Source organism: Elaeis guineensis, chromosome 8 (assembly GCF_000442705.2).
Source record: "Elaeis guineensis isolate ETL-2024a chromosome 8, EG11, whole genome shotgun sequence".
NCBI lineage: Eukaryota > Viridiplantae > Streptophyta > Magnoliopsida > Arecales > Arecaceae > Elaeis > Elaeis guineensis.
The window spans coordinates 19,233,467-19,377,645 of NC_026000.2; the positions used below are offsets into that span (position 1 = coordinate 19,233,467).

General features: G+C 38.1%; 2 protein-coding genes and 1 non-coding gene across 6 annotated transcripts; all 3 read left to right on the forward strand.

Moving 5' to 3' along the window:
* The first annotated feature begins 26,810 nt into the window (after positions 1 to 26,810).
* Positions 26,811 to 26,917, forward strand: LOC140851339 (small nucleolar RNA R71). The gene has a single exon (XR_012134091.1). It is a non-coding gene; the product is annotated as a small nucleolar RNA R71 (small nucleolar RNA).
* A 7,630-nt stretch (positions 26,918 to 34,547) lies between these two features.
* On the forward strand, positions 34,548 to 42,454 carry LOC105049957 (cellulose synthase-like protein E6). Of its 2 annotated transcripts, XM_073261594.1 has the most exons (9): positions 34,549 to 34,876; positions 39,140 to 39,458; positions 39,654 to 39,791; positions 40,182 to 40,313; positions 40,716 to 40,928; positions 41,139 to 41,363; positions 41,441 to 41,788; positions 41,870 to 42,117; positions 42,210 to 42,454. In XM_073261594.1, exons 1-9 carry the CDS (start codon positions 34,608 to 34,610, stop codon positions 42,220 to 42,222), a joined length of 1,905 nt encoding a protein of 634 aa, XP_073117695.1. In that variant the 5' UTR covers positions 34,549 to 34,607; the 3' UTR covers positions 42,223 to 42,454. The 2 variants fall into 2 exon arrangements, with proteins under 2 accessions (XP_010928072.1, XP_073117695.1); XM_010929770.3 differs by having other exon boundaries at positions 34,548 to 34,876; positions 41,870 to 42,454.
* Positions 42,455 to 63,540: 21,086 nt separating this feature from the next.
* LOC114912601 (cellulose synthase-like protein E6) lies at positions 63,541 to 86,129 on the forward strand. 3 transcript variants are annotated; one of them, XM_073261597.1, is made up of 8 exons: positions 63,541 to 63,845; positions 71,561 to 71,879; positions 72,041 to 72,178; positions 83,554 to 83,685; positions 84,195 to 84,407; positions 84,597 to 84,821; positions 84,903 to 85,250; positions 85,340 to 86,129. In XM_073261597.1, exons 1-8 carry the CDS (start codon positions 63,577 to 63,579, stop codon positions 85,883 to 85,885), a joined length of 2,190 nt encoding a protein of 729 aa, XP_073117698.1. In that variant the 5' UTR covers positions 63,541 to 63,576; the 3' UTR covers positions 85,886 to 86,129. The 3 variants fall into 3 exon arrangements, with proteins under 3 accessions (XP_073117698.1, XP_073117696.1, XP_073117697.1); XM_073261595.1 differs by lacking the exon at positions 63,541 to 63,845 and adding an exon at positions 65,262 to 65,565; XM_073261596.1 differs by lacking the exon at positions 63,541 to 63,845 and adding an exon at positions 67,000 to 67,304.
* Positions 86,130 to 144,179: the final 58,050 nt, after the last annotated feature.

Consider the following 144,179-nt stretch of genomic DNA (forward strand, 5'->3'; position numbering starts at 1 on the left):
AGCCCTAAAGAATATGCAAGGCCAAATTAAATCATTACAACCTTTTCAACCATAATATTTAATTTCAATAATAATTCATAAAACTTGCATAATTACAATTAATATTCCTTCAATCCTCTGATCAGGTATCAACGGTACTCTATCTATACATCCACTCACTCCCAAATCCATACCATAGCCAACCATGGACATATTGTAACTCTGAGAAGAAAAGAAAGATGAAGGGGTGTGAGTTTTACAGCCCAGTAAGAATTCTCATATCACATCAATATAATAATATAATATAAAAATAAAGATAAGCAATAACACATAAAAGCCGATGTTCACTGTCCAGAATACTGCAAATATTTATAAATTATCTGTTTTATCAAAAGAGATGCATTATCATATGTTAATAAGTGAAACAATTTTATTCAACGATTATTTTATATCTTATCTTTCTATTTTCTTCTATTATCACATCGTCTTTAATTCTTTTCTTTTTGGCTTTGGCTTTGGACTACCAGGATCATGCGACGATCTTTTATTCGGATCAATTTCTGTGATCTTCCTCGGATCTAAATATTCATAATCTTTCTCGGATAAAAGTGGCCATGATCTTTCTCGGATCAAATCATTCATGATCTTTCTCGGATCAGATTCTTCCACACATAAGCCTGTGGGGGCTGTCCCAAGCATAAGCTTCTGGCAAGCTATTCCACATGACAAGACCAGTCCAAACCATATATTTTTTTTTTATTCATAAAATTATAATATTTGACTTCATTAATCAATTCAAATTTTACAGTGTAATAAATATGTCATACCCATATAATCATGCCATCAATCGCTGATACATATGTATTGATATAACATACTCATGCTCAAAATCATATAAATAAATAACAGTATCTCAGATATAACAAATTCATCGATCTCAAATCTAATGATGCAAAATCAATGAGATAAAACCAACGGTAAAATAACATATATAATGATGATCATGTACAGGGATTCTTACTTTTATCGGTGACTGATCCAAGTACAGAAATCAATATTTTTTTTTGATGTATGAATTTCTTTAACAAAATATTTCACTCGATATCATATGCAGACAATCATCTCTTCATCACCCTAATTAAATATAAAAATCATATATGGAAAAAATTATCCGATAATCAATCCTAATAACACAAATCTAGGACCTCTCTCAAGATTAACCAAAATTAGGATTTGTCTAAGTATCTGGATCCTCCACTGATCCATAAAACTTTTAGAGAAAGAAAATCCATGAAGAGAGAGAAAATTTTAGAGAGAGAAAGTAGAGAGAGAAAGTGGAGAGAGAATCTTCATATCCTTTCGATGAGGCAATCATGGTCGAGATCATCAGAGGTCATATCAGGATGACTCAATATGGATTAACCATGATTGATGTTATCAATTTCGAATAAAGATCGGATTGAAATCTAATCTACTACATGAATTTCGGAGCAATCTCAGGTCATCATATTTTTATATCAATTTTATCCTAGGATTCGTGATGAAATCAGAGAGAGAAAGATACTAGAGATAAAATTCATAAAGAGAGAGAAAGGTCTAGAGAGAGAATCTAGGGAGAGAAATATAGAGAGAATGTAGAGAGAGGAGAGAGGAAAGAGAGAGAAAGGAGGGAGAGGAGAGAGAAAATTTTTCTCTCTTTTATTTTATTTTATTTTATTTTATTTTTTCTTTCTCTTTTTCTTTTTCTTTTTCTCTTTTTCTCTTTTTCTTTTCTTTTTCTTCTTTCTTCTTCTTTCTTTTTTTTTTCCTTTTCTTCCCACGGCCTCCCTTGGGCCGAAACAGGGGATGGACGAGGGGGCTCCAGCTTGGCTCTGATGAGGGCGACGGCTTCGTTGGAGGTCCGACAGCAGGTGGAGGCGGTGGTGGAGCAAAAGATGGCTGGCGATGAGGTTCGGTCGGTAGGAGATTTAAAGGATTTGAAAAATAGGGGATCCGCCCCTTTTTTTTTATTTTTCGATCATTGGCCGGTCACCGATGGCCAAGACCTTCAAGGAAGAGAGATAAAGGGATGAGGATCCTATCCTAGGGATGAGATGCTGCAACCGACAGCGACGGTGGTCGGAAAAGAGAGGAAAGGGTCCGGCCGAAACAGAGTAAAATAGGATTCACCTTTTTCATGGATTTTTCGGCGATCTCAAAGGCCGGCGAAGGTGCACGAAGCCATAAAAAGGAGGGGAAGGAAGAGAGGAAGGAGGAGAAGGGCTTACCTCAAGCTTTAACAGCGTCGTCGGCTCCAATTTCCGATGAGCACGAGTACGGGAGGCCTTGACTTCAATTGGAGAAAACAAGGAGAAAGGAGAGAGAGAGAGATCGGTGATCATCTTGGGTTATTTAGGAGGGAGAGATGGGGGTCTTATAGAGTGGAGGGGAGGTCAAATCCCCCTCGGATTCGACTTCTCCTCCAGTGATTTGGGTGGAAGAAGACTCCTAGTGGGAGTCTTCTTCGTTCCAATTTTTTTTTTTATATAGGCTTTGGGCTTTTGGGCTTGGTCCAGGGCCCAAATGGGCCGGGTGTTACACGCACCCCCTTCTCCCCTATGTGATGGCCTGCAGCTCCTCTGCACCACTGCCCTCCTCCTCCATCCTCTCCCCCCCCCAACCAGCGACGGTCCATGGCTTCTTGATGCCACCATCCATCGCAGTCCCCCCCCAACCAACTAAGGTGGCCCACAAGAAAGAATTTTGGGGGAAACAAATATTATGGCATAAAATAATCTCAATTTTTAAAATATTTACTGCACCAATCATGCACATGGCACTCCATCCAACTAAAATCCGAATGATCCATGTTTAATCTGACGGTCAAAAATAGATAAAAAAATAAAAATATTAAAATATTCTTTAGAGAATCGTAGCAAAATCCTTGAAATACATTTTTGCACCGACAGTGGTTTCATTGTAATTTTATATTCTATCTATTTCATCAACACGCTGCAAATGATTTGCAATCACCAAGGGAGCCGTGATAACAAGTTACTCAAAGATGAGTAATGATTTTGTGAGGGGCTTTCGAGCAAGTTTTCATGATCTTTCACTCCATGATCGATGCATCCGCATCCCCATGTCTCCTCCCTCCATGCTGCCTTCTACTAGTCATGGTTAGGGTTTCCAAAAGCTCCAGCATTCTCAAGCACTCCCTTTCCATTGATCGAAGGCTTAGGTGAGGAGTCGTAAGATATTTATACATAATCCCACCTCCACTATCTTCCATCATTTTCTTTCTTTCTCTTTTCACCAAATTTGGGGTTTTTGGTCTAATGCTAATCAGCCATCCCTTCACAGATTATTCTTTCGTAACCTTTTCTCCTTTAGGGCCTGTTTTGATCATTGGGCCCAAAATCCTATTGAAATCATGGGTTAGGCCAAAATCTTCTGATTTGTTGGGAATTATCAGAAGATGTGAGATTCGAAAGCATGGGCAAACTATTAAAGCACTGGTCATTGTCCACTAGAAGTAGCAGTTGTTGCAGGAGGAAGGTGCCTTTAATCCCACATCAATTGCGAGTCAAGAGAGACTCTGATTTATATGGAATCGAGACATTCTCTCCCTTTTATATAAGACAAAATCGTGAGGCCCAAGATAGTATCCTTATATGCTAGAGGCCATGAGCCTAAGACGACAATTGGACATGCTAAAGGCCAAAATGAATAATATCTCATCAAGACAGAAGTAGAAATCAACCTGTTCGAGCCATCCGAGCCTTTGACCGTAACATTGGTACTAGAAGAAGGGCCACCTCCTATCCACGCATATAGAGCCTCCCTTGATTGGGGGGCTATTATTGCAGGAAGAAGGTGCCTTTAATCCTATATCAGTTGCGAGTCAATAGAGATTCTGGCTTACATAGGATCAAGACTTTCTTTCTCCTAGCAAGGTACTTTTTACATAGGACAAAATTGTAAGGCCCAAAATGACATCCCAACATACTAGAGGCCATGGGTCTAAGACAGCATCTTGGTATGCTAGAGGTCAAAGTGGATAATACCTCACTAAGACGAGCACAGAGATCAAACCATTCGAGCTCCTGACTATAATAGTAGTCACATCATAACTAGTGCAAAGAAGAGAAATTAAGCTACACTGGTAATTTATAGGTAACAAAGAAGGGTAGGGGTTGTACCTTTGGCCCAAAAGAATGAATCACCTGCCTTCGTGTGAGTCTGCCAATGGATCTCAAATATTGCTTTGAGAACTATGCTGGGTGATGAATAAGAGGGTTTGGAGTGTTTCGAGGGCAGTGTGAGGCACAATACAATGGACAATGTCACGTCTTAAATCCAACAGGAGTGTTTCGAGGGCAGTGTGAGGCACAATACAATGGACAATGTCACATCTTAAATCCAACACCTAAGTTGACCATATGGCATGGCCATATTGATCCTAGAACAATGCCCTAGGGGTCATGCAAGATCTACAAAAATAAATAAATCTATAAAAATATCGAAAGAATTATAAAAATTCAACCATATTTATCAAAACAAACTAATCTATTTTTATTGAATAAGTTTCATAGGATTGAAACATTTATTTAATATTAGAAAATCAACTAACTAATGACTCTATCGCTCGAACTCCATGTCCAATTTGACCGATGCTATACATCCTATAACTCTAAAGAAAAAAGAGGATATGAACTTTACAGTCCGATAAGAAACCTCCACATCCATAATAGCATGAATATGAAATATCTTTTAACACATATACATAAATGATAGAAAAATAATAATATTCAGGCATCATCAATTTAACAATTGAATAATACATCACAATTCTATTAAATATGTCATATATCACATATCAACAATTATATTCAGTAATAATTTAATGAGATTATTTATCATTAACTGATTAATGCAGTTCTGATCTAGGCAATATTATTATTTTGGCACTGGACTAAATCTGTCTATGCTCCATCCCTGTCTGACAACCACAGCTCACATCACAAATACCACGTCTCATACATGCCGGCTGGTTTAGATATCTTTCAATTAGATACGGTTCATCATCTTGATTTGATGTTGATACTAGACTAGTCACAACTATACTCCAGCCTATGGCAGACAAACACATACTATGTTTCCACCCATGACCGGCAACCATAAATCATATCTCAGTTCATGGCTGATATGCTATATTTCACAAATGACCAACTAGTCCACATGCTCCTCTTTTTTTCACTCTTATAATTATATAAATTAATATTTATCTTTCTGATATTGAATTAATTATAATCATGCTCTAGCCTATGGTAGGCCAAACATAATGCTGCACCTAGCCCAAGATTGATCTAGCGCACACATCATCTTTCTTATATGGCCAATCAGTCCAAACACCGCCCATGTCCTCTTCATATTATTAAAGTCATGCTCTAATTTTCGGTATTAGATTAGTCATAGTCAAACTTAAACCTGTGGCAGGTCAAAAATAATGTTGTATCCCAATTTGAGACTGGCCTAGCATATGCACCACGTTTCTTGCATGATCAACTAATCTAGATGCCACCTACACCTTTTCAATTATGTTAATTTACGAGTTTCTTTATTTAACATGATATCTATAATTAAATATCAATTAATTATGAATCATTCAATATCAATTCATCAACATATGATGCACGAGCTGGTATATAAATAAAACACACAATTATGTTGGTATAGTCATAAATAAAATTTTTAATAATCATATAGATGATTGTATTAAAAAACTTTTATCTCTACTGATGATAGACCCAAGTACAGAAAATATTGACCTGCTTTTTGGCTTATGAACCCAAAGACAAAGTATTTAACTCAGTACTATCTTGCCCCAATAATTGCTTACTTATAGAGCTAGTCCGACTATCAAATCAATTGTAAACATTTAGGATCCTTAATAAAAGATTATCGAAGTATATATAAGTTGTTATACTATATTAGCTTAGGACCATGATCATATGGTGTAGTTTGAAACCCCTCCTAGGGCTAGTCCAAATCCATAAGATATCTTGGGCCCGTCATTGGTTCCTTAAACTGTAAAGAGAGAAAGAGCATAGATGAGAGAGAAAGGGAAGAGAGAGAAAAGAAAAGAGAAAAGGATTTGTTCTTTTTTTTCTCCTCTCTCTCTCTCTCTCTCTCTCTCTCTCTCTCCTTCCTTCTTCTTCAAGGGAAAAAAAATAGGGGAAGGGAGGAGAAGGTGTAGGCCGGCCATCTCCCTTTATGGTGAACCCCATCAGTAGTGGCCTCTAGCTAACTATAGTTGCAATAGTGACAATACTTGATGGTAGATGACTGTGGCACAATGCTCGTTTATGACAACCAATTTGACGGAAGAAGAAGAGAGAAGCAGGGGAATGGAAAAAGAGGTGTAGGCTGCACCTTGACTGCAGCAACCCCCTTGGTGTTGGTGATAGTGGCTCAGGCCCTCGATGGTCTGAGCACGATCGATGACGGCAGCCATTCCAATGAAAGAGAGGAAGAAACAAGAATAGGGGAGGCTCAATCCATCATGAAATTTGGTAATCGCCGGTCTTAATTATGAGCAATAGAGATAGCTTAGAAATTAGAAAAGAACGAAGAGGTAGTAGTCTTTACATCATCTTTAGCAAGAAATCGATGGTGATTTACAGAGGGATACTCAATGGAAATCTAAAGAAATCGAAGGGATCTTGCCGATGATTGATTGGAGACTAGGAGTGGGATGATTAGAGCTGGAGAAGAGGTTTTTATAGACCCATAGCTGGAGTCCGATCGATGGCCCTTCAAAGTCCTTCTTATGATGGGATCGAAGAAGAAGTAGACTTCCATCGGGATTCTTCTTCTTCATTTTTTTTTTAAGTCATGCCAAGATTCGTGCAGAATCTAAGCATATCCTATCCCCTAGGCCAAATTATTACAGACCAAGTCATGAAAAAAAATGATCATTCTTTCGTGCGAAAGATACAACTTGAAAATGTCAAAGAAACAAGATCCTATACATACACACACACATTCGTATATTTATATGCTAGAAGATATGAAATCAAAAAAAATAATTTATACTTCTTCGCAGAAGTTCGGAAGTTGCTTTCTTCGTGGCACCAAAAGTGGGGTCAAACAGAAATTGGTTTTATAAATTTTAGCCCGGTTATGGTGGATGCGGTAGTTAAGAACACAACAAATGAAAGAGTATGGATATGGTGGACTGAGAGGTCACACTACCATGAAAATAACCTGTTGAATTTATAAATAGCCATCTCTCTAATTCCAGCCACGTGATGTTGACCCTATCTTCCAAACCATCCAGCTTCTTGGCTAGTCCAATTGCTGGAAACAAAAGACCAAAGGTGGTGGTCCTTTTGGATATGCAACGGCAACCATTATTTATGCACCATACCCAAGAGATTCTCTAAAATTTTGGAAAATGGATGATTGTTGCATTACAAATGAGGGTTGGGAGAGATGGTAATGCCATGACATGATACTAGGTCCAATGAAGTGGGGACAAAAGATTATAATTGGTTTCGAGGCTTGAAAGGGGTGTTTAGTATAAGATGATAACTCTCTAGGCGGAGATAATGAGATCACCTCCCTGAGTTGCACCCTAATGATCCTATATGATGGTGATCTCGGATCATCCTGACTTATCAAATCATTGTCCAATCCAGTGATAAAAATTCTATCCTTAAGGATATGTACCCAACATCATCCTAGTGCGGTGATCATTGATCAAAATATATTGACCAAAATGCCTTTCATAACTCTAATGTCTTTTTGGCATTTAGCATAATTTTTTTGCATTTAGGACATGTGAATAAACAACAAAAGAAACTATTAAGTGTTCTGTAGATCAGATCCAAAGGATCCAGGTGGTGTGCCCAAGGCCCAGGGGACTAAGACCAAGGTCCATCATTCATGAGGGCTTCATGGAGACTCTAGGGCTAGTTGGGCCCTAGGTTGAAAGGCTGTGGACCTTTCGAGTTCTTGAGGTCTAGGTTATGTGGGCCTCAAGAGACCAACTCTTTATGGGCCAGGTCTGGGCCCAGGAGAGGTAAGATTAGGTCAAGTCATGGGTGTATATGGGCTTGGGTTAACCTAATCTCTCATAGAGTTGGTCAAGGAAGTTTTGGGTTTGGGTCACTTAACCCAGTGTTTATATATACATGTACTTGTATAGGTTTGATTAAGCCAAGAGAATAGACGACTCTTTCTCCCAAGTCTCTCTCTCTATTCTCCCTCTCTCTCCAGCAATCTTCTATGCACCAGGAGCAAGAAACCCTAGGGTTTCTTGCCGTCAGTCCATAAAAGGAAAGAAAGGAAGGGAGGCGCTAGCCCCTTCCCTCCTTGTAGCCGCCAGCCATTTCTTCTCTCTCCTCTCTTGTAGTTGCCCAAACACTAGGTTCAGGACTTGAAATCTCTTGAGAAGAGGTTGGTACAAGTCTCTCTCAGATCTGGAGTTGATCTGAGGTCGTTTGAGGCATGGGTGAGATCTCCATCAACAGATCTACAAAAAGGCTGCAGCAGGATAGATCTGCGAGGTCTGTCTCCATCTATCTTTTTCCCTATCTAGGACACCCCGATTTGAGATCTACAAATTGAAAGACCTCGGTCCAGGTCTGATCTGGTTGGGTACCAGATCTTGGAATTTTTAGAGTTGGTTTCAAAGGTGTTCTTTATCTGGAACGAAAGGCTGACGAAGAAGACAGCAACCAGGCTGATTTCGTCAAGGGCCTTGGATCGTGTCCAGAAGTCTCCAGATCTATTCGTTGCTGGTTCCGCTACACCAAAGATTTATGGGAGGAGCCAGGATCGTGCTCCAATAGTTGGTATCAGAGCCACGATGGTGAGGAAGCAGTTCCAAGCACGAGAAGTTAAAGATCCCAAGTGCTGAAAATTTTCAGCAAGGTACCATCAAGGTATATTCTACACTTCTTGATTTTATATTGCTTGTTTGGCTTGGATCCAGTCATGGGCAGCAATGTGAAGGTCGAGTTCGAGAAGTTTGATGGTAAGGAGAATTTTTTCATGTGAAAAATCCGGATGGAGGATCTTCTGGTGCAAGCAGATCTGGATCAGGCTTTGGATGAGAAGCCTGAGGGAATGACAGATAGACAGTGGGCATCGTTGGAGAAGAAAGCATGCTCGGTGATCAGAGAATGTTTGGCAGATGCGGCGTTGTATTCGGTGCTGGAAGAAAAGACCCCGAAGGGCCTTTGGTCGAAGTTGCACATCATGTACATGGGGAAGAATATGTGCAACAAGCTGATGCTGAAGAAGAGGTTGTACAGTCTTCGGATGCAGGAGGGATCTGATGTGATTGGCCACATTCAGAGGTTCGACCAGTTGTGCACGGAGTTGGTGAATATCGGGGTGAAGCTGGATGAGGAGGACAAGTCTCTATTGCTTGTATGTTCACTGCCCGGATCATATGATTCTTTGGTGACTACACTGCTCTACGGCAAGGAGACTCTGGAGTATGAGGACATGGTCTCGGTGCTGAGGTCGAATGAGCAGAGGAAAAAGTTGACCAGAGATCGGGCTCCCCAGGAGGGTTTGGCAGTAGGGGAGAGGACAGGTAGAGGCAGAGGCAGAAGTAGGTCCAGGGGGCGGTCCAAGTCCAGGAAGGGAAAGAAAGAGGTGAAATGCTTCAAGTGCAACGAGTTTGGGCACTTCAAGCGAGAATGTCCACTATGGAAGAGCAAGAAGGGAGAAAGAAGTGGCTCAGAATCAGTGAGTACAGTTGCTGGACAGCAGGTAGAGGATGATCTACTTGTGGTATCAGATGGTCACAGGCATTACACAGAGGAGTGGACACTAGACTCTGCGTGCTCACATCATTACACACCACACAGGTCTTGGTTTGCGACATACACCAAGACAGATGAGGGATCAGTGACTCTAGACGACAATCATCCTTGCAAGGTGGCTGGGATAGGGACAGTCAGGGTGAGGATGTTTGATGGGATTGTGAGGACATTGACAAATGTAAAGCACATCCCGGAGCTGGAAAAGAATCTAGTGTCACTAGGCTACTTGGAGCACAGTGGATATAGCTTCAGCAGTAGGACTAGAAGCGGAGTACTGAACATCTCCAATGGAGCTATGGTGGTGATGAGAGGTAGGAGGTTGGACAATAACCTCTATCGCATGGAGGGATCTGTGGTGACCGGAGAGTCTGATGCAGCAGCTGCAGCACAGGACCAGTAGGGGGCTTACAGGATGTGGCACTACCGCCTAGGCCATATGGGTGACAGAGGGCTGAGGGAGTTGAGCAGGAGAGGACTCATCTCTGATATGGAGGATGGTGCTATAGGGGAGATCTGTGAGCCTTGCCAGATGGGAAAGCAGAGAAGAGTTCAGTTCACCATCAGTACAACCCATAATGCAGCCCCTCTGGAGTTAGTACACACGGATGTGTGGGGACTAGCCCCAGTTTTAGCTAGGAATGGGGTCAGATACTTCATGACCCTGATTGATGATTTCTCAAGGAAGCACTGGATTTACTTCATGAGAGAGAAGTCAGAGGTCTTCACCAAGTTCAAGATCTAGAGAGCTGAGGTGGAGAAGGAGCAGGGGAGGAGCGTGAAGTGTCTGAGGTCAAACAATGGCAGAGAGTACACCAGCAGAGAGTTTCAGGACTACTGTGAGAAGTGTGGGATCAGGAGACACTTCTCAGTTAGGGAGACTCCACAGCAGAATGGGGTGGTCAAGAGGATGAACAGAACACTTTTGGAAAAGGCACGATGCATGAGGCTGCAGGCAGGGCTTCCAAAGGAGTTTAGGGTTGACACAGTTGACGCAGCAGGTTATTTGGTCAATCGGTCACCTCACACCAGGTTGGATAGCAGACTTCCAGAGGAGGTGTGGTCTGGGAGGACAGTTGGGCTGGGCCATCTACGGGTATTTGGGTGCACGGCCTATGTGCACATTGGAGCTGGTGAGCGGAGCAAGCTAGACGCCAGATCACGCAAGGCGGTGTTTCTAGGCTATCCGCGAGGAGTCAAGGGATACAGGCTGTGGGATCCCTTGGAAAAGAAGGTCATCATTAGTCGGAATGTGACTTTTGATGAGGAGTCAGTCCTATAGAGGCGAGCAGGCATGGAGGAGCAGCAGGAGCAGGAGGAGGTCCAGCAGGACGCTGCTGGACAGCTTATCTCTTTTATTTTGCCTTTTGCAGGTACTACGGGAGGACATGACATTCAGGTGGAGAACATACCTAAGGTGTCTCCACTGGTGGAGAGGACTCAGATGGATGATCGAGGCGGAGAGGTCCAGCAGGAGCGAGCTGGACCGAGGACTGATATCGGTGTTGCCCTACACAAGCCCAAGAGGACCATCAGGCAACCAGACCGATATGGCTTTGAGGAGACGCTGTCATATGCCCTGATGACAGCGAATGGAGACCCATATACGTATCAGGAGGCTATTGAGAGCCAGGACAGAGAGCGGTGGGTCCAGGCGATGTCCGAGGAGATGCAGTCTCTCCACAAGAACCAGACGTGGCGATTGGTGCAGTTGCCACAGGTGAAGAGGCCCATTGGCTGCAAATGGGTCTACAGTCGCAAGGAAGGGTGTAACACCCCGGCCCAAAATTGGGCCCAAAATCAGCCACGGCCCATAAAAAAAAAAAAAAAGAGGAGAAAACAGAGAATATCGGGAGGAAGAAGACTCCCGTTGAGAGTCTTCTTCCCACCGTGAAAAAGAGAGGGGAATCCGAGTAAAAAATGGATTCTTCCCCTATAAAACCCAAGCCCCTCGCCTCCTCCTTCGTGAACCACCCTAAAATTTCTCTTTCTCCCAATTTTTCTTGTTCTCGGATTGAAGGTTTTTGGCCGTCGATTTAGTGGCCCAAAAACACCACAAAGAGCAAGGTAATGAATCAAAGACTCCTCCCTTCAATTCCTTTTGATTATAAATCAGGATTTCTACCGATTTATTGCTATTTTTTTTGAGAAAAACTTCGAGATTTTGAAACCTCTGTTTTGGTCGTCCGTGTGTGTGTGTTTTCCGACGCCGTTCGCCACCGGCGAGCACCCAGATCGAGTGTCACGGTTGCACCGCCTTAGGCTAGACCTCCCCTCCCATCGTTTCGATGAGATCCTGTTGGGGATTTGGATGGGAAAGAAGGGGGGATCGCGTCCCCTGTTTCGGTCAAAAACAAGCCGCGGGAAGAAAAGAAAGAAGAAGGAAGAAGAAGAAGAAAAGAAAAGAAAAGAAAAAGGAAAAAGAAAAAGAAAAGAAAAAGGAAAAAAAAAAGAAAAGAAAAAAAAGAGAAAAAGAGAAAGAGAAAAATAAAAAAATAAAATAAAATAAAAAGAAGAAGAAGAGAGAAAAAATTTTCTCTCTCCTCTCTCTACCTTCTCTCTCCAGTTTCTCTCTCTAGATTCTCTCCTTATTTTCTCTCTCTAGACTTTTTTTCTTTTTATGGATTTTATCTCTCTAGAATCTTTTTTCATTCTTTGATTTCATCACAGACCGTAGAATAAACTTGAGATGAAAATAAGATGATCCGAGATTGCTCCGAAATTCGTGTGGTAGATCTGATCCCAGTCCGATCCTATTCAAAATTTGTAATACTTGATTCATATTGAGTCACCCTGATAGGACCTCTGATGATCTCGATCATGACTGCCTCATCAAAAGGATACGAAAATTTCTCTCTCCACTTTCTCTCTCTACTTTCTCTCTCTAGAATTTTCTCTCTCTTCATAAATTTTCTCTCTCTAGAAGTCTTATGGATCAGTGGAGGATCCTGATACTTAGATAAGTCCTAATTTTGGTTAATCCTATGAGAGGTCCTCGATTTGTGTATTAGGATCAATTATCAAAAATTTCTCTATATGTGGTTTTTATATTGATCAGGGTTATGAAGAGATGATTGTCTGCATATGATATCAAGTGAAATATTTTTGTTAAAGAAATTCATGAATCAAAGAAGAAGATTGATTTCTGTGCTTGGGTCAGTCACCGGTAAAGGTAAGAATCCCTGTACATGATCATCATTATATATGTTATTTTACCGTTGGTTTTATCTCATTGATTTTGCATCGTTGGATTTGAGATTGATGAATTTGTTATATCTGAGACACTGTTAGTTTTTTATGTGATTTTGAGCATGAGTATGCTATATCAATACATATGTATCAGCGATTGATGGCATGATTATATGTATGACATATTTATTACACTGCAAAAGATGAATTGATTAATGAAGTTAAATATCATAATTTCATAAAAATGAAAAGAAAGAAAAATATGGTTTGGACTGGCCTTATCATGTGGAATAGTTTGCCAGGAGCTTATGCCTGGGACAGCCCCCATAGGCTTATGTGTGGAAGAATATGATCCGAGAAAGATCATGAAGAATCTGATCCGAGAAAGATCATGAATGATTTGATCCGAGAAAGATCATGGCCACTTTGATCCGAGAAAGATAATGAATATTTTGATCCGAGGAAAATCATAGAAATCGATCCGAATAAAAGATCGTCGCATGATCCTGGTAGTCCAAAGCCAAAGCCAAAAAGAAAGGATTAAAGATGATGTGATAATAGAAAAAAAATAGAAAGATAAGACATGAAACAATCGATGAATAAAATTGTTTCACTTATTTAACATATGATGATGCATCTCTTTTGATAAAACAGATAATCTATAAATATTTGCAGTATTCTGGACAGTGAACATCGACTTTTATGTATTATTGCCTATCATTATTTTCAGATTATATTATTATATTGGTGTGATATGGAAATTCTTACTGGGCTGTAAAGCTCACACCCCTTCATTTTCTTTTTCTTCTCAGAGTTACAGGATGCTTATGATTAGCTATGACTTGAATTTATGGGTGAGCAGAAAGATAAATAAGAGTGTCATAGTATCTGATCAGAGAATTGAAGAAATTTAAATTGTAATTATGCAAGATTTTATGAATTATTGTTGAAATAAATTGTTATGGAAGTTAAGATTGTAATGATTTAATTTGGCCTTGCATATTCTTTAGGGCTTGCTCTAAGGAGTGTGCGGCCATCACGTATCCGACCCGGATGTTGGGTTCGGGGCATGACAGAATGGTATCAGAGCTTAAGTTATGATCATTGAAGATTACGATATAAATGATTAGGATGTGATCGAATAATATCATAGCTCAGGTTTAAGATCACCAGAGATTATGAAGAGATATTAAAACTTTATATAAGATCTGTAGGATGTGACAGAGTGGCATCTGAGCTTAGAGGTTAGGTTACGTTTAATTGGAGATAATGATACAAGTGATTAGGATATGACAGAACAGTACTAGAGCCCAAGTTTAAGGTCACTAGAGATTGTCATATAAGTGATACCAAAATTTTGGGATTATAATCAATAGAGTATGATAAATAATATCAGAGTTTAAGGTTATAATCATTAAGGATGTAATAGAATAATATTACAATTTAGGATATGATCATTAGAGAATATGATTTAAGTGGTATTTAAGCTTAAGATTATAATTATTTGAAATTATGACTTTAGTGATGTTTAAACTTAGGTTATGATCATGAGAAACATGATAGATATAAAAGAGAAGATTCAATATCTAGATTTTGAATCAATAGATATTAAGATAAAATTTATGCATAAGTGGCATGTGATATCTATAATAGAATTGACGAGTTATATCTTGGATTTCAATTAGTAGGGTGGCCTGAATATAAGAAGAGTTGACCTTAGAAGGAAGTGGGAGGCATTGATATGTTATGTTGAGTGTACTCGATGATTTGGGAATGCTAAACTTATATGGAAGAAAATCATGATAATTTTTTTGATTTTGATGTTAATTATTCGAGCATTACAAATTTTAAATTTATCTGAAGGAAGTTAGGATATGGTCTAAAAAGAAATTTCATCATATGAGAGAGAAATATTTTTGAACACTGAACCTATAAGAGGTCATATATGAAACTCAATCTTAAATAAAAAATATACTTGAATTTTATCATGAGAATATGAGATACACATTTTGGTGAAATCTTTGGTTACTCAAAATATCATATTCTGAATGGGATTCCTTGATCCTTCAAGTTACATTGAATTTCAAGTCAAAAGCTTACTTTTCTAAGTGGATCAAAAGTATTTTGATATAGTTAAATTAAAGAAGAAAATTTATTTTGTCAGAGTATGATATACAGGTTATGATGAAATCCTTAATAATTCGTATTACTATCTTTGGATTAGATTTTTTTTTAATTTTTTTTGTAATTGTTGAAGATGGTGAAGTGTATTAATTATTCAAGTCAAAGTTTGGATTTTTTTAAAATTAAACTAAGACATCTTGCTAGTGTTAAATTTTGAATGACTTATACAAGGGACAAGATTTTGTATGGATTTATTAATTAATATTAAGGGTTGTGATAAAGGGAGCTCTATAAGAAATAATCAAGTTGATTCTACTCATAAGGATGTTGGCTTGAGTTCTTTTAGTTCGTCAAGTTAGAATTAATTCTTTTAAAAAGAAAGATTGATTTAAAAATTATCTGAATGATTGTAAGGTAAATCTAAGGTTAACTCCAATTGATTCTAGACATGTTGGATTCTTGAAGAGTGATGAAACTTATGCAATGATTTCAAATATAGGAAGTGGATCAAGATTTAATTTTTATATGCTATACCCAAAGGTAGTAAAGATAAAGAAACTTAAATTTTGCCTAAGTCTTATATGAAATTTGAAGGTTGGATCTATCCTGGATTGATCTAACATATAAGGATATTTTTATCTTTAATAGACTTATATAATTTGATGAATTAAAATCAGAGTACGCAGCAAAAGCATGGTGGTTTAAATTGATTAGAAATATTAATTCTTTGATTTTGAAGATATTATGGAATACATTAGTTGTAAATAAAGAATGATTTTAATCTGATCATAGTCGGATAATTTTTGTTAGTAGTTTGCTTCATTGTAGATAATGCCAAGAAATTTTAGATATCTCAAGTTTATTAACAGCTTGATAGTTCTGATATTAGTTCAAACTTAGAATGTCCTGACATAGATCTCATATTTTTTTTTAAAATTTAATATTGTTACTTGGACTGATATAGAAGATTGAGGTTTTCTTAAGATGAGAGTCTACATATAAAAATTATTGGAAGGTCAAGAGAAGAAAGAAATCGATGATTGTGAAGAGTGCCCGATGTTTGACTTTTTTTTTATTTTTCTATCAAGGGTAGTCTGAGATAATTATGAATTTCGAGTGGAATGTATTAGACAAATAACGGTGGTATATGAATATAAGTCCAAAATATTATAGTTCTTCAAAAAGTTGAGAAATCAAAAAGAAGGGATGAGTTTGAGATTTTAAATAATTTTGTTATAACAAGATCATGAGAAATAAAAGACATTATTGTAAGTTTGAGAATGACATGAAGAATGTATACTTTGAAATATATCTCAAACAACATAACTTAATTTTCAGGACGAAATTATTTGAAGGGGGGAGAATGTAATACCCTGGCCCAAAATTGGGCCCAAAATCAGCCACGGCCCATAAAAAAAAAAGAGAGGAGAAAACAGAGGATATCGGGAGGAAGAAGACTCTCATTGAGAGTCTTCTTCCCACCATGAAAAAGAGAGGGGAATCCGAGTAAAAAATGGATTCTTCCCCTATAAAATCCAAGCCCTTCGCCTCCTCCTTCGTGAATCACCCTAAAATTTCTCTTTCTCCCGATTTTTCTTGTTCTCGGATTGAAGGTTTTTGGCTGGCGATTTAGTGGCCTAAAAACACCACAAAGAGCAAGGTAATGAATCAAAGACTCCTCCCTTTAATTCCTTTTGATTATAAATCAGGATTTCTACCGATTTATTGCTGTTTTTTTTGAGAAAAACTTCAAGATTTTGAAACCTCTGTTTTGGCCGTCCGTGTGTGTGTGTTTTCCGACGCCGTTCGCCGTCGGCGAGCACCCAGACCGAGTGTCATGGTTGCGCCGCCTTAGGCTAGACCTCCCTTCCCGTCGTTTCGATGAGATCCCGTGAGAGATTTGGACGGGAAAGAAGGGGGGATCACGTCCCCTGTTTCGGTCAAAAACAAGCCGCGGGAAGAAAAGAAAGAAGAAGGAAGAAGAAGAAGAAGAAAAGAAAAGAAAAGAAAAAAGAAAAAGAAAAAGAAAAGAAAAAGGAAAAAAAAGAAAAAGAAAAGAAAAAAAAAGAGAAAAAGAGAAAGAGAAAAATAAAAAAATAAAATAAAATAAGAAGAAGAAGAAGAGAGAAAAAATTTTCTCTCTCTCCTCTCTCTACCTTCTCTCTTCAGTTTCTCTCTCTAGATTTTCTTTTTATTTTCTCTCTCTAGATTTTTTCTCTTTTTATGAATTTTATCTCTCTAGAATCTTTTTTCATTCTTTGATTTCATCACAAACCATAGAATAAACTTGAGATGAAAATAAGATGATCCGAGATTGCTTCGAAATTCGTACAGTAGATCTGATCCCAGTCCGATCCTATTTGAAATTTGTAACACTTGATTCATATTGAGTCACCCTGATAGGACCTCTGATGATCTCGATCATGACTGCCTCATCGAAAGGATACGAAGGTTTCTCTCTCCACTTTCTCTCTCTACTTTCTCTCTCTAGAATTTTCTCTCTCTTCATGGATTTTCTCTCTCTAAAAGTCTTATGGATCAGTGGAGGATCCTGATACTTAGATAAGTCCTAATTTTGGTTAATCCTAAGAGAGGTCCTCGATTTGTGTATTAGGATCAATTATCGGAAATTTCTCTATATGTGGTTTTTATATTGATCAGGGTTATGAAGAGATGATTATCTGCATATGATATCAAGTGGAATATTTTTGTTAAAGAAATTCATGAATCAAAGAAGAAGATTGATTTCTGTGCTTGGGTCAGTCACCGATAAAGGTAAGAATTTCTGTACATGATCATCATTATATATGTTATTTTATCGTTGGTTTTATCTCATTGATTTTGCATCGTTGGATTTGAGATTGATAAATTTGTTATATCTGAGACACTGTTAGTTATTTATGTGATTTTGAGCATGAGTATGCTATATCAATACATATGTATCAGCGATTGATGGCATGATTATATGTATGATATATTTATTACACTGCAAAAGATGAATTGATTAATGAAGTTAAATATCATAATTTCATAAAAATGAAAAGAAAGAGAAATATGGTTTGGACTGGCCTTGTCATGTGGAATAGTTTGCCAGGAGCTTATGCCTGGGACAGCCCCCACAGACTTATGTGTGGAAGAATATGATTCGAGAAAGATCATGAATATTTCGATCCGAGAAAGATCACAGAAATCGATCCGAATAAAAGATCATCGCATGATCCTGGTAGTCCAAAGCCAAAGCCAAAGCTAAAGCCAAAGCCAAAAAGAAAAGATTAAAGATGATGTGATAATAGAAAAAAAATAGAAAGATAAGACATGAAATAATTGATGAATAAAATTGTTTCACTTATTTAACATATGATGATGCATCTCTTTTGATAAAACAGATAATCTATAAATATTTGTAGTATTCTGGATAGTGAACATTGACTTTTATGTGTTATTGCCTATCATTATTTTCAGATTATATTATTATATTGGTGTGATATGAAAATTTTTACTGGGCTGTAAAGCTCACACCCCTTCATTTTCTTTTTCTTCTCGGAGTTACAGGATGCTTATGATTAGCTATGGCTTGAATTTACGGGTGAGCAGAAGGATAAATAAGAGTGTCATAGTATCTGATCAGAGAATTGAAGAAATTTAAATTGTAATTATGCAAGATTTTATGAATTATTGTTGAAATAAATTGTTATGGAAATTAAGATTGTAATGATTTAATTTGGCCTTGCATATTCTTTAGGGTTTGCTCTAAGGAGTGTGCGGCCATCACGTATCCGATCCGGGTGTTAGGTTCGGGGCGTGACAAAGGGCCTTCAGAGCAGGGAGGTATCAGATTCAAGGCGAGGTTAGTAGCCAAGGGATACTCCCAGAAGGAAGGCATTGACTTCAGCGAGGTCTTCTCTCCCGTCGTCAGACACACTTCCATCAGAGTGTTGCTGAGCATCGTAGCAGCTCAGGATTTAGAGCTGGAGCAGATGGATGTCATGACGGCGTTCCTCCATGGGTATTTGGAGGAGAGGATTTACATGGAGTAGCCATCCGGTTTCAGGGATCCAGGATCAGAGGGAAAGGTTTGTCTGTTGCAGAAGTTGCTGTGCGTGCTGAAGCAGTCGCCGAGGTAATGGTACAAGCGGTTCGACTCCTATGTGCGCAGCATTGGACTTTTCAGGTGCGAGTTTGATCCCTGTATTTATGTTCAGTCTCTTGAGGATGGTTCTAGGTTGTTCCTACTCTTGTATGTGGATGACATGCTTATAGCATGCAAGAGTAGGAAGGTTGTGCAGGATCTGAAGGCATCCTTATCTCGGGAGTTTGAGATGAAGGATTTGGGCCCTGCAAGGAAGATCCTAGGCATGGAGATTTTCAGAGACCGAGCCTGGAGGGTGCTGCATCTATCTCAGGAGGGCTACATACAGAAGGTCTTAGAGAGGTTCGGGATGAAGGGAGCAAAGCCGACGGAGCTGCCACTTGCCGGTCACTTCAGACTCTCGAAGACCATGGCGCCACAGACTGAGGTGGAGGCTCAGGAGATAGAGAAGGTTCTTTATGCTTCAGGAGTTGGGAGCTTGATGTATGCGATGGTCTGTTGTAGGCCAGACATCGCTCATGCAGTGAGTCAGGTTAGCAGGTTCAAATCTTAAAATTTGTAAATAAAACCGCAAGCGCACGGTGTGCAGAGTAGCACGACCAGCGAGTACGGGTCGATCCCACAGAGACTTGGTTTTAAAAATGATTTTCAAATCTATGCTCAAGCGAGCTTTAACAAAAATCGAAAGTCGAAAGTTGTTTGCTAAAGACAATAAGACTAAGGATCTAGGGTTTTTGAATCCACTAGATCTAGATTAGGGAATTCTACCTAGAATTTTTCTTATTGATCCTAACGACTACTCCTCTTATCTTTCCCAAGCATAGATTATAAAGGGACTAAGGCCCAACGATAACCCATCAAGATTCTTTACAGGGGAGTAGTAACTAGGATCCCTTAGGGTTTTCTCCTCCTATGCACTGAATCAAGCATGAACTATGAAGGGACTCTAACCCAACTGTAGTTCATCAAAAATTCTTGGCAAAAGAGGAAGAAAAAGAAACCCTAAGAAAAAGAAAGAACCCTATGTAAAATCCCTACTCATGATCTAGCTTCATCGCAAACCCTAGAAGGGATGCTTAGCTAGACATGATCTAAATCTACTTGCAAAATTTAAATACAGAAAAATAAACTACCCTAATTTCATAAATTAAACTATCCTAATTGCATAAATTTAAACTGCATAATTTAAACTAACCTAATTGCATAAAATTAAATTGCATAAATTAAACTATCCTAATTGCAAGAAAAATAAATTGCATAATGTAAAGAGATGAAATTGCATAAAAATAAGATTTTATATATAAAAAAAATTTATTACAAAAATCTCAAAGCTCGAGGCTTGAAAAGAGAGCTAAAAACCCCAATATCTAGGGTTACAAGCTTGATCGAAAGGAAGAATACATAAAACAAGGGCCTTTGGGGGCTTTTTATAGGCATTTGGGGGTTATAAGGTTTTCAAAACTTCCGATGTGGGACTAAGAGGTTTTAGGGGGTTTATGGTGCGCCGATGGGTCTATGGTCCATGCGCCTGTTGCTGTGGACCAGGCGGCTAACCAGATCACCAAATCAGTTGATTTTTGACCAATTTTGATCTGATTTGACTCGGGTTTGACCCAATTGAGTCTTCTTTCTTCATTCTTCAATTCCTGGGTCAATTTAACTCCGTTTTGCATAAAATTTGCGCTGTTGGAATCCTCTTTCCTTGTTCTTTCTATTGATGATCTCTTCTTCTGCAAAATATAATAACAAGTATCAATTTCTTAATAAAGTTAGATAATTTAGATATTAATTGATACTTTTTATGTCAATTTGTGACATAAATCACACCCTCCAACTTAATCATTGCTAGTCCCTTAGCAATGTACCAAAATAAGATCATATTCCAAAAAGATCCTTCCTTTGCAAATTAATTTAAGATCGAAATTCAAGAAGTTTTCTAGTATTACTAAGTAATGAGCTTCGAATTAGAATCAGTAGTCAGTCTACTTAGAAGCTTTCTTAGAGTACACTTAAAGTTTTATAGCACTTGTGTGAGTGATAACTAACTTAGTATTTCAGTATTAACTTGTACAGGCCAATTGTATCATTTTTCATAACTTAGTTCGATTAATTTTTTATACACCCCAGATTAAACAAAGAACTAAGGTAGCTTTCACACTGTTTTTTTTTTTTTTTTTGCTGAGCATCCTGGCCTTCCCACCACCGTTTGACGCGAATCTCAACACTTGACTTAGGTGAAGAGACCCGGTTACTAGGCTTAGGGCAATCCACATTTACTCTGTGTTTTGCATTTTATTTCAGGCAGGTAGCTCTTTCCTTAAATTCAAATTTCTTCAATTGGGGTGTAGAGAAAATTATCTAATTTAAATAATACTCAAATTCTTAATTGGCCTTACAATTAACACCTACTTTACCTTGTTAGTGTGCATGTGCAATTGGAAGTGCTAATAGTCTTTAAATGACCTAAGCCACCAAGAGTCTAACCAGCTAATCTTCTCCGTGACTCACTACATTAGCAAATACTTTCTAACTTACTCTTATTTCTTTTATAGATTAATTTATTTCATATATATATATATATATATATTTATTATTATTATTATTATTTTTTTTTTACATAATATATTAAATGCAAGAAATAACTCATAGTGGAAGGAAAAGGAAATGATAACACCTGATTTTGTTCAAGCTCTCCCCTCAACTTGACCGACATTGTCCCCAATGGAGTTTATCTAATTTATTTGTCCTAAGCAAACTGAAAACAAAGAAAGCATTAGAAATTAAATAAGCTGGGTTGCCTCCCAGAAGCGCTAAGTTTTATGTCTTCAGCCAGACCAAACCTCGAAGCAACTTAATCAGAATAAGTTGGTTCATAAAGAACCATGGCATCTTCAACAGTCTTGACAGGTAATTCCAAGAATGGTTTTAATCGTTGACCATTAACTTTAAAGATAACACCATTACTTGGGTTTTCAATCTCAACAGCCCCGTGTGAAAAAACTTCCTTTACTAAAAATGGTCCTGTCCATCTAGACCTAAGCTTTCCTGGAAACAGATGTAATCTAGAGTTATATAAGAGCACCTTTTGTCCGATATTGAAAGTTTTTCTTATAATTGATTGATCATGAAATGCTTTGGTTCGTTCTTTGTATATCCTTGCATTTTCATAGGCTTCATTTCTAAGTTCTTCTAATTCATTCAATTGAAGCTTCCTATGGTTTCCAGCATCGTTCAAATTTGTATTTAGTTGTTTGATGGCCCACATGGCTTTGTGTTCTATCTCAATAGGCAAGTGACATGGTTTACCAAACACAATCCTATAAGGAGACATTCCTAGATTGGTCTTGAAAGCGGTTCGGTATGCCCAAAGTGCATCAATTAATTTTAAAGACCAATCCTTTCTATTGGCATTAACAGTTTTTTTCAGGATCTGTTTGATTTGTCGGTTTGACACTTCAACTTGCCCACTAGTTTGAGGATGATATGGTGTGGCCAATTTGTGGGTGACATTATACTTTTTCATCAATGTTGCAAAAGGTCAGTTACAAAAATGGGTTCCCCGATCACTAATGATTGCCCTAGGAATACCGAAACGGGAGAGAATATTTTCTTTAAGAAACTTAATGACCATTTTGCTATCGGGTGTTCTACATGCAATTGCTTCTATCCATTTTGAAACATAATCAACTGCTACTAGAATATATTCATTTCCAAAGGAATTTGGAAATGGTCCCATGAAATCGATCCCCCAAACATCAAAAACTTCAACTACCAAGATTGGGTTGAGTGGCATCATGTGTCGCTTGGTGATTCGGCCCATTTTCTGACATTGAGCATAATTTTTACAATATTCGTGAGCATCCTTAAACAAATTGGGCCAATAAAAACCACATTGGAGAACCTTAGCAGCAGTTTTCTTAGACGCGAAGTGACCCCCACATGCTTGATCATGACAAAAAGATAAAATATTCATGACTTCGTTATCTGGGATACACCTTCTAATAATTTGATCAGGATATTGTTTAAAAAGATAAGGATCATCCCAAATGAAATACTTCACTTGGGCAAAGAATTTATATTTATCCTGCTTAGTCTAATGAGAAGGTATCTTGCCTATGGCTAAATAATTTACAATATCAGCAAACCAAGGTTCAGTAGACAAAGACATGAGTTGCTCATCTGGGAAAGATTCATTGATGGGTGGTTCACTAGATGGTGCAACTGGAATTCAGGACAAATGATCTGCTACAACGTTCTCAGTGCCTTTCTTGTCCCTAATTTCTAGGTCAAATTCTTGAAGGAGCAAAATCCATCTGATTAAACGTGCCTTGGCATCCTTCTTTGCTAGGAGATGTCTAATGGCTGAGTGATCGGTGTAAACAATGGTGTGGGTCCCAACCAAATAAGATCTAAATTTCTCTAAAGCAAAGACAACGGCAAGGAACTCCTTCTCAGTTGTGGTGTAGTTAAGCTGCGCATCATTTAAGGTTTTACTTGCATAATATATCACTCTAGGCAGCTTATTTATTCGTTGACCTAAGATTGCGCCCACAACATGATCGGACGCATCACACATTAATTCAAATGGTTCAGACCAGACAGGAGGATGAATGATTGGAGCTGATACAAGTGCATTTTTTAGAAATTCAAAGGATTCCAAGTACTCATGAGTAAATTCAAATTTAGTATCCTTTGCCAAAATATTAGTCAGTGGACGTGCTACTTTGCTAAAGTTGGCAATAAACCTTCTATAGAATCCAGCATGACCTAAAAATGAACGTATTTCTTTCACAGATTTAGGTGGTGGAAGACTTGCAATTAGATCTATTTTGGCCTTGTCCACTTCAATCCCCTTTTTAGAAATGACATGGCCAAGAACTATTCCCTGTTTGACCATAAACTGACATTTTTCCCAGTTGAGAACTAGGTGCTTCTCCTTACATCATTCTAGAACTAATTGCAGGTGATTCAGACACTCGGAGAAGGTTAGACCAAAAACAGAAAAGTCATCCATAAAAATTTCTAGAAATCGTTCTATCATATCTGAAAATATGCTGATCATGCATCTCTGAAAGGTTGCCGGTGCATTACATAGTCCAAAGAGCATTCGTCTATAGGCAAAAGTACCAAATGGACAGGTGAATGTAGTCTTTTCTTGATCTTCAGCGGCTATGGGGATCTGGTTGTAACCGGAGTATCCATCAAGAAAACAGTAAAACTCTTGTCCGGCTAGTCTTTCCAACATTTGATCAATAAATGGCAAAGGAAAGTGATCTTTCCTTGTCGCAGCATTCAACTTTCTATAGTCTATACAGACCCTCCATCCCGTTTGGGTCCTAGTTGGGATAAGTTCGTTTGCATCATTTTGGACCACTGTTACCCCAGATTTCTTGGGTACTACTTGAACTGGGCTTACCCAAGAGCTATCAGAAATAGGATAAATTATTCCACTATCTAGGAGTTTCAGAATCTCCTTTTTAACTACATCCTTCATAATTGGATTAAGCCTTCTTTGGGCTTCTCTTGTTGGTTTAGCCTCTTCCTCTAAGTATATTCTATGTTGAACTATAGAAGGGCTTATTCCTTTGATATCTGCTATGGTCCAACCTATTGCCTCTTGATTTGCTTTTAGAACTGACAATAACTCCTCCTCTTGCTTGGGATCTAGGTCTGATGCAATAATTACAGGCAAAGTTTCTTTGGGTCCTAGATATGCATACTTGAGATGTTCTGGGAGGGGCTTCAGTTCTAAAATGGGTGCTTCCTCTATCGATGGTTTAGGTGATGAGTTCACCATCTCAATGATTGGTTCAGTAGGAAGTGTCGATTCCTGATTAATCTGATTTTTTTTAAGTATTTCATTGACATCCTCAGACTCATGGATTAACCAGGGGTTAGACTCTAGGTCGACTTCATCATCACTAATGTCAATGGATTCATAAATACCATCTTGGACTATATTGACATCAGCATGAGAAGAGGATTCCTGTTCTAAGTTAAAAACATTAAGCTCAATGGTCATATTCCCAAAGGATAACTTCATTAGACCATTTCGACAATTGATTTCAGCATTGGCCGTAGCTAAGAATGGTCTTCCTAAAATGACAGGTATATGTCCTTTAGGATTCGCAACTGGCTCAGTCTCTAAAACAATAAAATCTATAGGAAAAATAAAATTTTCAACCTTTATCAGAACATCCTCGACCATTCCCTTAGGGATCCTGAGAGATCTATCGGCTAACTGTAATGTGATCCCAGTAGGTTGAAGTTTTTCTAATCCTAGTTGTTCATACACCGAATATGGAAGGATATTCACACTAGCTCCTAGATCTAGCAAGGCCTTTTTTATATTGGTTTCTCCAATAACACAAGAAATTGTTGGAGCTCCAGGGTCCTTATATTTAATTGGCACATGGCTAGATAGGTATGAACTGACACTTGCAGCCAAAAATACTTTCTTTGGTACATTAGTGGTCCTTTTCCTAGTGCAAAGATCTTTTAAAAATTTGGCATAAGTTGGAACCTGATGGATTATATCTAAAAGAGGAATATTAACTTGGACTTGTTTAAATACCTCTAAAATTTTGTCTAAATGTTCAGATTTATTGGATTTCAGTCTGTTTGGAAAAGGAGCTCTAGGACTTTTAAGTACTGGACTAGGTGAATTTTCAGTTTCTGGTGCTTGAGGTTGAAAGGTAGTAGTTTTAGAAGGTGACTCGGCAGATGAGTCATCTATATCATCAAGTGCAACTACCTTATTGTCTATTTGTTTTCCTGATCTTAAGGTATGAATGGCATTTATACCATTAACTTGGTTTCCTTGTTGGGGTCGTGGACCATTTTGGTTCCTAGGATTTGGCTCATGTTGGCTAGGTAACCTACCATGTTCTCGTTCACTAATGGTCGAAGCCAGCTGACTTACTTGCATTTCCAGACGGGCTATAGCTTGGGTGTTATTATTTATGAGTTGACCCGTAGTTTGCATAAAGCTGGTATGTGTTTTCATCATGGCTTCTAGGCTTTTCTCTAAAGAGGTAATTTTCTTGTCATTATCATGGAAGCCTGGCGGGTTGTTCATTACTGGGTTGGACCTTAGATTTTGCTGATTGAAATTTGGATTGCCTACATTAGGATTCTGGGACCATGAGAAATTCGGGTGATTCCTCCAACCTGGGTTATATGTGGATGCATAAGGATTGTTCAATGGTCCTTGATAGGTGGCATTCACCTGTGCACACTCATTCGAGTAGGAACATTCTTCTAAGACATGGTCTGGTGCATTGCACCCTTTACACATGGGTGCAGATATTTGATTTACATTGGCTGGTCTCTGTAATTCTAAGGCTTCCAATCTACGTGTTAAGGTTGCAATCTTGGCCTCTGATGCTAGGGTTGGTTGAATTTGATGCATTCCTCCTCTTGAAGGTGTAGCTTTATCAGGTTCCCTAGTTGTTTCCCACTGTAAATTTTTCTCGGCTAGGTCTTCTAAGAATTGCCAAGCTTCAGTAGTTTCTTTGTCCATAAATTGGCCTTGGCACATGGACTCTAGCATGGTTCTTGAGTTTGAATCTAACCCCTCATAGATGATCTGGCATAGTCTCCAAGTTTCTATTCCATGGTGTGGGCATTGGGTCAAAAGATTCTTGAAACGATCAAAGTACTTCCAAAATGATTCACCAGCTAGTTGGTAAAATTGATTTATTTCATTCCTAATCCTAGCTGTTTTATGATGGGGGAAATATTTTTTTAAAAATGTTCTCACAAAGCCCTCCCAGGTAGTGACAGAATAGTTTGGCAGACTATAAAGCCACTTCTTAGCATTGTCCTTAAGGGCAAAGTTGATTAATCTAAGTTTGACCTCATCCTCTGTTAATTGCAGTTTCATGGTTGCACATACCTCCTCAAATTCTCTAATAAATATATAAGCATCCTCTAATCCTGTGAATTTTGGAAGCATATTTATGATTTGAGGTTTGATTTCAAAATTGTTAGCTGTGGGTTGTGGCAACCTGATACAAGATGGTTGGATGGAGCCAACTGGATAACATAAATCCTTAAGGGTCATGGGTTGGATTGGTTCAGCCATTGGAACAACAGGAATTGACTCAATTCTAACTAGACGACCCGACACTCTTCTCCACACACGAAGTGTACGGTTCTCGATGTTTATACAATTTTTTTTTTTTTAATAAAATTTTTATGTATAAGGAAAAGAAAGAAAAGAGAAAAAGTTCTAAAGAGAAGATCCTAAGGAGTCCTAAATCTAAAGAAAAGTAACCAAATTAATTTAAATTTTAAATTTTTTTTTTTTCAAACAAGTGAATCAATAAATTAAACTCAATCTATCCTAGGGTTAACCTAAATCTAGACAGCTCCTAACTGTTCCAAGATGACCCTTCAAACCTTCCAAGTGGAGATTGATCAACTAGTTAGCCAGGTAAGTATAAGAGGTGGGAGGTTCACTCATCGTTGCCTTTCTAGACACCAAACGAGTTGGCCAGGCCAGCAACTGAACCAATTTAACAAACCACCCTCAGGGACTTGCCTAGACACCAACTAATCAAACAACTCAAACTTGGTAGAACTCTTAGGGTTCCTTGTCCTATTGAGCTCGAATTCCTTAAGGTTGACGTCTAATTGATTTTAAGATTAAAAGTCTAGGTAATGCAATATGATGGAGATGGTTTTTGGGCTAAGGAAGGGTAATGAAATCCCCACCTTATCTTGTTAATGGGTTGATGCCCTTAGATTAATTATGAAAATGCAAATACAAATAAACAAGATGACCAAGAATGTAAAAGATTTTAATTTAGAATTTTTTTTTTTATTTTGATATTTTACTTCACGATTATGAAATGTCTTTTGTTTTGTTTTATATATATTTTTTTTTTGTGATTAAGTAAATTCAAATGATTAGGTCTAAAAGCAAAAGTAATTAACTAAAAATAATAAAAGAGAAATTAGAAGCGTACCTGAGTTTTCCAGCAATCACCAACTAAATATAGAAACCTAAAGAAAAAAAAAAGAGTTATAACGCACGAAGAACAAATATTTGAAAATACTTTAAAATGCCAAATCCCCGGCAACGGCGCCAAAAACTTGATGTGCAAATCTTAAAATTTGTAAATAAAACCGCAAGCGCACGGTGTGCAGAGTAGCACGACCAGCGAGTACGGGTCGATCCCACAGAGACTTGGTTTTAAAAATGATTTTCAAATCTATGCTCAAGCGAGCTTTAACAAAAATCGAAAGTCGAAAGTTGTTTGCTAAAGACAATAAGACTAAGGATCTAGGGTTTTTGAATCCACTAGATCTAGATTAGGGAATTCTACCTAGAATTTTTCTTATTGATCCTAACGACTACTCCTCTTATCTTTCCCAAGCATAGATTATGAAGGGACTAAGGCCCAACGATAACCCATCAAGATTCTTTACAGGGGAGTAGTAACTAGGATCCCTTAGGGTTTTCTCCTCCTATGCACTGAATCAAGCATGAACTATGAAGGGACTCTAACCCAACTGTAGTTCATCAAAAATTCTTGGCAAAAGAGGAAGAAAAAGAAACCCTAAGAAAAAGAAAGAACCCTATGTAAAATCCCTACTCATGATCTAGCTTCATCGCAAACCCTAGAAGGGATGCTTAGCTAGACATGATCTAAATCTACTTGCAAAATTTAAATACAGAAAAATAAACTACCCTAATTTCATAAATTAAACTATCCTAATTGCATAAATTTAAACTGCATAATTTAAACTAACCTAATTGCATAAAATTAAATTGCATAAATTAAACTATCCTAATTGCAAGAAAAATAAATTGCATAATGTAAAGAGATGAAATTGCATAAAAATAAGATTTTATATATAAAAAAAATTTATTACAAAAATCTCAAAGCTCGAGGCTTGAAAAGAGAGCTAAAAACCCCAATATCTAGGGTTACAAGCTTGATCGAAAGGAAGAATACATAAAACAAGGGCCTTTGGGGGCTTTTTATAGGCATTTGGGGGTTATAAAGTTTTCAAAACTTCCGATGTGGGACTAAGAGGTTTTAGGGGGTTTATGGTGCGCCGATGGGTCCATGGTCCATGCGCCTGTTGCTGTGGACCAGGCGGCTAACCAGATCACCAAATCAGTTGATTTTTGACCAATTTTGATCTAATTTGACTCGGGTTTGACCCAATTGAGTCTTCTTTCTTCATTCTTCAATTCCTGGGTCAATTTAACTCCGTTTTGCATAAAATTTGCGCTGTTGGAATCCTCTTTCCTTGTTCTTTCTATTGATGATCTCTTCTTCTGCAAAATATAATAACAAGTATCAATTTCTTAATAAAGTTAGATAATTTAGATATTAATTGATACTTTTTATGTCAATTTGTGACATAAATCACGGTTCGACTCCTATGTGCGCAGCATTGGACTTTTCAGGTGCGAGTTTGATCCCTGTATTTATGTTCAGTCTCTTGAGGATGGTTCTAGGTTGTTCCTACTCTTGTATGTGGATGACATGCTTATAGCATGCAAGAGTAGGAAGGTTGTGCAGGATCTGAAGGCATCCTTATCTCGGGAGTTTGAGATGAAGGATTTGGGCCCTGCAAGGAAGATCCTAGGCATGGAGATTTTCAGAGACCGAGCCTGGAGGGTGCTGCATCTATCTCAGGAGGGCTACATACAGAAGGTCTTAGAGAGGTTCGGGATGAAGGGAGCAAAGCCGACGGAGCTGCCACTTGCCGGTCACTTCAGACTCTCGAAGACCATGGCGCCACAGACTGAGGTGGAGGCTCAGGAGATAGAGAAGGTTCTTTATGCTTCAGGAGTTGGGAGCTTGATGTATGCGATGGTCTGTTGTAGGCCAGACATCGCTCATGCAGTGAGTCAGGTTAGCAGGTTCATGGCGCAGCCTGACAGGGAGCACTGGAGAGCTCTGAAGTGGATATTCAGATACCTGGCGGGTTCAGTTGGAGTTGGCATCTACTACGGACAGCGAGGAGGTGCAGTGGGATACTCTGACATGTCCAGGGAGGCTCAGGGGCTGATTGACGGTTATGTAGATGCAGACTTCGGTGGAGATGTGGATACCCGGAGGTCTACGACAGGCTTCATCTTTAGCCTGTATGGAGGTCCCATTTCTTGGAGATCGAGTCTGCAGCCTATCACGGCCCTATCCACTACAGAGGTGGAGTACATCGGGCTGACAGAAGCAGCTAAGGAGGCAATTTGGCTGAAGGGTTTGTTGACGGAGATGGGCCTTACTCAGGAGGCCATTAGAGTGCACTGTGACAGCTAGAGTGCACTTCTATTAGCACAGAACTCAGTCTATCATGCAAGGACAAAGTACATCGACATTCGGTATCATCGGATTAGGGAGCTTGTGGAGGATGGCGAGGTGGAGCTGGTAAAGGTACACACCAAGGAGAACCCAGCTGATGCACTTACGAAGGTACTTCCATGGGATAGCTTTCAGAGATGTGTTGAGCTGATTCGGCTGATGGACAGAGTGGAGCTGGTTGAGGCCTTGGGACACCAAGGTGGAGATTGTTATGATCCAGATGGTGTGCCCAAGGCCCAGGGGACCAAGGCTAAGGCCAAGGTCCATCATTCATGAGGGCTTCATGGAGACTCTAGGGCTAGTTGGGCCCTAGGTTGAAAGGCTGTGGGCCTTTCGGGTTCTTGAGGTCTAGATTATGTGGGCCTCAAGGGACCAACTTTTTATGGGCCAGATCTGGACCCAGGAGAGGTGAGATTAAGTTGAGTCATGGGTGTACATGGGCTTGGGTTAACCTAATCTCCCATAGAGTTGGTCAAGGGAGTTTTGGGTTTGGGTCACTTGACCCTGTGTTTATATATACATGTACTTGTATAGGTTTGATTAAGCCAAGAGAATAGATGACTCTTTCTCCCAAGTCTCTCTCTCTTCTTTTTCTCTCTCCAGCAATCTTTCATGCACCAGGAGCAAGAAACCCTAGGGTTTCTTGCCACCAGTCCATAAAAGGAAAGAAAGGAAGGGAGGCGCTAGCCCCTTCCCTCCTTGCAGCTGCCAGCCATTTCTTCTCTCCCCTCTCTTGCAGTTGCCCAAACACCAGGTCCAGGACCTGAAATTTCTTGAGAAGAGGTTGGTACAAGTCCCTCTCAGATCTGGAGTTGATCTGAGGTCGTTTGAGGCGCGGGTGAGATCTCCATCAACAGATCTATAAAAAGACTGCAGCAGGACAGATCTGCGAGGTCTGTCTCCATCTATCTTTTTTCCCATCTAGAATGCCCCGATTTGAGATCTATGAATTGGAGGACCTCGGTCCAGGTCTGATCTGGTTGGGTACCAGATCTTGAAATTTTTAGAGGTGGTTTCAAAGGCATTCTTCATCTGGAACGAAAGGCTGACGAAGAAGACAGCAATCAGGCTGATTTCGTCAAGGGCCTTAGATCATGTCCAGAAGTCTCCAGATCTATTCGTTGCTGGTTCCGCTGCACCAAAGGTCCGTGGGAGGAGTCGGGATCATGCTCCAACAATACTAGGTCCAATGAAGTGGGGACAAAAGATTATAATTGGTTTCGAGGCTTGAAAGGGGTGTTTAGTATAAGATGATAACTCTCTAGGCGGAGATAATGAGATCACCTCCCTGAGTTGCACCCTAATGATCCTATATGATGGTGATCTCGGATCATCCTGACTTATCAAATCATTGTCCAATCCAGTGATAAAAATTCTATCCTTAAGGATATGTACCCAACATCATCCTAGTGCGGTGATCATTGATCAAAATATATTGACCAAAATGCCTTTCATAACTCTAATGTCTTTTTGGCATTTAGCATAATTTTTTTGCATTTAGGACATGTGAATAAACAACAAAAGAAACTATTAAGTGTTCTGTAGATCAGATCCAAAGGTAAGGGCTACTAAAAGTAGGTCTATGACAAAATGATATAGCCACTATAAGCATCAGCATATTTGCTTATATTCGTAATTCTTGAGAATTGAGAATATACAAAATATTCTTTAAGATATATCAATGGTTTTTTGGTATTATAGATTAGCTAGTGATCTTAGACTTTCATAATATGCCAAATAACTTATTCGTTTCCTACCAAACACATTGATTTTAGATCATTGGGGATTAGATCATCCTAGGTGCATGGTGTTTGATAACCCAATTGAGATCTGCAAGGTGTTTTTAGATCATCGATGATCCTTTCCTAGGTAATCTAATCCCAATATTTTAACATCACCACATTTGGTATGTTATATTCTTGTGATTCAAAATTCTAGTGAGTAATAAAATCTAGATGGTTGAATACAACCTCCCGATCTTTTCATAAAAAATAAAAAAGATTTCAGATATCCATGAGATATCCATTTGGTATCCGATAGGAATCTAAAGTCATTGATTGTATAATACTAAAGCTATCCCTTATATATTCAATCAAAATATATTTATTAATCCTATAAAAATATATAAATTATTATTATAAATTTGATATTTTTATTTACACTTAGAATATATTATTTATTAATGCTAACTTATTTTGATTATGAAAATAAGGTACATAGATGTAATATATTAAATAATTTCATTATATAAATATAAAGTACCATAATATATTTATACTCTAATTTAAAATTACTATTGAATAATAATATGATAATAATATGATTAATAATATATTATAATATAATACATCATAATATAATACAGATTTTCAAGCAGAATCACCCCTCTAATATCTTTTGTATTACGTTAGGAATAGTCTTCCTTTGCTGAGTTCTGTAGCGTGAGGGAAGTCAGCAATTGCACACTTTACTTCAAACATAGACTACTAAACTATTGTAATTTTATTTCTACTCATGAAATGCCCATTGAGTTAGGTCTTCCCTAACTCATTTGCATCAAAAAAATGTAGTACATCATAAATATAATATATATAATATAAACATCATATCATATCATATATGCATATATATATATATATATATATATATATATATATATATATATATAATATTATTTTAATATATTAATGATATATATTTTTTGATGAAGTATATTGATGGTATATTGATATACCAACTTTTTTCATTGGAATGATGAATATTCTTACCTTCATATTTCAGCTCAAGATCACTAGTTTTGGATGATCCTATATTTCCAATCATCATGGGATTGGATGATAATTTAAGGAGTGGGGATGATTTAGGATCACTATCATGTAGAATTATTGTGATGCAATCCAACATGATGGTCTCATCATCTTTACCGATATCATCTTTGAACTTGAATTAATCACATAGCAAAAGCCCCATAGAATTAGGATATCGGTTATCTTAGATCATTATGGTGATCTCATCTAGATCATCAAATAGGATCTAAAAAAAATTAAATCAGAGAAGACTAGATTGTTTATTTTTTCCATGTTCCGGATGCCTTCAGCTAATTGTCCGGTGACCACATCATTCATCTCTCCACTAACTTTCGATGATAAACTTCATTGATCTTTAGACGTCCGACCATCTTTTCGTTAGATTGCAAAGGCATCTCTTGTGATCGATGTTATCCATTGAATAGTTTCTTGCTTGGACTTCCCAGGCCGGCAGCATCATATGCATAGGAAGTCCAAGCTTCCATCATGCAACCTTAATTGGACTCTCGCGAGACCAGTTTGTAACTTCACCATTTCTTTTTTTTTTTTTAAAAAAAAAATTGTAACATTACTTTGAGTAGTCGGACGTCTCAAGGAGACAAGTCACATCAAAGCGTCTGAGTGACAAAAGAAAGGACAAAATTCTCTCTCTGGCATATAAATGTATGATGTGTGCTATGCTCTCATGTGATCGTCGCCATTGTATCCTGGTGTTTAACTTACGCAGTGCCTACTCCTTTGTTTATATTAACTTTTGGTAAATGGACGATGGTTATATTACAAAAATGGGTTGAAGAGTCGGTAATGACATAATGTGATAAATAGGTCCCGTGAAGTGGAGACGAGGCAAAAGATTATAATTGGTTTCGAGGCATTAAGGAAAGTTAAAAGCAGAGGAGGCTGATTTGTTTATTTTTTCCATGGATGGCATGCCTTCACCTAATAAACTTCAATGAATTTTAAACATCCAAGACATCGGACATCTCTTATTCGAAGTATACAAGCATTTCTTATCGGTAAGTCCATTGAATGGTTCCATGCGTGGACTTCACAGGCCAACAGCATCAAAGATAGTCCAAGCTTTTTCACCAAAAAAAAGGATAGTCCAAGCTTCGAGAAGGGGTACGTGGCGAGCCAACAGGATCTCCCAAGACAATTTCCTCTCTGATGGCTTTATCAGAGAATTTTTATCCGCGCCCTCATGAAGGATATTATTTACTTAAACCAACTTATCTCACAAGCACAAACGGGAGGGGGGAAGAGAGAGAGAGAGATGGGAGAGAGTCATGAACCTCTCTTTGAAACAAAGCAAGCAAAAGGTAGATTTGCATACAAGTTGTTTGCATGCTCCATGTTGGTGGGCATATGTTTGATATGGTTCTATAGAGCAACTCATGTTCCGGGGTGGGGAGAGAGAGGGAGATGGGCATGGATAGGGATATTTGTAGCCGAGCTTTGGTTCAGCTTCTACTGGATCATCATTCAGTTGATACGCTGGAGTCCCATCTATCACTACACTCACACGGAGAAGCTCTCTCAGCGGTAAGATTCTTGTTCATAATTAGCATGCCCAGATTTTTCCCCTTCTTTTAAAAAAAAAAAAAAAGGAAAAGGAAAAAACATGCCCACATATCTTGCATGAACTATATTTAGTCTTTTACCCACATATAATTTGCGTTGCATTTGTTGCTCGTTGCTAGCAAGAGCCATGTGGATAAGGTCTGTGCCTATGATAGCTAGCTTGTTCACGGGGGTTTCTCTCACCATCCAAGGTGATTCTTTTGAGAGAAATCAAAAAATATAAAAGAAATCTGCTGAGATTTTTTCTATATGGGATTCATGCCGGCCAACTCCAAAGATATTTTAGGTATTTATAGAGACCCAGCTCAATTTGATTTTATTGATTATGTTGATTCAACCTATCAATTCTATAGGATTTTGAGTCCAATTATCCAAACAAATCTGTAAAGTCTTCTCAAATTGGATTATGGTCCAAATATGACAGATCTAATTGATACTATTAAACTAATCTAAATTTGTCTTTATTTTGTTTTATCTTGGTTTATAGCATATATTTTTTGACGAAAAAATTATCTCTCAACAAGCCCAATCAAAATCATGATGAAGGCAGACTTTTATACTTGTCCTTATACTTTTAACTTTATTTATCCTTTGTAGTCCAGGTTGCGTAACCAAAACCATTTCATTCTTTTAAAAGCAAGATGAGAGAAAGTGTCTCCATTATTATGATGAAAGCACAATTATATCTAGAGTATTGGTGACAAAAATCAATGATTTTGCCAACTCAATTATTTTTTAATTTTACCATTAGGGTACATATATATACTACTACCTGAGTTCCAAGACTGAACTCTATATATACCTCTTTATGTCAAATAAGGAGAGGATACCAACCAATTCAAATCCTGTCTTACCAAAACATTGAAACATAGGAATCTAATATTAGTTCTTTATTTCATAGCTACGTTCGAATCCATAGGCATATCACTCCTAACAAATATTGGAGCACTATATTTTGGAGAAATTTTAACGTATGCCTAATGTACCAGCTCAATGGTACATCGGGATAATTATTCTTTGCCACATGTTTCAGGTCACCAGCTAAGCATAAGAGAAAAACAAGAAAGCTTTTGGTTAAGCATCCACCCACTCTTCCAACAATAAAGGAATCCTAGCCAAGCACTTCACTAACAATGAGGATAGAACACTACCCGAGCACTCGACCTAAAGATTTCCCACTTTTTTCCCCTTAAACTGAGCATGGCAAGCTAGTACACATGGCAAAAAATAATTGGGCAAATGTACCATTGAGCTGATACATTGGGCGTAGGGTATAGTTTCTGTAACACCCGGCCCAATTGGGCCCAGAATCAGCCCACAGCCCATATATATATATATACATATATATATATATATATATATATATATATATATATATATATATATATATATATATATATATAAAACAACAACAGGGGAGAAGACTCCCGAAGGGAGTCTTCTTTCTCCGTTCACCGGCTCCCAATCGGAGTCGGAAAGAGCCCCCTTCGGCTCTATTTAAGGAGGAGAACCCTCCTCTCTCTCTCTCACCGGAGAATCTCGGGTCAATCGGCGGCGATCGTCGGAAAAAGTGCTGCGGATACCCTTACTGTGCCCGTCCCAGTTTCTCGCTGGAAAGCCTCGCCGGCGTCGAAGGTGAGCCTCCTCCTCCCTCTCTTCTCTCCTTTCCTTCCCGTGCCGGTGTGCACGCTCGCCGGCGACCGGAGTCTCCAGATTTTATTGCGGAAGAACCTCTATTTTTGCCCGTTTTTCTTCGATTTTCCGACGCCGGTGGTCACCGCCGACCACCGATTTGGCCTCTCTAAACCCATGAGGGTTACCCCCTTTGCCACCGGCCTTCGCCGTGTCGGCAGTGGCCAGAACGGTTGGTCAAAAAGAGGGGACTTGCCGGTCCCCTGTTTCGGCCAGGAAAGAGCCCGAAGAAGAAAAGAAAAAAGAAAGAAGAAAAAGAAAAGAAAAAAAAAAAGAGAAAAAGAAAAAGAAAAAAAGAGAAAGAAAAAAAAAGAAAGAGAAAATCTCCTCTCTCCTTTCTCTCTCTTTCCTCTCTCCTCTCTCTACCTTCTCTCTATATTTTCTCTCTCTAGATTCTCTCTCTAGATATTTCTCTCCTTATGAATTTTATCTCTCTAGTGTCTTTCTCTCTCTGATTTCATCACGAATCCTAGAATAAAATTGATATGAAAATATGATGACCTGAGATTGTTCCGAAATTCGTGTAGTAGATTAGATTCCGATCCGATCTTTATTCAAAATTGATAACATCAATCATGGTTAATCCATATTGAGTCACCCTGATATGATCTTTGATGATCTCGATCATGATTGCCTCATCTGAAGGATACAAAAATTTTCTCTTTCTATTTTTTCTCTCCACTTTCTCTCTCTACTTTCTCTCTCTAGAATTTTCTCTCTCTTCATGAATTTTTTTCTCTAGAAGTCTTATGGATCAGTGGAGGATCCAGATACTTAGATAAATCCTAATTTTGATTAATCCTAAGAGAGGTCCTCGATTTGTATTATTAGGATCGATTATCGATAATTTCTCTATATATGATTTTTATATTGATCAGGGTCATGAAGAGATGATTGTCTGTATATGATATCGAGTGAAATATTTTGTTAAAGAAATTCATAAATCAAAGAAGAACATTGATTTCTGTATTTGGATCGGTCATCGATAAAGGTAAGAATCCCTATACATGATCACTATTATATATATGCTATTTTACTATTGGTCTTGCATTATTGATTTTACATCGTTGAATTTGAGATCGATAAATTTAGTATATCTGAGATACTATTATTTGATTTTGAGCATGAGTATGTTATGTCAATATATATGTATCAGAGATTGATGGCATGATTATATAGATATGACATATCTAAATTGATCATAATGCAAATCGGAATTGATTTGATGAAATCAACACATAATGATTTAATGAAAAGAAAGATATATATGGTATGGACTAGCCTTGTCATGTGAAACAGCCAGCCAGGAGCTTATGCCTAGGACAGCTCTCACTGGCTTACAGGTGGATCAGCCGGCCAGGAGCTCATGTCTGGGACAGCTCGCCAGGAGCTTATGCCTGGGACAGCCTCTCACGGGCTTTTGTACGTGGGACAGCCGGTCAGGAGCTCATCCTGGGACAGCCTTGAAAGGCTTTTTATGTGAAAATTGATTCGGATGATGACTGAGGTATATACTTGGATAATCCAGAGCCAGAAAGAAAAGGTTAAAAATCATGTGATTATGAAAAGAGAAATGAAAGATAAGACATGAAACAATTGTTGAACAAAAATGTTTCACCTGTTAACATGTGATAATGCATCTATTTTAACAAGACAGAAAATTTATGAACGTTTGCCGTATTCTGAATATTCAACATGAGATTTTATGTTTTATTGCTTATCCTTATTTTCAGATTATATTATTATATCAGTGTGATATGAAAATTCTTACTGGGCTGTAAAGCTCACATCCCTTCATCTTTCTTTTTCTTCTCAGAGATACAGGATGTTTATGATTGACTATGACTTGGACTTACGAGTGAGCAGATGGATAGATAGAGTATCATAATACCTGATCAGAGGATTGAAGAAATTTAATTTGTAATTATGCAAGATTTTACGAATTATTGTTGAAATTAATTATTATGGATGTTAAGATTGTAATGATTTATTTTGGCCTTGCATATTCTTTAGGGCTTGCTCTAAAGAGTATGCGGCCATCATGTATCCGACTCGGGTGCAGAGTTCGGGGCGTGACAGTTTCTCCTACATTTTGGGCTAGAAAATTTTAAAATGTACTACAGCAGAGCATAATAAAAAATGTCCTTGATCAAAAATATTTTATCTCAAAACCTTACTTGAACAGGACCAAAAATATTTTATCTTAATGCAAAGGTCAAAAATAAGATCCCAAAAGAGGAATGCAATTCGAGACTTTATATCACAAGGATGCTAGCTAACTTAGCTTGTAAAGTTATTAAACATTGACACTAATGATCCACATTTATTTTTCACCCTTACTTGATTTTGGCAGGGCTTTATCACATTCTTATTATTATAGAAAAAAATATTCCACGCTATATCATTTCTCAACACTACATCATCCATGCATTAACAAAAAAAAAAAAAATTATGACCAATGTAAATTGTGCATTCATATGCATGACAAGTTATACTGATGTACAGTTTCCTCATTCTTCTCATTTGAAACAGAGATGAAACTGGGTTGCCCAATGTGGACATATTCGTGTGCACTGCAGACCCTATTGCGGAGCCACCAACCTTGGTGATCTCCACTATTCTATCAGCCATGGCATACAATTATCCTCCTGAGAAGCTAAGTGTCTACCTCTCTGATGATGCTGGGTCTATTATGACCTTCTATGCCCTTTGGGAAGCATCTCGCTTTGCAAAGCATTGGCTTCCATTTTGCAAGCAATATAATGTGGAACCACGGTCGCCCGCTGCCTATTTTTCGAAATTATGCAAACCTGGTGATGCATGCAACCCGACTGAATGGTCTTCCATGAAGGTAATAGTATGACCAAGTGGCACGGCTCAATTTTTATAAATATTGACCTGTTAGCTGACCCAGGATCAACCTTAATTTCTGATTCACTATTAAAAAAAAGCTTTACTTATTGGAGGAATGCTTGCAGTAAATAATATAAAATAAAGCAACAACTTATTTCAATTTATTTTGTCATCACATTTTCCCATTTTGCAGAATCTATATGAAGAGATGGCAAATCGCATCGATTCGGTGGTAATGCTCGGCAAGATCCCTGAAGAACTAAAAGCAAATAAAGGATTTTCTGAATGGAGTTGGGGAATGACTTCACGGAATCATCCACCTATCGTTCAGGTACTGCTGGAAGAACAAAACAAGACCTTATTGAGAGAAAACCATTACAATGTAGAATGTGAATTATTTTAGAATGGGATAATTGGGACATGATTATGACTTCAAGGTCTAAGGTTTTCATGTGAAAATTAAATTAGTCGTTTGAACACTTTGCTGGACTGGAGGAAGAGCCCTTTGGTTCACTTCTACAGTAATGAATCTACTAATGTAATTGCTAGAGTAGGAAATATAATTGGGGAAATCATAGAAGGTGTATTGCACCAGTGCAGCATAAGTTATGGACGGAGTGAACTAGGCTGTAGTTTAGAGTTTACGCCCATCCTTTAAATCTGGGCAATCAGAGCTGTCTCACTAGCTAATTATATTGTTTTGACTTGTTGCTTTTCCCAGATCTTAATTGATGGGAGAGACCATGGTTCAATAGACAGCAATGGAAATGCATTACCAACTTTGGTGTACATGGCACGAGAGAAGAGACCTCAGCATCATCATCACTTCAAAGCAGGGGCTATGAACGCATTGGTAGTGTAATTATGTTGCATTTTTTTCCTAATTTTTGGGCGATATGCTAGCATTTTTTTTTTTTCCTTTCTTTTTTTTTTTTACCTCATATGAACGAGCTTTCATCCCTATTGTGGTTAGTTGAGCACTGGAGATAGTCCTGGGCTTGGACTACAGATGCAGGGTTAAATGAAAGCAAGTAGCAGAATCAGATGTTTGATTAATATCCTCTCATTAATTAGATAGTTCATAGCATAGGATTGGCGCCCTTTCTAGACAACTGATTTCAACCGTAGATTTAATAACACAATCAATAAATTTTGAGAAGAAATAACACGACTAATCTGGAATTGGCTATAAATGGATCTTTAATATTTCACCTAGTCCGAGATTCGAAAAGCTAACCAAACTTACCATTTACAGATAAGGGTGTCATCAGAGATAAGCAACAGCCCGATCATCCTCAACATGGATTGCGACATGTACTCGAACAACTCGGAGTCCATCAGACAAGCATTGTGCTTCTTCATGGATGAAGAGAAGGGTCATGACATTGCCTTTGTACAATATCCCCAAAGATTTGATAATATCACCAAGAATGATCTCTATGGCAGTTCCCTCAATGCGATCAATGAGGTTAGGACTAGCAAAGGCCCCACAGTCGAGGTTTCAGCTACGTTTGCCTAGTCTTTCTTTTTCTTTTTCGAAAGTATGTTTCTCTAGCTCTACAAGAAAAAAAAAATGGTATGTTTCTCTAGTCTTGTACTAGCTGTGATCATGGCTATCCAGCGTGGAGTGTAATATCATACAGGGAGCTGATAATAAAACCATTTTGAATCTGTTAAGGTAGAGATCCCTGGCTTGGATAGTTGGGGAGGGCCTCCATATCTTGGCACTGGATGCTTCCACAGAAGAGGGATCCTTTATGGGAGGAAGTATAGCAAGGACTACAAGGAAGACTGGAAGGCAGGCATTGAGAGGAAAACGGCAAAAAATGCTTGCATACTGGAAGAGAAAGCAAAGTCTCTTATCACCTGCACCTTTGAGCACAACACCCAATGGGGACAGGAGGTCTCTCCCTCTTTCCATCTATCCATTTATATATCCATCCGTTTGTCCTTATGTTTATCTATCTTCATTTATTGCAGATTGGGCTGAAGTATGACTGTGCTGCGGAGGATGTCATCACAGGCCTATTAATTCATTGTAGGGGGTGGAAGTCCGTCTATATCAATCCTCCAAGAAGAGCCTTTCTAGGTGTTGCTCCCACAACACTAGCGGAATCTTTGGTGCAGTACAAAAGATGGAGCGAGGGGAATTTCCAAATCATTCTTTCCAAGTACTGTCCCCTCATATTTGGTCGTGGCAAAATCAAGCTAGGACGTCAGATGGTTTATTGCATTTATGGCTTGTGGGCTCCAAGCTCACTCCCTACGCTCTATTACCTTGTGATCCCTTCCCTTTGCCTCCTAAATGGCATCTCCTTGTTCCCGAAGGTACGGATACGCCTCTCCTTTTCCCTTCCAGCAATCATGTTTGAACGAATCCTAACGCAAATATCCCGGTGTTAAACTTAGATCATGAGCCCATGGGCCATTCCCTTCGCCTACATTGCTATGGGGAAACATGTGTATGAGCTAGTCGAATCACTGCAATGTGGCGACACATTGGCTGGATGGTGGAACTTGCAAAGGATGTGGATATTGAGGACGACCACCTCGTTCCTTTATGGCACCATTGCTACCATCCTAAAGTTGCTGGGGTTTTCTAAGATGGGGTTCACAATCACCGCAAAGGTTTCCGCCGATGGCAATGCCTCGAAGAGGTACGAGCAGGAGGTTATGGAATTCGGGTCATCATCCTCAATGTTTCTTATCATAGCAGTAGCCGCATTGCTGAATCTTTTCTGCTTGGTAGGAGGACTCCATAGGCTGGTGGTAGATGGACGAATTATGGATCTTGGGCCATTGTTCATTCAAATTCTTCTCTGTGCTCTTGTGGTAGCCATCCATTTGCCTATTTATGAGGCACTTTTCATACGAAAGGATAAGGGCAGTCTACCCCGCTCGGTCACATTTGTCTCCCTTGGTTTTGCGATGTTGGCATATCTGATAACTATAGCATAAATCACTAAAGTGCTGAACTACATTTTTTGGTCTTCGCACGTACGGGTTCATAATCCTTTGTATATATAGAATGTTTTTTTTTTCCTTTCGCTTGTGGTTAAAGTTGTGAGGGTAATGATATAAGTTGTCCCTTAGGCCAAGTTCACAGTTTGGACTGTTAAGAATTTAAAATTTCTATCTTGGTGTGCAACAGTTTCAGCCTATGGGACTAGAGTTTAGATTTCTACTTAAACTTTGGACAGCCAAGTTGACAAAATTTATGATAATATGAGTGTATATAGAATTATATATGTCTTTTTTTTTTTTTTTTGATTGCAATGGAAGGTTAAACCACTCTCGTTTCTATGTTTGAATCAGGAGACAGAGCCTCCGTAACACACTTCAAAATATTATAGAATGGTATATTTCACATGCCATATTTTATATAGTATATCTTGTTTTGCACTTAAATGATTATTGTTTTTGTGAGGACCTATGTGGGTATGCATTCAATTTGACATCAACTATCTACTGGATAGATCTTAGATACTTATATAGCATAAAGAAACTTAAATATAATATCTTTTGACTTTTTTGGATGAGGTACTTGGTCTTTGTAAATGACTCTATTTGGTTGATCATAGGTTGATTGTTGAGTTTATGATTGATTTTTTTTTTTTATTCTTATAATTGGATTTGAATAGACTTAGATATTGATCTGGCTAGGATATATATTAGAACTTAAATGCAAAGAGTTGTGAGCACTCATGTGGATATTTGTCCAATTTCACATTAGCTAATCATTGAATAGATCTTGAGCATTTATATAAATCAGAAAATTCAAATAATATCTTTCAACCAATCTTTGTAGATGAAGTACTTGATTTTTATATTTTTTAAGTCAAAAAAAAAACTACTTTGTTTTAGTTTTATTGCAAACATAGAAAAGATTTTTTTTTTTAATTTACTATTTTTCTTTAATTGGATTCCATTATCCCAATTTTTCTTTTAATAAAATTTCATGGATGTCTGCTATATAATGAACCTAGTATATATGGTTTGTTATTGTGGGTTTTGATTAGCCAGTCCCATTTCCACGCTATATCATTTCACCACACTACATCATCCATGCATTTAAAAAAAAAAAATTATGACCAATGTAAATTGTGCATTCGTATGCATGACAAGTTGTACTGGTGTATAATTTACTCATTTTGGTCATTTGAAAAAGAGATGGAAATGAGTTACCAAATATGGACATATTCGTGTGCACTGCAGACCCTATGGCAGAGCCACCAACCTTGGTGATCTCCACTATTCTATCAGCCATGGCTTATAATTGCCCTCCCGAGAAGCTAAATGTCTACCTCTCAGATGATGCTAGGTCTGTTCTTACATGCTACGATCTTTGGGAGGCATCTTGGTTTGCAAAGCATTGGCTTCCATTTTACAATAAGAAATATAATTTGGAGCCACCATCGCCAGCCACCTATTTTTCCAAATCATGCAACCCTCACGATGCATGCAACCCCACTGAATGGACTTCCATGAACGTAACAGTATGACCAATTAGTGGCATGACTATAAAGTCTAAAGCTTTCATGTGAAACCTAGTTGTTTGAACTCGTTGCTGGACTGTAGGAAGAGCCTTTTCATTCACTTGTGTAGTAATGAATCTAATATATTGCTAGAACAATAAATGTAATTGATGAAATCGAAAAAGGTGTTTTGGATCTATGAAGTCATGGATGAACTGAGCAAGGCTATAGTTTAGAGGCTCGCATTCTTTTTCTCTCTCTTTTCTTTCCTCATATGAATGAGTTTTCTGACCTATTGCGGTTATTCAAGCCATGTAGGCACTCCTGGGCTTAGACTAGAGATTCAAGGTTAAATGAAAGCAAGTAGCAGAATCGGACGTTCGATTAATATCCTCTCATTAAGTAATCTGCGATATGGAATGAGCACCCTTTCTAGACAACTGACTTCAACAGTAGATTTAATAACACAATCAATCATTTTGGAGAAGAAATAACGCAACCAATCTAAAATCGGGTGTAAATGGGTCTTGAATATTGCACCAGGTCCGAGATTTGAAAAGCTAACCTAACTTATCATGCTTGGAATCTTAAGGTTTTGCTACAGGGCAGCCTGTAACCATTTATTATCGTTACTATATTGTTACTGTTTTGAAATTCTATCTATGAAAAGATGTTTTAAACAATGTAAACTTATTATGATTTGAAATTGAATTTATGTGTTCTCAAACAATGCAACCTCGTTTATACATAAGGGTGTAATCAGAGATAAGTAACAGCACCATCATCCTCAATATGGATTGCGACATGCACTCGTCCATTAGACATGCATTGTGCTTCTCCAAGAGTGATCTCGGCTTTGTACGATACCCTCAATTCTTTGATAATATCACCAAGAGTGATCTCCAATATTGGCAATTACATCAATGTGATCAATGAGGTTAGTAGTAGCAGAGGCACACAGCAATCGAGGTTTCAGCTATGTTTCTCTAGTCTTGCACTGGCTATGATCACAGCTATCCAGTTTATATGGAGTATGACACCAATCAAGTAATTAGAATGAATTTTTATCAAATCATACAAGGAACTAATAATAAAACCATTTGAATGTCCCTTAAGGTGGAGCTCCCTGGCTTGGATGGTTGGTGAGGGCCTTCGTATGTTGGCATTGGATCTCATGCCCCGAATCCAGTTTCCGGGTCGGCCATTGACACAGCCACACGAATCCTAGAGCGATTCTCTAAAGATCATATAAGATCTCAAATAAATATAAATTTAAATATTTTTAAAATAAATAAATAAATACCAAATATGTCAACCGCGAGTCAACTCATCGAAATAAATAGTTAACTTATTCAATTATAATTATTCAAATATTCAATGGTATAAAAAATTAAACTAATGCACTAAGAGTTTTAATATTCGAACTTCTGGTCCAACCCATCCGAACTAAGCAAAAAAAGAAAATACAACATATGGATATGAGCTTTCTAGCTTCGTAAGAATCATCATATATCTATACTAATATAATAATAATTAAATTAAAAATATCAATAAAAATATTAAAATAAAATATGAAAACATATATCACATATCTAAATAAGTACTCAAATACTGACATATACATATATTAAATATTTTGTCAAAAAATGAATCATCACATGCCAACAAGCACAAACTTTGATTCAGCCTTAGCTTCATTGGTCTTATCAGTCATTTCTCTTTTCATAATTCCAGATTTGGTAATGTTTATCTTTCTGACTTTGGACTAATCAAGATCATGCCGCAATCATATCCAATCTAATTCTTATGCATAAGTCCATAATGGCTATCTCAAGCATAGGCTCCTGGAAGATATCCCATATGTGAGTCCTTAGAAGCTGTCGTAGGCATAAGCTCTTGACCGACTATCCCAAGCATAAGCTCATGGAAGCTATCCCAGACATAAGCTCCTAAAAGCTATCCCATACATAAGCCTCTAGAGACTATCCCAGATATAAGCTCTTAGCCCGCTATCCCACACATAAGCTTGTGAAGACTATCTTATGACAAGGTTAGTCCAAACCACTTTTTATTCACTTGATTATTCATACGTTAATTTGACAAATTTGATTCCAAATTTACTAAGAAATCCCTTACAAAGTTTCAAAATGATTAAAATTTCATGCCACATATATATTTGGTATTGATGTTTACATACAAATACTATAAATAATACTCATATTGAAAATCACATAAGTCATATCATCTCATACAAATTAAATCTCATGGTACAAATCGAAGGACACAAGTCAATAAACAAATATTTATATTGATGATCAAGTATGGAGATTCTTATATTAAGTAATGACAAGTTGAACTCATTAGGTTATAATCTAGGTGTTAAAAATCTTGCTCGATGTTCTCCTATAAGATGGATTGTTCTTCTATAGAACAAAGTTAATTTTATAAAATATGATCCAATAAATAAAATCAATTATCTAGAATCTTTTATCAGGGTTTACGAGGGTCCACCCCCCCTAATCCCTAAAATTTTTCTTTCTAAAATTTTTCTAATCCACATAAGAGAGAAAAAATAAATAAATAAATAATTGAGTAAAAAATAACTAGAGAAGAGAGAGAAATCTTCCCCTCTCTCCTCTTTTCTTCTCCAAAATAGAGGGCTCTCTCTCCTTTCCTTCCAACCACGATAGCAATGGAAAATAGGGCCAGCTACCTATGGCGGCTCTCAACAGCAGTGAGACTACGCCCTTGATGATGGCCCTTATCAGTGGGGGTTGGTGGAACCCAAGCCCTAAACAAGGACTGCCCTGTTTAAAATGAAACCAATGGCTTGCCGACTCCAAACCAAATATTGGGGATGAGGAGAAGATCGAGAAAAGAAAGAGAAGGAAGGGAGAAGGAGGCTACCTTGGTCTAGCAGAGCTAAAGAAGGATTCTAGCAATCTCTTCTCCGAAAGCAATGCAAGTAAAACTCCCAAGAAATTCTATGAAAAATGGTGAGATTTCTTCAGAAATTTTGATGGTGCTCAAAGGAAGGAAAGATCTCTATTTATAGATGAATTCTAGAGCTTTTATCCAAGTTTAATAAGCCCTAGGATTCCTAGTTTTTGGTGGATTTAGGAGGGAAGAAGACTCTATTTACGAGCCTTCTTTGCCTCAAATACATGGCAAGAATGTGCTAAGTTGGGTTAATACATTCTTCTCTCCTTATAAATAATTTCAGCCTCAAAATTAACATACCTGAAGTTTCGAATTGCTTTGGATACTTGACTTTCATCTCTACTTCAAATTCCTATGTCACCTCTCTTTTGTTGTGGTTGCTCTATTATAGCTTCACATAAGGTATGGTTCGATACCATAATACCTGATCCTTTCTGTTAACAATCCGTATTGGATATTCCTCATAGGTCAAATCCTCTTGAAGATGCATGGGCTCATAATCCACCACATGATTCGAGTTCGGAACATATTTTCTCAACATCGATGCATAAAATACATTATGCACATGCACTCAACAGAGCTAGTGATAATGCTAACCGATATGCAACCTCTTTAATCCTATCTAAAATTTTAAATAGATCCACATATCTAGGACTCAATTTATCATGAACTTCAAATCTCATCACACTTTTAGTGGAAGAAACTCTCAGAAAGAAATGATCATGTACCCACTTGAGATTTCAGCTCTCTTGTTCTATTATCAGCATAACTTTTTTATCTGCTCTAAGCTTTACGAAGTCATTCTCGAATCATTTATACTTCATCCATGGTCTGCTCACTATTTTTGGACCTAATAATTTTTCTTCTCCTACATCATCCCAACAAATAAGAGATCTACACTTCTTGCCATACAATGCCTTGAAGAGAGCCATCTAGATGCGTGCTTCATAATTATTATTGTGAGTGAATTTAATCAACGACATGTAACTATCCCATACGCCACTTAGGTCTATGACACAAGCCCTCAGTATATTTTCTGGAATTTGAATAGTCCATTGTGATTATCCATCAATTTGGGTATGGAATGTTGTACTGAAGTTTAACTTGTTATCAAGAGCTTTGTGAAGACTCTTCCAAAATTATGAAATAAATCTACTATCCTAATCTGACACAATAGTAATCGGTACCTCATATAATCTCACTATTTATTTTATATATATGCTCACCAATCTTTCCAAGGAGAGACCAACTGAAAAAGGTAAGAAATGAGCTAATTTTGTCAATCGATCAACAATTATCTATACTTTGTTATTATTTTGAGATATTTAATTTAGGCAAATCAATCATAAAGTAATATGCTCCCATTTCTACAGAAAAATAAAAAAAGACTGTAGTGATCCTGTTAGTCTCTAATGTTTAGCTTTTATCTATTAACATATCAGATACTGAGCCACATATTGTGCAATATCTTTTTTCATACCAGAACATTAGAAGTTTTCTTTCAAATCTCGATAAATTTTAATATCTCCTGGGTGTATTATATAAGCGAAACTATGATCCTCCTCTAGAATCTTATTTTTTAAATTTTTGGATCTTATGAACATATAGCCTGTTACCAAATCTTAAGGAAGCATCTATATGTACACAAAATTCAGATTGCACGTCCAACTCAACTATTTCTCTGATCTTCTATAATTCTGAATCCTCTTTCTGAATTGACTTAATCTTTTTAATTAGGGTTGGCTTCATGTAAGATTCACAAGTTGAACTCAAGGATCATGTAGTCGTATCTCAATTCCTGATCTCTCTAGATCTAACAAAATATGGCTTTTATGAAGTAATCAAAGATGCCAATTCATGAAAAAATCTTTTACTCAAAGTATCAGCTACAATATTTGCTTTCTCTGAATGATATCTTATAATCAAATCATCATTCTTTAGTAGCTCTAACCATCTTCTTTACCTCAAGTTTAATTTTTTTTTGAGTAAAGATATACTTTAAACTTTTATGATCTATGAAAATCTTATAGTGCTCAATATATAAATAATATCTCAATATTTTTAGAGTAAAATCTACAGCTGCTAACTCTAAATCATATATAGGATAGTTCAGCTTATGAGACTTCAATTGTCTAGGGGCATAAGCTATCACTTTTTCATTCTGCATTAGAACACAACCAAGATCCTTGCGAGATGCATCACTATAGATAGTCAAACCTCCAACTCTAGATGAAATGATTAACATCAAAGTTATCACTAACCATCTTTTCAACTCCTGAAAACTTTACTGGTATTTATCTATCTATTCAAACTTTACTTGCTTCTAGGTTAAGCGAGATAGAAATATAGCAATATGAGATAACCTACAAACCTTCAGTAGGAAATAGTCATCCCTAAAAAGCTATGCATCTCGAATACATTAGAGAGTTAGCTCCACTTAACTACTACCTCCATTTTTTTTGGGTCAATAGAAACACCATCCTTCACTACAAGAATCCAGACTATTAGTGATGGCTAATTACCATCGCTAATAGTCACCACGTCATTGCTAATAACCTCACCATCATTAAGTACATTGTAACAGTCAAATCTGAAAAATCTTGATTGCTATGTACCCTTATTAATGACAGAAACTGCAGCCGTCGCTAATAAATCTATTAGCTACGACTTTAGCGATGGAGATTAACCATTGCTAATTATTTTTAATTTTTTAAACTAAATTTTTAATTTTTTTTAAAAAAATATTAACGATGGTATTTTCATGGCTAATATTGTCGTTAATAATTATTAGCGATCAATAATACCATCACTAATATCGTCTCTAATTTTTTAATTTTTAAATTAAATAATTTTTTAAAAAAATATTAATGATGGTATTTTTCGTCGCTAATACTCTCGCTAACAATTAATTTTATTTTTAAAAAAAATTAATAATAATGTTTTTTAAAATATATTTTAATTAATCACAATGAATTATGGTTCTTAATATGTTTTATAATTAAAATTCAAGGATAACATGACAATCAAAAATTAAAAACTAATTATATTATATTAAAAATATAAATTATATAATATTTTTTTATAATCAGTATCAAAAAAAATATAATACATAAAAAAAATCAGATCCAATCCTTGTTATCATCCACCTCCACCTCCTGCTTTTCTCTAATAGCTGGTGGATGAGAGCTGGATATCCCAGTATCCTGTAATGAAAAAAATAAAATAATATTAGTAAGTTTTGATACAAAAGTATATCTTTCGATATACTCCATCGATTCTCGAATAGATTATTTTTACATATTTCATTCGATGATATAAAATTATAGACACCCCTGACCCATCGATTGGATGGTTAGATTAAATTTTTAGCTCCTAAATCTCATTTCCAAACTCAAACCTAAATATATGAAGCTTCTAAATATGAAAACTTAAAATAAGTAAAAAAGTTTAGTAATATAATTATCTGATGTGATAGCTGAGATGATAAGTTCAGCCGATCATGTAGCTGTGGATCCTAGAAAAGTTTCACGATCGTATCGCGGATGGCATCCAAGAGGCTCTGAAATTGGTGGCTCAGAACCTCCGCATGACCTCCTTCATGTGTGCATCACTCCAAGTCTGGTTTGTCGAGGCCTATGAAGATACCAAAGAATATCGAGTCGATGGAGTATCGAAGCTATGGTCGAATCCTATGATCCGACTTTTACTCACTCCTCCAGTGGCGCTAAGCCATCCCTCAAGATCAAGGGGGGCTAAAAAGATGGATCATCGCCATACCTCTCAGCAACGTACTCCACGTAACACATATGCACAGTTCAAAAATATATTAGTTCTAATATAAAAATTAGATTCTGTAACAACTTAATTAGTAAATAAAGTTTAAAATTTTTACCGTGATCTATCGTAACATAGAATCTAAAGAGTCACCAGTCCTCCTATACTGGTGTGTAGCCCACTACAACTGCAGCTGGTCTGGTGGACGACCCAGTGTCGTGTCTATAATAAGTAAATGGTAAAACTAAATTAATTAAAGTATGTATATAAGAATTTTTATAGTTCTAGTAAAAAATTTAGGTATAGATTTTTTACTAGTCTGTCGGCCATAACATGTGTGCCGATCGAGCTGCCTATGTGCTTAATTGGATCTTGCTGGACAGTCCAGTTTTATCGGGCCCTCTACCGCCTATCAGAATACTCCTTACTGCTTCATTGATCGTAAAGGGCTTGCTATATATCCACCCACATCCAATGATCCATGAAGGATCTCTAGTCTGATGGTAACTGAGAATCGAAGTGTTGGATGGTGGACTACTTGAGGCTATAGAGGCCTCTCGGAGCCTCCATGTAGCCACCTCCTCAAAGGTCCGATGGCCAATCTCCTCATCTTGGTGAGTCCTGAATCGATAGTACTCCTGCAAGATAGAAGCAAGCGTGTATTAATATGTAATTAAAATACCAACATACCAGAAATTTAAAAATTAAACTAGTTTTAAATTACCAAAAAATCTTCCAAGCTACATCACGAGCTCCTGACGGCCAACTCGAGAACTCATTCACTAATTCGGACATCAATCAGCGTTTAATCCTGATAACGACACGAGATGTAGAAGGCTCTCTAAATGTGCTGCAAATTGATTTCAAAAAATAAATGTTAACCCTAAAATTACTAAATTCTAAACATATTAATTGAGCATGTAGTATTTACAAGCAGATTTGGATATGGATGATCTCTCTATCCTTCGATCGAGTCAGAGGTGCCACGAGTCAGGTGGCTCTTCAACAATGACACTATGTCTGAGAGCCGACAGTAGCTACTGCATGTGATTATGGGGTCACTGATGACCTCTTATCCTCCGAACTTGAGCGCAAAATATCTAATACAAAGAATGTTATATTAGTTAACAAATGATAAAATAACATAAATAAAAATATATAAAATGTTAAAGCTTACCGCTCGGTGAGAGAGGTGCAGAACCATGTGAGCTGGCCATGTAATCGCTCTCTCCTCAAGAGCTCTATCCTCGGCTGGTGTGGCTCCAGCCTTTGAAAGATATGATGTATGCTCTCTAAAAATAAAAATAAATAGATTTACCAAATTAATTATACAATTATGGATAACAATACAAGATTTAAAATGATGCAAAATAAGTAATTAAAATGATCCAAAAATTATATACTTAGCACTTCTCATCAGCTTCTTCAAATATTTTATATCCTTCAGAATCTTCTTCCGATTCTTCCTCTTCTTCCACCTCTTCCTCTTTTTTTCCTCTTCTTTCCTTTCTTGGGGAGGAGTGTCCTTTAAAACAATCTCAATTGGATCTACCTCCTCATGTTGGCCATTTTCACGTAAGAGAATTTCTGAAGCATCCAATTCCACATCATCGAAAGATTGATGAACTCCTACTGTCTCATGCTCTTGAAAGCATTCTGGTAATTGAGGCTCTTCTTCTTCTTTGAGTGCGTAATGAATGGCTCAAAACTTAATTTTGCATATAGCCCACCAATCTTTTCTTTCTCTTTTTCTTGATGAAAAAGGAGTATAATACACTTGAGCAGTTTATGCAGCTAGTACAAATGGCTTGTTGACATAACTTTTGATCCATATTTGATTTCAATAAACCTGTGCCATGGATCAACCTTCATACCATTATCGGTATCGAACTATTGGCACCTAAATAGAATGACTCTATTACCTCCAATATAGCTCATCTTAATCAATTCTTCGAGAATTCTATAGTAGTCACTCTCCACTTCATCTTCCTACTAGCTACTTTTTATATACACACCACTGTTTATTATGTTTTTATAATTTTTATATTACTGGGTGTGAAATTTGAAATCATTTACGTTATGGCCATTATAGCATGCTATGTATTTTTCAAGCCCGTAACCTAATGGTCTCTTCTTCATTGGTATAGACTCGCTCTCTTGAATGACCTACGTATTATAAAAGGAATAAATTGAAGAAAATTAAAACATATAAAATGACAATGGATGCTTACCAATTGACGGAATCAACATACAAAGTTCTCTGAACGCTATATTGATATTTCTTCATCACTTATACTCGGATTTTCTCCTTTCAGCATCTCATCATATTGCCTAAATATGTATAAGATAAATATACTGAAATAAGTGATTAAAGAGTTGGGATTGTGATGGACACTTACAGGATATATGAGTTGACCTCCGCGTAGTTTAGTAAAATATATGTCTCTGCCTGTCGAAGTTCAATATAGGAGAAAATCTGGCAAACCTTGTGCCCAAATTTTTAAATGGGATAGGCAAATGTTGAGATCTCCTGCCCTGATCCCTCAACACCACCGTCATTATTTCAGCCCACTTGAGTCAGCTTGGTCAGCATACTGGGATTAAAATAGTGTCAGCTGAAATTTGAAATCTCTTCTATTATATAAGCTTCCACAAAAGAACCTTCGACTCGAATCTTATTTATCACTTTCTTCTTGAGACTATGCATGGTCCTTCTCTATCTTATTCCTCCTGAAACTATCCCGCTGTTTTCGAAAAGGATGATGCTTGGAGAAAAATTGATGATGACAATCAAACCAGTATGGCTTACGACCATACTCAAGCGAAAATGATTTTGTATTCTCTATGCAATAGGGACATGCTAGCTTTCCATAAGTGCTCCATCCTGATAGCATCCCATAAGCAGAAAAATCACAAATGATCTATATCAATGCAGCTTTCATTATAAAATTTTACTTTTTCGATGCATCAAAAGTACGAATGCCATCGGACCATAATAATTTTAGCTCATCAATAAGAGGCCTTAGATATACATCAATACTTCTACTAGGATGTCATGATCCAGGAATGACTAATGTAAGAAGATGTTATGTTCTTTTATGCACATCCCAGACGGCAGATTGTATGAAGTAATAAAAACTAACCAACATGAATAAGGGGCCGCTGCATAATCGAACGGTATAAAGCCATCCGTAGATAGATCTAGTCGGATATTGTATGATTCTTATGCAAATAAAGGGTGGCAAGCATCAAATTGCTTCCACGCCTCATTGTTCGATGGATGACACGTTATATTGGGATGCTTGTGTGGTCCTTTTTTGTACCTCTCATCTGTCCGGTAGTACTATTGAACAAGTAGAGCATCTGAAGTCTAGGAGTGAGGAGAAGATATCGAAGAACCTTATATGGTATGTCCTTCTGATTCCTACCCTCTTGTCTCGGCTTAAATCAGCTTGCACCGCATACGCCGCATGAGCTCTTCTATTGGTCCTTTTTATAGAAAAGTATGCAACCATTACTGCATGTATCTATCTTCTCATATCCCATGCCCAATCTTTTCACCATTTTCTTTGAAACATAGAAGCTTCCAACAAGTTTCTCATCCTTCAGTAGTATTTTTTTTATTATTGCTGCCATCCTATCATAACAATTGACCGTCATATTAAACTCAGCCTTCAAGTTCAACAACTCTTACAAGTTGATAGTACAGTGTGTATTTCACATCTCAACCATAGTGATTCATCAACATCTTCCAACATACGATAGAAATCGTCACTGCCAGCTTCTGGATCATCCTCTATATTTCAGTTAAATTTAGGACCAACCGCATCCATAACCATATCCACCATTCTATCTGTGTTCATGTCCTACTCGGTTCTAACCCTTGTAATTTTCTCCCACGTTTGTCTATGGAGATACCAATGCTTGTAGTTGGACATAAATCCACTCTTATATAAATGGACAGTAATTGTATCTCTATTAAATATTTCTCTATTGCCACATTTGTTATAAGGGCAACGAGCTTGTCCTTGATGTAAAAGTACCACATTCTCAAAAATAAAATTACAGAAGTACTCTACACCCTCTCTGTATTCAGTAAAAATCTTCCCACCAACTTTTCGATGGTTCATCCAACTACGGTCCATGGCAGACTATCTAAAAATTCTGCATATACATAAATACAAGATAATTGTTAAATATTATTTTATTATTTAAAATAATTTATATAGAAATGAATCCTATTATCAACTAATACGTAAAGATAGATCCTATCCCATTTAGAAAATGTATTAATTCTATAGGTCCATTACTGTATTCAAATGATATACAATAAAGACCGTAAGAAATTTTGACAGTATTTTTTTTTAGTTCATCCGTATAGGACAAATAAAAAAAAAATACTATCTGAAATTTTTTTCGAACCCTCAGCATACTGTTTGATTATTGTAATGACCTGTAGAATTACTTGCATTTCTCAAACTGTCCATAATGGACAATCAATTGACCAATATACATAATTCTTCCATTCATACAAAAATAAATAAATATATGGATACATTAGAATATGTACATCAATCAACTGATGGGTCTATCGCTCCATGCCATAAAAATTTTATTAAAATTAATACATAATTAATACTGTCCATCACCTTCCATCAGCTTGAGTGCACTGGGTCTGCGAGGACTAGATGCCTTGGACGCCAACTATGACCCAAGGTCCGGGCCGCAGGACACACCCCGACCCTATGTTTGCAATGCTGCCTGGCACTTTCCCTCGGTCCGAGCACTCTTCATGTCGAGACCTAAGTCCCATACATCTAATTAATTAATTAATTAGCTAATTAATTAATTAAATCATTATTGAATTAATTTTTAGTGATGGCACTAGCCGTCACTAATGCCATCACTAATACTAGACAACATTAGCCATCGCTAATGCTCATAATAGTAGGTGCGCTGGCACAGGGACGGGGCCGTGGGGTAGGGGTCGCAAGGTCGGGGCTGCGGGCTGGGGGTGGCGGGGCAGGGGCCGTATAGTCAGGTCTACGGGGATGGGGCCATAAGGAGGCTAGTGGAGTAGGGGCCGCAGGGTCTGACCGATGGGGTTGGGGTAGCCATGGGCAAGGTGGGGTTGGGGCGGCTGGCTTGCAGCCACGGGCTTGGGGTGGTGGGGCCAGTGGACTCAGGCCACGGGCTAGGGGCGATGGGGCCAGGGTGGGGGCTCTGGAGCTAGTGGAGTTGGGGTGACCATGGGGTCGTGCCGGGGACGCCAGGGCCAAGGTGGGGGCTCGGGCACTGTCAGGGTGGGGATATGGGCTGCAGGGGTTGGCAGGGCAGGGGTTGGCGAGGTCAGCTCGGGGTCAGGCTGGGGTAGGGGTCACGGGGTCGGCTCGGGGTTGGGCCAGCATGGGGACAGGGCCGGCTGGCTCAGAGCGACCGCGGGACGCCGGAGAGATGGGAGAAAAGGGGGGTTGGGGGAGTGAGGGCACCGACGAGAGGAGGATAAGGGGCGGGAATGAGAGAGAATGAGTAGGAAGTGAGGCAAGAACGGGAGCGAATGAGCGGAGAGTGGAAAATTATTCCCTTTTATAAGACTATTAGCGATAGCAGATTAGCCATCGCTAATACCATCAGTAAAAATATTAGTGATGAAAATTTTTATCACTAAAAGTAAAAAACCATCGCTAATACTTTTATCAATTTTTTTATAATTTTTAAAATAATTTTTTTGAAAATTATTAGCAACGGATACCTCACCATCGCTAACATCGTCACTAATAAAAAGCCATCACTAATAGCCATCTCTAATACCAATTATTAGAGACGGTATAATGCCGTCGCTATTATGTGTATTAATTCCATTGCTAAAACCCATTATGCATCGCTAATATGTGTATTAGAGACGGCAAGTTTGACATCGCTAATAACCCACCCTCAAATATCATCTGAATATGGTATAATTTTAAAATTTAAAATCTATCTTTACTATTTATTATTTAAATAATTATCATTAGAATATTATCACAAAATATCATCTCGATCCGATAGTCCTAGCTATATCAATCAATAAAATTCAATTTCGACGGTCATAAATGACCACATGATGATCTAATAGATAAAGACCATCAATGGATCTAAAAATTTATAACGATAATTTCGATGCTATTTGTAACACACTATCATGATCAATTTAATATGAAATAATTTTAATTGTTACATAAAAAATGAGTGATCAAAAGACCAGACGATAAATTTGTCATCAGTAATGCCATCTTTAATATATATTATTAGAAATAGTAGTGTTGTCATCAGTAATGCCCCCTCTAATACCCATTATTGCTGACAGTAAAAATGCCGTCACTGATACTCAATTTTCTCGTAGTGCTTGGAGATGACATCCCCAATAAAAATAACACTATTTAGCCAAAACTCATACTTTTGTAGTTTAGCATACAGCTTTTATCTCTTGAGAGTTTGTAATATTATCCTCAGATGTCCCTTATGCTCCTATGGGCTCTTTGAGTAAATTAGGATGCTGTCAATGAATACTACCACAAATCGGTCTAAATACAATATAAACACTTGGTTCATGAGATACACGAAGGTTGTGGATACATTTATCAAACCAGAAGGCGTGACCAAGAATTCATCATGCACATATCTAGTTCGACAGGTCGTTTTATGTTTGATACATCCTCGAACTTTATCTTCAGTTGTAGTAGCTGGAACGAAGATGAATTTTTGAGAAAACCTATGCTCTTTACAATTGATCAAACAAATTATCAATCCTTGGTAAGGGGTATTTGTTTCTCACTATTACTTTATTTAGTTCCCCACAATCTATATAGAGCCAAAGGCTACCATCTTTCTTTTTCATAAATCTTAGGTAAGGAGATACACTAGGTCTAATAAATTCCTTATCCAACAGCTCTTGTAATTGCTATTTCAATTTCTCCAATTCTATCAAGAGCCTTCCAATATAGAGCATTGGGAATTGGACTAGTGACAGGAATTAAGCCAATAGAAAACTCAATTTCTCTATCAATAGGTAACCATGGCAAATCATCTGAAAAAATATCAAAAAGTTTTCTCACAAGCATTCCCTTACATCCCTTCTTAAGAAGTCTATTAGCCTTAGAATTGATTTTGATGATGTCAAAAAATCGTTAAGTATAAATTATGGTTACTAATGATGCTTTTGAGAGTAATTATAGAATTTTTTATAGTGCTCTACGGTTGATTTTATCCAACAAAAAATCCTCTCAAATTTAAATGATTTTATATTTCTAAATTTAAAGTTTCAAGTTTTAGAAGTAAAGAAATTAAGTTTAGCATAAAAGAAATATGTTAAAGGGAAGTCTAGTATAAAAAAACTTCCTAGCAAGTCTATCTATTCAAAAATTTAAGTTTAAAATGGCAAATCTGGCTTAGAATATTTTTGAACAAAAAAAGCTACTTGAACATAGAGAAAATCATTCTGGTCATGCATGGCATGCTTTTAAGTCGATAAAAAAAAATCTTTACTGATCTAGTTTCACTTCAAGAAAAAATATGAAATTCAAATGATTTTTCTTCACCAACCAAGTCTTCATCTAAGCTAACTGAGATAGGATCATAGCCAACTCACCTATATGGATAGCTAACTCAGCCTCAGATTCAGAGTGAAGACAAAAGATTAAAGATTTTAGAGATTCTTCTGAGCCAATCATGAAAATAATATAGCTAACCAAGATAGGAGCATAGTCAACCCACAACAATAGGATATTCCACTCAGTCTCAGAGGCAGAAGAATACATAAAATAGTACAAGATTATAAGCTTTTTGAGCTGATCTAGAAAATGAATTAGCCGATCTAGTCATCAAGTTAGCCGATTAGGAAGATATCTGAGCCAACCCAATCTGAGGCAGACAAAATAGATTGAACATAAAAAAATTTGTATCTGTTCCTAAGCTATCTCAAAGTTTCACTTAGCCAACTCAGTAGTTAAAGTTAGCTGACTAAGAGCTTGAATGAGCAGACTTATAGATTTTTGATAAAATAATAGCTAGTCTTTTAGATTATTTCAAACGATCATATTTTATTTGTAACGATTATTTTTGATCTTCTAATGGCTAGAGTATTAATTATAAATATTTTTTAGACTGTAAAAATGAAGAATTCAAATTGGAGAACAAAGCATTGAAGGTTATTGAATTTTATTGTAGATAATATTTAAGCTATTGAGTGGAACAAAAAGAAAGAGGAAGGATTTTTCAAAAGGTTTCCCTCTTTACCTTTCCATATTTACTTAACTCAATAGAGAGGGTGCACTAAATTGAGCCATCACCCACTGAGCAAGATAATTCAAGTCTACATCAATCTTCTTTTAACCATTCAAGGAAAAAGTCAAACAATTCAAGACCCAACCACTTCGACTTCTTCAAAAGTCTAGCTTTTAGCTCCTTACGGAAAAAAAAAAAAAAAAGCATGAGCGGACTATTAAAGAACTGGTCAGTGTTTACTGGAAGAAGTGGTAGGCACATCTTAACTACTACAAAGAAGGAGAATTTGGCTGATACTCATAATATATACTTGTTGAGGGGAAGTTTCATTCTTCATGGCATCAAAGAAATCCTAATACAGGAGGGAAAGAAGATGATGAGGTTGAGATTCCTTTCCCAATGGTTGGCACCAAAAGTGGCGTCGAGCAGAAATTGGTTTTGCAATGGTCAATGCGGTGGTTAAGAACATAATAAACGAAAGACCATGTACATATGGTGCAGTGAGAGGTTACACTACTTTCGTGAAGATAACTTATTGAATTTATAAATAGCCATCACTCTAATTCCAACCACGTGATATTGACCCTGTCGTCCGAACCATCCAGCTTCCTTTTTTTTTTGGTAATAACCATCCAGCTTCTTGACTGGTCCAATTGCAGCAAACAAAAGACCAAAGGTGGTGGTCCTTTTCGATATGCAACGACGAACATTATTTATGCACCATCCGTTCCTTTATCTATCTTAATTAAAGAGACTCCCTAAGATTTTGGAAAATGGAATATCGTTACGTTACAAATGAGGGTTGACAAAGATGGTAATTATGCCTTGATATGATAATAGGTCCAATGAAATGGGGCCCAACCTAAAGATTTTAATTGGTTTCAAGGCATTAAGGGGTCACTTAGAGGATGGTGATCTTAAATTTTTGTAACTTGCCAAACAAGTTATTCATAACCTACCAAATACATTAATTTTAGATAACTGAGGATTAGATTATCTTAGCTAGGTGGTGTTTGGTGATCCAAATGAGATCAATAAAGTGATCTTAGATCATTGGTGATCCTTTCTAGAGTAATCAAATTCACGATTGTCTATGACTATCATATTTATTATGCTATATTTTAGTAATTAAAGATTTCTCGATATCCATGAAAAATTTGTTTGGTATTCCATAGGAATCTAAGGTCACTAACTATATAATACCAAAACCACCACTATACATTCTATAAAATATATTTATTAGTCCTACATAAATTATTAATTCTATAAAAATATATTAATTATTATTATAAAATTAATATTTTTATTTATACTTATAATGCACCATTTATTAATATGAATATTTATTTTGATTATAAAAATAAGGCAAATAGATGTAATATATTAAATAATTTTATTATATAAAAATATAAAGTATAATAAAATATTTTTACTCTAATTTAAAGTTATTATTAAATAATAATATAATTAATAATACATTATAATATAATATATATCATAAATATAATATATATAATGTCGATATCATATAATATAATATATAATATTGATATAATATATTAATTATATATTAGTTTATTATTTTTTTCATTGGAATGATGGGTATCTTTGTCATCAAATTTTGGCTCAAGATTACTACCCCAAAGTAATCTTAAATTTCAAATGTGAAGCACGAATATTTCATCATTGGATTGAAAGGTAATCTAAGGAGTGAAGTTGATTTGATATTGTCATTGTATAGTATTATCATAATACAATCAAATATGATGATTATATTATTTCTAGTCATATTAATTTTAATCTTGAATAAATTATTCCATATCAAAAATTTATTAAGATTAAGATCATCCATGACCTTATATCTACTGGGGTCGCAAATGGCCCCTAAAGGAAGTTAAAGCAGAGAAGACTGATTTTTCCTTTTCATGCTCCGGATGCCTTCAGCTAATTGTCTCGTGACCACATTATTCGTCACTCTACTTACTTTGGCTAATAAATTTGGATGATTTTTAGACGTCCAAGGAATCTTTTCTATGGATTGAAAAAACGTCTCTTGTGATGGATATTTATATTGAATAGTTTCTTGCTGGGACTTCACGGGCCGGGAGATTGCAGATAGTCCAAGCTTCAATGATGCAATCTTGATTTGAAAAATATATCGGATAAACAGTGTGATGAAAAAATTTTAAATATCATAAAAAAGTGGATGGATGTTTAATTATTTTACTTTTTAACCTCTTATTTCATCAATTTTTGTTTGCACGTTATCCATCATGCATATGTTCCGAAATTTGCTCTATCCACTTGGACGTGGTCCTTGCAATAATTTCTCCTCCCTCCCACATCAATCTCTTTGATGTAGACTATCCTCTCGTTTTGTTTTCGTTTACCGCGCAACGTCGACCACAACCTTCGCGCTGCACACTCCTTTGTTTATATTAACTTTGAAAAATGGACGACGGTTATATTAAAAAAGTAGGTTGAAAGAGTCGGTAATGGCATAATACAATAATAGGTCCTACGAAGTAGAGCGAGCCTAAAGATTATAATTGGATTCAAGGCAAGCATTGAAGAAAGTTCAAGCAGAGAAGATTGATTTGTTTATTTTTTTTCCATGCATCGCATGCCTTCACCTAATAAATTTCAATGAATTTTAGACATCCAAGACATCTTTTCTTCGGATTATAAAAGCATTTTCTGTGATCGATATGCCCATTGAATGGTTCCTTGCTTGGACTTCACAGGCCGACGACATCAAAGATAGTTCAAGCTTCAAGAAAAGATACGTGGCGAGCTAACAGCTCTCCTTAGATTACCGGACAATTTTAATCCACACTCTCATGAGGATATTATTTACTTATCATCCATGCTGAATAAGTATTTATTGAACACTATATATATAACCAACTTATCTCATGAGCACAAACGAGAGAGAGAGACAGATGGGAGAGAGTTATGAATCTCTGTTTGAAGCAAAGCAAGCAAAAGATAGGCTTGCATACAAGTTGTTTGCATGCTCTATGTTGGTGGGCATATGTTTGATATGGTTCTATAGAGCAACTCATGTCCCAGGATGGGGAGAGCAAGGGAGATGGGCATGGATTGGGATATTTGTAGCCGAGCTTTGGTTCGGCTTCTACTGGATCATCACTCAGTCAGTACGCTGGAGCCCCATCTATTACTACACTCACACGGAGAAGCTCTCTCAGCGGTAATATTCTCATTCATAATTAACATGCCCATATATTTCTTAGCTTCCCTTTTTTTTTTTCCCTAAGAGAGAGAAAAGAACATGCCCATTGGCCCAAGGTCAGAAACTCAGAACCGGTAGACTTCATCAGGATATGTTGGAGAGAATCATTTATAAACATTCAAACCGTCACTCCTTTTTTTTTTTCCTGATAAGCGAAAAAAAAAAAATGGAGCATCCAAAGCTGTACGACCATGGATATTGGTTTTCTAAGGGGATACTGCTTCAGTTTCCAAAGTTTCGTGAGACCAAATTTTATGAAATATAATTTATATGAAATAAGAATTCATTGATAAATGGTTTCTTTTTAAAGTTTTTAAGTAGAAATCAATTTCGGCGACGAGCTCTCCATGTGAACCAGCCAAATTACCAATTTTCAGGGATGCAAACCAGTGGTTATATGTTCACTTTATTTTTATTGTTCTTGGAACGATCATCAGGACTGCTTAGTCTTATTGAAATGAAAATATTTTGGGGTTCATACCTAGCATCAATGCCTTACGCCATGTGTCACAAAAGCGTTTTCTATCAAAAAATGTGAACCATCCTTGTACTGCTATGACAGTTTTGAATGGCATCATAGGCTTTTCTTTATTTATTTTTTTTCTTGTTATATATATGTGGCAATAAAGTTGAGAACAACTCTTTCTTCCTATCGATTTCTTTTATTGAAATTATTTTTGATCCAGGACTGGTCCTAATTCGATCTTATCGCAAACTCATTTTATTCCTATCTTTCGATAAAGGAACATAATTTTTTTTTTTTAAGTACACAGAAGGAAGCAAAAGAGTGCATGAATAAGGCATCCTACCATAGTTATTATTGTTTTAGAGGGAGCATGAGAGGAGTGTTAGTTTTAGAATTAAAATTTTGGTGGTGGTTGTGGATGGGTGGCCTAGCAGAATACGGAATGGGTAGTAGCCGATAAAGTAAGGGGATGGATTTAGGTTGGGACAGATGGTGACATGATCGACGTCAAGAAGGGTTAAGCGAGCCGGATGTCGCTATAGAGAGCTGTAACCTTTTTTTTTTATGGTTACCACTTCATTCAATCATAAAGACGATCATGTTAAACAAGGCAATATATTTATCGAATTAGATGCTATGAATATGTTTATCTTAAATACTGTAACGGCCATTAAGGGATTATTAAATAATATGACGGTCATTAAGGAATTATTGGATTGCATGGTGTGCATGAACAACTGTCACTCTCCAATAATGTAACAGCCATCAAGGGATGTACAACTATTTATGGCATAATTTGATAATTAGATTACCAGACAATTTTAATCCACACTCTCATGAGGATATTATTTACTTATCATCCATGCTGAATAAGTATTTATTGAACACTATATATATAACCAACTTATCTCATGAGCACAAACGAGAAACACAGAGAGAGAGAGAGATGGGAGAGAGTTATGAATCTCTGTTTGAAGCAAAGCAAGCAAAAGGTAGGCTTGCATACAAGTTGTTTGCATGCTCCATGTTGGTGGGCATATGTTTGATATGGTTCTATAGAGCAACTCATGTCCCAGGATGGGGAGAGCAAGGGAGATGGGCATGGATTGGGATATTTGTAGCCGAGCTTTGGTTCGGCTTCTACTGGATCATCACTCAGTCAGTACGCTGGAGCCCCATCTATTACTACACTCACACGGAGAAGCTCTCTCAGCGGTAATATTCTCATTCATAATTAACATGCCCATATATTTCTTAGCTTCCCTTTTTTTTTTTTCCCTAAGAGAGAGAAAAGAACATGCCCATTGGCCCAAGGTCAGAAACTCAGAACCGGTAGACTTCATCAGGATATGTTGGAGAGAATCATTTATAAACATTCAAACCGTCACTCCTTTTTTTTTTTCCTGATAAGCGGAAAAAAAAAAAATGGAGCATCCAAAGCTGTACGACCATGCATATTGGTTTTCTAAGGGGATACTGCTTCAGTTTCCAAAGTTTCATGAGACCAAATTTTATGAAATATAATTTATATGAAATAAGAATTCATTGATAAACAATTTTTTTTTAAAGTTTTTAAGTAGATTTCAATTTCGGCGATGAGCTCTCCATGTAAACCAGCCAAATTACCAATTTTCAGGGATGCAAACCAGTGGTTATATGTTCACTTTATTTTTTATTGTTCTTGGAACGATCATCAGGGCTGCTTAGTCTTATTGGAACGAAAATATTTTGGGGTTCATACCTAGCATCAATAAAATGCCTTACACCATGTGTCACAAAAGTATTTTCCATCAAAAAATGTGAACCATCCTTGTACTGCTACGACAGTTTTGAATGGCATCATAGGCTTTTCTTTATTTTTTTTTTCTGTTATATATGGGGCAATAAAGTTGGGAACAACTCTTTCATCCTATCGATTTTTTTATTGAAATTACTTTTGATCCAAGACTGATCCTAATTCGATCTTATCGCAAACTCATTTTATTCCTATCTTTCAATAAAAAAATATAATTTTTTTTTTAAGTACACAGAAGGAAGCAAAAGAGTGCATGAATAAGGCATCCTACCATAGTTATTATTGTTTTAGAAGGAGCATGAGAGGAGGATTAGTTTTAGAATTAAAATTCTGGTGGTGGTTGTGGATGGGTGGCCTAGCAGAATACGGAATGGGTAGTAGCCGACAAAGTAAGGGGATGGATTTAGGTTGGGACAAATGGTGACATGATCGACGCCAAGGAGGGTTAAGCGAGCCGGATGTCGCTATAGAGAGCTGTAATCTTTTTTTTGATAGTTACCACTTCATTCAATCATAAAGACGACCATGTTAAACAAGACAATATATTTATCGAATTGGATGCTATGAATAGGTTTCTCTTAAATACTGTAACGGCCATTAAGGGATTATTAAATAATATGACGGCCATTAAGGAATTATTGGATTGCATGGTGTGCATGATCAACTGTCACTCTCCAATAATGTAACAGCCATCAAGGGATGTACAACTATTTATGGCATAATTTGATAATTAGATTACCAGACAATTTTAATCCACACTCTCATGAGGATATTATTTACTTATCATCCATGCTGAATAAGTATTTATTGAACACTATATATATAACCAACTTATCTCATGAGCACAAACGAGAGAGAGAGAGAGAGAGAGATGGGAGAGAGTTATGAATCTCTGTTTGAAGCAAAGCAAGCAAAAGGTAGGCTTGCATACAAGTTGTTTGCATGCTCCATGTTGGTGGGCATATATTTGATATGGTTCTATAGAGCAACTCATGTCCCAGGATGGGGAGAGCAAGGGAGATGGGCATGGATTGGGATATTTGTAGCCGAGCTTTGGTTCGGCTTCTACTGGATCATCACTCAGTCAGTACGCTGGAGCCCCATCTATTACTGCACTCACACGGAGAAGCTCTCTCAGCGGTAATATTCTCATTCATAATTAACATGCCCATATATTTCTTAGCTTCCCTTTTTTTTTTTCCCTAAGAGAGAGAAAAGAACATGCCCATTGGCCCAAGGTCAGAAACTCAGAACCGGTAGACTTCATCAGGATATGTTGCAGAGAATCATTTATAAACATTCAAACCGTCACTCCTTTTTTTTTTTTCCTGATAAGCGAAAAAAAAAAAATGGAGCATCCAAAGCTGTACGACCATGGATATTGGTTTTCTAAGGGGATACTGCTTCAGTTTCCAAAGTTTCGTGAGACCAAATTTTATGAAATATAATTTATATGAAATAAGAATTCATTGATAAATGGTTTCTTTTTAAAGTTTTTAAGTAGAAATCAATTTCGGCGACGAGCTCTCCAGTGGTTTATATGAACCAGCCAAATTACCAATTTTCAGGGATGCAAACCAGTGGTTATATGTTCACTTTATTTTTTATTGTTCTTGGAACGATCATCAGGGCTGCTTAGTCTTATTGAAATGAAAATATTTTGGGGTTCATACCTAGCATCAATAAAATGCCTTACGCCATGTGTCACAAAAGCGTTTTCTATCAAAAAATGTGAACCATCCTTGTACTGCTATGACAGTTTTGAATGGCATCATAGGCTTTTCTTTATTTATTTTTTTTCTTGTTATATATATGTGGCAATAAAGTTGAGAACAACTCTTTCTTCCTATCGATTTCTTTTATTGAAATTATTTTTGATCCAGGACTGGTCCTAATTCGATCTTATCGCAAACTCATTTTATTCCTATCTTTCGATAAAGGAACATAATTTTTTTTTTTTTAAGTACACAGAAGGAAGCAAAAGAGTGCATGAATAAGGCATCCTACCATAGTTATTATTGTTTTAGAGGGAACATGAGAGGAGTGTTAGTTTTAGAATTAAAATTTTGGTGGTGGTTGTGGATGGGTGGCCTAGCAGAATACGGAATGGGTAGTAGCCGATAAAGTAAGGGGATGGATTTAGGTTGGGACAGATGGTGACATGATCGACGTCAAGAAGGGTTAAGCGAGCCGGATGTCGCTATAGAGAGCTGTAACCTTTTTTTTTGATGGTTACCACTTCATTCAATCATAAAGACGACCATGTTAAACAAGGCAATATATTTATCGAATTAGATGCTATGAATAGGTTTATCTTAAATACTGTAACGGCCATTAAGGGATTATTAAATAATATGACGGTCATTAAGGAATTATTGGATTGCATGGTGTGCATGAACAACTGTCACTCTCCAATAATGTAACAGCCATCAAGGGATGTACAACTATTTATGGCATAATTTGATAATTAGATTACCAGACAATTTTAATCCACACTCTCATGAGGATATTATTTACTTATCATCCATGCTGAATAAGTATTTATTGAACACTATATATATAACCAACTTATCTCATGAGCACAAACGAGAAACACAGAGAGAGAGAGAGATGGGAGAGAGTTATGAATCTCTGTTTGAAGCAAAGCAAGCAAAAGGTAGGCTTGCATACAAGTTGTTTGCATGCTCCATGTTGGTGGGCATATGTTTGATATGGTTCTATAGAGCAACTCATGTCCCAGGATGGGGAGAGCAAGGGAGATGGGCATGGATTGGGATATTTGTAGCCGAGCTTTGGTTCGGCTTCTACTGGATCATCACTCAGTCAGTACGCTGGAGCCCCATCTATTACTACACTCACACAGAGAAGCTCTCTCAGCGGTAATATTCTCATTCATAATTAACATGCCCATATATTTCTTAGCTTCCCTTTTTTTTTTTTCCTAGGAGAGAGAAAAGAACATGCCCATTGGCCCAAAGTCAGAAACTCAGAACCGGTAGACTTCATCAGGATATGTTGGAGAGAATCGTTTATAAACATTCAAACCGTCACTCCTTTTTTTTTTCCTGATAAGCGAAAAAAAAAAAATGGAGCATCCAAAGCTGTACGACCATGGATATTGGTTTTCTAAGGGGATACTGCTTCAGTTTCCAAAGTTTCATAAGACCAAATTTTATGAAATATAATTTATATGAAATAAGAATTCATTGATAAACGAATTTTTTTTTAAGTTTTTAAGTAGATATCAATTTCGGCGACGAGCTCTCCATGTGAACCAGCCAAATTACCAATTTTCAGGGATGCAAACCAGTGGTTATATGTTCACTTTATTTTTTATTGTTCTTGGAACGATCATCAGGGCTGCTTAGTCTTATTGGAACGAAAATATTTTGGGGTTCATGCCTAGCATCAATAAAATGCCTTACGCCATGTGTCACAAAAGCGTTTTCCATCAAAAAATGTGAACCATCCTTGTACTGCTATGACAGTTTTGAATGGCATCATAGGCTTTTCTTTATTTTTTTTTCCTGTTATATATGGGGCAATTAAGTTGGGAACAACTCTTTCTTCCTATCGATTTTTTTATTGAAATTATTTTTGATCCAGGACTGATCCTAATTTGATCTTATCGCAAACTCATTTTATTCCTATCTTTCAATAAAAGAATATAATTTTTTTTTTTTAAGTACACAGAAGGAAGCAAAAGAATGCATGAATAAGGCATCCTACCATAGTTATTATTGTTTTAGAGGGAGCATGAGAGGAGGGTTAGTTTTAGAATTAAAATTCTGGTGATGGTTGTGGATGGGTGGCCTAGCAGAATACGGAATGGGTAGTAGCCGACAAAGTAAGGGGTTGAATTTAGGTTGGGATAGATGGTGACATGATCAACGCCAAGGAGGGTTAAGCGAGCCGGATGACGCTATAGAGAGCTGTAACCTTTTTTTTTGATAGTTAGCACTTCATTCAATCATAAAGATGACCATGTTAAACAAGGCAATATATTTATCGAATTGGAAGCTATGGATAGATTTCTCTTAAATACTGTAACGGCCATTAAGGGATTATTAAATAATGTGATGGCCATTAAGGAATTATTGGATTGCATGGTGTGCATGAACAGCTGTCACTCTCCAATAATGTAACAGCCATCAAGGGATGTACAACTATTTATGGCATAATTTGATAATTCTTAAAAGTTATTTTATTTAAAAATATTTATATAAAAAAATAAATTTTATCATATTTAGTTGATGAAAGAATTATTTTCAAATAATGGTACCAAAATAATTATTATGTTTGACTAGAATATTGCTAAATTTTCAACAATACTCTTGAATAAATAATTTAGTAATTTTTTTGTTCGATCTATTTATTTATAATTTATGACATAAAAATTATCAATATAGAGACCATTTCAAATATTGAGATATACTTACATGAGTTAATGAATATTTTTAATTTAATTATATATCTATTAGAAAATATATATCTTGTTATCAATAGATTTTAATACATTTTTAATATTTAAATATATATTATTTATAAATCTTCTAAATATGTTCATTAGTAAATAAATATTATTTCTTGACAAATCTATTGTTAGATTTATTAATAATTAATAAATATTTATTAATTATTCACTAAAATTAATATTTAGAAAAATTATAGACATCCCTTCAAGTTTGTATCATTTATACTTAGACTCTAAAAATTTAAGAAGTATCAATTTATCATGAAAACTTCAAATTTGTTGTAATATTACATATCTGTCAATTTGAATACTAACATTATTAACAAAGTGAGAAAGAAGACAAAAAATATTTTAATTTGATTCAGATAGGCTATCCTCTGTAATTTATCCACCTCCATAGATCTTAAAGTACTCAATTTTCTGTTATCTATCCACTTACATGGATCTCATAATACTCTATTATCTATAATTTATCCACTTGCATAGGTTTTAAAGTGCTCTATTCTTTATCATTCATTTGCCAACACAGATTTTAAAATGCTCCAGCTTCAATTATCCATCTACATGCACAACTCTTAGAGTTAAGTTCTTTGTCATCCATCTACTTGCACGGATCTCAAAGTGCTTCCTTTGTGATCCACTTATTTGCATATATCTCAAAGCGCTTCATCTATGATCAATTCGCCTGCATAGCTCTTAAAATATTCCATCTCTATCATCTCACTAATTACATAGATCTTAAAATATTATATCTTCTATTATTAATTTACTGTACAGATCTTAAAGTACTTCATCCTTTACTATCTAACCACATCCATAAATCTCAAAGTGTGCTGTCCCCTATCATCCAATAGCCATACAAATTTGAAAGTACTTAGTTATTTATCATTTATCTACCTACATAGATCTCAAAGTACTCTATCTTTTATTATTAATTCGTCCATCTACATGGATTTTGAAGTGCTTCACACTTTGTCATTCATCTGCTTGCACAAATCTCAAAGTAGTTCATCCTCTATCATCCATCAGCCTACACAAATCTCAAAGCAATTTATCATGCATTTGCATATATAGATCTCAAAGTACTTCATTCTTTATTATTTATTTACTTATATAGTTGATAAAGACTTCATCCTCTATAATTTATCAATTTGCACAGATCTTAAAGTATTTCATTCTTTTCACCCATCAACTTGCACAGATCTTAAAGCGCTCTATCTTGTCATTCATCCACTGACACAGAACTTAAAGCGTTACTCTCCCACCCCTTCGTATTAATTACCACCAAAATAATAGCTTATTGCTAGGTTAGTAAGAACGACAATACCGAAATTTTACAAAAAGTTATTTATCATATGATCCTTATATGATAATATTTTTAATGGAGATAGACAGTTAGACTATATTGCAATAAATTTAAAATTTTTGTGGCCAATTGACATTTTTAAAACTTTTGAGGTCTAAGTGTGACCCAGACTTGAAGAAATACTAATGTAATTTTTTTACTAATATATATTAACAAATATATTTATATATTAGTTATATTATTATTTATAAATAATAGTTTTTAATATTTTAATATATGAATTATCATCAATAATTTATTATATTAATTATAATGACTAATTAATAAATATATATAATGTTTATTAAAGTTAATATTTTGATAAATATTTAAGGACTAATATACTTGTAATATATTAACATAACAAATATAATATTAATATAATATTCATGATGGTATTTCTATTAAAAAAATGATAATTTTGTATTACCTTCGTTCAGTAATCTATGGTGAGAAATAAACTGATAATATTTCTTTTATTCTTTTATCCGCATAGAATCTATCATTTATTTTATCATTTTTTTAAATTTTTTTATCAAATATGATAATTTGATATAAAATTTATTTTCTTATATCAGATAATCTTCAACCAAATGAACTTTGCAAAATACCCACCACATAAGGATGGGGCACGGGCCAGGTGCGTTAGGTTGAGGTAATAGCAAACCGATGTTGGGCTTCCGTTGTTAGGATCGCAATTTTTAAGATCAAATGTGATGGAAGTTCAGTAAGTCGGGCAATCGGTTGTGCCGTTACTTCCGGATTGAAGAAATAAAATTTAGTGTCTATTCGAGTTGGATTCTGGTCCAAATGACGGACCTAAATCTGTCTTTATTTTACTCTTATCTTGGTTTATGACATAGACTTTCTAACCAAAAAAAATCGTACTCTCAACGAGTCCGATCAAAATCAAGAAGAGGGCAAGATTGATAAGACTAAACCTGTCCTTGTAGTTTTACTTTTATTTCTACTTTGTAGTCTACCTTGCATAACCAAAACCATTTCATTTATTTAAAAGCAGGATGAGAGACAGTCTGGCCGATATTATGATGAAAGCTCAATTATATCCAGAGAATCGGTGACAAAAATCAATTATGATTTTACCAACTCAATTATTTTTTAATTTTACCATTACGGTGCGAATTCCACTACCTAAGTTTCTACAATGAAAATATTCTGCGTTATATCATTTCCCCACATTACATCATTCGTGCATTCAAAAAAAAAAAAAAAAATCATGACGAATGTAAATTGTGCATTCTATGCATGACAAGTGCATTGATGTATAACTTTCTTACTTTTGTCATTTTAAACAGAGATGAAACCGAGTGGCCAAACGTAGACATATTCGTATGCACTGCAGACCCTATTGCAGAGCCGCCCACCCTAGTCGTCTCTACGGTCCTATCAGCAATGGCTTACAATTACCCTCCCGAGAAGATCAGTGTCTACCTCTCTGATGATGCTGGGTCCGTTCTGACCTTCTATGGCCTTTGGGAAGCATCTCACTTTGCAAAGCATTGGCTTCCATTTTGTAAGAAATATAATGTGGAGCCACGGTCACCAGCTGCCTATTTTTCCAAATTATGCAACCCCCCCGATGCATGCAACCCCACTGAATGGTCTTCCATGAAGGTAATAGGATGACCAAGTGGCATGGCTCAATTTTTATAAATATTTACCAGTTAGCCGGCCCATGATCAACCTTAATTTCTGATTTGCTGTGAAAAAAAAGCTTTGTTCATTGAAGGAACGCTTGTAGTAAATTAACTTGTCATCATATTTCCGTTTTGCAGAATCTATATGAAGAGATGACAGATCGCATCGATTCGGTGGTAATGTTAGGCAAAATCCCTGAAGAACTCAGAGCAAATAAAGGATTTTCTGAATGGAGTTCGGGGATGACTTCGCGGAATCATCCACCCATCATTCAGGTACTACTACACCTGGAAGAACAAAATAAGGCCTTATTAATTGGTTGTGTTGGGGAATACCGACCGACCCCACTTACGCCGACTCATCATCGGGCTTACATGAACGATGGCTGCCGACCGACCGACGGCTGCCGACCGACCGAGGATGCATCGGTCGGACGGACCTTCTTCTCTCTCTTGATCGGCTGCACTATGGAGTCCGACGCCCGACTCTGGCAACGCGCCCGACTAACTGTCGGAGGGGCCCCGAATTTCCACCCGACGTCCCTCAACCAGCCGCCGACCTATAGTCGGTCGGCTCCCTCAGATGCCGTATGGCTGCCAGAAACTGTCGGCCCTGACAACGGCATGCGGCACTGCCGCCTAGGGGCATTATCCCACCTAAGGCATAGGTCAACCCTAGCGATTTGACAGCCCCACGATGATTTGACAATCTCACGGCGATTTGACACCCTCACGGCGACTCTGACAGTCCTCAGTGAGTTGACAATTCTTCAATTGTCCGTGCCATTAATGACGACGCCATACCATGCTCCACTATATATATCGGGGAAGGCAACAGTGCTAGAGGTCGATTCGAAACCCCCTGAACCCCTTCTCTCTCTCTCTCTCTCGTTGAGCTCCTTGTTTTCTTTTCACTGTTGCCTAGTCTCCTCTCTGACTTGACCGTCGGAGGGTCCCCGCCGGAGCCACCTCGGGAGCCACCTCCGGTCAGCGTGAACTTTCTTTTGCAGGCGCTCGTTCCCGGCGACCAGGCGACGAGGGGATTGGCCGCAACAGATTGGCGCGCCAGGAAGGGGACGCAGTGACAAGTTAGTGCTTCATTGACAGCACCAGGGATTGCGACCCCCATGGAACTTGAAACATCTTCCAAGATGACAAAGACAAGAGCTCAGCGATCGAGGATCACTGGATCGACGAGGCGCTCTTCCCACCGGGAAGAGGCCTCTCCTCCACCCTCCATGGTGAAACCTAGCTCTCCGCACCCCATGGTGACCACAGAGGTGCAGATCCCAGCGATCGTGCGGCAGATGACCGTTCTGACGGATGCGGTCAAAAGCCTTCAGCAACAACCGATCCGGTTGCCGCCTTCACCGACCGGGCAATCGACGGCACGTCCGATGCCCTCCAGGAGCAGCCGCTGACGCCCGCATCGGTCTCTGTCGCCTCCGCAGGAGCACCTACCACAGCGCTCCTATCGAGAGAAGGAGGGGCGGCCGCGGCGCGACACCCATCGATCTCGACGGCCTTCTCCCTCCCAGCTGGAACGAGCAAGGAAGGAGAAGCGACCGCGAACGCCGTCCGCCTCTCTCTCGGACTCTTCCGGAGACTCCACTCTTGGGGTCTCCGAGCACCAACGGATCGACGACTACGAACGCAGGTTCGAGAAAATCGACCGTCGGCTTGCCCAGCTGCAGGTGGACGGGCAGAAGTCCTCGAACGACATCGACTTTCAGACCACCCAACCTCTCTCCCGACTCATCCTCGACGAACCGATCCCCAGTCGGTTCAAGATGCCGCACGTGGAGCCCTACGACGGCTCCACCGACCCAATCGACCATCTGGAGAGCTACAAAGCTCTCATGACGATTCAAGGGGCAACCGACGCTCTCCTTTGCATCGGCTTCCCCGCCACGCTCCGCAAAGCTGCCAGGGCTTGGTACTCCGATCTTTGATCGGGAAGTATCCACTCCTTTGGGCAGCTCGAGCACTCTTTCATGGCCCACTTCAGCACCAGTCGGAAGCCGTCACGAACCTCGGACAGTCTTTTCTCCCTCAAACAGGAAGAAAATGAAACACTCCGACACTTCGTGACGCGATTCAACGCGGCCACGCTTGAGGTCCGGGACCTCAACGAAGACATAGCCATCTCGGCCATGAAACGGAGGCTAAGGACATCCCAATTCACTTACTCCCTGGACAAGACCCTCCCTCGGACGTATGCCGAACTATTGGAGTGTGCATACAAGTACATGCACGCGGATGAAGGAGCCTCCGACCGGTGCTTGACCGAGTTCAAGGGCCCGAAGGAGAAGCGAAGAAAGGGTCGGGACCCTGCCGTGCCCAGCAGGCCCCCGACCGATAGTCGGGTCTCACCCCCACAGCGGAACCAGAGGTCGCCCCGACAGCGGAGCCCAAGGCCGACACGCCCCAGGTACGACTCCTACACTCTTCGCTCTGCTCTTTGTGCGCAGATTTTGATGGAGATCGAAGGAGAAGAGTACCTGCGACGGCCTCTGCCTCTGAAGGCAAAGGTCCTCAACTGACGGAAGTACTGTTGATTCCATCGAGGCCACGGCCACAATACCGAGCAATGCATCCAGCTCAAGGATGAGATCGAAGCTCTCATCCATCGAGGATATCTCGATAAATTCCAGAGGAATCCGCCGACTCAACCCGTTGCCGACCGACGACCCCAGCCGACTGAAGAAGCGACGGCTAATCAGCCTACGATCGGGGTCATCAATATGATTTCTAAACGACTGGGCCTGGGGACGTCTGTCGGAGGGGAGCCGACGAAGAAGCTGTGCCCGGACGACGTAATTACTTTTACAGAAGATGATGTTCGGGGCATCCAAACTCCCCACAACGATGCTGTTGTTGTCTCGACAACAATAGCGAACTATGATGTAAAAATTTTTTTTGTAGATAATGAAAGTTCAACGAACGTTCTGTTTTACTCGACCTTCTCTCGGATGCGACTGTCGATCGACCGACTCAAGAAGGTCTCTACGCCCTTGATAGGCTTTGCTGGGGACGCTGTCACGATGGAAAGAGAAGTTACTTTGCCCATGACAGTTGGCACCGAACCACGACAAAGCACAGTCCATTTGACTTTTGCGGTCATCCAAGTGTCTTCGGCTTACAACACCATACTTGGAAGACCCGGACTGAACACCCTCAGGGCGATAGTTTCGACGTATCATCTCCTGGTTTGGTTTCCGACCAAAAATGGAGTCAGGGAGATACGCGGAGACCAACAGCTCGCTCGTCGATGCTTTCAGATCTCCGCTCAAAGCGAGGAGTTGAAGGACTCCCTGACGATCAACAAGCTAGACCAACGGGAGGAGGAAGAACGGAGAAAACCGGCCGAACAGCTCATTCCCATCTCAATAGCAGAGAATCCCGACCGAACGGTATGGGTCGGGTCTCAACTACCCGACCCAGAATGACGACGGTTGGCGGAGCTGCTGAAGGCCAACGCCGACATATTCGCTTGGTCGGCAGCAGATATGTCGGGCATCCCTCCGAAGACAATAATGCAGCGACTCAACATCGACCCAACAATGAGGCCGGTGAGGCAGAAGAAAAGGTCTTTTGCTCCTGAAAGATAGAAGGCCATCGACGAAGAAGTGGACAAGCTACTTGAGGTAGGCTTCATCAGAGAAACTACATATCCCGATTGGCTCGCCAATGTCGTCATGGTGAAGAAAGCTAATGGAAAGTGGAGGATTTACATCGACTACACTGACTTGAATCGGGCCTGTCCGAAGGACAGCTTTCCACTTTCGAAGATCGACCAGCTGGTGGATGCGACGTCCGGTTATCGACTGCTCAGCTTCATGGACGCCTTCGTCGGGTATAATCAGATCCGAATGGTGCCCGAAGATGAGGAGCACACTGCCTTCGTGACCCCCAAGGGCCTCTACTGCTACAGAGTGATGCCCTTCGGACTGAAGAACGTCGGAGCCACCTACCAACGACTCATTAATAAGGTCTTCAAAGACCAGATCGGGTGCAGTATGGAAGTATATGTGGACGACATGCTGGTAAAGAGTGCGCAGACTGCAGATCATGTTCGAGATCTCGAAGAAGCTTTCCGCACTCTACGACAACATCGAATGAAGCTGAATCTGACTAAGTGCGCTTTTGGAGTGACCTCAGAGAAGTTTCTCGGGTTCCTCATTTTGCAATGAGGGATCGAGGCCAACCCCAAGAAAATCAAGATAATCATCGACATGCACCACCCGAACACCAAGAAGGAGGTCCAGCAGCTGAATGGAAAAATCATTGCTCTCAGTCGATTCATCTCTCGATCGGTCGAAAGATGCCTCCCGTTCTTCAAGACCCTGAGGCAGGTGAAGGGCTTCTCTTGGTCGGACGAGTGCCGACGGGCCTTCGAGGATTTGAAGGAGTACCTGGCTTCTCCGCCGTTGCTTGTGAAGCCAGAGGTCGGGGAGACACTGTATCTCTATTTGGCCACTTCCCCCGAGGTGGTTAGTTCGGTGCTCGTCCGAGAGAACGAGAGCCGAATTCATCAACCTATATACTACACCAGCAAAGTGCTTCGCGGTGCTGAAGCTCGATACTCGAAGACAGAAAAGATGATTTTTGCCCTGACCGTCTCCGCGCAACGACTCCGCCCATACTTCCAGGTGCATGCCATTATGGTCCTCACCAACCAGCCCCTGAGGGCGATATTGCGCCGGCCCGACACATCGGGAAGACTGACGAAGTGGGCGATGAAGCTCAGCGAGTTCGACATACAGTACCGACCGTGACCTGCCTTAAAGGCCCAGGTCCTGGCCGACTTCATCGCAGAATGCCCAACGACCGACCAAGGATCGGAAGGTGAGAACCCCGGGGGAACCACGGTCTTCGAGCCTGACCCGGTGTCCACCTGGGTACTGCACATCGACGGAGCTTCAAATGCTCAGGGGAGCGGGGTTGGGTTCCTGCTCACCAACTCGGAGGGGGTAGTCACTGAGTACGCCCTCCGATTCGACTTCAAAGCCTCCAATAATCAAGCCAAGTATGAAGCGCTCCTCACCGGCTTGAGGATGGCGAAGGAACTTGGGATCGACAGCCTCCGGGTATTCTCCGATTCTCAGCTAATCGTGGGGCAGGTCAAAGGCGAATTCGAGGCAAGAGATCTAGCTATGGCAAAATATCTCTAGAAAGTGAAGGATCTTATGGCGCGCCTCGAATATTTCAAGATCTCCCATATCCCCAGGTCGGAGAACGTCCGGGCCGACGCACTCTCCAGGCTGGCGACTTCAACTTACGACGCTTTGGGCCGAACGTTCATGGAGAATCTCGAGTGACCGAGCATCGACAAGGTCGAGGAGGTGCTACAACTGACGGCTGAACCAAGCTGGATGGATCCGATTGTTCGGTACCTGACCGACGGGATTAGCCCTGAAGATCCCGCAGAGGCCAGGCGGCTCCGATGGTCGGCCTCCCAATATGTGATAATGGATGGCCGACTCTACAAAAGGTCGTTCTCCCTTCCCTTGCTCAGGTGCTTGGGACCGACCGACGCAGACTACGCACTCAGAGAAGTGCACGAAGGGATCTGCGGGAGTCACTTGAGGGGTAAATCCTTGGCCTACAAGGTCCTGCGGCAAGATTACTACTGGCCCACCATGAGGAAGGATGCGGCTGAGTTGGTCCGGAAGTGTGAACCATGCCAAAAGTACACCAACGTGCAACACCGACCAGCTAACCAAATCGCTCCTATTGTCGCCCCATGGCCCTTCGCCCAGTGGGGGATCGACATTCTCGATCCTTTCCCTTCGGCATCTGGCCAAAGGAAGTTTATAGTCATCGCCATCGACTACTTCACCAAGTGGGTGGAGGTCGAGCCCCTGGCGCAGATTACTGAGCGAAAGATGGAGGACTTCGTCCAGAAGTCCATCATCTTCAGGTTCGGATTACCGCATACCATTATCACCGACAATGGGCGACAGTTCGACAACCAGGACTTCAGAGACTTCTGCGCGAGGTTTCACATCACGCACCGACTGACTTCGGTCGGGCACCCACAGTCCAACGGTGAGGTCGAGGTGACCAACCGGATCATACTACACGGGCTCAAAACCCGACTAAATGAAGCCAAAGACCTCTGGGTCGAGGAGTTGAGCTCCGTCCTGTGGGCTTACCGGACGACCCCCTGTGTTCCGACCGGGGAGTCACCTTTCAGTTTGGTCTATGGGACGGAGGCAACGATACCGCTCGAGATCAGACTGCCATCAACTAGTGTCGAGTAATATCAAGAGCCGAACAACTTCGAGTGCCGGAGAGCCGACCTAGACCTCCTCCCCGAGCTTCGGAGCGAGGCTCAACTTCGCATGGCTTCTTACCAACAGAAAGTAGCCCGATATTACAACGCCAAGGTCAAGCCAAAGCTTTTCAGGCCTGGGGATCTAGTCCTAAGAAAGGCAGAAGTCTCAAAGCCTCTAGACCAAGGGAAGCTAGCTTCGAATTGGGAAGGGCCCTACATGGTAGCGGACACCTACGGGCCAAGAGCTTACCGACTGGAGACCCTGGAGGGGAACCCCATTCTCCGGACCTGGAATGCCGACAACCTAAAGTTGTATCACCAATGAACTTTGTACCTGTTCACTCGGAATACAAGTTCAGTTTCAAATTTCAGAGTCTGGAATCTCAACTCTTCGACTATTGGTCGGCGCCCGCCAAGGGGTATGAGCCCCTATGTCCCGACTCGAACTCAGCGCCCCGCTAGAAACTGACGGCCCGATCGCCGATGATGCATCGGACGCTTACAAAGGCCGAAATATCCATGACAACGGGAGTCACACTCCTTCTACGGTCGAACTTTCGGACCAAACGATCGGCTAACTCGCCAACACAGCCCCGACCAAGAAAGGCAAAATGCCGGTGCGACCGCTGTCGCGTTCGCGACTTACCGACCGAGCTACGACCGGTCGAAGGATATTTGGCTTACCATCGTCTATCACACGATGCGACAACTGTCGCGTTCATGACTCACCGACCAAGCTACGATCGGTCGAAAGATATTCAGCTTACCACCGTCTGTCACGCGACGCGATATAAGTACCCGATGTAAGGGTATCGGGATCTGACTTATCATCGCTTCCCCGACTAAACACGTCGGACACCATCCGACTGAATGCATCGAAAGATATCCGACTGTCGGACCCCATGAAATGCTCCGACCATCGAGTCTTGCCCGACGGTCGGTCGGCTTTCAACTCGACAAACATGCCCGACTCACAACCGAGCGACGGACGTCCGACTTAAGCCTTCGATCGTCGGATTACACGACAGTCGGGAGGCTGATCCAAAGTCAGGATTTGCTCTGCCTTCGTGACGGCATGCGTTGCCGAACATCCTAACTAATCTATCGAGCTAGCGACTTATGTGATCAAAAGCATTCCACGACACATGAAAGAAGAGAGACATACAAAGAAGAAAAGTTCAAGTCCAAAAGACTTTAACTTTGATTTCATTGAAGTTCAGGTCAAGTTTACAAAACTGGGCCGAAGCCTGAATACAAGTATGACAAGCAGAAGTAAAGGAAAAATGAAAAACCGACTAGTCCTCAGAGTCAGCCTCTTCCACTAGATGACGGCTGGGGACGGTCGGCGAACCCGCTCGGGCTCCAAGAGTCGGGGCCGCTTGATCTTCGGTGGCTTGCTCCGCATCTGCTTCGGCTTCCGCCCTGGTGGTGAGGCCTCTAGGTGGTGGGTCGGTCGTCTCCTCCGTAGCTGGGGCCTCCGACTCTGGCAGAACGATGCCGTCGAGGTCAAGCTTCGGGTACAAGCTTCGAACGGCTTTCCGAGCATCCTCGTACCCCACTCGGTACGAGAGGAAGCCGCTCTCCAGAAGTTCCTCCCGGTACTCTTCTGAGTCGCAGAAGTCTTCTATGGCCCGACCCATGGCCTCCTTCGCCGACTCCGCTTCCGCCCTCGTGATGTCTGCGTCGGCCTGGACGACGGACAGACCTTCTTCAGCCTTAGCGAGGTTTCCGAGACTTACTCGAAGCTGCTCGCGTTCGGCCTTCAGCTCCTTGGAGAAGCTGTCCCTCTCGTGCCGAAGCCGACAGACGGTTTGAGACTTCTTCTTGGCATCCCAGGTCGACTGTAGCTCGGACTCCAAAGTCGCCAAGGCCTCCATGAGTCGGGAGACCTCCTCTGTGAGTCGGGAGACCTTCCCCTCAAGTTGGCCCTCCCGATCGATCGACTGCTGCAGCTGGTCGACCAGAATGACCCTGTCGGCTTCAGCGGCCACGATCTTGTCTCTCCAGGCCATGCACAGATCACCAAATTTTCGATATCCGGCCTCTAGCTCGGATATGTTGTAAACCAGCTGCACAAAACAAGACCGACCGTTAGAAGACCGAACTCACAGAAACAATAATGAAAACAAAGAAGAGAGAAACTCACCCAGATCATCATCGGGTAAAATGAAGACAGCATATCGGAGATCCGCTGATTCTTCATGGCCTCAATGTCGGCCGGGAGAAGGAGCGCCTGACACAGCTTTCTGGCCAAGTCATGGTTGGCCAGGCCCGACGCACCTTCGGGAAGTGGGAAGTCGGTCGACCCCCCACCACCGACCGACCTTCCTTCGTCGTTGGACATCATCGGGGCCTTCCCTCGGTCGGAAACCTAGGCCCTGATGTCGGAGGAGGACGGGAAGCTTGAGCCCGACCGAGTTTCCCCTGAAGGCGCAGCGGCAACAGGCGCGGGTTGCTCGGGCTCGCACGCCTCCTCCCGATCCTCCTCTGCCGGCTGAGTAGCCGGTGCACCGTCGACCGACTCCTCGACCGCCCTTCTCTCGAGCGAGGCTGTGCCCTCGCCCGATGGTCCCTCGGACGGGACTTCGACGAGCACCATCGGCACCGACAGTGCGATGACGGGCTCCGCCTCCGACCCGATCGGCTCGCTCGACGGAGCTACTTGGGGCCTCTTGGGAGGCCGCGACGGCCCGACCCCTTGTGCCGGCCTCTTCCGTACGGCGTACTGCCGTACGTCGGCTGCCGTCAGTCTCGACCTCGGTGGCATATCTACAAACGACGACAGATAGTCAACATCATAAAGGAAAGGAAAGAAGGAAGGAGAAGGAAGACGAAAAACCGACCTAAGCGAGGGACCGGACTGAGACCGACGTCGTACAGGGCCTGCTCGATGACGAGCTCCCTCTGCTTCGACACCGAAATGTCTTTCAGACGGTGGAAGTCTTTCCAGTCCTCGGCTTCCACCCGACTGTTCTCGTTCGGTTGGGTTCGGAGATTCTTTCAACGGGCAGGGAACCCCCAAGGGATAGAAGAGGAAACAAAGAAGAATTGGTTCTTCCATCCATGGATCGACGATGGAAGACCGGTGATGAAAGAAAGCCCCTTCCGAGGATTAAAGTACCACCACCCTCGGGCTTTAGGGTGGGGTCGGAGGACGAAGAAGGCTCGGAAGAGAAAAATCCGAGGGTCAGTCGGCAAAAGCCGACACAACAGAGCAAAATTGACTATTAGCCGAATCGAGTTCGACGCGAGTTGCGCCGGGCATAGCCCGTAATAGTCAAGTACGTTTCGGACGAACTCCGGAATCGAAAAGCGAAGGCCGGCCCGAAGGTCCTCAACGTAGAAGGCCACCTGGCCCTCAGGCGGGCTATTGACCCGACCATTGGCACCAGGGGCGGACAGCCGAAATTGCTCCGTAATGCAATATTGCTCCCGGAGCCGATCGACGTTCGGCCCCGAAAATGAAGAGGCCTCCACCTTCGGGGTCGATTGAGGGTCGTCGGTCGGATCTCCTGACCGACCTCCTCTTGGAGATGTTCTGGCCATGGACTAAAACAGAAGACAGGAAATAAAGAAAAAGAAGGAGGAGACTGTGAGAAGACAAGGGAGAAGATGATGAAGACGATGAAGGCCCTCAGAAGAAAAAGAGAGAACTCCTAAGAAGAAAGAAAGCGGAGATGAGTACCTGGAACGGGGGACTATGCGGACAGAGTCTCGACGGCAAAATGGGGGGGTAGAAATCTGGATATGGGCGACCCTGTATATATAGTACCCCCGACGGTCGAGTTGAAGGCACGACCAATGAGGGATTCCCAGATCGCGCCACGTGGCGTCATTCGGGCCGTCTGTCGGCCCGACGGTTCGACGCACCCATCCTCAGATCAAGCCACGTCACCTCCATCCGCTCGAACAAACCCGGCCCAATAGCCACCTGCCACGTGGCGCAGAGGCCGTGACGTTTCATATCCCCGAAGGGGCGGCGGGAACGACGGTTTCCATTTCCAAAGAGGTGGGACGTCTGACGTCGATGGGACAGGACACCTGACACCGACAGTACGTCTGACACCGACGGGACACCAACGGGATATCTGACGTCGGTGAATCGCCTGGCATTCATGGGGCGCATGGCACCATATCAACCCACGGTACGGTCGTCAGAATCAGAACTTAATACGGTGAGAATCCACTCCTTTCGCTCGACGCTGCAGCCCAAACAAAGACATTGGCCAGCGCACCGTCTGACTCAGGAGTGGAGGGGGGCAACTGTTGGGGAATATCGATCGATCCCACTCACGCCGACTCATCGTCGGGCCCATCGGTCGGGCGGACCTTCTTCTCTCTCTTGATCGGCTGCACTATGGAGTCCGACGCCCGACTCTGGCAACGCGCCCGACTAACTATCGGAGGGGCCCCGAATTTTCACCCGATGTCCCTCAATCAGCCGCCGACCTATAGTCGGTCGGCTCCCTCAGATGCCGTACGGCTGTCAGAAACTGTCAGCCCTGACAACGGCATGCGGCACTGCCGCCTAGGGGCATTATCCCACCTAAGGCATGGGTCAACCCTAGCGATTTGACAGCCCCACGGCGATTTGACAGCCTCACGGCGATTTGACATCCTCACGGCGACTCTGACAATCCTCAGTGAGTTGACAATTCTTCAATTGTCCGCGCCATTAATGACGGCGCCATACCATGCTCCACTATATATATATCGGGGAAGGCAACAGTGCTAGAGGTCGATTCGAAACCCCCTGAACCCCTTCTCTCTCTCTCTCGTTGAGCTCCTTGTTTTCTTTTCACTGTTGCCTAGTCTCCTCTCTGACTTGACCGTCGGAGGGTCCCTGCCGGAGCTACCTCCGGTCAGCGTGGACTTTCTTTTGCAGGCGCTCGTTCCCGGAGATCAGACGACGAGGGGATTGGCCGCAATAGGTTGTATTCATACTAGACGCGTATGTGGGTTCTGTCTGATCCAAAAAAAAAAAAAAAAAAACAACCATCACTATGTGGAATTTTGAATTAGTTTATAATGGGATAATTCGGACATGACTTCAAGGTCTGAATTTTTCAAGTATTGCTAGTTGGGATGATTGAATTATTTTATAATGGAAATTTAAACTTGTTGTTCGAACTCTTTGCTGGACTGCAGGAAGAGCCTTTTGGTTCGTTGCTGTAGTAATCAATCTAATGTATTGCTAGAGTAGGAAATGTAATTGGTGAAATCATAAAAGGTGTTTTGGATCTGTGTAGCATAAGTTATGGATGAACTAAACTAGGCTATGGTTTAGAGGTTGTGCCCATCCTTCAAATGTGGGGCGATTAGAGCCGTCTCACTGGCTAATTATATTCTTTTTCTTTGTTGCTTTTTCTAGATCTTAATTGATGGGAGAGAACAAGGTTCAATAGACAGCGATGGAAATGCATTACCAACTTTGGTGTACATGGCACGAGAGAAGAGACCTCAGCATCATCATAACTTCAAAGCAGGGGCTATGAACGCATTGGTAATATAATTATGTTAGATTTCTTTTGCAATTTTAGGGAGATAGGCTTGCTTTCCTTTTTATTAATTTCTTTCTTTTTTCCCTCGCATGCATGAGCTTTCAGATCCTGTTGCAGTTAGTTGAGCCCTATAAGCAGTCCTGGGCTTAGACTATGATGAAAGCAAGTAGCAGATCAGATGTTCGATTAATGTCCTCTGATTAGATAGACCACAATGTAGACACAATCTATCATTTTTGAGAAGAACATGATCAATCTAGAATCGGTTGTAAATGGGTCTTGAATATTGCACCTGATTTGAGACTCAAACACTTGACCTAACTTTTCATGCTTGGAATCTTTAGGTGTTGCTATCGTAGTAGCCTGAAAGCGTCTGGTACTGTTACTATTGTTACTATTTTTGAAATTATATTTATGAGAGGATGTTTTAAACAACGCAACGTTATTACGTTCTTGAAATTAAATTTATGAAAAAAATAAAAATCTTTCAGCAATGCAATCTGATGTGCAGATAAGGGCATCATCAGAGATAAGCAACAGTCCGATCATCCTCAACATGGACTGTGATATGTACTCGAACAACTCGGAGTCCATCAGACATGCATTGTGCTTCTTCCTGGATGAAGAGAAGGGTCATGACATTGGCTTTGTACAATATCCCCAGGTCTTTCATAATATCACCAAGAATGATCTCTATGACAATTCCCTTAATGTGATCACTCAGGTAAGTACTAGCATAGGCTCCCCACAATCGAGGTTTCAGCTTTGTTTCTCTAGTCCTCTACTAAGTTTCACAACATAGATTGTTGCTATATCCAGTTTGGAGCATAATACCAATTAAGTAATTAGTATGGATTTTGTTATCAAATCACACATGGAGCTAATAACAAAACATTTTTGAATGTCTCTTAAGCTGGACCACCCTGGCTTGGATGGTTGGGGAGGAACTATCTATATTGGCACTGGATGCTTCCACAGAAGAGAGATCCTTTGTGGGAGAAAGTATAGCAAGGACTACAAGGAAGATTGGAAGAGAGGCGCTGAGAGGAAAATCACTAGAAGTGCTTGCATACTGGAAGAGAGAGTAAAGTCCCTTCTGACCTGCACCTATGAGCACAACACCCAATGGGGACAGGAGGTCTCTCTCTAGATATATCTACCCATCTATTTATCTTTCTATCTATCTGCTTGTACATTATCTGCTTGTCATTTAATGCAGATTGGACTGAAGTATGACTGTGCTGTGGAGGATGTCATCACTGGCCTATTAATTCAATGTAGGGGGTGGAAGTCCGTCTTCATCAATCTTCAAAGGAAAGCCTTTCTAGGTGTTGCTCCCACAACACTAGCAGAATCATTGGTGCAGCACAAAAGATGGAGTGAGGGGACTCTCCAAATCTTTCTTTCCAAGTACTGCCCCTTCATACTTGGTCGTGGCAAAATCAAGCTAGGACTTCAGATGGGCTATTGCGTTTTCGGCTTGTGGGCTCCGAACTCACTCCCTACGCTCTATTACCTTGTGATCCCTTCCCTCTGCCTCCTCAAAGGCATCTCGTTATTCCCAAAGGTACAGATATGCCTCTCTTTTTCCCTTCTATCGAGCATATATGCATGTTTGAACAAATCCTAACACGAATATCCTGATGTCAAAATTAGATCACGAGCCCATGGTTCGTGCCCTTTGCCTATGTCACCATTGGGAAACATGTGCATGGGCTCGTCGAATCACTGCAATGTGGTAACACTTTGGCTGGATGGTGGAACTCTCAAAGGATGTGGATATTGAGGAGGACCACCTCATTCCTTTATGGCATCATTGCTACCATCTTAAAGTTGCTGGGGATTTCTAAGATGGGTTTCACAATCACGGCAAAGGTGTCTGATGGCGATGCCTCTAAAAGGTACGAGCAGGAGGTTATGGAATTCGGGTCATCATCCTCAATGTTTGTTATCATAGCAGCAATTGCAATGCTAAATCTTTTCTGCTTGGTGGGAGGACTCCGAAGGCTGGTGGTAGATGGGGGAATTATGGATCTTGGGCGATTATTCATTCAAATTCTTCTCTGCGGGCTGGTCGTAGCCATCCATTTGCCCATTTATGAAGCTCTTTTCATACGAAAGGATAAAGGCAGCCTACCCCTCTCTGTCACATTTCTCTCCCTTGGTTTTGCGACGTTCGCATCTCTGCTAACTATGGTATAAATCACTAGAGTGCTGAACTGCACTTTTGGTCTTCACATGGACTCTTAATCCGTTTTATAGAATATTTTTTTCCTTCGCTTTGTAGTTGTAGTCCCGAGAGTAATGGTATCAGTTACTCCCTTGGGCCAAGTGCAATAAAGAATTCTGTCCTGGTGTGCAATAGTTACAGCCTAAAGGATACTTAAATTTTTGATAGCAAAGTTGACAAAATTTATGGTAATATGGATGTGCAGATAGAATGGAATATGTCTGGTTTTTTTTTTATTGCAAGAGAGGTTATACCACCCTTGTCTGTATTCCAAGGTTGGGAGATCGAACCTAGTAACACACATCAAAATATCATTGAATGAAAACGTCGTATGTTGAGAAGGCCTTTGATAAGTTGAATCGGGAGTTTCCTTTTGAAGTGTTGTGTACTAGAGACTTTCCTATCAGATGGATTGGGTGAATTCATCGTCTTCTTCGGCAGCTTCCATTGCTTTTCTCTTGAATGCAACACTAAGTAAATGGATCATATGCAGGCAAGGGTTAAGGCAAGGAGAACCAATCTCTCCTTCTAGCTTCATTCTAGCCATAGATGTTCTTGCTTGACTACTCAAACAAGCGGCATCAATATGGTTGACTGAGGAGATTGGTCACCTAAAGGAGTTTGGTGGCATTTTGAGTTTATGGTTTACAGATGATATGCTTCTGTTTTATGCAGAGAAACACAAAAGTATATTCGTAGCCCAGGTGATATTGTTGGCTTTCGAAAGTGCTTTTGGGTTGAAAATAAATTTCCACAAGAGCTCCATTCATTGCATGAACGTGAATGATTTTAGGAAGACTTCTAAGTTTTGCATCATAGATGAATTGCAAGGAGGGAGAGTTTTAGTATGTTTATCTAGACTTGCCTTTGCACTTTAAGAAGTTTCGCAAACAATATTAGTAACGTTTGATCGAAAAGTGAGTATGAGACTTGCATCTTTGAAAAGGAAATTACTTTCTTTGAGAGGTAGAGTAATCTTGATCAACTCTGTTAGGTCAGTCCTATCTTCATATTACATATCCATTTTCAAACTACTAAAATGGGTTATCAGTAGAATTGATAAAATGAGAAGAGCTTTCTTATGGAAAGGTTGTGACACTATTAGTGGTTTTCATTGCCCAATGAAGTGGAATGTTATTTATAAATCCAAATAACAAGGTGGTCTGGGAATGTGGAAGTCTATTTTAGAGCTATCTCCCATTTGGAAAGGTATCTATATAAAGAATGATGCCTTTTGAAATTGTGTGGCTTTTAAATGTGACAATGGATGTCAATTATATTCTAGGAAGATGCTTGGTTTGATTCAATTCCTCTTTGCTCTAGATCTGAGGACCTTTATGCATGGACATTAAAACCAAATTACTGGTGTTGTCATTCTGGAACTTGACAATTTGAGGTGGTGTGTTCCACTGAGAGATCTTTTGACAAGGCATGAGATAAATAGACTTCAGCCACTATACAACCTACTTTTTTCAACTGTGCCATCTTGTATTGCAGGCATTTCTGTTTAGAAGTTGGTACACAAATAACTTTTTTTTTTGATAAGCCGGATAGTGTATGCAAATCTAATATGAATACATCTAAAACGATCAGAAAAAAAAATATCCTTGAAGACCAATGAAAGGTCTTTGATCTCGGTTCACACCATTTTTTTGGTATGCTCTGCCACATAAGCGACTATCTAGTCAGCAGTACTGTTGGCCTCTCGATACATGTAGCGAACCTTCATAAAAAGGCAATTCCCCACCACACACTGGCTATTATAAATGAGAGGGTGTACTACCACAGACAATGGCTACCCATATAACCAGACAACCACCATGGCAGAGTCCCCCTCAAGCATAAGTCTCTCTACACCAAACCATAGTCTAGCAAAGATAATGTCTGCCCATGCCGTCTGTAACTCAGCTATCGGAACCGTGCTACTGATGAGGTGATAACCGTCGGTAGCTTGAAACTTAGAATTTGAACCACGGATCACAAATCTCGTGCCCCTTTTACTACTGCTGACACTGTCATCAAAGTTAACCTTGACATATCCAGGGGGTGGAGGGTCCCAAGTGATAAATACCAATCAAGATGCTGCCACAATAGTCAGAGAGTTTCAAGTCTCCCAAGTAGCCAAGGTCGAACCGATCGAGGTCCAATGCATGATCTCTATAGCTTGAAATAAGGCCCTCTCAAAAGTAAGCCTCATAGACTACCAAACATCCTCGAATAAGCCCCTATTCCTGGCCAGCTAGATGTGGTGAGCAATGTAGGTCACCCGAACACCCACCCCTGGATGCATCATTCTCCATGCTCCTCTGAAGAGCCTCTAAAAATGTCTGAGTAGGCTCCATAGGGGTATGGTCATGGCATCAATACCGACCATCTGCCACACCAAGCGAGCATGAGGACATAGGAATAAGACATGATCAATAGTCTCCTCCTCCAAATCACAGGACGAATAAGTCATTGGAATCTCCATACCTCTAGCATGCAAAACCATCCTAATCGAGAGTCGATGCCAAGCCACTTTTCAAATGAACAAGCTGACTCTCAGGTGGATGTGCTACCTCCATATCCAAGCCCCATTCAATCTCCTGATCAGGAGCCCCCTATAAGCCTCATACGGCTCCTTGGTCACTACTCACAGAATATCGGTCGATCCCCACACTCTCACATTCGGGCTAGTGTGAGTAGGTCATATAATAGAAAGAACCCTCTTCGCCAGCTTAGTGCCAAATAGGTTGGTAACTATGCCAATGTTCCACCTATGCCCTCTCGGCTGAAAGAGGTCGCAAACATGACTCACCTCCATGATCTCCATGTTCATGAAGGTTGGCCATCTGCTCAATGGCAGCTCAGCAATCCACAAGTCCCTTAGGATATCAATCATCTCACCATCACCCACCAGCCATCTGACTCAATCCAGGACCATTAAGTCCGAGAGCAAATCTCTCTCCATATAAAAGAGCTGCATTGACCTGGCAGGATAGCATCATCAAGCTACCAAGAACTATATCAGGTCCTTATCACCACACTCCAAAAGCACTTCGACTGTAATAAAAATCTGGCAGTATGTCTGTCAATCAAAATGTCATGCCTTGCCACAAGGGATTGGATGTCAAGACCACCATCTTTAATGGGCTGGCAGATTACAGCCTAGGCCAAGAGATGGATGCCACCCCTATCCCAATGAGACTCCCATAAGAAGTTTTTGAAGTACTGCTCATATCTTATTACCACCATCTTCGATAAAATGATGTGAGATATCAAGTAGATTAGAACAGAGTTGAGCACAGATCTGACAAGTATGGCCCTAGCCATTATGGAAAAGCATCTGACCTACCAACCCTCTATTCGATCCCAGATTGACTCCTCAATCCCCATACACTCTATCTTCTGGAGTCTACGCCCAGTGATCGACACCCCAAGATAATGACAAGGCCTAGTGTGCTCTAAAATCCCCAGCCTCTCGTGTATAACCTATCTTAACTGGCCCTTGGCCTTCAGACTGAAATATAAAGCCGATTTCAACAAGTTGACCTTCTACCCCAAAGCCCCATGGTACTCCTCTAGGATCCATTGGAAACATGCTGCAATCTGAGCAGTCACTGAACCAAGTAAGTGGTAGTCATTTATAAAAAGAAGGTACGAAATCAATCCAATGCAGACTCGTAGGGGTCAAGATCCCACACTGTAGCAGCCACCCACAACACTCTGCACAATGCATCAACATAAAGAATAAAGAGGTAGAGGGACAAAGGGAATCTTAGCGAAGGCCGACCATAGATTGGAAGTAGTCGGTTGGCGTGCCATTGACTAGGAGAGCAAGGAAGGTGATTGAATGCCGCCCATGATCCATCTAATCTACTGCTCATGAAATCTAAAACTCTCCAGTGTGTACACCAAAAACTACCAACTTATACAGTTATATGCTCTCTCCATGTCGATCCTGATGGCCATGAGCCTGCGGCAAATAGAGACTCTCTGTAAATCATACATAGACTCTTGAGCAACTATCATATTATCAAAGATGTTGCGACCCCCAATAAAAGCATCTTTCTCAGAATAGATCAACCTAGGGAGCATTGACTTCATTCGACAAATCATGATCTTCGCACAGGCCTTTATATAAAGTAGTGTAGAGGCTGATGGATCTAAAGTGACCAAGCTCCGAAGTATCTTGATGTTTCGGGATAAGCACTATGAATGCCTACTTCCACACCTCTGATATGGATCTGAAGGCAAAAAATAGCTACACTGCCTCCACCACCTCATTCCTATTAATCATCCAATATCATCTAAAAAAGAGGGGCAGAAAATCATCCAGATTGGGGGCCTTGTCCTCCGCCATAGCATAGAAGGCCTTGTAGACCTCACCCACCAACATCGGACTGATCAACCTGTCACTATCTTGCATTGAAACATGATTAGTGGGAGAAGAAATGACAGATGTCTCACCTCCCTTAAGGTGCTCCATCCACCTCATCTGGAAGAAGTGAAAAATCTCCTATCCGATGTCCTCATCACCCTCTATCCAGTGCCCCTGATCATCCCTCAACATTCAAATCTGATTCCTCTGTCTCCTAATGATGGTCGATTGGTAGAAAAATTTGGTGTTCCTATCATCCTCTCTAAGCCACTGGATCCTCGACTTCTGCCTCTATATCACCACCTGCTCACTCAATAAGGAATGGTGTAGAGTGAGTCTCCTCTACAACTCTGTGAGGTCCACCTCTGTCAGCTCTCCATATTATCTTCTCTCCTTTAGAGCACAATAATGGCTGCCTCGGTCTCATCCAGCCTTCAGAAGATATCATCGACCACCTCGCAGTTCCATCGACAAAGTCTCCACCTCGACTAAGGAAGGCAATGGGCGGATTTGGAGTGGATCGATCCTTTTCGTGACCCACTCCATGAGTTAGATACATGAATCCAATCTGCTCCATCAATCCTTGACGGGTTTATAAACTTGATCCAAACCCTTTACATTTTAAAAAACTTAGATCCCGACCCGCTCCATGAAAACCTATTTAAGCTTAAATAAATTTATAAAATCTAAATTTTTATTATTGAAGTTGTTTTTCTTTCTAATCTGTCTGCCTCCAATCCATCCCAACCCAACTCACTCCACCCCAACCCAACCTGCCCCAAACATGTTATATGTCTTTGATCTATTGATAGATCTCATTTCATAAATAAATTTCTTATCAAAATTTTTACATCTCCATATTATTATAATAATAATCATAATAAAAAGATCCAATTCATTTATTCAAGTGAAAAACCAAGAAAAATAACATTACAATGGTGTAGATATATTATATATATATGTGTGTGTGTATGTATACGTGCGCACGCGCGCGCACACATACACACACACACACACATATATATATATATATCTGTGTGTGTATATACATATACATATACATATACAAACATACATACATACATACATGCATACATACATACATACATACATATATATATATATACATATATATATATATATATATATATATATATATATGTATATATATATGTATATATATGTACACACACAGATATATATATATATATATATATATATATATATATATATATATATATATATATATATATATATATATATATATATATATATATATATATATATATATATATATATATATATAAAACTAAGAGTACTTTGGATTTTTCACATACATGGGGCAGGTTTGTGTGGTGGGGCAAGAACAAACCCTAACCTGCTCCATCTTATTAGCGGGTTTGTTAATTTTTGACCTGATCCGCACCTTAATCTCTTTAGCCAATCCATTTATCTATCCTATCATGGGTTGGAGTAGGTCAGGTTCGTGGGGTACCCACCCCATTGCCATCCCTAGTCTCAACAACTCCAGTCTCCAAGTGACTCGATACATTGCGTCACCCTAGATCGAAAGCCGCCACACCTCACGAACAATCTTCCAGGATCGAAGGTAGGACAGCTAGAACTTCTCAAATTGAAAAGGGCTTCTATACGAGAAGTTGCTATCCATAGATTTCAGCATCGGACAATGATTAGATCTTATACAGGAGAGATGGCCGACTTGATATCTTAGAAACATCTGGATCTAGCTGGCAATGCCAAATGCTTGGTCAATGCACCCCCAAACCTTCACTCCATCTTAACAATTATTACATCAGATAAAGTTGGGCCCAGAGAATCCCAAATCAACCACGCCATTTACTTGGATGAATTCACGAAATTCTCTAACTTTAATGTTGTCAGCAAATGGCCTTCCACCCCTCTTCTCTTGGGCACTAGCAATACAGTTAAAGTCTCTAGGCACCAAGGATAGGACACCCTGATCAATCAATCTTACACTTTGCTCCACACCATACGCCTCTCTCTGTAACCAGTGCTTACATAGACATCAAATAAAAGCTAAGGAAGATTTTTATTTGCAAATAGAACAATGATCACATGCTGGTCACAGTTATGGAAGACATCCACATTCACCCCCACACTCATCCAAGCTACAATGATACCGCTAGAGAGCTCCAAGACTCAATCACATAGAGGCCCTAGGTTCTCAGAAATCTTTGCTTGGCATGGATGAGACTATTCCCCGACAGACAGGTTTCAAGCAAAACACAAAGATTCGGATTATGGAGATACATAAGTCTTCTAAATTAGGATGTGAAGGATGGTTTTCCGGCCCCACAGGTATTCCACACTAAGATCTTCATAGAAAAACACATCAATGGTGAGGTGCCGGGTCATCCCCCGCCCCAACACAATCCTCAACATCTATGTCGAATTCCTTCGTGGGATGAGCATCAAAATTCATTTGATCAACCTCCAAGACAGCTTTTAATTTGGCCACCACCAATTCTTGGTCTATTTGCAGTTGACGACCAAGCCCACCACTAGCCAAGCCCTCGTTTGTATCTTTCTTCCCTATGCTACCCTCCCCCACCGAAAATTCCTTCTTGGAGCATGCCCCCTTGCCAACCATCCGCCGCAAGGGAGATCCTTGGAGCCCAACATTGCCTCCGGCACCATCCATTTGTGCGGAGACCATGTTTAGCTGTGCCTACCAAGCCAGCTCTGTCGGCTCCTTCCAGGCATCCACCATCGAACCATCTCCCTTCGACTGATTGACACCGATCACCTCCTCCGGTCCCATCATCGCCCGTCGATCTCTATTGTTTGCCAGCATCTTCATGCCTTCCCCTTCAGCCCACTCTGGGTTCTCCGACACCCCTCGGTCCACTTCAGTGCTCGGTCCAGAACCCTCTCGATCTAGCTTGTGCCCCGGCCCAACAGCTTCTTTAGCTAAATGGGCCTGTGGTGGGCTCTTGGCCTTTTTTAGTTTGGACAGGTTTGATTCATTCGTTACTATGTCACTTGGGCTTGGGCTACTCTCTGATGGGCCAAGATCCAAAAGGGTTGAGAAGGCCGATCCAGTCTCCTGCTTTGACTCGACCGAGCAACCTCGCCTGAGTTCTGACTCAGCCTGGCCTTTCTCGAGTGATTTACATCGAGCCACTTTTGTTGGCTTCTGCTATCCGTTCGAGTCAAGTGGTGACTCAGTAGACCGTGGCCCCTTCTTCAGTGAACTCGTCTGGAGGAGGATGAGTTAGGGCCAGATGACTCAGCCTCCTCCCTTAGCTTTGGTCCGGCTCTGGGAGACCGCGGCTGTAGGATCCGCGCCATGACGATCCAAGGTCCCATTCGTGGATGGACCGCTAGGTGTAGGAACAGATCCCCACCCTCCTCCATCTGAACCTTCAGCACATTCTCCTCCATCGCTGGTTCTGTGCTCAACATTCGGCCAGTCCCGCCGGCATCCACAAAGTTCACCAGCTGGAGTGGGCCATCATTGCCATCCGAGCTTGGTTTTGAATGGGAAAAACGGTACTCGTCATCTGTATGCCCCAGTTGGCCGTAGAGATAGCAGACCACCGGGATATTTTCATAGACGAAGGGTTGCCAAGAAACGCCTCTCTGCCCCCTGATCAGAACCCTGGACTTTAATGGCGTCGTCGCGTCAAGGCCAACCCACACCTGAGCATAGCCGGTCTTCTGCAGTTGGCCGGTGAAGTCATCGGTGGCGAGTGGCTCCCCAGCTTCCACCGCAATCCCCAGGTCCGTGATTCTTTCCAGTATTCGATCGACAACTCCGGCAACCATGCCACACGACCGTCCAGGTAATAGCCCTAGATCCAGGCCTAAAGTCCGACACCCACGGCTCCATCGCCAACAGTTGACCAGCGGCGAACCATGGCCCATCGGATAGGGCCATCTTGCAGTCCTTATTGGATCAGAAGCGAAGGAGATGGTGATCCTCCGCCAGTAAAGCCTCGAGGTCATACTCGAGCTTCCCCTTCTCTTTAACCTCCTTTGCCATCCATTTGAGGGGCACCCACCGGCCCAAGCTTCTGGTAATAACCGCTACTCCCTCCCATTCCTTCTTCGAAGCCTCCATCTCCTCCGCCGGAAACTCTAAAACCTTCGTAAAGTACCGCTGCAGCCATTCCACTTCTTCTGGGAGGTCCATAGTGGTTGCAATAGGCCACCCTACACGACCTTCGCCCAAGACGGACTCCCTTCACTGGAGCCATCCGACGGCCGGACCCCTTCGCCCCCATTACCTTCTTCCTCTCCATCCTGGCGCCTAGAGGATGTTTGACAAAAAGCCACACCAAATGCACTCATATGAAAGCAGCTCAATACCACTATGAGCGAGTGCGACCCCCTCCTAAAAAGTCACAAATGACTTTTTCACTATACCAAAATGCGATCTGGAAGACACTCAGCTTAGAGAAGATGAAAGTGTTTTTATGATTGGTAGCCAAGAATAAACTACAAATTATTGATGTTCTTAATAGGAAGGGTTGGAGCATCAGTGCAGGTTGATGTTTTTGTAAATCCAACTTGGAATATGCGGACAACCATTAAGTTACAGCTTAAACATAGAAGACCTACAAACTTTGATCTATGGGCGGTTTGGAGATTAAAGAACGAAGGCAACTTGGCAAAGAAGGTGGGGCATTAACTTTTTGCGGTTGCATGCTGCGAGATTTGGAGAGAGAAACATCCGCATTTCTCTCAATAAAAAGAATTTAGTGTTCTTGGTTCTATAGAAATTGCTTCAAAATTTCCAAAAATGCAGACAACTGGACTCTTCTGAGTTTCAGGCCCAACATCAAGAACTTTGATCAAGCTGCAATCTCTTGCTTCCCATTCCATTACCTAATGGATTCAACTGTGGTGCAATGTTAGTTTTTGAGTCTGCTCTTTCTCTGTGTTTTCTATATTCTTTCTGTTGGAAGTCTGTTTGCTAGTTCAGAGATTGTATGAAAATAAAGCGGATAGCTCGGCTACCTCATGTTCACATTGAGGAAAAAAAAAAAAAAAATAGTTCAGAGATTGTATGAAAATAAAGCGGATAGCTCGGCTACCTCATGTTCACATTGAGGGAAAAAAAAAAAAGAAGATATGTGTGGCATGTTCTATTTCATGTAGTATTGCAATATTGAAAGCACTAATTTACTATCGAGGTGGCAGTCCAGTTGGAACGGCCCTTATGTCCAAGGTTCAAGCCTTACAGGAAGTTTTGGCTGCCTGTGACAGATCCGAAGGGATCTCAGAGTAAATTTCAACAATATAAAATAATAGTTCTAACTTTAATGAAGTTGACAATGCTAAATCTCACCTCTAAACGTTCTGTTCTAATATTATTATCTATGCTTGCAATTAATTATCTGAATCTGAAAATAAGCTAAACAATCCAGTAAATAATAAATATCTCAATTAGATATTTTAGATATTATATAATATTCAAGAACAATACTATGAATAAATATAAAAATATATTTTATGTTAATTCAATACAAATCTAATTTTTTAAAATATTTATATATAATATAATCATAAATCCGATTTGAATCAAAACATTCATAACTCAATAGTCTCGATTATGATCAATATTTAATCCTTATTGACGGAGTCCACTAAATACCAACGTACAAACCTCACGGACAGGGTCAACTGAATACCAGCGCACAACTTTCACTGATAGGGTTCACTAAATACCAGCCACAACCCTCACTGACAGGGTTCATTGATTATCAATATATAATTTTCATTGATGGAGTCCACTGAAACATAGTTAGATTGAGAGTATAAATTCGATCTGTATCAAAATATTTTTATATCATAACATATCATAATTTTCACTGAATATATACATAATCAATAAACTATAGTATTTCAGAATCATTTTTCGTTCAAAATATAATTTCATAAATTATGCATAATTTTAAAAAATAATTATTTACTTTCAAAATAAATATGAAATATCTCGAGAAGATGATTCATCACTTATCTTTCACAGACCACTAAACAAACAGATCGATTAACCTTTAGGAGATTCTTCGGTGCCTATTATTCTAAATTATATTTTTACATTAATCTTAATTTAGAATTAGAACAAATCTCCAAATCAAAATCTCACTTAAGATCGGATCCTTCACTAAGCTCGATCAAAATCATCAAAAAGAAGCCTTTCACTAGGCTAATCTTGAAAAAATAACTTTGAGAAAGAGAAATCCATCAAGAGAGAAAAACAGACTAGAGAGAGAAAGATCAACATTTTAGAAAGAGAAAAAAAGGGTTCAGACTGAAGGGAGAAAGACTGAATGGAGAAAGAGAAGAGAGAGAATCTCTCTCTCATATATATATTTTTAGTTATTTATTTATTTATTTTTCTTTCTTTTTCCTTTTTTTTCTTTTTTTTCTTTTTCATTTTTTTTCTTCTTCTTTCACGGGAGAGGGAACCCGCGTCCCTCTCTTCCTTCTTTTCTTTTACAGAATAGGGGAGCTCTTACTTTCCCTTGTTCCCAGTGAGGATATCCTCCCCCCAACCGACCGTCACTTCGATCGATGGGACAGTCCCCGAAGACGCCCTGCCAACTAGTTTCGGTGACCGACGGCGGCACAGGCACCGAAAAATCAAGCTTCGAACCCAAAATAGGAGATTCGAGAAAATAGAAATTATCATGGGATTTTGACAAAAAAATTTGGCAAAAAAATTCAAGATTAAAACTCATAAGAGATTGAGAGAAGATGATAGAAAGATTTACCTGATCTTCGATGGGAATTGTTCTGTTTTGTGGCGGCCAAAAGAAGATTATCCATGGAGAAGAACAGAAAGAAAAAAGATTAAACGGCGATTCTTTGGAGATTTTTTGATGAGAAAAACTAAAGAGATTAGAGCCTTTAAATAGATCTCTTAAAGAAAAAAATTAGTGTTCTAATCAAATTTCTTTTCCTAAGATTTTTAGAAAATCCTATTAGAGAAGAACTCGAGAGTTCTTCACCAGCTTCCCATCTCTACACTGATCCCATCTTTCCCAATATGTGCAGAGCACGTGCTGGCCCCCTTTTTTTTTTAACTTACTTTAAGATGTGTGTGGATGGGATTGAGGTATCACATTCTCTCCTCCTAAAAAGAAATTTCATCCTTGAAATTTTTCTTACCTAAGTCCTCAAAAAAAATTTTTTTTTAACTTGAAATTCATAATTCTAATCTCAACCTCAAACTTTTCGATATTCTAATTCTTAATGCAATTTTATCATTAAATCATCTTATAGGAAAAAGGTCAATACCTCAAAAATTGATCTAAATCAAAACCACTCACTTCTTATTATCAAAATTAACATCTTAATTTCAGATAAAGATATCAAGTTCCTCGTCAAAATACATCTATACTTGTCTTAATCGATCTATCACAAGATTATAAATAAACTTTATTATGTCTCAATAGATGATCATTCAAGTACAAAATTTAAATTTGATAAACAATCTCACCTTTTTTTTTTATCCGATGGAGAAGCATAAGCTTCAATATTCCAAATTCAAGATCAATAATCAATGGTCCACTCATCCGAGACTTAACATGCTAAACAAATTTTTTTTAACATAATAGAGAGTAGACATATTTATGAAAATCACGTAGTGACATCCAAAATGGTCCAAATCAAAAACATCATCCTTTCCGCATCAATGAATTTTTTCTATTAAGGAATATCAAATTATATCTTCTATTATAAACTTTTAACTCAAGAAATCAATATTGTTGATCAATTCAAGAAATCCATATCACCATGCTTTCACTGCACACTCTGATTTAAACCACCAATGTACTTGTGTCAAATCTAGGATTTCTAAGTTATCACAATCAATATCAGTTATCGTCCCACTATTCCTAGTGTCTATCCACATATACTCATATCTGATCTATGTGTCATAATTTATCCACTTATACTCTGATACCATATTAATTGTCATACCCCCGACTTGAGTTCCTGATATAAATCGGATGAACCCACTATCTACCAACTCCATTAACTACCTCCTCAGCTCTTGGAGTTTCTGAGCTGGTAGACGTGCTCCCTGCACCAAATCAATCTGATGATCGATTTCTCTCTTTGGCAATAATCTCTTGGGTAATTTGAAGGGCATCACATCTCTGATTTCAGTGAGAACCCCCTTGATGGGCATTGGAATCTCCTCTCCTTCCAGCAGGTCTTCCATTTGAAGGGATGCAATATAGGTTGGAAGTCCCCTTCTCAACCCCTTAGCAAGTTGCATCGCTGATAGAACTCGCTGCAGAATCCCTCTAATTTGCTTCCTTTGGACCATGCAAGGCCCACTCGAATTCGGTACCACCACCACATCTGAATCCGGCTTCACCATGGCTTATAGCTAGGTAAGCAAAGACACACCGATGACCACCTCATAGTCGTCGATAGGGGTGACTACTACTATCAACTGTCCAATCCACACATCAAATTGGATCTCAATATTCTTCACCGTGCCGCTTGTAGCTACCTCTACGGAGTTGACCATCTTAAATGTGTGCTCATCACGTTCGATTTTCAGGTCAAGCTTCTTCGCCACTACCAAATCCACGAAAAAGTTGGTGGCACCCGTGTCAATAAGTGCCTAGAAGGTGCGACCACCAATGCAGACAGATGCATAAAGTAAGCCTCATGGGCCCTTGGCCTTCAAGGCATTGAGACTAAGTGAACCCATGCTTTGGTTAGTCTCCTGCTGTTCTTCCACCGCCAACGATGCCCTCTTGCCCCTCAACAGACAATCCTTCACCTTATGTGGTCCATTGCAAATGTAGCAGGAGATAACGTTGGTGCTTTGCGCCACCCTTTTGCTCTTCACTTAGGAAGCCCCTCCACTTGAGGAGCCCAGATTCGAGTCTTTTCCACCTCCCTTGTGATCTTATTTTGCTCCCCCACCTTTGCCTTGTTTTGATGCCTCGACTTTGGAAGCTATGGGTTGAGTCTTGAACTCGATGAGAGCCTCGGCTTGAGCTATCACCTCATTCAAACTCTTGACTCCTTTTCACTGCAACTCTATCTTGGCCCACGGTTTGAGCCCGTCAAGAAAGGTGAAAAGAGAGTCTTCATTGCTGAGATCGAGTACCTCCAACAACAGCTCGCTAAACTCTTGCACATACTCATGCACATCACCCCTCTGTGTGAGCCGCTGCAGTCGTGCTCGAGTATCATCCTTAGCGAACTCGAAAAAGAACTGCTTCCAAAGTTTGGTTTGGAACCACTCCCAAGTGGTGATTAGGATAGCCCCTCCCCTCACATCGTTAGTCCGACGTCGCCACCAAAGCATCACCACATCCCTTAAGAACATGGCCACCATGCTCACTTGCATGGCTTCCTCCCTTACGCCGATGACTCGTAGGTATTGTTCTATGGAAAAAAGAAAGTTATCTACCTCCTTTGCGGACCTTTGCCCGTGAAACTCCTACGGCTTGGGAACATCAAGCTTGTGCCGGGGATGTGTAGCCTCGCTCATGATCTCCATCATCGATGTAGAAGAGGACACACCTGTGGTGGTATTTTCCTTTGACAGATCAACCACCTATATCTGGAGAGCCTTCACCATTGTCTCCAACTCCTCATTATGCCGCAGCACTTTTCGATAGCGCCGCTCCATATCGAAAGAGATCTAATTCAGCTGAGCGACGATCTCATCTCGAAGGGTTGCATCCCTACCCTCAAGGTCCTCCATTCATCCTTCTACTTTAGCTACCTAGGCCTCACACTTCTGCGATCATTGATCGGCGAAGATAATCGGAGATGCGATTCGCAGCCTTTGCAAGAAATCATCAATTGGATGTGCTCTACCCGATGCCATGCCTCCTCCTAAGGCAGGATTGGGACCCATGGTCAAGGATGATGAATCCCCCATTCTCATCATGGATATTGATGTAAACACCGTTTTCTTCATTTTCGATATCGCTCTGATACCAAGTGACACGTTCGAAGGGATCTCAACGTAAATTCCAATAATGTACGGCTCGATCTCCTCTTCACAGGGCCAAAGAGAATCGATTAGTCTCCCTAATGTGGAATCCTAGTCTCTGTGACTCAGCCATGTCAAACAATAATACAGTGGAATACGGCATCAGGAAACACCACGAAGAAGAATAAGTAAATGGAGAAGAGAACTTTTATTGAATAATCTCTCACAGATTACAAAAAAAAGATCTCCCGATCTCTCGATCTCTCACAGATATAAGAGGAACCCCCAAGATGATCTCTCTCAGATCTCTCTCTCCTCCCCTTAAGGTTCCTTTTTATAGAGGAACAATCCCAAGGTTATAAAGTCCCTCACGAACTCAAACTCTCCATGTACAGATAAGGATAAACCCTAACCATGCAAGAAATCCCACCCCGCAGGACTCTACCAAGTTGTGTCCCAAACAAACTTGGATTGCAATTACCTCGGTGGTATTGCGGATACCTTGGATCAGTGTGCCATCAAGGATGCCTCGATGCCAACGAGCTATCCTCTCAATTGTCGATCCAAACATGAAGTCCTGATACACTGAGCTGAGCTATCTATATTCTACAACCTGCCTGGCACATGAGCTCCCTCCTTTGCTCTAGATCTGCACGTTCAATAGTCCTTTAGCTCGAAACTTCACAACCTCACCTCGGTTACTCCTCAATCCTGTACACAGTTCTCTAGGCAATCTAAGACTCGGATTTGATCTCCAAGTTGTCCAAATCTTCAAGAGATCATGATCGAACCTTGAACCTGTCCAGCGACTCGATCTGATTTGCACCTCGATTCGTGTCTGGTCCAGCCCTGACTCGAAGATCCGTAACACTTGGACGTTGGTATGCGGGGTGGTATCTGATCCCTCTAGTGCTTTGGTGGGGCTAAGGTGACGTACTCACCTGATCCACTTGGATATGGTGGGGAGGGGCTGAGCCATCTTAGTTGTCGCACTGTATCGAACATTCTCTAGTGGAGTGGAGGCCCTCATGGTCATGCCCAAAAGTGGTAGCTATGTTGGTCGGCCCCCTCACTCTTTTCTTTTGCTAAAAAGAAAAAAAAAAGCACTAATTTTAATCCACATATCAGCCATGAAGTTGTACAAACTATTGAACAAAAATTACAAAAAACGATAATGATAAAGGGAATATTCCACATACGAGGAGACGATAAGGCAACGACTTCTAGCCTTAAAATAGAGTCATTTGCCCCGAGAGTCCGACCCAAATCTTTTTCCCTCCATTTCTTGGGATCTGCAATTCAAAGATCTAAACCTTCTGGAAATGTATTTGCGATACTGGCATATACTTCCTGAAGTGCATAGCAGTAAAATATATGCAACAATTACATTTACAAATTACGTTAGATTTAGACTAATAAAGTAATATACGACAAGCAGCTGCATAATATTTATCTAATAATGTCAGAGTCCAAAAATTCCTGCTGTACATAGGATGTTGATGTAAGATATAATCATCATAATAAGGTGGATGGTTAGTTGTAGCGCCAGCTACAATCTGGGTTCTGGGTATTGGTAAACATATACATTCTCACACACACACACAAAAAAAAAAGCCCGATGTACATTAGTTTCAGTCGAATGCTAATAAACTGTAACTTTCCTCAACTTAGGGGTGGAACAAATTGAGATGAAGAACATTTATGTCCTTTTGAGTCAAATAGATCTAGTTTAGGGGGATCGAAATAGGTTTAGCATCTCTGAAATTTGGTCATAATCTAACTTAGGGAGATGGTTTGTATCTAAAGTCCACACTCAAGTTCTATTTGTGGTTTGATCGCAAGGGCGGCTGAAGGACAAAGCCATCAAAGCCCTTACCTTAGGCCCCCACCCTCAGGAGGCCCCCCTGCTCCAGCCTCTGCCTCCACGCTCCACCTTCGCAAGGACTCCCTGGCAAGACTCCACCATGGCTCCATGCCTCCACCCCGCCCCACCTCCCTGGCTCCACGCATCCACCCCCCCTCCACGGGCCATGGCTCCACCCCCGCTACCTCCCCCTCCCCCTCCCTCCGCGGCTCCGCCCCCAGGCCCCCTGCTCAGCCCCCGAGAAGACAGAACGGTAGGACACCTCCACCCAGAAAGGCCCCCCCGGGCCGCCCTCAGCCCCCAGGTGGCCCCGGCATCCCGCTCGGCCCGCGAGAAGATGAATGGTGCCAGGGCAATCAAAAATGGCTGAGCATGCGGTTGGCCACCGGCCGGTCACTAGTGGCGAGGAAGACATCTCCGCGAGTGGCGCAACGGTGGACGAGACGGTAGGTTTTTTTATTTTTTTTGTTTTTGGAAACCCCCCTCGCTCGGCCCGCAAGAAGATGAACGGTGTCGGACCGTCGAAGGCAATTTTTTTTTCATTTTTTGAAAGCCGGAAGGCCCCTGCCCCCTGCCCCCAGGTCCCCCTCTACCCTCCGCTCGTCCCATGAGAAGGTGAACGGCATCGGGCCGCCGGCACCGCACGTCAAACTCTTCTGAGGACGAAGGACCGAAGGCCCTTGGTCCTGGAACCGGAAGACCATTTTTTTTTTCGAAAGGCCCCTACCCCCAGGTGGTCAGGTCCCCCCTTCTCGCTCGGTCTGTGAGAAGATGAACGGTGCCACTCACCGGAGGTTCTGAGCGATCGTCAACAGTCGATCGACCGATCACGATCATCGATGGCAAGGAACAGTGAAAAACAAAAGGTCTGTGACGTCCATCGGCTTTTTTTTTTTTATTTTTCAGGGACCAGGGACACGTGGTAGAGCATAAAGGGTTATGTTCATGGTAGCGTGGGAGAAAATGAAAAAAATAACGAGTGGCGGGCGGCGGGCGACCTCTTCATTGATAGTTGCTAATTAATCCAGGCACTACGCCAGCAATGATCATTTTTTTCTTCCTTTTACTTATTTTCTTATACTGCTATATTTTGACAGAAATATTGTGGATGCTCCATATTTTACGTAGCATATACAGCTCCATAACAATTGGATACTATTATTCAAATCAGCATTCAACAATTGAGTACTATTATTCTCATTTACAATCAGCATTCAATAATCAGATATTATTATTTTAATCTTTACATATTTTTTATTTAATTTAAAATTTATATTATATTATTATATAGTGTCTCTATTTTATTTACTATTTGATTTATTGAATTAGAAATTTTGATTGTTGATGTATTGGCTATTTAAAAAATATAAGATAATTATAATAGTTATATTTTTTTGATAATTCATAATAATAATTTAAATATGTCAACTCAAAAATATAAATCTGGTTATTCAAAGCTTCAAAAAAAAAAAGAATTAAAAGTTTAATACAATCTCAAAAAGGAGCTCTCGGTAAATTTTTTACAAGTAATAAAAATAATAAATTAAAAATATTGATGAATGTTTCTTAAATGAATAAATTAATACTCTTTTAGAATTAGATGATAATAAAATATTAGAATAAGAAGAAGTCAATGAAGAGATTCAAAATAATCCTCAAAGTCATAGTGAAGAGAACCAATCAATTAATTTAAATGATTGTATTCCTAAAAATATTTATGATCCAAGTCAATAGATAAATATCGATACAAATTTGAGAGATTTATTAATAGAAAAAGATCCAATTAGAATTGATGATATAGATTTTTCTAAAGATGAATTCTCAAGATATTTTTTTACTATATATTATATTCAAAAGTTGTCAAATGGAGAGAGAAGCATGAAAGAAGATGGTTAGTTTATTCAAAAGACTTAGACAGAGTATTTTATTTTTATTCTAAATTATTTAATTTTACTTCTAGTATAAGTAAACTAGCTAATGTTGGCAGTAGAGATTGAAAAATCTTAGTGCTAAGCTGAAGAGTCATAAAATGAGTAATGAGTATATTATTAATATGAGTTTATAGATTGATTTAGAAATAAGATTGTTGAAAAATAAAATAATTGATAAAAATATTCAAAAATAAATAAATTGAGATGAAAAATATTGAAAAAAAGTATTATTAAGAATTCTTACTGTAGTAAAAACTTTTGGTAAACATAATTTGGCTTTTCATGGAAAAAATAAAAAGACCTATCAAGAAAATAATAAAAAATTTTTAAGTCTAATTGAAATGATTGCAGAATTTGATCCAGTGATGCAAGAACATATTTGACGTATTAAAGATAATAAAATTCATACTCATTATCTTGGATATAATATAGAAAATAAATTGATAAATTTGTTAGCAAATAAAATTAAAAATAAAATTATTAAAAAAATTATACAAGTAAAATATTTTTTCAATAATACTTGATTGCACTTCAGATGCAAGTTATCAAGAATAAATATCTTTTATATTGTGATGTGTAGATATTTTATCAAGTCCAATCAAAATTATAAAATATTTTTTGAATTCTTAAAAGTAGATGATACAATCGAAAAAGATCTTTTTGATGTCATTATGGATGAAATAAAATATATTGGACTTGATATTAATAATTTAAGAGGACAGAGATATGATAATGGATCTAATATGAAGGACAAACAACAAGGAGTGCAAAAAGAACTTTTAGATATAAATCATAGATCTTTTTATATACCATGTGGTTGTCATAGTCTAAATTTAGTACTTTATGACATGGCTAGTTTTTGTACTAAAGCTATACCATTTTTTGGAGTGGTACAATGTATATATTCATTATTTTCTTTTTCTACTAAACGATGAAAAATTTTACAAGATAATATTTTCGGTCTAAATTCTGTGAGCCCAAAAGTAAGGGTGGTCATACTCAACCTATTTAACCTGTTTAACTTGATTCAACCAATTATTTGTCCGGCAAGGCTACTCACTTAATTATATGATCAAGTTAAAGTCTGGATTTTTGATTTGCTTAATAAATAAATCAAGTTTGAATTGATAAATTTTTTATCTAACTTATATCTGACTTGACCCATATTTGATCTACGTATTGCCACTCCTATTCAAAAGGGGCTGATGACAGCTGAGGTTAGGATTTCTGTTGGAAAAAGGGAATCACCAAACTCTATAAAGTTTAGATAGAGAAACTCTTAAATCATTATCACAAACATATTGAAAAAGTTGTATTGAAAGTATTAAAGTAATAAGATTCTAAGCTCCACGAATAAGAGATGCTTTATTGGAATTAGTAAAAGTTAGTGAAGATTCTAAAACTAAAAATGAAGCTAATTGCTTAGCAACATATGAGCTTGAAATTTTTAAATTTTTATTGAGCATGACTATTTGGTATGATATATTATTTGCTGTTAACTTAGTTAGTAAAAGTTTACAATCAAAAGATATATATATTGATGTTGCTATAGAACAATTAAAAGGTCTTCTTTCTTTTTTTGAAAAATATAGAGAAGATGGATTTGCATCCGCTATGATTTCTTCTAAAAAAATTACATCTGAAATAAAAATAGAACCTAAATTTCATGATAAGCATATCATTCGCAAAAAGAAATAATTTGATGAGGATGTTGACAATGAAATAATAAAATCTCTTGAAAAATTATTTAGAATTGATTATTTCTTATATATAGTAGATCAAATAATTTTTTCACTCCAAAATAGATTTGAATAATTTAAGATATATAAAAATATTTTTAATTTTGTATTTAGTGATAAAAAATTGAAGTCATTAGACAATGATAGTTTGAAAGAATATTGTCTTAATCTTGAATTTTTCTTAAATATAATAACTACTCTGATATTGATAGTTTAGATTTATTTTTAGAGCTAAAAATTTTCAAAAAAATTATACAAGTGAAATATAACAGTCCAATGGACATACTCAATCATATAAGATGACTCGACTCTTTTCCAAATGCATATATTGTTTTTAGAATAATGTTAACAATTTCAGTAAGTGTTATTTCGACAGAAATTTTTTTTTTAAATTAAAATTAATAAAATCTTACTTAAGATCAACAATGTCTCAAGAAAGATTAAATGGATTGGCTATATTATCAATTGAAAAAGAAATATTAGAAGAATTTGATTATAAAAATTTAATTAAAAATTTTACATCTCAAAAAGTTAGAAAAATAAAATTTTAATAAAAAATTTATATAAATTTTAATTACAAAATTATATTTTAATATTTAATTTTAAGTCTCCAAATGTGGTGAGCTGTCCCTGTTTGATCGAGATCTCCTATGATGTGTGAACTGAACATAATCAAGCACAACATAGAAAATGAATCAAATGACTCCATGTTATAGCTAACACAGCCATACATAATCAGTATGTACGTATAGTACGTGCAATTTTGCATATTTCTAGTTGTTTTACCTTTTATGAGAATTAAAAATATAGAAAAAAAATGAAGAGGAAAAGAGGTGTAAGGGATAATATGCTCGTCTATCACTGGAGGCTATTTGGAGCGTACTTAAAGTTGCACTGCAACTCAAGTTGCCTTACTATTAAATTTACAATATTGAACTTACAAGAAAGCTTATTTCTTGTACTCGGAGGAGCGACTGAGAAAAGAGTCGATGAAAGGGAAATATAGAAAACAAAAGCTTGGTTGGAAGGAGAGGTCGTGGAGGTACAGAGGCTTGAGCTGAGATAAGAGAGGACCAGCTATAATATTAATTATTTATAAAATATAAATAATAAATAAATTTTAATTTATAAATTATTTATTATAATATCTTAATCTGAATGATATAATAATTGTATATATGATAAAAAATAATAATAACTTTTATGTACTATCATTAAAATACAATAATTTAACATTATTAATTAATATATTAGTTTAATATAATTATTATAATAATAAAATAATAAAATAAAATTACTATATTATTGATGATGTAATAATATTATTGTACTAATATATTATTTAATATATTATATAATATTATTATTATATTATATTATATTATATTAAAAATATTGTCGATTTGAACACGTGACCGAGAGCACCGGTCTCTAAGATAATCTGCAGATGCAACTGCGTTAAGAGAGAAAGAATGAGTTACGAGGCACGTGTACTTGAAAAAAGTTAACCCAGTCCAACTAAATTTAACATTTACTGTTATCCCGCTTTTACGAATTCTACGATTCACATGCGCTAAGCTTCGTCTATAAAAGAATACCGCATATAGAGAGATTATTTACAAGATCAATGGACTATGGCATACTTAATTATAGAGAGAAATTATACCATCCCTTTACGTCAAAACAAAGAATATGGCATACTTAATTCTGTTTTGCTGTAAAGGGAAAAAAATAAGAAAATAATATCATCCAAAAGTAGTATAAATGTTTTTATCAAGATATATAAATATATAATGAATAACAGAAGAAATCCCCAAGGGACCACAAACATGAAGGCTACTTTTTCACGTACCCAGGACTAGTCCAAATACTTGCCTAGGATTTGGACTCTTCATCTGACCAGATCAGTAACCAAGCTATTTGGATCCACCCAGATACAAACTTGAATCTGTAAATGTATTTTAACTTTGGATATTAAATAAATTAAGGCCAGATCTTAAGAGAGGCTCACCTTGACAAGATATTGGCTGGTCAATGAAAGAGTTGTTGACCCACCAGAAAATAATATGCACAACAATAAGTTGATTATGGCTTCTTAAGAGCACAGTCAAACTCTAGAGACGGTGATGACGGAAAGAGGAGAGAGCACTTGCCCCCAGGAGCGAACCTGTTTCTTTCGCTAGTGTCGTGATTAAGGTCTATAAAAATCCTGTGCATGAAACAGAGAGGTAAGGGGTTTGGGTTTCTCATCGTACAGTGCCGTACGAACCTGAGAAGAGAGAAAGAGGCGGAAGCGTTGCTGTTAGAGAAAGAGCAGGGCTCCTGGACAGCGGTCGTCAGGCTCTTCAGGGGTTCAGGGGGGTCTCCAAGAGAGAGAGAGCTTTTGTGAGGGGAACTTCAGGTGAGAGAGAATTAGGTGTACAAGGGTTGAGGGTGAGGTCCCCTCTTGTAAAATTTCTTTTTCATAGTGAAGTTTCTATGCTCCGTAGAGGCGAGCCCTTTTGTGGCTGATCCACGTATTTTGATTATTTTTTCTTTTGTTTTTATTTCTTCTTTCTTCTTGCTGCATCGTGTGGTACTGAAAAGATCTTGAAAGGTGGTGTCCTGACCAGACATCCACCCAACAGAAAGCTTATTTCTTGTACTCGGAGGAGCGACTGGGAAAAGAATAGATGAATGGAAAATAGAGAAAACAAAAGCTTGATTGGAAGGAGAGGCCATGGAGGTATAGAGGCTTGAGCTGAGATAAGAGAGGACCAGCTATAATATTAATTATTTATAAAATATAAATAATAAATAAATTTTAATTTATAAATTATTTATTATAATATTTTAATCTGAATGATATAATAATAGTATATATGATAAAAAATAACAATAATTTTTATGTACTATCATTAAAATACAATAATTTAACATTATTAATTAATATATTATTTTAATATAATTATTATAATAATAAAATAATAAAATAAGATTACTATATTATTGATGATGTAATAACATTACTGTACTAATATATTATTTAACACGTTGTATAATATGATATAATTATATTATCTAATATATAATATTTTATATTAAATTATATTATTATTATATTATATTATATTATATTATATTATATGAAAAATATTGTCGATTTGAAAACGTGACCATGAGTTAAGAGAGCACCGGTCTCTAAGATAATCTGCAGATGCAACTGCGTTAAGAGGGAAAGAACGAGTTACGAGGCACGTGTACTTGAAAAAAAGTTAACCCAGTCCAACTAAATTTAACATTTACTGTTATCCCGCTTTGACGAATTCTACAATTCACATGCGCTAAGCTTCGTCTATAAAAGAATACCGCATATAGAGAGATTATTTACAAGATCCATGGACTATGGCATACTTAATTATAGAGAGAAATTATACCATCCCTTTACGTCAAAACAAAGAATATGGGCATACTTAATTCTGTTTTGCTGTAAAGGGAAAAAAATAAGAAAATAATATCATCCAAAAGTAGTATAAATGTTTTTATCAAGATATATAAATATATAATGAATAACAGAAGAAATCCCTATCAATACAAGGGACCACAAACATGAAGGCTACTTTTTCACGTACCCAGGACTAGTCCAAATACTTGCCGCCTAGGATTTGGACTCTTCATCCGACCAGATCAGTAACCAAGCTATTTGGATCCACCCAGATACAAACTTGAATCTGTAAATGTATTTTAACTTTGGATATTAAATAAATTAAGGCCAGATCTTAGGTTCACCTTGACAAGATATTGGCTGGTCAATGAAAGAGTTGTTGACCCACCAGAAAATAATATGCACAACAATAAGTTGAATATGGCTTCTTAAGAGAACAGTCAAACTCTAGAGATGGTGATAATGGAAAGAGGAGAGAGCACATCCCCCAGGAGCTTCGCTAGTGTCGTGTTGTGCTCTCTCTCTCTTCTGTCATCCCTTCCAATAAGAGATCTGCCTTGCTTTAGAAAATATCACCATCAACTTGTTTTCAGAACCTGTTTTTTGAAACCTGTCCTCGAAACCTGTTACAGCAGTGTCTCAATGCTTTGAGACTCTTAGAAATTCCTACATCCACTACAAATACTATAGCTAAATGTAATGCCTGTATTTTGTAAAACATATAAGTAAGACTATGTATGACTAAGTTTATTAATACAACAATTTCATATGAGTTAGGCTTCTCTAACTCAATTAGATCAAAAAAAAAAAACCTTCGGACTTCAGGATCTAGAAATGACATGTGCATGCGTACATGTGGAATATATAACACCTATTGAATTCAATGTTGAATTCAAAGACATCAAATATACATTTGATAATCAGCCATGGTGTCAATGTATGGAGATCATGAAACATCCCCATCCTATCCTACCGATCGACAAAAAGAAGAGAAAGTATCGACATAAATCAAAGTCTCTATTGATGAGAAAAAAACGAGGTTAATTGATGCATGAATGCATGTATCTCTCTGAACAAGATTTTCATGTTATATGTGTGCCCAAATATTTTTCGTTACATTTAGTTTTCTATTCATGCAAGCTATTTATGACAAAAAAAAGAAAAGAGAACAATATATGCTTCGTACGTATGCGAACATGCGTGCTAATAAATATGAATGGATATCAATCTACTAGTGGAAGCATGTCTTTGCCTTTTGAATGCTGGAAAAAGACCCTGGTTAAGACTAAGACCAAAAACAAACAAAAAAGCAAAAAATTTTGAAGTGATACTATAATATATTAAATATAGCATGATCATTTCAATTTGAAAAAAACATAAAGGAAATTTAAAAAATGCCGAATAATTAGTTTTGAGGAAATATGCAACCAATTTGCTAAAAAAAGCAAATTGAGAAATGTTTTGGACTGCACAATCATATTCTTATATTGAGAACATGCTTTTTTGCTCACAGAGACTAATCTAATGAGACTCCATGAAAAAAGTAAATGAAGTATAGATTTCTGATACTGAAAACATCTCTTTGTATAGCCTAAACTGATGAGATGAAACAAAAAACCGGTTGTTCTGAAGAAGTGACAATTATTTCCTCAAAGTTTCCCCTTCATATCATCTCAAAATATAGATGCAACTAAAATACATGTCCAACAAAAGACCAAATTATGATGAACTGAATAAAAAACTGAAAAACAACATCATAACGTGCTAAGTAAGCAGAAAAGAAAGAAAAGAGGAGGAAGGAGACGAAACCATAGAAAAAATAAAATAGACAATCCAGCGCATGAACCAAAGAGACAGGCCTGCTTATATAGAAATTTTGATGAGAGGTTTACCATTGAAATGATTATAAGCAGAGGCGACATTTCGACGGGAGACTAGAGCCAATTCTACTATTGAAAACAACCGTCCAAAACCGGTCAAGTAGTGGTCCTCGCCAGTTTCCTAAAAGAATGCAACTGACTAAGTTACGGTCACGTTGGGGAGAGAGAGAGGGAGAGGGATTCCATCCGGAATTTGTTACGTTTATAGGTTGGCAGCCTTTAAATTTGCTCCTAGAACGGCCGTCTCGCTTGAGGAGCTCAATTAGAAGGCAGAGAGAAAGCAAAGAGGCCATAAATAGTGGACTAAAATTGGAGGTTAGTCATGGTGACCGGCAGTCCCAGGGAGGTGCTCATTCGTTGCAATTGCATCATGGGACTCGTGACCTCGTCAAGTTCTATGAAACAAAATTGAGGTGGTTTCAATGCATGACAAACCTGATCCATAATCATTATTTTATACAACAGGCCATCGTTTGTGCAATTCCGACCTAGGATTAAAATAAAGTTTTACGCTGACCACTTCTAATGACTACTCATAACCACCATGGTAAAAGATAATTAATAGTAACAGAAGAAAATTACTTTATAGTTGTCATGAAAATTAATAGTGAGAAAAGTATGCTGATGAAGTTGAATTTGGAAAAAAAACATACGACATGATAAATCAACTCTTACGCAAGATTTTGCAGTGTAAAAACTTTATTCTTCCATGAACTAGTAAGACGTATTCATATTTTGTGGATGATACCATCTTATTTTGTTAGCAATATTGACTTGAATTGATAAATTTCCTTCCACCGGGCACAAGCATGCATGCATGCATAATCCACCACGTTCCTCTCATTTCAAGGTTTCAAGAAGGCTATGCCAAAGCAATGATCAACGACAACCTATGGGTGAAAACGAGTTAGGCAGGCCTGGATCTGAAGCACATAAAGCCTAATAATTGCAACCCAAAGCTCCGGTATGGAACCAAAACCGAGCCCAAAATCCTTGCACCTAGCCACATACATGCATGTCTGGCATAATTCAAATTGGTTCTATCCGATTAATCTTCATTTAAAAATATACATTCGAAACAACACACATACTAGCCATAGAAGAACACACATCTAACGCGAATCCAATCAGAACTCAAAAATATCATATCATAATTCCTAACCATCAAGTTGGTCAAAATATGGTCTGATATCATACTCGTAAAATGCCGGCCGCCACCAGGTCTTTTGATAAAAACCAAGTTACCCTGCTCTGACTTGTTCAACGCCTCTAAACCATCTAAAAAAAATCAAGCATGTTGTACCCCACTTATCAGATGATACAACTTGCCACAACACTCACGTACGCCCTACTCCCCTACACAACTCCCTCCTAGTCTCATCCAAAGGGAAGAAAATTAAACATGTATTCTCATCAGAACTTTCGAGTCATGCTCCAGAATAGTTAGTCCTCTGATGATTCCAGCAATGGTACAGTGTCATCAAGTAGCTTCAACTTCATCTTCTTCCTCTCAACTTCTCTACCATTCACCTGCATTGTCTGCTTTTGAGTTCCAAGTTGGAGGACTAAGGGGCTGTACATTGTCCATTAGCAACAAGTCGGAGACCTACAATGTCATGCTCCGAACCTAGTATTCGAATCAAATATGTCACACAGCCGCATGAACCTTAGAGTGACATCCTAAAGATCATATTAAAGTCTTAAAATCTAATAAAACCTCAACATCCATAAGTAAGAATGATCTAATATAATTCGCAAAAATTACATAATTACAAATTCAATTTTCTTCAATCATCTGATTATGTATAAATGGCACTCTATTTATTCATCTATTCCCCCACGAACCCAAACTATAGCCAATCATGAATATCCTTCAACTCTAAAAAAAAGAAAAAAAAAGTTATGAGCTTCACAATCTAGCAAGAATCCTCCACACTCACACCAGCATAAATATGAAATATCTTTTAATAAATACATATAATTGATAAGAAAATAATACGATTCATACATTATTAATATGATAGTTGAATAATATCATCATGTACAATTCAATTAAACACATCACATATCAAATCAATAATTTTGTTCAACAATAATTCAATGGGATTAATTGTCATTAACTGATTATCATAGTTTTGATACAAATAATATTATTATTTTGGTACTAAACTAGATCCGCTCATGCTCCAACCTATGGTAGGCCAACACACACCACGCTTCTGTCCGTTGCCGGCAATCATATCTCAGCTCATGGCTGACATTACAATATCATGTTTCTCATGTGCCAGCTAGTTCAGATATCCTTCAATTAAATATGATCCATCATCTTGATTTTATTTCAGCACTGGTTTAGTCACACCATGCTCTAGGCCCTAGTAGGCCAAACATCTTAGCTCATAGCTGAATACGCCATATTTCATATATGACCAACTATCTACATGCTCTTATTTCCCATGCTTTATGATTGTCTTTCTGATATTGGATTAATTACAATTATGCTCCAACCCATGGTTGGCGAAACACAATGCTGCCCTCAATCCTAGGCTGCCTAGCACACCACCATGTTTCTTATATGGCCAAACAGTCCAAACAATGCCCATACCTCATCCATATTATTAAAATTATAATCTAATTTTTGGTATTAGATTAGTCACAATTATGCTCCAGCCCATGGCAGGCCAAAATAATACCATACCCTAGTCTGAGACTGACTTAGTATATACACCATGTTTTTTGCATGACCAACTAACCTAGATGCTGCCCACTCCATCAATTATGTTAAATCACATTTTTTCTTACTCAGCAATCATTAAGTACTAATTAATCATGATTTAGACAATATCAATTCAACAACATGTAATACATATACTAATAGATATAGAATATACATCAATCATGCAAATTTAATTTTTCATAAATATGTAGGTGATCATATTGAAGAACCCTTATCTTTATTGATGATTGATTCAAACATAAAAATTGATAAACTTCTGATCTATGAACTTGGGGCAAAATATTCAACTCAGCACCTAATAATTGCTTACCTATAGAGCCAATCTTCACTATCAAATCGATTGTAATGTCAAGGATCTTTAGTGAAAAATTATAGAAAAATTAGGAAAGATGGTTGCACTATGCTACCCCAAGATCCCAGATCTCATCACCAAGTCTAAGACACCTCCTAGCATCAACTCAAATCTATCATGTACTTGGACCCTCCGCTGGTCTATAAAATCTCTAGAAAGATAAATCCACGAAGGAGATAAAATTCTACAAAGAGAAAATAGAGAGACAAACTTGTAGAGAGAGAAAGGTGAGAGAGAAATAAGTGAAGAGAGGGAGGGAGAGAGAAATTAATTTTCTCCTTTTTTTTCTTTTCTTTTCTATTTTTTTCTCATTTTTTTCTTCTCCTTTATTTGGAAAATAGGGGTGGAAGGCTTTAGGTGACCACCCACCCACGATGCAACACCCAATAGTGGTGCCGACCACCCCCTGACACTGACAAATCCCTGACAACACCATCCTTAACTTTCCGAACATAATCCATGTCTGGCAACGGTGACCAGCTTAGTGAAAAAAAAAAATAAAATAGGACAAAGTCATCCATCATGAAATCCGACGACCATCGGTCTTAATTGGATCAAAGAAGGGTATCCTCAAATACTAAAGAAGGTGGAGAAATAGGATTTGGCCCATGCACTCCGATGAGATCCCATGGCTGGATTAATGGGAAACTCTCGAAAGAAACCCTCTACAGAAGCACACAAATCACAACTCCAATCAAGGAATTTTTCAAAGGCGGGTGCTAGAGAGGATGGGGTCCCTTTTATAGCCTAATCATGGCCTAAAGAAGGAAGCATAGAGAGGGAGGAGTCCTCCACTCTGACAGACTTGGGATAAAGACGGACTCCTAGAAGGAGCCCAATCCTTCCTCCCATCTCACATGCACTATGTGAACATTTCTATTTTTTTCCCTATATCTTTCCAACTAACTTGGGCCATCTTAAACACCAAGCCATCGATGGACCAAAGGCCTAGTTAATCCTTAGCCTGTTTGAAAAGCTAGGTCTCAAATTCTCCCTCCCTTAAAATAATTTCATCCTCGAAATTAGTATGTTGCAAAGTTAAAATTGTAAAAGTACAAAATTCTTATCTTATCCTTGATCTTCTGAATAGGCTTCATCACTTGAAATGAAATTCCAATCTTCTATCATAACACCCTTCAAATTAGAACATACATTTTTATCAAATTTAAATGAATTAAACCATCAAATTTTTACTGTACACTCTGATCTAAATCCACTGAATATCTTGAATTTGCTAAGTAACTTCCAAACCAATAAGATCATAAATTTATCAATCTCTCAAATTATAACTCGAGATAGAAATTATCCATTAAAAGCCAAACCCTATAAATCACTTCAGCCATAAATACAATCTTCATTGATCATAATCTTAAGTTTTGATATTAGTTATGTCATGCCTTAGTCACTTATATCACATTCCCAAAGCGATCATAACCTAAGCTCTGATATCATTCTATCATATCATTATTGATCATAACCTTATACTCAAATAACTCTTAACTCACGCCCCTAAAGATCATAACCTTAAGCTTTGATACCATTCTGTCATGCTCCAAATCTAACACCAGGGTCGGGCACACGACACGACCATATGAACCCTAGAGTAACACCCTAAAGATCATATAAGGCTTTAAAATCCAATACAGCCACAACATCCATAAATAAGAATGATCTAATTTTGTGATAATTATCAAAAATTGCATAATTATAAATTTAATTTTCTTCAATTATTTGATCAGAAATAAATGGTACTTTATCTATTTATCCGTTCATCTACGAATCCAAATCATAGCCAATCATGAATATCCTACAACTCTGAAAAGAAAGGAAAGAAGAGTTATGAGCTTACAGCCCAATAAAAATCCTCCATACTCACACAAGCATGAATATAAAATATATTTTAATAAATATATATAATTGATAAAAAAATAATATGATTCATACATCATTAATATGATAGCTAAATAATATCATCATGTATAATTCAATTAAACACATCATATATCACCAATCAATAATTCTGTTCAACAATAATTAATGAGATTAATTATCATTAACTAATTATTATAGTTCTAATCCAAACAATATTATTATTCTGATGCTGGCTAGATCTGCTCACGCTCCAATGCATAGTAGGCCAACATACATCGCGTTTTCACTTATGGCTGACAACCATATCTCAGCCCATGGTTAACATTATAATACCATATTTCACACATACCGGCTAGTCCAGATATCCTTTAATTAAATACAGTTCATCATCTTGATTTAGTTTCGACACTGGCTTAGTCACAACTATGCTCCAGCCTATGGCAGGCCAAATATCTCAGCCCGCAACTAAATACGCCATGTTTCACACATGGTCGACTATCCACACATTTATCCTTTTCTATACTTCATGTTTGTCTTTTTGATATTAGACTAATTACAATTATGCTCTAGCCTATGGTCGGTCAAACACAATGTTATACCCTAACTCGAGGTTGTCCAGCACATACCATATTTTTGGTATGGCTAAACAGTCCAAATTATTAAAGTCATTATCCAATTTTCAATATTAGATAGTCATAGTCATGCTCCAATATGTGGCAAACCAAAATAATACCGCACCCCAGTCCGAGACTGACCTAGCATATACACCACGTTTTTTACATGGCCGGCTAACCTAGATGCTACCCACCCCATCAATTATGTTAAATAATATTTTTCCTTCCTCAGCAATCATTAAACACTAATGAATCATAATTCAGATAATATCAATTTAACAACATGTAATACACATATCAATAGATATAGAATATACATCAATCATACAAATTTAATTTTTCATAAATATGTAGGTCATCATATTGAAGAACCCTTATTTCTACCGATGATTGATCCAAATATAAAAATTAATGACTTCTCGATCTATGAACTCAGAACAAAATATTCGACTCAACACCAGCCAATTATTCATCTATAAAGCCAATCTTCACCATCAAATTGATTGTAATGTCAAAGATCTCTAGTGAAAAATTATAGAAAAATCAGGATAGATGGTTGCATGATGCTAGTCCGAGACTCCGAATCTCATAACCAAGTCTAAGATACCTCCTAGCATCAACTCAAACCTATCATGTACCTGGACCTTCCGCTGGTATATAAAATCTTTAGAGAGATTTTATCCATGAAGAGAGCTAAAATTCTAGGGAGAGAAAGTAAAGAGAGACACTTATAGAGAGAAAAAGTGGAGAGAGAAAATAAGTGAAGAGAGGGAAGAAAGAGAGAGGGTAAAGAGAGAAACTCTCTCTTATTTTTTTTCTTTTATTTTCTCTTTTTTTCTTATTTTTTTCTCCTCTATTTGGAAAGCAAGGGTGGAAGGATTTAGCCGACCACCCACCGTGAGCCTTCCACCCACCCACGGTGCGACGCCCGACAGCTGCAGCAACCAACCCCAATGCTGGTAGATCCTCGACGACACCATCCTTGACCACCCATTAGCAAAGATGATCGGCTCGATGAAAGAAGAAAAAGAATAAAATTGTGGAAGGTCATCCACCATGAAATTCGATGACCGTCGGTCTTAATTGGATCAATGAAGGGCATCCTTGAATACCAAAGAAGGTGGAAACACAGGTTTTGGCCCTTTCCTCTACTCCGATGAGATCCCATGGCTGGATTAGCGAGAAAAATCTCAAAGAAACCCTTTATAGAAGCACACAAATCACAACTCCAATCAATGTATTCTTCAAAGGTGGATGCTAGAGAGGAGACAGGATCCCTTTTATAGCCTAATCATGGCCTAAAGAAGGAAGCATACAGAGGGAGGAATCCGATCCACTCCGATGGACTTGGGATGAAGACAGACTCTTGGAAGGAGCTTAATTCTTCCTCCCATCTCACGTGCACTATGTGAACATTTCTATATTTTTTCTTTTTTCTATATCTTTCTAACTAACTTGGGCCATTTTAAACACCAAGCCATCAATGGACCAAAAGCCTAGTTAATCCTTAGCCTATTTAAAAAGCTAGGTCTCACATACAAGGCTGCAACCACTAGGCCACAAGACTCTAGTTCCTTATTGGAGATTTCTTGTGCAAACTCACTGTAAGAAAAGAGTTTTTTTGCGATGAAAATATTTGTGACAAAAAATACTTTCATCACCAATAAGTTTATTTATGATGAAAAAGTAAATTCGTCGCTAATAATAAACATATTTACGATAAAAATTTATTTTTATCCCAAATAGCTCCATATTTGCGATGAAAAAAAATTTTCATCGTAAATAGATATTATTTACGATGATTATTTTCATTGTAAATAATAAAATATTTATTTTAATTTTAAATTTTTAAATATTAGCGATAAAAATAGTTTCATCGTAAATAATATAAGTATTTATGATGAAAAATCAATTTTCATCACAAATATAAGTTATTTATGAAGAAAAATTTTCATCACTAACATTTGAAGAAAAATAAAAAAATTTAAAAATTATAGATTATTTATGATAAAATTTTTTCATCATAAATAATTGAGTATTTTCGATGAAAACTAAATTTTTATCTCAAATATCTCTCTATTTATGATGAAAAGTTTTTATCGCTAATAATTAAAAAAATAAAAAATTTTAAAAAATTAAAAATTAAAGATTATTTGTGATGAAAATATTACGTCATAAATACTTAAGTATTTACGATGGAAAAAAAATTTTCATTGTAAATAGTTGTTATTTTTGATGAAAAATTTTTATCGATAATATTTAAAAAAAATTTAAAATTTAAAAATTATAGATTATTTATGATGAAAATATTATGTCATAAATAATTTAGTATTTATGATGGAAAGTTGCTTTTCATCGTAAATATATTTTTATGTATGATAAAAATTTTTATCGTTAATATTTAAAAAAAATTTAAAAATTTAAAAATTATAGATTATTTATGATAAAAATATTATATCATAAATTATTACTTATTTATGATAAAAATTAATTTTTTATCATAAATACTCATCTATTTATGATGAAAATTTTCATTACTAATATATTAAGAAAATAAAAAAATTTAAAATTTTAAAAATTATAAATTATTAGCTACAAAAAAAAATTTTCATCATAAATAGTCAATTATTTGAAATGAAAATATTTTTATCATCAATATTTTTAAAAAAATAAAAAATTTAAAAATTATAAAAATTATTTGCGATAATATTTTTTATCTCTAAGTTTTTTTGAATCTGTCTCATTGCTCAATTTTGTATAGGTTATTAGTTCTATGGACTGACTAGAGATCATAAAGTACAAAAATCTTGTATCTACCCAAGAACATAGAAAGAAGATGATACTAGATCTTTATATGTTGAAACATGATCCATAAAATGATTATCCAAAGATTCTTGATTGTATACCAAACTAGTCCTTCTAAATTTTTTTAAATAAAAGCTCTTCTAAATTTTTTAGTAATTATATAAGTCATTTGCATGACGATGTAATTAAGTTAATAGGTGTAATGTTCATCAAGTTTAAAATTTATAATATTGATTGATCATGTCTAAATAGCAAGATATCTTTTATGATAAATCATATTAATTATGATGTCTCTATCTAAGTTACTCTAATAAAGAAAGAAAAAATAGAGCATAATTAATATCATACAAAATAATAATATTTATCATAATTTTTTATAATAAATTAATATTTTTTAAAATATTTAGTTACCTATAAATTATTCTAAGTTTAATTAAAAGGTATGAAAAGTAATTTTGAGCATTTGGTTATCTCAAAGGACTAAAGTCAGTTTCCAACCTGAGGATCCAGATTCAAAAATACTTAGAATGATTTAGACTGATAAGAACTGAAATGAGTTATACTCAAGTAATCAAATACTCTTAACTCAAACTACAGTTGATGCTAGCTACTAAAGCATACTTTTTATAGTATTAAATGAAATAAATTTCAATAACAAAAAAAATAAAACTAATAGAATATGACTGTAAAGGCTGTATATTAAATAAGAATAACTTATTTGTTTGACTCATATTTTAACTTTTTTTGGTATTAAATCTAAATTTTTTAGATGTGTCCATGACATAAAATATTTGTCTCTATGTTCCTTTAGCTCAACATTGTATAAACTAGAATTTTTTGAGATGACATCACACATGAGATACAAAGGTACTTTGGATGGCTATGATCTTCTCATCTAGTTTTTTTTTTTTCAAAAGAAAAAATAACTTATAGTCTGCATTGTGTGTGAGTTCTAGATCATATAATGGATTATTTTTTAAATATATATATAGTAAAATAATGTCCATCCAAATTTTTTTTGTGAAAAATAAATTAACGATAAAAATTATTTTTCATTGATAATAAGATAATTAATGATGAAATATTTTATTTTCATCAAAAATTTTTGAAAAAATTGGGTAGAATTATTAGCGATGAAAATTTTCGTCATTAATAAAATAATTAATGATGAAACTTTTTCATCGTAAATAAATTTTTTTTATGGGATAACTTTTTTAACGAGAAAATGGAGAAATTTTTTTTGGTGGGAATTATAGCGACAAAAATTCTTTTTTATCGGTAATAGTGTTATTAACCATGATTTTTTTCATCACAAATAATATTTTTTGGTGAGAAATTATTTTTATCGAAGAAATTTTTTTCTAAATTATTAATGATGAAAATTAAATTTTCATCGCTAATATGTTTATTAGTGATGAAAATTTTCGTCGCTAATAGCTCACGTCACATCATGTCTCTTCGCACGAAACCCTTCTTCTCCCCTCCTCCCGTTTTGCGTGAAAACCCTTTTCCCCCCTGCCCCTCTCTGCTCTCCCCCCTCTCCCATCCATCGATTCTCGTCGCTGTCTGCATTTGCACCCTCATCCGCGTCCGCCCGAACCCCTCGTCGTCTGCATCCACGTCATCATCTGTGTCCGCACCGTCTACATCCGTCGGAGGTAACGGTTTAAACGATCTTTCTTTTTTTTTTGGGTGTTGATCGGGTCACCGGGGAGCCGACAGCGACGGCAGAGATAGGGCCGACAGCGACTGAGACCGGGTTGGCGGGGATGGGGTTTGGGGTCGGAGATGGGTTTGGGGACAGGATTTGGCCGGTGGGGGATGGGCCAGGGAGGGGGTGGCCGACGGCCCTGTCTCCATCGTCGGTGAGGGTGTTAGCCGACGAAGATGGGGCCGGGGAGGGGGTGGCTGGCGGTCGAGGGAGATGGGCCGGGGAGGGGCCGGCGGCGTGGAGGGAGGAAGAGAAGAGAGAAAGAGGGGGAAAAAAGAAAAAAAAGGAAAAAAAGAAAAAAAAGAGAAAAAAAAGAAAAAAGAGAAGACGGAGCCGGGGAGGGGGGGCGGCCAGCGGTGACGGAGATGGGTCCGAAGAGGGTGTTGGCCAGCGGAGATGGGGCCGGGGAGGGTGTTGGCCGTCGGAGACGAGGTCGAGGAGGGGGCAACCGGGGGAGATGGGGCTGGAGTGGGGGCCTGTCGGCAGAGATGGGGCCGAGGATAGGGCCACTGGCGGTCGGGGGAGACAGGGCTGGGGAGGGTGTCGGCCGGTGGAGACAGGGCCAGGGAGGGGGCGGCTGGGGGAGATGGGGTCGGGGAGGGTGTCGACCGGCAGAGATGGGCCCAGGGAGGGGGCGGCTGGTGATCGGGGGAGACGGAGCTGGGAAGGGGGCAGCGGCGGGGAGGAAGGGAAGAGAGAAAGGAGGGGGGAAAAAGAAAAAAGGAAAAGAAAAAATAGGAAAAAAAAGAAAGAAAAAAAGAAGAAAAAAGAAAAAAAAAAAGAAAAAAGAGAAGACGGGGTCGAGGAGGGTGTCGGCCAGCGTAGGGTGTCAGTCGGCAGAGACGGGGTCAGGGAGGGGGCAGCCAGTGGCCAGTGCAAATGGGGCCGGAAAGTAATTTATTTGATTAATAAAATTATTTAATTATTTGATTAATTATATTTGTTACATAACTTCTTTAGTGTTACTGTTGAAATTATTTAATTATTTGATTAATTATTTTTTATTCTACTAACACAATGCACATTGCTGTTACTTATTATAATTTAATTATTTTATGTGCTATTTTATATATTTTTATTTATTATAATTAAATATAAAAAGTATTTTTATTTTAGACAAAACTCTATTGAAATTTTTGATGAAAGTAATTCTGATCATGAACATAATATCCGACTTGAGGTAGAAGAGACTTCTGAATAGTTTACAAAGCTTGTAAGGGATGCACGAGAGCCACTCTATCCAACTTGTACAAAGTTTTTCAAGTTAGAATTTTTGATAAAATTGCTTCATATTAAAATCGTGAATCGATGGAGTCAGAAATCATTTGATCAAAATTCGATATTGATTAAAGTAGCTTTACTCAATGGAGAGAGACTTCTGAAATCATATTTTGAAGTAAAAGTTTATATGCAGAAATTGAGACTTGGCTATATTCCTATATATGCCTGCAAAAATGACTGAATATTATTTTATAAGAATAATGAATAGGCAACTGAATATCCGTAATGCGATGAGCCTAGATACAAAACTGATAATAGGAAAGCAAAGAAGATACCTTAAAAGATTTTGAGATATTTTTCATTGATTCCAAGACATCAAAGATTGTATATGTCCACAAAGATAGCTGAAAAAATGAGATGGCATTATGAGCAGCAGATTTTGGAGGAGAACATACTTAGTCATCCGACCGACTCTTTAGTATGGAAAGACTTCGATGCGAGTGACCCGCGCAATATCCGGCTTGATCTTGCGACAGATGGATTTAATCTCTTTGGCAATTTGAGTACCTCTTACAGCATATGGTCTGTGATGCTAGTTGTATATAATGTGTCATCTTGGAAGTGCATGAAAGAACTATTTATTTTTATGTCACTATTGATTTCGGATCTGAAAGCACTAGATAATGAAATTGATGTATATCTACGACCTTTAATCGATGTTCTAAAGGAGTTATGGAAAAATAGGGTACAGACATATGATTCTGTGAGTCAAAATAATTTTAAGTTACATGCTTCGATTCTATAGACCATAAATAATTTTTCTGCATATGAAAATTTATCTGGATGGAGCACCAAAAGATATCTGGCATGTTCAATATGCAATAAGAATGCATCCTCCTTACATTTAAAGCACAGATAGAAAATATGCTTCATGGGTCATCGACGATTTTTTTTCTGATAATCATTCTTAGAGGACCTGTTATAACCAATATTTTGATGGTAAGTCTGATCGACATTCGCCATCTAAGGAGTTAAGTGGAGCAAAAAGTTTAGAACAACTTGAAGTTATTAAAAATGTCCAATTTAAAAAAATATCGGGTACTTGCAAGCGGAAGCATACTGAAGCTGAGCTGAATTGGATGAAGCAAAGCATCTTTTTTGAACTACCATATTGGAAGTAGCTACTACTTTGTCATAATTTAGATGTAATGTATATTGAGAAGAATATTTATGATAATATCATCGGTACTGTATTGAACATCCCAAGAAAAATAAAAGATGATACAAAAACTCATCATGATTTGCAAAAAATGAGAATCAAGCTGGAGTTGCATTTAGTTCGTCGAGGTGAGAGATTTTTTATGCCATCTTCATGTTATTCGCTGTTTGGTGAGGAAAAGAAGAATTTTTGTGGATGGTTCAAAATCGTAAAATTTTTTGATGCATATGCTTCAAACGTATCGTGGTGTGTTGGGAACAACGACAGCAATATCTCTGGCATGAAAAGTCATGACTCCCATGTGATGATGCAACGTTTGCTTCCTGTGGTCATGCGTGGCTATTTGGATGGTGATGTTCAAACTGTATTAATTGAGCTGGGAGTGTTCTTTCGAAAATTGTGTTGCCAAAAATTGAAGATTAACTTACTTGAAAGATCTGAGAAGGATATCATACTCATTTTTTGTAAGTTAGAAAAAAATTTTTCGCCATCATTTTTTGATGTTATGGTGCATCTGGCTGTTCATCTTCCAAAAGAAGCTCTTTTGGTCGAACCGGTACATTATCGATGGATGTATCCTATTGAAAGATAAAAAAATTATATTTCTAGATTATAAGATATAAATATATTTCTAAAATTTAAATTTATTTTTATTTATAGATTTTTGTATATCCTAAAAAAATATATGCGCAATAAAGCAAGGCTTGAAGGGTCTATAGCGGAAGCATACGTAACTACAGAGTGTGTCATATTCTGCTCGATATATCTGGATGATATCGAAATAAGATTCAATCATACAGATCATAACACAGACCATGAATAGGGTAACAATGAACCGACGTTGTCCATGTTTAAACAAACGGTTCAACCTCTTGATGCAAGGAGGTATAAATTTATGGACGTGAATGAGCTATCCAAGGCAAACTTTTACGTTCTAAATAATTATGAAGAAATTGAAGATTTTATTGAATAAGTACCATCTTAGCATACTGTTTACTATTCTAAGTAATTTTTCTTTGTTGATGTAAAATTAAAAATCATAACTTATTGCAGTGAGCACAAGAGTATGCTATGTAGAGAGAATAATACGGATGCTGATGATCGACATACGAGAAAATTTGTAAAATGATTTGATGATCTTGTAAGTTGCATTAGCAATATATTATTTATTTAATTATAAATAATATTATTTGAACCAACATAATTTTTTATATTATGATGTAGATGAAACATAAGTATTTCAATAAAGAAGTGGGTGCGATTGATGAGTTGTACGATTTAGCATGTGGTCCCGATCGAAGGATTAATCACTACGCATTCTGTATCATTAGAGGAATGAGATTTCACACAAGAGAGCTTGAGATGCAACGATGGATCCAGAATAGTGGGATTGCTACAATAGGATATGAAGGAGAAGAAGAGATTGAATATTATGATGTATTGGTAGATATCATAGAACTGAAGTATGGTCCAGTAATTCTGTATTCTTATTTCAATATGAATGATGGGATATTAGTAATAAAAAGATCGATATTCATATCGATCCATACTTTATCATTGTAAATTTTGCACGAACATGGTACTATAATGAGCCATATATATTAGCAACTCAAGTGAAACAAGTAATATATTTGAAAGATCTAAAGTATCGAGGTAATTGATATGTTGTACAAAAAATAACACCTAGAGGCGTATATAACATACCAATCCAATTAGAGATGGATGAAAATTCAGATTTACATGAAGAAAAAATTTTTCAGCAAGAAGAACAAACATTAGCCGAGCTTTTTGTTGATGAAAAACTTGTAATGCCACCTTTGAATAGGGCTAATCTGCCATCCAACGAAGTTGAAGCTAATTTTGTATTTAATATTGATGAGTCGGAGGGTGACGATCAGTTGATAAATGATGATGAGATAGAAGACGATCCATATATCGATTATTGTGATTCGAAAAAGGATCTACACACCGAGAAAGATACGAATATTGATGAGTAGATCTATATTCTTCGTTCAATCTTTTCTTGCAATAATGGTATGTAACATAATTGTATTCATTAGAATATAATTTATTTATTATTATTATTATTTAATATTATATTCATTTATATGTCAAAAATTATAGATATGACATCAGAAGACAGACGATGACGTTTATGTTTACAGTCTATCCCCGAGGTTGAAGCATCTTCACCGATCTTCATTGCCGCACCGGCTCCATTGTCAGAGGATCCTGCACTGGCAAGTCCCAGTGAGGTGGCTCCGAGTGAGATGGATCCGAGTAGTATTATTATATTTTTTATATAATAAAATTTGATTCTTTTATTTAGATAGCTATCATACTAATGATTTATTTATTATTATTTCAGGTTAGTCTTCATCGGTAGTGAGGTAAGGGCGAGGTCCATTGGAGAACCTTGTTCTAGAGCATTGGAGCACCTGGGACAGCATCTCCATATCGAGATACCACTCGACTACACCAGGCCCATTAGGAGATGGTGCAAGCCGTGGCAGACTGAGCTGGGCATCATATGCCGTAGCTATGCCCCTATGACGCTTTTCGATTGGTGTCATATTCTACCAGCTCAGAGAAAGATTTTCTACACCTACTTATAGGTAAAATAAATTATATTATGATATTTAATTTGTATAGTATTCTTCTAATATTTATTATTGGCAGGGTGTATTCGACATCATTAATTTTGAAGAGGATCGTATGTGGGGAGCCGTGGACATTCAATTATCGTTGCATTTCAAGGATTATCACCATCACATGCATCAACATTCGTACCATATGTTGCAGGATCATGGGGAGGAGATAGCACGGCAGCAGTCCTATGACAGCATCACTATGGATAATTGAACTATCATATACCGGCATTACGAGGATCCGGCATATCAGGTTACACATCCAACCTTCTTCTTTTTTTAGAGTTCAATGATTGAATCATTTATTCTTAAATTAAATTTGTTATCTACTAATTTAACTGGTAATTGTATAGAGAAGATGTATCCAGAACGTCACAAATCGGGCGAGACAGTCCATACTGCATTATGGGGGTTCGAGATCATTCACTCGTCACATGGAGCACATGGTAGATAATTTTTAATTTTTAATTAACATATAATTATCTAATTATTTAAAAAAAATTTAATTAATTATTCTCAAATTATAGAGAGATGCTGAGACTGACGAGTTTCCTGGTAGGATCGATATCTACCTGTAGATCCACCAGCATCAATCAAAGGAGTGGACGATGGGGAGCCAGGAGCTCTTTGTAAAATTTTTTAATTATTTTTTTATTCACAGTCTAATTTTTATTATAAAATTAAAATAACTATAACTTTAATTTTTAAGACCGTCTGACAAATATGAGATCCCAGTCTACCTCTGAGGGCTCGACTGCACCGACAGATGATGAGATCTGTGATCAGATGCTTGGTACGATACCTTGTTATATTAGGAGTCTAGGGTATGGGATCACTACTTTCTCATCTTCATGCTCGTCTAGGGCTGACATCCATTCTGCCTGTGAGGCTCGACTGACGGAGATGCAGAGGCAGGCTGAGCAGTGAGCTCAGGAGTTGGTTGCATGCATCGATGAGTATCATCAGCTCTAGATCCAGATGATGGAGCGGATGGCATAGATGGAGCAGTCGATATAGCTGATAAGGCAGCAGCAAGCCAGTCCAAGCTCTTTCGAGTACTCTTCTTTCTCAGCTCGTTCTCTAGATGCCGACATTTAACGGCTTCTTCATGTAGTTTTTTATTTTTATTTTAAATTTTTTATAATTTTAATTTAATATAATAAAATAATAAAATTTATTTATAAATTTATTGTATAAAATTTTTATTTTTATTTTTTATTTTTAATTTATAAAAGATATTATAAATATAAATTAAAAATATATATTCATAAATTATTTTTTTTAAAAATATATGTTTAAATTATTAGTGATGAAATTATTTTTGATGAAATATTGATCACCAAAAAAAAATTTAGTATGATAATTTATTTTTTTAATAAATATAAGATTATTAAAATTTTGTATAAAATTAATAGCAATGAAAATTTATTCATCATAAATAATTATTAGCGATAGAAATTTTCATAAAAAAATATTATATTTATGATGTAAATTTTATGTCGCTAATATTATTTAAATTTAGTTTTTAAAAAAATTGTTATTAAATTAATAACGATGAAAAATTTTTATTGCAAAAAAAGTTATTTGCGATGTAAATTTTTCATCGCTAAAAATTTTTAAAAATTTTATTTCAAAAAAAATTTAATAAAAAATTAATAGCAATGAAAATATTTTTATCGTTATTAATTTTTTATTAATTAGCAGTATTATAATTCATCATAAATATTTTTTTTTTATGATTAAAATTTTTCATCGAAAATATTTTAACGATGAAAACTATTCATCGTAAATAAATGTTATTAGCGATAAAATATTTTTTTATCATAAAATATTATCAACGATGCTATTATTTATGATAAATAATTAGTAATAAAATTATTAACGATAAAAATTAATTATTAGCGATGAAAAATTTTCATCACTAATAACCTATTTTGTTATAGTGATACGTTGGTTCACTTAAAGGAAAAAAGTGATAGATTTTATGATAGCAGCACCCTTCAGTAATGAACACTAAATGCATTATTAGTTTATAGATTAAAGCATTTAGATATATAAACATGATAATAAGGAGAAGTTAGTACGTACGTGGTCCTTGATTTCTTAACACCAAGCTTATATGAGATTTACACACACCTACACTTATATTGCATATGGTTATGCTTATTCTTGCACACAATATATTTTCTATGCACACTTATTTATTTGGGTTCTTGAGTCCTGTATAAGTGCCTAAGATCTTTTCAATAAATAACTGATATAGGACTAAATACATCTGTATGGTTCCTCATATATTTCTAATGTTAAAGCCCTAGTATCCTTGTCAGTCTAAGAGTCAAATCCATGCATCTAATTATAAATACCAAAATCGGCCCGTGATCAGCCTAATAAACCTGTGTTACAGTATATCCTAGCCCATATAAGTATTAGGTTAGATCCGTTTTGATACTATTTATAAGAATTCAGAATCTTATCCAAAAAGATAATCGACATATATTATTTGGATTTTTTGATCCTGTATAAAATATTCAAGATTATAAAATATTCAAGATCTTCTCAGTGAATAATCGATATGAAACTGAACACATGTCTATGCGGTTCCTCACAATAGTGGAGTATAAGTGTGTGCACAAGCTTAGGACATGGATTTAGTAACATCAACAAGGGTTAATCGTTTCAGAACTTACACTATTTTAACTTATTTTTATTTTTTGTTTTGAGCAACAATAATAGTGAGTTATTAGTTTTAACTAAGAGTGCATTTCGTTATATTTTTTAATTTTTGATTTTTAAAAAATATTTTTTATTTTTTTTATTTTTGCTATTGAGTAAAAGCAAGAAAACAAAAAGTATGTTTGGTAACTACGTTGCTGTAAAGCAAAAAGCAATGTTTGGGGACGGCAGGTGAAGAGCTCGATGAGAGAGAATGATTCGAAAAGAGAGGGAGAAAGGGATAGGGAGGTGAAGACCTCGAGATTTGGGTTTTTTACTTTTTGGTTTGGCGTTTTAGATACGAGGAAACAAAAATAGCAAAAAAGTAAATTTTAGAAAGTAAAATTTTTTTGCTTTGTATATAAAGTAATTATTTTAATTTTTGATTTTTGCTTTTCATGATGTTGCCAAATATTATTTTTTATTTTTTAATTTTTAAAAATTTAAAAATAAAAAAAAATATTTTTTTAATGGCTAACCAAACGTACCCTAAATATTTAGCCAGTGTACTCATGATTTCTTTTTAACGTTCCAGATTGAATAACTCAGTTCTTGTGGTGGATCCGCTATGGATTCTTCTACTTCATTCGTGGGGATCCTGATCACTACATGTGAGTCCGGGCAGAGGACGGTCATGCATGTCATGGTGCACCCGGAAGTCATTAGCCTAAGTCCAGGGCTTGCGCCATTCTCCAGCCGGGGGGTGGCCGGGGCTCAAGCTCGAGCCCGGGCTCAGGGTCGATCCATGCAACAGCATGGATCACAAGGGTCTAATGCCTCATTTAAGACCACCGCTAAATCCTCTGCGATCATGGCAGCCCCTTGGTGTACCTTAAACTTATTAGCTGTTTATGTGCTTGCTAGGATCGTTATATTTAGATATTTTGGCTTATGATTTGGATAGTCTGGTCTTGGGTTTTGTTTTCTTGACTTTGTTTTTATCCTGAATTTGTTACTTGTTATGATATTTCCAAGAGAGAGAGAGAGAGAGAAATTGAGACAGATAGAGAGGAGAGGGAGACCACTACAAGAAAAAAGATTTTTTGCGATCGTAAATAATCATTTGCCATCACAAAAAAATATTTGCGACGGCCTTACGATGGTATTTTAATCGTCACCATTTCGGCCGTAGTAAAAACTCTGCGACGAAGGAATATTGCCGCAAAAAATTTTTGCGATAATTTTTTACGATGATAATTACTTGTACCGCAAAAGGGCATCATATGAGATATATTTGTGATATTTATTTGCGACGAAGGATGCCATTGTAAATAACTTTTTTCCACGATATTTTACCATCATAAATAAATATTTTATTTTTATGATAACTATAGCTGTCACAAATAGTGGTAGTAAAAATTTTTTTATTATAACACTCTATCGCTGCAAATAGTGGTAGGAAAAAAAAATTTTTTCCTTACAGTGCTTTGCCGTCACAAATAGTGGTAGCAAAAAATTTTTTTTCTTTACAGCACTTTATCGTCGCAAATAGTGGTAGCAAAAAAATTTTTTCATTATTTTTAATATATTATTTACAATGGCAAATACCATCACAAAAAATATAAATTATATTTTTATTAATTATATTTATTTTTTAGTTTTTTATATAATTGTGCCTGTGATCTTGTAACCATTATTAATACATCTGCTTATCAATTAGAGAGAAAATAAAGTATAATACTTAAATATTGAAAATAAATCCATTCAACCAAAAATAACTTGAAATGCATTGTACAATATTAAAAATTTATTCAGATTTTGTTTAAACATAATATAAGTATTCAAGTATATATCCATTGTCGAAAATATAATAAAAAGCAAAACAGAATATGAAATTTGCTTGCTTCATCTTCATGAAATTGTACCTAAATCTAAAAATAATAAAAAATATATTAGTTTAATAAATTATTATAAAAAAATATAAAATGAGGTCACTAAACTTCTTAGGACAAAAGTTACAATGGAACCATTTTGTATCATCAGAAAATGGAATGCCTCTCTAATTTCACTATGGAGAAGAAGTTTGTGAGGGACAGCTAGTTTGATGGCTGGTCTAGGTACCAAACATTGGAATGTACAAACAAAAGCATGTTTCATACGAGCTATTTTAACTTCTCTGATTTATAAATTTTTTTGACAGTATAATAAATAAATAAATAAATAAAATTAGATTCAACTTTTTGAACCATTTAGATGAGAGATTGATTCAAATACTGTTAGAATAAGGGTAAATGTGATTCCATTTTGTATAAATCTAGATGCAATGCATCTTAAGCAATTGATACTGCCTATGTTTTCTTTAGAAAAATATTTGGATAACTTTTTTGAAATATTTTTTCATATTTTGCTCCTTGTAAAATATTTAACAACAAAACTATTAAAAATGATAGTTCGAAGAAAAATCCGGACAACAAGAATATCATCACAAATCCCATCAGGCATCTGGGTGAATCTCTCATTTTTCGATGCATGTATTTGGTGAGCACTAGATGCATCTAGAATCTATATATTATAAAAAGTTGAAAGATGTAAAATTTGTTATAAATAACAATCAATTAATATACAATATAAATCCAACTAAATAAATAAATCATATCTGTCCACTACTGGATGGCACTGAACGAGCAGTACCTACTAGGCTGTGCGCAAAACATCCACTCGCCATCTGAGCATGCATCTGATGGAGCTGTGCCTCCAAGTAGAAAATTTTATCATCAAACTCAGTCCAAAGCTCCTCCTGAATCCTCCTAATGGTCTCCTCTGATGGTGCCTGAAAAGATTGCTCATGCAAACGTCGCTGTGTCATGTTCGAATTCTAAGTACGCATCCGTCTATATCCATCTTCTCCCATCACCTCTACAAAGATACGATCTTTTAGTTCTGATATGCGCTCGTCCTCAGTTACCTCCTCAAGTTATCATTTCATCTCCTCCTGTAATAAAAAATTATAATATTGATATTAATATGTAAAATATACTATATGTAAAGAGAATATAAATTATGTACTTACAACATACTCTTGTGCATCCGCATCAATGACACCCTGTTTTGAAGTATGTGTTCTAATAAATACACTTAGCCGATCTGTATCTAGTCCCTCTGCTTCCATCTATTAACATAAATAATTCAAATATATATAAGAATTTATACTAAAGTTATATTTAATATAAACTTATAATATTCTAAATATATATTTGCACTAATAACAGAAAATGAAGTTCTTCCTGTCTTATGCAAGCCTCCCAACATCTTTCTGTTATTTTTATTTCATGTACATTGTGCCTACAAAAATTATTAATGTAATTAAAAATATAATATACAATTTTATTATATGAAAAGAAATTAATAACAAAAGAATAAGTACCTGGACATCCTCTTGTCCCCAAAAACGAACAAGTACCTTCCACGGATCAGCTTTTATATGCGGAGGAGGTTTAGAGATAAGATTTTCTTTTCTTTGGTGCTCATCATAGTAATGACGCTTGATATAAGACTTTCAATTCCTCCATATCTCACCAACCGATCTTAAACAATTTTCTCTATATTCACTAGGGATATCTGTGTTATCCTACAAAATTAAAATTTAACAAAGTTAGTAATCATATAAAATATATGAATATAAAAGATAAGAGTTATTTCATATGCAGATTTCTTCCTATGTTTATCAATAAAATATAATGTAATTTTCTTGAATGCTACTACATTAAAAACATAGCCATTGAAAAATTATGCTGCTACATTAAAAACATGGGCAACTAGTAATTTGGAATTCTTCCGATTTTGCATCCCCTTCCAAATATAATCTAGAATTAAATACATAATTATAAAATAAAACTTATAAATATATTTTATCTGTACCTCTTTTCAAATGTGATCTAGAATATGCTGGGGCATTTCTACCCAAGATGCATATGTCAATGGGTCATATGTCTCATTTTTCGTTATTACTCCTAATTGACTCTTGAACTTACTTGCATTGGACCCACAAGGTTGCATATGAGCATCAAATATCAAAGAAAACTTCTGACCCATGCCCCAATACTCAATATCGTGAGCCGTGCCTCGACCTCTTCATCTAGAAGTTGAATGACTCGAATTACCTAATTAGTATCCAAATACAATAATAAAATAAGATAGTACAATGATTTTAACTTACATAAGTAGAATAAGTGATTTTACCTGCAACATCAGATGACTGTGGCTGAGATAATATGGTCTCTGATCACTGTCTATGTGACTGAGTATTATGTGCTGAAAGTGATTGTTGCTGTGACTCATCATGATTGGACTGAGATGATGAATAAGCCTGCAATCTATCCAACATGGATACACCACGTGTCTTCTTTGGAGCCATCCTATATGTAAAACATAAAAAGTAAGCATTATCTTCATCTTAACTAACAAATAAACAATATTAACTAACAAAAAGTAAATATAAAAGTAAACATAAAAAGTAAACATGAAAAGCAGACATAAAAATATAAAAGAGATACAGAATTTAACTAACAAATGAACAATAATAACTTACATATAAATTTTCATAATTAACAATGGTCATTCGTCTTCATCCATCTCAATATCATCATCGATGGATCTCATATCATCTACAGTTGTTCCATCTACACCTTCCCTCACCTAATGAACATCATCATCACGAGTATATATTGTCTCATCTAAATGTTGCTCGTTAAAAGGATCTGCTTGAGATATGTGGGGAGGGAGAGCACCTGAGGGAGATCGAAGGGATTTTTAGGTTACAGTTGGGTTTTTTTCTCGAGCACATGGGATTTTGTGCGAGTTGTGGCATGCATATTTATCACATAGCATTGCATAACTTGAAATCTAAATTATATAGAATTAACAATTCAAATGCAGTCAGGTTACTAGCAAGATGGGGAGTATCATGGTACAGAGATTTATCGGTGACATACAGGCATGGTATGTAATATGGGACACCCTGGTATCTAATCACCACAATCAACACTTCAAACAATTAAAATCTCAAAAAACCATGTTTAAGGATGTTAGAAGTTAGAGGAATATGCATTTTGGTATTTTTTACTCCTTGGCTGCAAAAACATATACATACATGCACATATATGTCTGTATGTGCATGAATGCCAAAATCCAACTGAGAAAAAGAGGGCCAGAGATCGAGAAGCAGAGGGAATGAAGAGAGATCGAGAAGAAAAGGGAGGGGTCGGGAATGAAGAGAGAGATCGAGAAGAAGAGAGAGGGATCGTACCTGACCGACGATGGAGGAGTCCGACAGACGCAGAGGGAGGATCCCGCTTCGAAGAGGGGAGGCCAAACCACTACCAGGCGGCCACTGGAGGTGGAGGGGGGTGAGGGTGGGGGGCACTAAGAAGGAAGCTTTGACGCCAACTGGGATTTTAGAGTGGAGGAGATCGGGGGGGAGGGGCACACTGGGGAGATCGGGAGGGGGGGCATGCCGGCTGGGGTTTTAGAGTCGACAAGATCGGGGGGGCATGCTACAGGGAGGGGCATGCCGGGGAAATCAGGGGGGGAAGCTTAGGCACCAACTATAGTTTTGGAGTGGAGGAGGGGGGGAGGGGCATGCCTGGGAGATCGATCAGGGTTTTGGAGTAGAGGAGGGGGGGAGAGGCACGTCGGGGAGATCGACATTCCGGAGAGATGGATCGGGGTAGAGTTTTGGAGCGGAGGAGAGGGGAAAGAGGCACTAGGGTTTTGGAGCAAAGGGGGTGGGGGAGAGGGGCAAGCCGGGGAGATCGAGCAGAGGAGGGGGGAGGGGCAGTAGGGTTTTGGAGTGGAGGGTGGGGGGGAGAGGGGCAAGCTGGTCAGGGAGATCGAGCGGGGTGGGGGGAAGCTTAGGCAAGATGTTTTAACTAATTTTTTACTACGACAAAATACCATCGTAAAAGAAAAAAAATTTAAACATATTACTTACGATGCGTTGCCATCGCATAAATCATGGATTATTTACCATAGTCCATTACCATTGTAAAAACTCTATTTTTTACTACAGAATTTGATTGCTATTGCAAATAGCAATTAAAATTGACATCTTATTCGTGAAGATTTTTTGCCATCGTAAATAAATTTTTTACGATGGTAAATCAGCCATCGTAAATAGTTTCATCACAAAAAAATCTTTTTCTTGTAGTGGACTGAGAGAGAGAGAGACATTGCCTCTGCGAGAGAGAGAGAGAGGGAGACTGAGATGGATAGAGAGGGGAGGGGGACTCAGAGAGAGAGGTTGCCTCTGCGAGTGAGCGAGCGAGAGAGAGAGAGACTTGCCTATAGAACAATTATTGAGGTCCAAGTTCTTGAAAATGGGGAGGGAGAGAGAGAGACAGAGACTTCTTGATACGACAATTATTGAGGGCCAAGTCCTTGAAAATGCATTACCTAAAACTTGAAAATAGAGAGGTACGACCATCGATAAAAGCCTCAAAACAATATGAACTTTATTAGCCTACTTGCGTGGTACAGAAAACCTAGTTAACCATAGATATTCATCAAGAATACTCGCAGAGGTTAGCAATGCCATCAGCAGATTGGAGGGTCAGATGTCTTGGGCAACACTGAACCAACCAAGGGATTTCACCATCATATATAGTCAGACTATTAAATGTCTAGCATATGAAAAATAATTCGTTGAGCTAGATCCACCACATCATTTTTAGATCAATTCATGATTGACCCATATCCAGCTAATCGATGGAGGAGAAAAATCACATGCAATGAAAAAGAAATCATGATTGGTTGAATCAATTGTGATTTTCGACCAATCATGATTTTGGTTGTGGCTCGAGACCACCCGCATTATAGCTGAGCATGGCATCAAGGCTAACCAATGTGAGCTGCCAACTTCCATCTCCTTGACAGCTGCGAGAACCTCACCGCCCTTATCTCTATGCCTGCTTCCACTGGACCACCTCCCTGGGCATCGATCACTGTGCCCACCTTATCTTCCAAGTCATCAACCTCCCCAATCCATCTCCCCTCTCCTCTTGTCTCGTCTTAGTCAGATCCGATGGTTGTACCACCAATCATCCACTCGAACAGCGAAGATGTCCCACAGCGACACATCCACATCATCCCATTCCCCACTATCGATTTGGATCTCTCCACGAGAACATCACCATCACTATCAGTGAGGGTGGCATCTATATGCCGGCAAGTATGTCAGAGCCGAAGTACTTAGAGGCCTAGACTCATTTGGGGGGTTTCATGAAACCTGTAGCGTCCTTGCACTTCATCAGTTTTGCCCTAAAACTGGCTTTGTCAACATCAGAATTATTTTTTTTACCATCAACTTTTTCAAGCTTGAACTGCTTCATCTCCAGTGCATCTCGAATCCTATGATATTTGACGTCGATGTGTTTCATCCTTGAATGAAATGTCGGATTCTTACTGAGATGGATAGCACTTTGGCTATCGTACATCTCTTGCTCCCAACCAAGCTCATCCAAAAAGTTCTTTAGTCGCAACACTTCTTTACCGGCCTCTATTATGGCAATGTATTCCGCCTCTGTTGATGACAGTGCGATACATTTTTATAACTTTGATTACCACAATACCGCTTCCTCTGAAAATATCATCAGATAATCTGACGTGGATTTTCATGTGTCCACATCTTCCTTCATGTCCACATTTGTGTAAGCTTGTAGCACAGGATCTCCGCTACCATAGCATAAATATACCGTAGATGTCCCTTTAAGATACTTTATTATCCACTTCACTGCTTCTCAATACTCCTTCCTAGGATTTGAAAGAAACTAACTGACTAGACAAACCGCATAAGCAATATCAAGCCTTTGAGCTTTGCTCTTTAGTTAACTTAAAGTATCCTGCAAGTGGACTCACTACTGGCTTCGCTCTATTCATGTTGATTCAATCCAACAACTTCTTAATATAAACCTCCTGTGACAACCATGGCTTTTCGGATCTCCTATCTTGGGCGATTCTCATCTCCAAGTTCATTTTGGCCTGTCTCAAGTCTTTCATCACAAACATCTGATCCAACTTCACATTCAGATCATTGTGGCAATATCGTATCCCACAATCAGCATGTCATCAATATATAGCAAAATTATGATAACATTATCGTCATAGATTTTTTCATGAACATACAATGGCTAAAACTTACTTTCTTATAACCATTCTCTATCATGAACAAATCGAACTTCTTGTACCACTATCGTGGTACCTGCTTCAATCCATAAAGGCTTTTCTTCAAGCAGCACATCAAATTTTTTTTGCCCTTATTTTCGAACCCTTCTGGTTGCTCCATATATATGTCTTCCTCCAAGTCACCATGAAGGAACATTGTCTTCACATCAAGTTATTTCACTTCAAGGTCTAAACAGATAGTGAGATCGAGGATAACTCAAATAGATGTGAACTTTACAATGGATGAAAAAATCTCTTCAAAATCGATGCCCTTCATTTAACTAAAATCTTTTACAACTAACCTCACTTTATACCTTGGTTGTGAATTATTCTCTTATGGCTTCAACCTGAACATCCATTTATTTTTAAGTACTTGCTTTCCTTAGGTATCTCCACCAACTCATATGTGTTGTTTTTCTGCAAAAAATTCATCTCCTCCTTTATTGCCTTCATCCACTCCTCAATATGCTGGTGCCCATGGCTTCATAGTAGGTCTCAGGCTCTCCCACATCCGTTAATAGGATGTAATCCTACAGTGGCTATCTCATGAATGATCTTCTCTCTCTTGTGGAACTTTGGACCTCCTGTATAAGTGGTTCAGCATGCAGCTCAATATGAACACCATCTATACTCTCCTCAATCTTATAACTGTCATATGTATTGTCATCTATGGTTGCTCCCCCATCATCAAGACTCCTCGGAGAAGTATTTGGGCATAAGTCTACAGGACTGCTCGGAGTCGACTTCAGCTTGTTAAACTTCTTGAAGTCATCGATTGTCTAATCCTTTAAGAAAATAATATTGCGGCTATGCACAATCTTCCATCCCATAAGATCCCACAACCAGTAGCCAAACTCTCTATCTCACCGTAGACTAGGAATATGCACTGCTTCATCTTGACATCTAGTTTGGACCTCTCACCTCTATGAATATGCACGAACATCCTGCATCCAAAAACTTTTAAATAATCGTAAGAAACATGTTTCCCCAACCATACTCTATGCCATGTATCACCCTCAAGACTAATATAGGAAGGAGAAAGATTAATGATGTGGACCACAGTCATCTACAGCTCTCCCCAAAATACCTTCAATAGTTTGGCGTGAGAGAGCATGCTTCTAATCCTCTTGCAGATCATCCTATTCATTCTCTTAGCAACACCATTCTGCTGCAGTATCTTAGGTACTGTCTTCTCCAATCTGATGCCATTCTATTGACAGTATTTTTTGAAAGGATCTCTGTATTTACCCCCATTGTCTGTCTTTATGTACTTCAGCTTTCACCCAGTCTCTCTTTCAATAGAGATATGAAATTGTTTGAATATATCGAGCACTCAGTCCTTCATATTTAAAGCATATGCCTAAACTTTTCGAGAGTGATCATCAATAAAAGTAACAAAGTAAGAGCATCCATCAAGAGTTTTATCACTTATAGAACAAACATCACTGTGAACAAGATCTAATGCACCAATTTTTTTTTTTGAGAAAAAAATTTGAAAAGAAACTCAGATTTGCTTATCCATCAAGTAGCTTTCGCATGTCTTCAATCCAGAACCATCAGTAGAAAGAGCATTCTTAATCAAAATTGATATCCCTTTTTGGCTTATATGTTCTAATCACCGATACCATAATTCTGAGGTAGAAGATTCTTCCACTGTGTTCATCTCTTCCTTACTGAGCTTGGCTTATATGAAGTAAAGAGAGCCTTGCTTGATACTTCTAACTGCTACTAGCGATTTCTTAATCAGTTTCCACTTACCATCTCCAAACATATTATAGTAGCCCTGCTGACCTAATATCTTTGTTGACAATAGGTTCAGATGGATATCTGATATATGTCGAATATTCTTCAATACTAGTTTGTACCCTAAGTTTGTGATCAGTACAATATCTCTGATCCCAATGATTTTTGATTCTTCATCATTCTCCATCTTTGTCATCCTAAAGTCACTAGAATGATAAGACGAGAAATTTTCACCTCGCTATAACATGATACGAAGCGATCAAATCAATCATCGAGATAGTCTTGGCCAGTAGGACCTACAAGACCATCATCTGTTGTGCCACAAACAATGATCACCTCTCTATCCGTAGATACTGCTGTCGTCTCATTGTCCAAGCTAGAGACATCACCAAATTAATTCTTCAACTTCTTTTTCTTCAGTAATTGGGAGTCTTTCTTAAAGTGGCACCTTTTATCATAGTTGTAGTATCTGCTACTTCGAAACTTGGACCTATTTCATGATTTAGCGCTTCCATGATGAGGGCCTCTCATTATAACTCGAGATCCCTTGGTCCTTCCTCATGGCCTACTCATTAAGCATACATTCTTTCTCCATTGCCAAAACTATCAAATTCTCCAGTGAAGAATTGCTTAAAGACACCACCAGAGTCCTCCAACTGTTGGGCAAGAAACTCAACAACAGTAGAACCTGGAGCTCCTCATCTAACATCATCTTCATCATGGCAAACTAGTTCATCACATTCTGAAAGTTGCTTAGATGCTCCGCCACAGAAGTTTCCTCCTTATATTTCATGTTCTCTAGTTTGCAAATTAGAAATGCCTTGTTTTGCATCATCTTTCTCTCGTATAGGTTTTTCAAATTCAACCAAAGGCTATAAACATTAACCTCCATAGAAATATGGTGGAAGATATACACAATCGTCAATCCACTGTCAGATGAGCCCAATAGTTTTAGATTCAGTTTCTCTTGTTCTCTATCTAACATCTTATCGGGCTAAATAATAACTCTCTCGATTGGATCGTGAAGATCTTTGTAGTAAAAGAGATCTTCCATGTGAGACTTCCAAATCGAGTAGTTGGTTGACGTCAACTTGATTATAGTACCCAATGAAGATTGGTCCTCCATCTATTAGCATCTTAATTCCTTCTTCAGTACTCTAGATTTGATGGAACCAGGTTCTGATACTACTTGTTAGAATTTGAGTACTGAAAAATAATAGATAAAGTAAAAGCAAAAACTATGCTAACGTTAATATCAAAAATACAAAAAAATCACAGCAATTGCAAGAGCACCGAAATTTTTCATGGTTCAACCCAAGCCCACATCTACGTAGAGATGAGAGTAAGAAGAAGTTTGCACTATAATAATAGTTTAGAATATAAAAAATCTTTTCTGACACCACATTAGGAACACCGCTTCTAATACAAAAAAGAAAAAATTCAAGATTAAACAAACCTCCAGAAGAATCCTCATCAATGAAATAACTCTAATCGAAGATTGAACGAACTCCTCAACAATATTCTCCAATTTTTTTTACTTGAATGAAATATCCTCTAAGCTTCTCTTCTTCTTCTCTCTCTCCCTATCTCCTTTTGTAACCTATGGACTCTCTTTTTGTTTGTGTTTTTCACATTACATCCCTAGGTACCCTTTTATAGCCACAAGCTAGAGTCCTTCACGGACTCATCTTCCGCATCACAGAAGGATTCCGTGCACAAGGGGCTTCCACGAGCCACCCCAAGGCTCCCTTTTTTGTATTCTCCGCACGTTTCCTATGCTACCTAGGTTATATGAGACCTCTTTTTTTTATTTTATTTTAATGCGGCGGGTCTCATATGAGGAGGAAATACACCAACAATAGGTGGTGATGTGGGTGCCGGTGGCTGGCCATGCATGCCACGATCGGCATTGGCGGCATACCACGAAGGTGGCATTGGTGACAACGAAGCCAGTAGTGATGGATGCTGTGTGGGTTCCGTGCCTATCGCTGTCGTGGGGGGAGGCATACCACGGGGGCCTCTTGCCAGTGCGGCTATCCACAAAGATGGCGGTCTAGAAGCCCCAGGAGAAGCTCCGACCACCAATGAGCATTCAGGTGCAGAGGAGGTGGAGAAGTCCATGCAAGCCTCGCAAGCTCCATGCCAACGGGAGGGGACAGGGGGGACAGTAGCGGCGGAGAAGGAGAAGTTGGGGCCCTGGTCAGTCGACGCTGATGTCCAGGACGCCGACTACGATGTCCTATGAGGCGGCCTCAACGTTTTGGATTAGGCAAGCAGTAGGGGTGGAGAGGTCGAGGAGCTGGGGGAAGCAGGTGGTGAGAAGGGGAAGGCAAGGGTCAGGGTGGAGGTGGAGGATGGCAAGGTGGCAGCAGAGGATGGGGAGACCTCAATAGAAATCGAAAATCACAATTTGCATCTAAGGACAGGAAATCATGATAGATTCTTTGCGATTTTCTTTTCCTTGCTACATGTCGAGTCTTGGTTGATGTGGTCCAGAAATGAGGTGGTAGATCTGATTCAACCAATGATTTTTTCTAACATACAGCATTTTACATAATTGTTCGTGCTCTCTTTCCACTTATTTATTTTGTCTTGGCTTTTTCTTTTAAGGAATTAGAACTTATTCATACATAACAAAGCAAGGAGGATCACATAGATCGGGTAGAAACAGTGTAGCTCAAGCAATGCAGGTACTTATAAGCTATAACAATATTTTTATAATTCCCAACTACAAGTACAAATGATGGAAACTGCCCTTATTCAAATTTCCCCAGCTATGATCCAAGCCCTCCATGGTTTGAAAATTATGCAACAGAATGGACCATAAAGTAATCCATAACTTATATCTCAGACATATATACCATTTCATCCTCACAAAAAAGTCCTCATCTATGACCAAAGGTAACCATAAAACACCCCTCAACCAGTAATATCAGCAAGCTCAATGAGCAGTAGTTCATTTTCAGTACCCTAGGAGGACCCCTGCAGAGGTGGGAGTGTGGCCGTGGCTACGCATGAACCTTGTCGCTTCCAGACATTTTGGTTTGGGTGATCACCCTGGCAGGCCACGTTGTTGGCGGCCAGGGGCTGGAATCTCAGTGGGTTAGTGGCACTTTGGGTTCCTTTTCTTTTGTTTATTTTAAAGAAACATTATGGACCTCACTCCCGTTACTTCAGATTGCTCTGCCTTTGAAACGGTGATGTGAAGCGCATTGAGCGTTCCCAGTGACTTGTATAAAATTTAAATTTCACTGGTAACCAATGTTTTTGCTGGTGTGTCTGATATTTCTTGTTTTGATAACTGAAACAAACTGGGAACAAGTGCCCAAAGGATGTGTAATTTTTTTGAAAAATATTATTTTTTAAAAATTAAATTTTTAACATATTCTATTTTAAATTTATTTACGGAATTACCGTAGTTTGGACAAGATGGGACTTCAAATATGAAATGGTAGATCGAACCTATAATTTTATTAACATGCAAGACAAAATTATTCATTAAATCCATAATTTTCCTAATTCTGAAGCCCATAATTTTAAGAAATCATGGATCCGATTTGAATGTATTCACCCCCATCCTAGACAGTCCATGTTCTCCGCTTCTCATTTTGTCCCCCTCCAACCAGCCCCTTGTTCCCCTCTTCCTGTGGTCTCGTTGTTCTCTTTTCTCAAATTTTTTCCTCCCCATGGGTCTCCTTATTCCCCTCTTCTCATTTTTCGCCCTCCATATGGTCCCCTTATTCTCCTCTTCTCATTTTTTTTTGCCCCTCCCCATGTGGTCCCCTCTTCCCCCTCTTCTAATTGTTCTCTCCCCACACCCATCGTTCATTGTGTGCTCCTTATTTTCTTCTCCTCAAAGCAGTTCTTGTGGTCCCTCCATCTTTATAAATAAATTATATGCATTTATTTTTATTTTTTTTATTTTTATAGTATATTAAATTTTGTTTAATATTTTGAATTGCCTTTATGTTTATGGTTATAGTTGTATAGTTGATTAAGAATTATCTTTTTATCTTTCTGTCTATTATTATTATTATGTTTTAGTTGTCGTTATGCTTAATGATATTTATGGTCTTGTTGGTTGCTAAATATTAGATGAATAAAATTTGATAAAATATGCTTGATTAACTTTTATTAATTCTTAGTTTTGGTGAGATGCCAACTATGACATTAGATAAATAAACTATATTTGATCTCATGGTAGACATAGGGAGAACCTTATTTTTCAAAAAAGTAGTTCTTATATATTGGCATCCTACATATTTGTAATTTATATTTTTCTTCATAGTATACCTAAACTAACTCTATTTACTATATATATAGTGAAATATTGAAGAAACTATCATGGCCTTATGCTATATTAATGATTCTATGGTTAATGAACCATATAGCATTGAATACAATGGACGATCACAAAAGGCTATTAGGATAAAATATGAAATTAAATTTGAGGAGTTGCAAGATAAGTTATATAATGCCTTCTTCTATGTAGATAAAAGAAATTTGAAGAGTTTATTTAATGTTGTATTTAGTTGAAATCTAATATACTTTTGTTGGATTTTATTTGTGATATTATTTGGTTTCTTTGGTTTAGCACTAAAATATTATCCATTATTCATTATAGAGTACATTGTTCAAGTTTTGAAAGTTTATGCATGTTTAAAATAATTAAACTATACCTTTTTTTTACTTTTAAAAAGCATGTTTGTTTTTAATATGTGTAGCATATTATATATATGGATCCAAGCTTAGTAGATAACTCTATACTATATGTGTAGGCTACTCGTTGGTCATTGGCTATCTAAGATGGTCAGATATATATTTATATTATTAATATCATATTAATAAGTTATTTATATTGAATTAATATTTATATATTAATTTTTTTATCGATAGGAGACCAGCTTTTTTACTTGTCAACGTAGAGAGCTGGCCTTGCATAGATCGACACCACTTGATATACACATGGTGTCATATTTGCGGTAGATCAAACTTTACACATTGGTTTCATCCAGCTAGATTGGTACTTGATTACTACATTCATAAAGCGGTGGCATCCAGAAACTCACACATTTCATCGTCACATGGAGAGTGCATCATCATGTTGGAGGACAACTGCATCCAGTTAGATTTATCAGTTGACGATCTCCCAATTATAGGTAATATGATTGGTAACAAGTTTGCATAGAGTTGTTAGGGTTATCCCACCTTCAAGTAAACTCAAGGGTTCACAGTTGAGTATGGTGTAGTTTAGTGAGTTATCCCTTGATATAGATGATATAGTCATATAGCATTATGCTAGAGCATATATTCAGCAGC

What these genes read in the sequence shown, in the direction of transcription:
- LOC105049957 (XM_010929770.3), top strand. Translation starts at nt 34,608, where the DNA reads ATGGGAGAGAGTCATGAACCTCTCTTTGAAACAAAGCAAGCAAAAGGT. An exon ending in ACGGAGAAGCTCTCTCAGCG is followed by an intron (nt 34,877 to 39,139) that starts GTAAGATTCTTG and finishes CATTTGAAACAG; the next exon opens with AGATGAAACTGGGTTGCCCA. An exon ending in CAGGGGCTATGAACGCATTG is followed by an intron (nt 40,314 to 40,715) that starts GTAGTGTAATTA and finishes TACCATTTACAG; the next exon opens with ATAAGGGTGTCATCAGAGAT.
- LOC114912601 (XM_073261595.1), top strand. Translation starts at nt 65,264, where the DNA reads ATGAGCACAAACGAGAGAGAGAGAGAGAGAGAGATGGGAGAGAGTTAT. An exon ending in ATCATCCACCCATCATTCAG is followed by an intron (nt 72,179 to 83,553) that starts GTACTACTACAC and finishes TGCTTTTTCTAG; the next exon opens with ATCTTAATTGATGGGAGAGA. An exon ending in CAGGGGCTATGAACGCATTG is followed by an intron (nt 83,686 to 84,194) that starts GTAATATAATTA and finishes TCTGATGTGCAG; the next exon opens with ATAAGGGCATCATCAGAGAT.